At 44.1% G+C, this 144,179-nt stretch overlaps 1 protein-coding gene across 2 annotated transcripts; it reads left to right on the plus strand.

Annotated features, from left to right (window-relative positions):
* The first annotated feature begins 6,599 nt into the window (after nucleotides 1-6,599).
* On the plus strand, nucleotides 6,600-89,136 carry CASP2 (caspase 2). Of its 2 annotated transcripts, none has more exons than XM_073595937.1 (11): nucleotides 6,600-6,862; nucleotides 28,850-28,994; nucleotides 32,901-33,059; nucleotides 40,792-40,852; nucleotides 48,655-48,743; nucleotides 50,148-50,321; nucleotides 54,264-54,392; nucleotides 56,974-57,064; nucleotides 70,973-71,119; nucleotides 77,367-77,476; nucleotides 81,433-89,136. In XM_073595937.1, the coding sequence occupies exons 2-11, from the start codon at nucleotides 28,851-28,853 to the stop codon at nucleotides 81,583-81,585; spliced, it is 1,257 nt and encodes a 418-aa protein (XP_073452038.1). In that variant the 5' UTR covers nucleotides 6,600-6,862; nucleotide 28,850; the 3' UTR covers nucleotides 81,586-89,136. The 2 variants fall into 2 exon arrangements, with proteins under 2 accessions (XP_073452038.1, XP_073452039.1); XM_073595938.1 differs by lacking the exon at nucleotides 6,600-6,862 and adding an exon at nucleotides 24,129-24,303.
* The last annotated feature ends 55,043 nt before the right edge of the window (nucleotides 89,137-144,179 follow it).

Raw genomic sequence — 144,179 nt, forward strand, 5'->3', positions numbered from 1 at the left:
TGCTTCCTACCCCTCCTAACACCTATGCTGACTAACCTGTGTAGAAAAGATGTGTATACTTACCTATTTTCAGCCCACTCTGGTGCGGTCATATCTGGCTCCCCTCTGCCAGCCAGTGGTGACTGCAGGGGAAAGGAGAGGGCATTGGCAATGACTGGGACTTGGGTGTCTATGGGTGACGTCACCGCTCCAGGGATTACCAGCCATTGTCGAGTGCTGTCTACACTCCCCTGCTGCAGCCACTGCCTGACACAGGATCACATGATGGGACCTGAGTGGGCTGCAAACAGGTAAGTATATACATCTCTCTTACACAGCTTAGTCAACATGGGTGTTAGGAGGGGAGAGGGGACATTTTTTAAGGCCACTGTGATTTAAGGTGGAATTCTACTTTAATGGCACCCAACACACCCTACTAATGCAGCTTTTATGGTGAATCTTGGAGTGTTTAACATGATTCACTTTATAGCACAACTATAACAGTTTAAAAAATACCACAACTGTGTGAATCCAGCCTTAAAGTGAGTTATAATTTCTCCCTTCTATACAGCATCCCTATCTGTTTTATGGATATGAATCTGTAAATCTGATTACTTACCTTCCCAACTGCTCCCTCTCCAAGAAGACTATGATATTTGAAGCTTTCTGTAGTCAGAGGAGCAGGAACATCGGACTGGATCTGGCTGACTTCTAAAGAGAAAAGAAAATGAATTAGTTAACCTCCACCTACATTTCTTTCAATTATTGAGTTTTTCCAAGTGTAAAGTTAACTGAACAAGAGTATGTTGCATGACTACATTCTACCCAATTATTCTTATGGCTGAGCCATGTTCTGCAGGACGGTATTCAATATGGGAGCTACACTCAAGGGGCTGGGGTGATTTATTAACGGACAAGTTCTTTAAAAGTTAACTTATCCTTAAAAGGTATAATTTTTCTGGTACCAAAGAAACTTTTTGCAACAGAAAATTGCATACATTATAAATACAAAGATTAATTGAGCATTTACAAAAGGGCAAAAGTAACAAGCCCATGCAGGGGTATTAGGTCATGTATCAAGATATAGCAAAACGCGTACGTGAAATGAATACTTCATGGAACGGATCCAGTATAGCATACAAGGGCTTTTGTATTTCACTAACTGCCCACGCAATAGGAAATTTGGGAATTTTTCACTAAGGACCAATGCAAAGAATCGTTTAAATTATGCACTTCTCAAAACCAGTTAGAAGGGACACCTATTAGGGGACACCAAACACCCACCAGCAATTTAGGGTTATAGTAGATACTTGAGGGTGACCATTGAGACAGGTGGTATGGTATACTATATGTCACCACTGGCAATAAAGGCTATAATTAGGGGTGTTCCCACCAATATAAAACATCTCCAAATAATGGATCTTGTTACATGTCATATTGTTCACAATTCTTACCTTCTGAAGAAGTATCTTCTTTTTCTCCTTCTCTCTCTTCTTTCTCTCCTTTCTCTTCTCTCTCTCCATCTCTCCCTTCCTTATCTCCTTCTCTCTCTTCTTCCTCTCCTCTCTCTTCTCTCTCTCCTTCTCTCCCTTCCTTATCTCCTTCTTTCTCTTCTTTTACTCCTTCTCTCTCTTCGTTTTCCTCTTCTCTCTCTTTATTCTTAGAGGAATAAGCCCAGATCTTGCTAAAGAATGACTGCCCTGTGCCCCCAGGAGTGGAAGTCTGCTGGGCAGGTTGGTCAGATTCTCCGCTGGTGGTAGAGTTGGTGACCTCTTCAGAGGCACGGGTTCTGTCTGGAATGATTATCTGAGAACCTCTTGAGCTGCTTGTGGTCTCAGTCTCAGGTACTGTATTTATTTTCCAATTAAATTTTAGCTGCCCTCCTACAGACACAGTCTCTGTACAGATGGAGATGTTCATCCCATCTATTAGCTTAACCACATAAGCAATAATTATGGTTTCAATCTCATCTGTCGAGGTGGACTCAGTCTCCACAATATCTGAGTCAGTGGATTGTGGTGTGTCTTCTGAGTCAGACTTGCTTGTAGAAGAAGGGATCTCAATCACAATATCTGGGATAAGCACAGTCTCTGTAGGGATGTTGATCTCTATCCAATCTTCTGGCTTAGCCACAGCTTCTACAGCCCCGGTGAACTCCAGTTCACCTGCAGAAACATGGGTACTGTCTGAGCTGGTATCCCTCTCTGTTGTGGTTGTGCACTCAGTCCCATCTGTGGGGGTGGGCAGAGTCTCCACAATGTCTGGCAAGTCCGTGGATTGTGGTGTGTCTTCTGAGTCAGACTGGCTTTTAGAAGAAGGGATCTCAATCATATTATCTGGGATAGGCACAGTCTCTGTAGGGATGTTGATCTCTATCCAGTCTTCTGGCTTAGCCACAGTCTCTACAGCCCTGGTGAACTCCAGTTCACCTGCAGAAACATGGGTACTGTCTGAGCTGGGATCCCTTTTTGTTGCGGTTGTGGATTCAGTCCCATCTTTGGGGGTGGGGACAGTCTCCACAATATCTTTGGAGTTGGTGGATTGGATCTTGCTTTTTTGGTCCAACTCATGGTCCGTATAAGTGGTGATTCCAATCACGCTTTCTGGGATTGACACAGTCTGTGTAGGAAAGCTGACCCCTTTTTGATCTTTTTGCTCAGCCACAGTCTCTGCAGCCCTGGTGAACTCCAGTTCACCTGCAGAAACATGGGTACTGTCTGAGCTGGGATCCCTTTTTGTTGCGGTTGTGGATTCAGTCCCATCTTTGGGGGTGGGCACAGTCTCCACAATATCTTTGGAGTTGGTGGATTGGATCTTGCTTTTTTGGTCCAACTCATGGTCCGTATAAGTGGTGATTCCAATCACGCTTTCTGGGATTGACACAGTCTCTGTAGGAAAGCTGACCCCTTTTTGATCTTTTTGCTCAGCCACAGTCTCTACAGCCCTGGTGAACTCCAGTTCACCTGCAGAAACATGGGTACTGTCTGAGCTGGGATCCCTTTCTGTTGTGGTTTTGGGTTCAGTCCCATCTGCTGGGCTGGGCACAGTCTCCACAATGTCTTTGGCATTGGTGGATTGAATCTGAATTGTTTGTTCCAACTCATTGTCTATAGTAGAAGTGATTTCAGTCCCACATTCTGGGATAGTCACAGTCTCTGTAGGGATGCTGAGTTGTAGCTCAGCTATGGGTGCAGCCGCAGCCTCTGCAAATCGCGCAAACTCCATTTCCTCTGCTGTCAGCTGGAGGGCACTGTCTGTGCCACAGGTAGCCTCCATCTTCTTTTCTGAGATGGTCACATTGTCTTCGGTGATAGCAGAAGGGATCACATTTATTTCTGTAGACAAAAAAAAAAATTAATTACTTTCCTTTCATACATTTGTTTTTCTAGACCAGCCTTTCTCATTGAGGATTCCGTGGCACCCCGGGTGCCACCTGAGGTCCTCATGGGTACCTAGGCAATCTGGATGAGAAACACTGTCTGAATCGATCGAGGTCCCACTTGGCCGAATATACATCAGCGTAACAGGACCTCGTTATGGACAGTGCAGTGAAGAGCATTGGAAAGGGGAGGCAACTCTCTGCCTCTCCTTACAGGGCAGTGCCGGGGATGAGTGTGGGAAGGGGGAGCAGAAGGGTTACATGTTCTATCCTACTAAGTGCCCTGGGTTCCAACTCTACAAGCGGCCACTAATGCAGGGCTACACCCTGCAGACAGCTGTATGTCACTTGTCATTATCCTGGTCAAACTCACTGCACTTGGCCAGCACCGCCCACAGCCTTGTAGACTGTAAGGGAAGAACAGTCCTGCCTTAGGGCTTTGGCGAGAGAAAAGCAGGGCACAGAGAGGATCAGAAGAAAGGGTGGAGTTTGGCTTTAGCAAAGAGAGTGGGGTGCGACGGTGTGGAGGTGAGCAGAGAGGGGAGGTTTGGGGTATGGAGGTGAGTAAAAAGGGAGGTTTGGGGCACAAAGGTGAGCAAGGGGGTGGGTTGGGGCATAGAGGTGAACAGAGAGGGGGGTTTGGGGCACAGAGGTGAGCAGAGAGGGGAATTGGGGCACAGAGGTGAGTATATAGGAGGGGTTTGGGTTACAGAGGTGAGCAGAGAGGGGGGTTCAGTGTACGAAGGTGAGCAGAGAGGAGGGTGTGGAGGTGAGCAGAGAAGGGATTCAGGGTATGAAGGCGAGCAGAGAGGGGTTTTGGGATATGGATGTGAGGAGAGAGGGGGTTCGGGGTACGGAGGTGAGCAGAGAGGAGCGTGCAGAGGTGAGCAGAGAGGGGATTCAGGATATTGAGGTGAGCAGAGAGGGGGGGGGGGGTTTGGGGAGCGCAGGTGAGCATACCGAAGTGGAGGTTCACATCTGTGCTGTTGCGTGCTCATTTTAATGGGCCTCCCTACCCGCAGAAAAACAGAGGAAGACGTTCAAAATGCACTGCGTTTGACAATGCATGCGGGTACCATTATGAATTATTGACACCCCTGTGATTTTGCTAAAGAGTAGTGCATTTATCTGCATGTCGGGAATGCGTGCAATTTTGCACGCGTTCCCCAGCACGCAGTAATGTTAACCAAGCCCTAAACTGGGGTGCCTCAAGACTTAAATATCATTTTCAAGGGTGCCCTGACTGGAAAGAGGTTGAGAAACACTGGTCTAGACAGAACTACACAGAACTAACCAAATAAATCACAAGACTGGCTGAACAGAATTAAAGCCCAAATGTCTGGTTACCATGTTAAAAATAATTTTCTATGTTTTTTTTCTTTTAGAAAAGTGTATGTATAGCCTAAAAGTACAGTAGGAAAGGGTTAAAATCAGGTTATCTTTTGCCATCTGTGTCCAACTGGGGAAATTTCACTTCTCTGTTAGAGGAAATCCCTACAAAGCACCACCACTCTTTCTTAATCAAAAAAAAAAAAAAAAAAGTTTTGGCTCCAAATAAGACCAAACCTGCCCAATGCTACAGGTAATATGACACTATCAAAGCTTCAAATAGGAAAGGCAGCAGATATGATGCTGTCAGTCACCCCTTCTGTGTCGCCCCTTACCCTCATTCTGACAGTGCGGACAGAAGCCTTATTTGAAATTTCAGGATGCTGTGAACTTAATGTACAGACATGCAGCTTACACTATATAGAGATGTTTTTTTTTTTTTTTTTTTTTGAAAGGTAAATATGCTTCCAACTGTCATTTCTTATTTTAAATGCATAGGAGGGCTGTGATTGGCTGGACTGCAGAGCTATTTTTAGATTTCTCCTATTTTGAATTTCAACTGACTTTCTATCCCCCCCATTGGGGACACAGCTGACAATGAAGATTTGACAGTTTATAACTCCTCATCACTATTTCTTTACCAAAAAAAATAAATACATGCTGTCTATAGATACACTTATAGGGAGCTATAATTAGGGGCGGGGTATATAATCTTCTCTTCACCAATAAGAAGATGCAATGAAACAATGAAATGGATTTTGTTCAGCCAGTTTGTACAGTATATTGTATGATTCATAAACGTTACCTTGTAGATCGTTAGCTACATATTTCTTCTTTTTTCCACAGCGGAAGAGACGCCGGAAAACCCCCCCAACCCGGCCAAAGAATGACCGACGCTTGTCCTTAGGGGTGGGGGTCTGATGGACAGGTTGGGAAAAATCTCTACTGGGTTTGGGATTAATTTCCATGTCCTGTCTTTTCTCTGCAAGTTCCTCTATTTTGATTAATTGAGGAACAGAATCCTTTTTCTTAAATATTCGCATCATTTTCCAAAGATTAGAACACTCTCTGGGAACTCAACAAATACACAACCTTCACCTTGAGTGCAAACTGAAGATTTGTCTGTACTGAAGCCTTACACTGGCTTTAATTGACGTCTTACACTGTGATGTCATCAGTGATGTCATCTCCTGCCCAGGCATCACAGCCGATTACCTATTTTCCTGTGCAGGATTGCATGATCTAAGAATGCTGTGAATGGATGATCTGTTACTCTTACTTGATTGCTCAGGTCTGCCTAATACATTTGCTGGGTTGTTTGTAAGAGAAAGCTTTTCCATTTTTGCCATCAGCCTATAGATTTGGTGATCATTTCAGCATTATATAAAAAAAAAAACGTGATTTCTTGTGGTGATTTATGATTTATTTTGATGCAATCTATAGACAAGAATGAATTATAACAAATAATAAATAAAGATAAAAACGATATCTTTATTATATAAAGTACCCCAATTTCTGTCAGTAAATGACAGTACATAAAACCATAGAATATGACTAGCATGGAGCAGTGTGGGCTCAGTAATGGTGTCACCTCACACCACACTTCATAATAGTGTAAGCACTTGTGTGACATGATGACGGGTTCTCTTTATTCGGTATGTTGAAGTTACATAACTCATATCATATTTATTAAATGTGTTTATCACTTGTACATCGGTCGTTTTACTGTCAATTGAAGTGCATGGGTCACCACACACCGTGTCTGTCTGTACTGAGGAGGACAAGTCGCCATGACAGTCGGCAAACTTCCTCCTTCATCTCAGTACGAAAAGCGCGGGAAGAACGAGTCCGGGCCAATCAGCGCTGAGCCTGTGAATCCCCGACTGCCATCACCTCTTTGTTGTCTGGCGGAGGGGCGGAGCTCGGGCAGAGTGCGCAGGCGCTTGCGAGGGCGCACCGAGGGATCCCGCGGGTCTGTGGTACACCGTGCGCGCCCGCACGTAGGTGGAGCCAAGGGTTACCCGGGGCCACCTAGAAGGTGGGCGCCATCTACAGCCAGGAGGTGTGTACGTCTTTCCCGGCGCCCCAGCTAAGCCCGTCGGAAATTATTTTGGTTGATGACACCACGTGACCGGAGTGGGCCGGGCTTCATCACTGCCTTCACTAGCTCGCCAGGTGAGCGTGACGTCACTCGGGTGTGAATGGGACGGGTGGACTGCGCATGCGCGGGTTGATGAATGGTTATTGCAGCTAGGACACGTGTTGCCTTTGGCAACGGCTGCTAGTTTTCCAGTGTCAGCATGGCTGTGATTGGTTGTTCAAGTTTGGTACATTGGAGATGTCATCCCATAATTTGCAGGAAGCTGCATATATCTGATTGTACAATCTGCTTTCCTTTGAGGAGTCTGTGTGCAGTGTCAGCCATATTGGATATACACAGGGTACTCACTACTCACTGTGTCCATTACAAATACTCCCCCCCCCTCCCCCCCAGTGCACCTGTATTGTAGCACTCCGCCATGCATGCTTATGCATTACTCAGAGAGTGTTAGCCGCCCCATTATCTCCAGTGAGCTGTCTTCAATATTAATGATCCCTTAGAGCCGGTTCACACTGCGCCCCATGTCCTCTGGCTCTGGCATCCCATTCATTTCACCGGGCTACTGAATGCACAGGAAGGTGCAAAAAGTACGGCAAGCACCACTTTTACGAATCGCACCAAACCATGCGTTACCGGGCGCATTGCTGGCTGCAAACCCACTGTGTTTATGAGATGCATTTGGGGTGCAATTAAAGTAAAACTATAGGCAGAACTCATTTTGGATAGAGTAAGGGAGGGTTATAACCCCCGTCAGATTTTGTTTTGCCATCTGGGAGATTTCCATTCACTTCCTGTCCCATAACCAAACAGGAAGTGAGAGGAAATCCCTGCAAATAAATGTCCTCCGAGATCCCCAGAACTAGTGTCCCCATTGGAAGATTTCCCCTCTATTACCTTTCATGGGGACAACCCAAAATTTTGGATTTTCTTTTACTTTTGAAGATAATGGGACAAACAGAGAGGGTGAGTCTCCCTAAAGGGGGCACAGACAGCAATAACAACTGACAGGGGTTCTAACCCCTTTCCACTCCATCCAAAACTAAATAAAAAGTTGAGTTCACAAAGCACGGTTCTGGCTAAAATGAGAATCACAATTTTTTTGCTTAGACGATAGATCACGATTCTCACGGCGTAAAATCATCTTTCGCATTAAAACAAAATAAATTGGGCTAACTTTACGGTTTTTTTTTTTTTTTTTTTTTTTTTTTTATTCATTGAAGTGTATTTTTTCCCAAAAAATTGCATTTGAAAGACCGCTGGGCAAATACAGTGTGACATAATATATTGCAGCAATTGGCATTTTATTCTCTAGGGTCTCTCCTAAAATATATGTAATGTTTGGGGGTTCCAAGTAATTTTCTAGAAACAAATATTGATTTTAACTTAAGAAGTGTCAGAAAAAGATTTAGACTTAGCCTCCTTTCACATGATCGGACCGTTCAGGTCTGCCTGTCAGTTTTGACGGCGGACCTGAAGGGGCGCTCCATGTTAGCCTATGGAGCGTCGGATGTCAACGAAGACATGTCTGCTGACATCCGACCCGGTCCGATCCGCTGAAAGCAGACGGATGGCCCTACGTCCAGATCCGTCGCTGGTGGATCGGATCGGGTGAGATCTGATGAAAATGGACATGCTGTCCGTTTTCATCCGATCCCTCCATAGGCGGCAGCGGCGCCTGACAAGCCCCTCCCCGCTCAGTGAGCAGAGAGGGACCTGTCATCCGCCGGCTCAGCAGAGATCAACGGACAGATCTCCCGCTGAGCCGGCGGACCGAGGCAGGCTCCATAGAAACGGAGTCCGCCTCGTGTGAAAGGGGCCTTAAGTGGTTAAACTTCCTGCATTTAAACTTGAAAACTTGACAGACTGCCAATTATTTATTTAGGGCCCTTTCACACTGGGGTGGTTTGCAGGCGATATTTGGCTAATAATAGCGCCTGCAAACCGACCCGAAAGTGCCGCTGCTTTGTCTCCAATGTGAAAGCCCCGAGGGCTTTCACACTGGAGCGGTGCGCTGGCGGGACGGGAAAAAAATTCCTGCTAGAAGCATCTTCAGAGCGGTGAAGGAGAGCTGTGTATACCGCTCCTTCACCGCTCCTGCCCATTGAAATCAATGGGACAGCGCGGCTATACCGCAGGCAAAGTTTTTAACCCTTTTTCGGCCGCTAGCGGGGGGTAAAGCCGCCCCGCTAGTGGCCAAATACTGACGGTAAAGCGCCGTTTACAATAGCAGCGCTTTACCGTTGACGCCGCCCCCGCCCCAGTGTGAAAGGGCCCTTACACAGAAATTCTATCACTTTGATCTAAGAAGGAAGCTTAGTTACAATGTTTCAAGTTAAAGACTTGGCAGACTGCCTGGATGCTTTCTTTTGACTGCTGAGTGAGCAGATAATCTCTCCACTTGTTTATATGAAAGAATCGGCAAAATCTGCAGGAGAGATCGTCAGGGGAGGTGAATCGAGATCACGATTTTTAAATGATTAATTGTGCAGCTCTAGTTCACATATATGGGAATGCGTTTTGAACCGCATCCCATTTGCATGTCATGTAAGCTGTCAGCCTTCTCTATGGAGTCGGTTTACATATCTGTGGTCCATTGTTAAAGAGAGTCCTGTGTGTTCTTCAGTCTGTCTCGGGTGCTATTTCAATTCACACCTAAATCACACATGAACAATACTGCACCGGACTCCTTTTAAAAAAACTTAGGGAAACCATGGCCAGACATATGTGAACCGAGCCCTTAGGCCTGCCTGCAACCCCCCCCCCCCCCCCACTTTCTCCTCACTGCATCTGATTGACAGCAGCAAGAGCCAATGGCTCCCAGTGCTGGTCAAGTGTTGTGTAAAGAGGAAAAGAGTGGATAATGGATGCAGCCGTGCACAGCTAATTTCAGTGGGCTGAAATTGCACAAGAACGCACAAAAAGTATTACAGGCACTACTTTTACAAATCGCTCTGCTCCAGACTGCATGGTACTGCGGTATCATGCGCTTTGGTGTCTGCAAATGCACTGCACTTGTTTGAGGTGCCATTACCAATTATAGACACCTGTGCATGTTGCAGGAAATGCACCCTCCCACACCGCGTTGTGACGTGAACATCTTCTGTAACAATTAAATACTAATGTTGAATTTGATTTGAACATTGAGGTTTCAGTGACCTCTAGCCATAGAGTAGCAAGAGGTACAACAAGGAGGCTCTCCTGCTCTGGATCATGTACCTAGTATGTGATTCAGCACTTCCGGGTTGGGGGGCACACCGCCTGCGGGCTGCTCTCGCTGTGATTTTTCACAGTGGGAGCCGATCAGCGGGAACCTGCTGATTGTTACATAGGCAGAATGGGTGCATGTACTGTAAACAAGGCAGATTGTGTTTCTGTCAACGGGAGAAGCATTGATCCTATGTTCTTGCAAAGCAGGGACATGGATTCATGCCTACCCTTAGTACAAGCACCTCCCACAGTTTAGTAAAACCCAAGCTAGGAGCACATTTAACCCTTTGATCGCCCCTGATGTTAATCCCTTTCCAGCTAGTGTCATTAGTACAGTGACAGTGCATATTTTTTAGCACTGATCACTGCATTAGTGTCACTTGTCCCCAAAAGTTATCAGTTAATGTCCTTGCAATATCGCAGTCCCACTTTAAGTCGCTGATTACCACCATTATTAGTAAAAAATAAATACAATGCCTTGCAAAAGTATTCACCCCCTTGGCCTTTTTCGTGTTTTGTTGCCTCACAACCTGGAATTAACATGCATTGTTTGCAGATTTGCATCATTTAATTTACAGAACATGCTCACAACTTTGAAGATTTTTTTTATTGTGAAGCAAACAACAAATAGGACAAAACAGAAAAAGTCAATGTGCATAACTATTCACCCCCCTAAAGTGAATACTTTGTAGAGCCACCTTTTGCAGCTATCACAGCTCCAAGTCGCTTTGGATAAGTCTCTATGAGCTTGCCACATCTTACCACTGGGATTTTTGCCCATTCCTCCTTGTAAAACTGCTCCAGCTCCTTCAAGTTGGATGGTTTGCGCTTGTGAACAGCAATCTTTACGTCTGACCACATATTTTCTATTGGATTGAGGTCTGGGCTTTGACTAGGCTATTCCAATACATTTACATGTTTCCCCTTAAATCTCTCAAGTGTTGCTTTAACAATGTGTTTGGGGTCATTGTCCTGCTGGAAGGTGAACCTCCGTCCTAGCCTCAAATCACACACGGGTTGATTTACTAAAGGCAAATAGGCTGTGCACTTTGCAAAGTGCAGTTGCCCTCTGCGAGTGCAGTTACTGCAGAGCATAGTAAATGAGGTAAGGCTTCACTTTGCAAAGAGTACCCAATCATAACCAAGGAAAATAAAAAAAAATGCATTTTTGCTTGCACATGATTGGATGATGGCAGTCAGCAGAGTTTCTGCTCATTTACTAAGCTCTGGAGCAACTGCACTTTGGAAAGTTCACAGTCTTTTTCCCTTTAGTAAATCAACCCCACAGAGTGGTACAGGTTTTGCTCAAGAATATCCCTGTATTTAGCACCATCCATCTTTCCCTCAACTCTGACCAGTTTCCCAGTCCCGACTGCTGTTTTTGTTCTTTCGGTGATGTGATGTGTTGGGTTTGCACCAGACATAGCGTTTTCTTTGATGGCCAAAAAGTTCAATTTTAGTCTCATCAGACCAGAGCACCTTCCTCCATACATTTTGGGAGTCTCCCACATGCCTTTTCGCAAACTCAAAATGTGCCATTTTTGTTTTTTGCTGAAAGTAATGGCTTTCTTCTGGCCACTCTGCCATAAAGCCCAACTCTATGGAGCGTACGGCTTATTGTCGTCCTATGTACAGAAACTCCAGTCTCTGCTGTGGAACTCTGCAGCTCCTCCAGGGTTACCTTAGGTCTCTGTGCTGCCTCTCTGATTAATGCCCTCCTTGCCCGGTCTGTGGGTTTTGGTGTGCGGCCGTCTCTTGGCAGGTTTGCTGTTGTGCCATGTTCTTTCCATTTGGTTATGATAGATTTGATGGTGCTCCTAGGGATCATCAAAGATTTGGATATTTTTTTTATAACCTAACCCTGACTTGTACTTCTCAACAACATTGTCCCTTACTTGTTTGGAGAGTTCCTTGGTCTTTATGGCTGTGTTTGGTTAGGTGTTGCAGCCTCTGGGGCCTTTCAAAAAGGTGTGTATATATAATGACAGATCATGTGACACTTAGATTGCACACAGGTGGACATCATTTCCCTAATTATGTGACTTCTGAAGGTAATTGGTTGCACCAGAGCTTTTTATGGGCTTCATAACAAAGGGGGTGAATACATACGCACATGCCAATTATCAGTTTTTTATTTCTGAAAAATAGTTTTATGTATATACTTTTCTAATTTTACTTCACCAACTTAGACTATTGTGTTCTGATCTTCACATATAATTCAGATTAAAAAAATATTGAACTAAGGTCTGTAATGTAACAAAATAGGTAAATCGCGAAGGGGAGTGGGGGGGGGGGGTGAATACTTTTGCAAGCCACTGTACATAAAAAAAAACATAAATACATCCCATAGTTTGTAGACACTATAACTTTTGCGCAAACCAATCAATATACACTTATTGGGATTTTTTAATCAAAAATATGTAGCAGAATACATATTGGCCAAAATTTATGAAGAAATGTTTACATTTTTTTTATTGGATGTGTTTTATAGCAGAAAGTAAAAAAATATTGTTTTTTTTTTTTTTTTTTATTAATTGTTGGTCTTTTTTTTGTTTATAACGCAAAAAATAAAACCCGCAGAAGTGATCAAATACCACCAAAAGAAAGCTCTATTTGTGGGAAAAAATTACATCAATTTTATTTGGATACAGCGTCCCATGTCAAATAAAGTAACGCAGTGCTGTATTGCAAAAAATGGCCTGGTCAGGAAGGGGGTTAAATCTTCTGGAGGTGAAGTGGATAATCTAGAAATCATTAGATAATGAGTATAACATAACATATTAGATCAGTATTAGTGTTACAAGCAGGCAGGCAGATGTTATAGTAAGAGTCACATGTGAACTTGCTGAAAATCTGTTACAGTTTCACACAACAAAGGAGATTTTCGGCCAGCTGGAGCTCGGCCTGGGGATGAACACGCCTGGGTTGTGTTTAGACGCACTTTTGCACATGTTTGCAGTTTTCTGCCTTAAAGGGCAAAAGAGAAAAATTTTGATTTTTAAACTTGCACTTAGGTTCTATTTATATGACATTCATCTCCGCCTTGGATTCTTACCTATCTTGCAAACATTGCTTATATTTGTGTGCAGCATTTACTTCTGGTTTGCAGATTACAAGGAATAGTATTAGAAATAGGAATGAAAACATAGGGAATGCCATAAAAAGTATTTCCCACGTTTGCACTCTGCTGTTGTTCTGCAAGATTCAGCAAAATCTCTTTTCTAGGTAAACATTATATACAAGTAAGCCCCTATTCACACTGGTGCGGCTTTGAAATTGCGCTACTTCAGTAGGAGGAATAGTGCCCCATCATTGGTGTCAGTGGGAGGAATAGTGCCCCATCATTGGTGCCCGTGGGAGGAATAGTGCCCCATCATTGGTGCCCGTGGGAGGAATAGTGCCCCATCATTGGTGCCCATGGGAGGAATAGTGTCCCATCATTTGTGTCAATGGGAGGAATAGTGCCCCATCATTTGTGTCAATGGGAGGAATAGTGCCCCATCATTTGTGTCAATGGGAGATATAGTGCCCCATCATTGGTGTCAGTGGGAGGAATAGTGCCCCATCATTGGTATCAGTGAGAGGAATAGTGCCCCATCATTGGTGTCAGTGAGAGGAATAGCGCCCCATCATTGGTATCAGTGGGAAAAATAGTGCCCCATTATTGGTGTCAGTGGGAGGAATAATGCCCCATCATTGGTGTCAGTGAGAGGAATAGTGCCCCATCATTGTTATCAGTGGGAAGAATAGTGCCCCATCATTGGTATCTGTGGGAAGAATAGTGCCCCATCATTGGAGTCAGTGGGAGGAATAGTGCCTCATGCATTGGAGTTAGGAGTGTGGGGTAACTGGTGAATGAATTTGAATTGCGTAAACTTTTCGGCCGTGCCACCCACAAACCATGTATAAATAAACTCCTCCCAGCTCTCCTCAGTCATATGCATGAGGCCTATTACTTTCTGATGCATGCAAATCTTGACAGGCTTCCAGCTCTCTAATATAAACAACCAGCAGGTATTTATAAGCTGTTGTTCACAATGAATGGGCTGTAATCCACCTCAATGCTTGGAAATTGTGATTGTGCTGTAATTTTACCTAATTGCACGTTTAAGAGAGTTGGAGGTAAATAAGCCTCATCATTGGTATGAGTGTTGGTAATAGCAACTCCCTGCATTGGATGCGGTAATAACCCCCAGCACTGGTGTCAGTGGACACAATAATAACCTCCAGCATTTGTTTCAGTGACCACAGTACTAAGCCCCATCATGTGCCAGTTGCTTCAGTAATAACCCCCAGCATCTGTGTCTGTGGCTGTGCTCCCAGTAATAATCTCCAGCATCGGTATCAGTGCTCCCAGTAATAATCTCCAGCATCTGTGTCAGTGCTCCCAGTAATAACCCTCAGTGTCAGTGCTCCCAGTAATAACCCTCAGTGTCAGTGCTCCCAGTAATAACCCCCAGCATCTGTGTCAGTACTCCCAGTAATAACCCCCAGCATCTGTGTCAGTGCTCCCAGTAATAACCCCCAGCATCTGTGTCAGTGCTCCCAGTAATAATCTCCAGCATCTGTGTCAGTGCTCCCAGTAATAACCCCCAGCATCTGTGTCAGTGCTCCCAGTAATAACCTCCAGCATCTGTGTCAGTGCTCCCAGTAATAACCCCCAGCATCTGTGTCAGTGCTCCCAGTGATAACCCCCAGCATCTGTGTCAGTGCTCCCAGTGATAACCCCCAGCATCTGTGTCAGTGCTCCCAGTAATAACCCCCAGCATCTGTGTCAGTGCTCCCAGTAATAACCCCCAGCATCGGTGTCAGTGCTCCCAGTAATAACCCCCAGCATCTGTGTCAGTGCTCACAGTAATAACCCCCAGCATCTGTGTCAGTGCTCCCAGTAATAACCCCCAGCATCGGTGTCAGTGCTCCCAGTAAGAAGGGGGAGGAGCTAATGAACCACTGTAGAAACCCCAAGACAACTGCCAACATCTCAAATGCAATTAAGAAAGAAATTGCCCCAGCGTGGACTTTATAGGCAGGTTAGGGGAGTGTGAAAAAGTAATACAAGGTATAAAATATAACAAAGTTTATTCGTCACATAATATAAAAGTATTTCCCAAGAGGGGACAATAAAATACATAAGAGCATATCATGATGATAAAATAACAAAACAAGCACCCAATTCGTAAGGTGAGCTAGAGCACCGAAATGGCCAGGATGGAACAATGGCCCAACAGACTTCAAGGTGTTCACAGCTGAACTCGAACCCAACGCGTTTCGGAAAATGTTTTGTATATTCCTTCTTCAGGGGAGAAGAAAAGGGTGCACAAAATCTATAGATACAATAAAGAAACAGTCAAGGAATACAGTGCTCCAAGTAATAACCCCCAGTAGCATCTTGAGAAGGAAAGGTCTGCAATGAAAGGCTATATTTTTCTCATGACATGTTTCCTTTAATATAAACTTTTAATATTAGCTTTAAAGATCATATTATAGTCAAGATCACAAGATGCTCCTATACAAGTCACAATGAAAAGCCCCAAATACCCAATGATTTGTAAATCAGCTCTTTTGGCTTGTATTTGTATGTGTCAAGCAGTGTGGATGGTGAATACGTCACATGATAACTACAATGCAGCTTCAGTTGTGCTTCAGATAATCCAACAATTCAGCATTGGCACAAATCTTCTGCTTACCTGATCACCTGTTTCCATGCTGCTTTTGTTTCCTGCTGAAGTCTGGCCAGGACTACTTCTATTGGGTGGAGATCACACTGTATGCGCTTCTTTTCAGTGCCAGGTTGGGAACGTGGAGCAAATCCCAGCACCTGGCATCACTGTTCCTCTGTAAGGTGCCCGACTGGTGACGGACCCAAGAGGTGGCGTGGCACACAGAGAGAGTTATTGGGCTGCATGTTGGGCACCAGGCTTTAGAGCAGGGGTACCCAACCTTTTGAGGAGTGAGGGCCACATTAGTGACTTTGTAACCGGTCATGGGCCACAATGAGTGGAGTGGACAGATGACATGTCCGTGTCCAATTTGCGTATGCAGAGCAAACACAGACACAGCCCGCTCTACTCTGTGGGCCCTCTGATCCGATCTGCCCAGACAGGAGGGGATGGATCCACTTCTGTTTTTTTAAGTGGATCAGGTTGGAGATAGGCGAGTTTAAATGGACACAAGTCTGTTTACATCTGCCACTCTATAGAGGTAAATGGAGGGTCCGATTGGGTCCACCTGAAAAAGGGACAGGCAGACCCGATCGGACCGATTGTGTGAAAGGGGCCTAAGACTGCTTTCACACGGATGCACTGTGGTTTACCTGCATCTCAACTGAGCTCAATCTTCACTTCTTCCTCAGGATCCCTGTAGTTATAGCTGGCTGCTGCTGTCCCCCAGGTGGGTATGACTGGTGGCCGCTAATTCATGATTTAAATCAACTTAACTTAAATCAAATACACCCTGGTTTCAGCTAAGCTGAATCACAATCTTTCTTTTCCTCCAGTGTAACACTCCCCTCCACAGTTAGAAACATCTCCCAGGGAACACATTTAACCCCTTGATCGCCCCCTAGTGTTAACCCCTTCTCTGCCAGTGTCATTTATACAGTAATCAGTGCATTTTTATAGCACTGATCGCTGTATAAATGTCACTGGTCCGAAAAAAGTGTCAAAAGTGTCCGATCTGTCTTCCACAATGTCACAGTCCCGCTAAAAATCGCAGATCGCCACCATTACTAGTAAAAAAATAGTATTAATAATAAAAATGCCATAAATCTATTCCCTATTTTGTAGATGCTATAACTTTTTGCGCAAACCAATCAATATACGCAGAGCAGAGACTCTCTCAAGGACAGCAGCAGGAGCCATCGGCTCCTGCTGCTGTCAATCACAGCCAATGAGGTGGGGCTGAGCCATGCCCTGTGTGTTTTATGAAGTGAGCACACACGAGTGCCCCCCCGTAGAAAGGGGCTTGCTATGGGGGTATTGGGTGTGGCGGGAGGAGCCTGGAACACCAGCAGGGGACCCAAGAAGAGGGCTGCTCTGTGCAAAACCATTACACAGAGCCGGTAAGTATAACATCTTTGTTATTTTAAAAATGATATGCCTTTACAATCGCTTTTAAAAATGTATATAGCGTTTCATCTTTTTTCTTATACACGCAAAAGAAACCCCATTTTTAAAATATGGTTTGCCATTCTGTATGTAAATATGTGCAGCCGTATCAGCTCATTACATAAACATGCTTTGTGTTTCGTTTTGCTGTTCTACACAATGGTTGTATTGTAATGATAGTTATCATACTGCAAGAGTGTGGGTTGTGTGAGCCGCTGAACACAAGGTACTCCCTATGTGACTGATCGCTCGACAGCTGTTCAGTGGGGAAGCTGAGTGATTCTATTGTTTGATCTCTCCTCATTCTGGTGGCTAATTTACATATTCATTGCAACAATACCTTATGGAAAATAGTAAACTGACATAAAAATAATTGAAAGGACACCCCCACCTCTTCTGAACTAACCTGCACTGACAACTCCACCTCAGCTTCTAGTACCTACCCAATAGTAACAATACTTTGTTCACTAGCCGCACTTGCAAAGTGAGCCTTCATAGGCTTGTATGGGGCTGTAATGGGACACTGAAGCTGCTCAAGGCCCCAGGGTGGGGTAAACATTGCACAGCTCTGATACAGGGATGCTATGGTGTTGGGTTGCCAGTGCAGGGTAATTGAGGAGGGATGGAGATGGAATAGAGAAGTATCTTTTGGGCCCCATTCATACTTAGTAATGTGAAGCTTCAGCAGAAGAGCTTCAAAGCAACGCAACACATTCTATGCATTAAGGCGAAAAACCTTCTGTGCTGCAGCTCCCCCCAGGACCCCCCCCCCTTTTCTTACCTGAGCCCGATCCGATCCAGCGATGTGCGTGAGCACAGCGGCTGAAGCCGCTGTCTCTTTCCTCATTGGACAGATTGATAGCAGCGGGAGCCCATTGGCTCCCGCTGCTGTCAGTCAAGTCCAGTGACTCGGGGGGCCGGACCGAGTCCCGCTGTCGGTGTCAATGGACGCAGCAGCGGTACTTGGAAGTGAGCCTGCACGGGTGTCCCCAGAGAAAGTGGCTTTCCGTGGGGGGCATCCAATGAAGAGGAGAGACCTGGAGCGCCGGCGTGGCACCCTAAAAGAAGAGAATCAGGGCTTCTTTGTGCAAAACGATTGCACAGAGCAGGTAAGTATAGGCATATTTGTTGTTTTTATTTAAAAAAAAAACAAAAAACGAGGGTTTACAACCCCTTTAAAAAAACGCTTAAAGCGGAAGTTCACCCTAAGGGCCAGTTCACACCAGACGCAGTTCTGTTCAGTTCCGTGTGCTTTTTTTTCTGCACAAAATGCATGCACAGTGTTTTCCATGTATTCCAATGGCTCTAGTTCACACCATGCAGTCAGTTTCCGGTCAGTTTCTGCAGCGGAAACTGACTGCATGGTGTGAACTAGAGCCATTGGAATACATGGAAAACACTGTGCATGCATTTTTAGTGCAGAAAAAAAGCGCACGGAACTGCGTCTGGTGTGAACTAGTACTAAAACTACAATCTCTAAATCTACTTGCATCCAAAGACTAACCTATTCAGCCCTGTAAAGAAGATATTGCCATACATACCTTTTCTGAAGCCGCTGCGGTCCAGTCCCGCGCTGAGCTGTCAGTGGCAGAAGCTCTGTGTAGGAGTGTGCAGAGGAGGCAGCCGACGGCCGAAGCCCCATAGTAATGTGGGGTACACACTATAAGAAAATCGGGTGAACAATCATCCGATTTTCCTTGTTTCACAGCAAATCAGACCCGATGAGCGAAAATTCGTACGGCATTTTTTGTTCTTTATTGTTTCTGATCTTGTGCAGTCTTTCTTTTCTGATTTTTCTACATACGAAAACGGTACACATTAAACAAAAATCGTTCGTTCTGTTCCCGTACAAGAAAGATTTTGGAGTTTGTCCTTTTGGGAATTCTCGTACGAAAAGTCGGAATGGGCTGTCGAAAGTTGTGTACACACTATATGGAAATCGTACGAAAATTCTTTGGACGAACATGTTCGTCCGATTTTCTTATAGTGTGTACGTGCCTTAACTCTATGGGTGACGTCACTTCCCATTCATTTCACAGCCGGCTGTCTCCTCTGCAGAGCTTCCACCGCTGGAGCCTGAACCGGAGCGGCTTCAAAAAGGTATGTATAGCGATTTCTTCTTTACAGGGCTAGATAGGTTAGTGTAATGCCGCGTACACACGAGCGGAATTTCCAACAGAAAGAGTCTGATGTGAGCTTTTCATCGTATATTCCGACCGTTTGTATGCCCCATCAGACTTTTTCTGTTGAAAATTCAGACAGACTTAGATAGAGAACATGTTCTATATTTTTCCAACGGAACAAATTACTATCAGACAAACCGCCCATCTGTATTCTGTTCCGACGCACCAAAAACGACGCATGCTCTGAAGCAAGTACGAGATGGAAGCTATTGGCTACTGGCTATTGAACTTCCGTTTTCTAGTATGTGTTGTACGTCACCGCTTTCTGGACGGTCGGAATTTGGTGTGACTGTGTGTATGCATGACAGCTTGAGCGGAATTCTGTCTGAACTCTGTCGTAAAAACCTTTAGAGTTGATTCTGACGGCAAAACCGGTCGTGTGTACAGGGCATTAGATATTGGATGCAAGTAGATTTACAGATTTTAGTTTTAGGGTGAACTTCCACTTTAACCACTTGCCGACAGCCTTTCCACATATATATTGCGGCCCGGCTGCGCAAACCGATATACCTGTACATCGGGGTCTGTGCATGAGATACAGTGGGTGCTGGCCACCCGCGATCGCGGTGCACAGAGGCAGAATGGGGAATGTAAAAAAGGCAAATCCCCGTTCTGACAGGGGACAACATTGAGATCTGCTATTCCTAGTGATCAGGAACAGCGATCTCTGTGTTGTCTCAGTGAGCCCATCCCACCACACAGTTAGAACACACCCCTGGTACACAGTTAACCCCTTGATCGCCCCCTAATGTTAACCCCTTCCCTGCCAGTGTAATTTATACATTGATCAGTGCATTTTTTTAGCACTATAATAATGTCACTGGTCGTCAGAAAGTCTCACTTGGGGTCATATTTGTCTGCCACAATGTCACAGTCCCGCTAAAAATCGCAGATTGCCGCCATTATAAGTAAAACATTTTTTAAAAAAAGTCCATAAATCTATCCAATATTTTGTAGACGCTATAACTTTTGTGCAAACCAATCAATATACACTTATTTGGATTTTTTTAACAAAAATATGTAGTAGAATACATATTGGCCTAAATTGATAAAGACATTTATTTATTTTTTATTCCGGATATGTATTACAGCAGAAAGTAAAAAAAAAATATTTTTTTTTTTTCAAAATTGTCATAATTGTCTTTTTTTGTTTATGTTGCACCATAAATAAAAATAAAAACTGCAGAGGTGATCAAATTACCAAAAAATGCAAAAAATCTCATTTATTCTTAAATTTAGGCCAATATGTATTCTGCTACATATTTTTGGTAAAAAAATCCCAATAAGTGTATATTGATTGGCTTTAAAAAAAAGTTATAGCATCTACAAATGATAGGGATAGATTTAGGGACCTTTTTATTTTTTTTTCAATATTTTTTACTAGTAATGGCGGGGATCAGCGATTTTTAGTGGGACTGTGAAATTGCAGCAGTCAAATCTGACACTAAGTGACACTTTTTGGGGACCAGTGACACCAATATATTGATCAGTGCTAAAAAAAAATGCACTGTCACTGTATAAATTACAGGGAAGGGGTTAACACCAGAGGCAATCAAAGGGTTAAGTGTGCCTAAGGAGGTGCTTTCTTACTGTGTGGGGGATGGTGTGACTGGAGAAACACAGAGATCCGTGTTCCTGCTTAGTAAGGATGGGCTCAGGCGGGTTCACAACTCCACGTGCCTGCGTTTGCCAGGAAACGTAAACACTGCACAGCGCTAATCACAGGTATTGAGACATTTCCTGATCTGTGCAGCCACGGATCGGGAAATGTCTCACTGCCTGTGATTAGCGCTGTGCAGTGTAAGCTTCCTGGCGGGCTCAGGCCCATGGAGTTGCGAACACACCTGAGGCCATCCTTACTGCTTAGCAGGAACCCAAGATCTCCATGTTCTCCCCTGACAGAACGGCAATCTGCCTTGTTTACACAGGCAGATCGCCGTTCTGCCTTTCTGGGAAATGATTGCGGGTGGCCGGCGGAAATTGCGTCTTCTGGACTCGCTGAATTGGCACCCCTCTGGCCAATCAGCCCCACAGAAGCTACCTCACGGAGCAATGTACAGGTACATCTCTTGGCGCAGCCAGGCCGCCTTTGCCGCAGTAAATATGCGAAAGGCGGTCCGGAAGAAGGGAAAAGGGGCTTGTTCACACCACACAAAATCATGCTGGCTTTTATTTCTTAATGGCAGTGGCCCCATGCATCTAGCTAACACATGCACATGTTCATGCCTGTGACTGCAGTGCCATGCATTTGGTGCAGTGCAATTTAAAAAATCGTGCTTGAACTATTTTTGCACCTTACCGTGCATAGGGCAACCCATTGAAGTTAAAGCAGTAGTAAACTCGTTAAAAAAGAAAACGAAAAAATATGCTCCTGCAAGGCAATGTTATAATGTGCTAGTATACATTCGCATACTAGCTCATTATATGAAACCTTAAAACAAAGCCCTCCAGTGGCACACTGTCAATATTGACATTGCTTTCATCTTTACCCGATCTTCCTTATGGGTTCGCGGGCTCCGCTCCTTTGAATGGACGAGCCACGATAACATCGTTGTTCATGGCACAGGGCTTTCTTAAATGGCATGGGAATGCCGCTCCTTCAGAGCGCCTGCGCTGGTGACGATCCAGCAATATGCACAAGAGCCTAAGCTCTCTCACTCCTCATTGGCTCAGAGACAGAAACGATTGGCGCCCGCTGCTGTCAGTCACAGCCAGTGAGGGGGATGGGGCCCTGATGGACATACAGAGTGGGGCCCAGGAGGAAGCAAGCAAGCGGCTTGCTATGGGGGCAGTTGGTGGGGGGGTGGAACCAGGAACTACTGCTGTCAATCACAGCCTGTGAGGGAGGAGAGGGGGTGGGGCCAAGCTGCACTGTGTGTGTCAAAGGACACACAGACTGTAGCTTGGGAGCAAGGATCGGGGCTGCTCTATGCAAAACCGCTACACAGAGCAGGTAAGTATAACATATTTGTTATTTTAATAATAAAAAAAGGCCTTACAATAACTTTTATGGGCTGCCCTAAAATGCAATGCACAGGAATGTGCACAAAAGCCTGGTCGCTCGGCACTCAGACAGTGACCTAAATCAGGCAATCATTCTACTTTCTAATGAAGAACTTGCAAAGTTCTGCAAATCAATGTGTTTATATGGCGGAGGAAGTCCAGCTCCTGCAGAACTTCTGGTCTGCTTTGGTTGTAAGTGCTTCAAGTCCCATAGACCCCCAATGGTACAGGCACATCACCATCCTTCTTCCCTCCAGACCATTCACAAAATGCGTGTTTTGTAAATGATGAGGAGGAGAAGAAGGCGGAGATGTGACCATAACAGTGAAGTCTATGAGACCTGCAGAACTTACAGCCAGAATGCTCCAGAAATACAGTGGAAGCTGGACTTCCTGAGGAAGCAGAATGTCTGCTTTAACCTGTAATCCTGCCAGCATTGGACTTTAAAGTGATATTATAGGATCCTTTTTTTTTTTTTTTAAACCACCTCCTGCTCGCTGTATGGGTAAATGATGGCAGCAGGGTAGCTCTCTTGTTCTGGGACAAGGTCATATGACGTTGTCCCATTCTTGGCGTGCGGGGTAGTGATCCGTGGCGCGCTGGGACACATTGCCTCCCTGATCTCGGTAAAAAGCTGATGATGTGGCTCTTTACCCATGTGATCAGCTGTGTCCAATCACAGCTTATCATATGTACACAAGGAAATGTCGGTTATCGACTTTCCTCTTCTCTCACTGACAGCCTGTGAGGAGAGGAGAGATGATCAGCAGCATTTCCTCTCAGGAGAGCTGCACAGATAATCAGGGTACTGATCATCAATGTCCTGATTATCAGTGCAGCCCCAGCAGTGTTGCCAATCAGTGCTGCCTTCCAGTGCCTATCAGTGCCTGCTCATCATTGCTGCATATCAGTGCCCATCAGTGTTGCATATTAGTGCCTCCTCATCAGTGCAGCTTCATCAGCGCACATCAGTGAAGGAGAAAAAATACTTCTTTACATTTTCTAAGAAAAACCTTTTATTTATTTTTTTCAAAACTTTCAACTTTTTTTCATTTTTTTTTAGCAAAAAAAAAAACCAAAAAACCCAGTAGTGATTGAATACCACCACAGCTCTATCTGTCTCAAAAAAATGATAAAAATGTTATTTGGGTACAGTGTTGGATGACCACACAATTGTCAAGCTGAAAATTGGCCTGGGCCGGAAGGGGATGAAAGTGCCCGGTATTGAAGATGTTAATAAACAAACATGTCATACTTGCATGCCCTGTGTAATGGTTTTTCACAGTGCAGTCCCAATACGCTTCTTTATGGGTCCCCTGCTGGCGCTCCTGGCTCCTCCCCCTTTGACCAGTGCCCCACAATAGCAAGCCGCTTGCTGTGGGGGCACTGGTGCCTGCTCACTCCCGAATCCCACTATATGCGTCCATAAGACATAGAGCTGCAGCCTGGCCCTGCCCCCTACTCTCTCTCCTCTTTGGCTCACTGGCTGTGATTGATTGAGCTGCTGGCTCCCACTGTTTTGTCAGCCAATGAGGACAGAGAAACCCAGGACAGCCGAGGCTCCTGATCACATCACTAGATTGAGAGGGGGCTCAGGTGAGTATTAGGGGGGCTGTGGGGGGAGAAGCACACAGAAGGGTTTTTTTTTACCTTTATTTTACATAGAATGCACCTTCAGCCTTTACAACCACTTTAAAGGTACATCTGGCCTTTAAGGTAAGGACAGCAAACATTACTCAAACTTGTTTTTGCTGAAAATACACTCTACTGTCCCTTTAAGAATTCATCAACACTACCCACACACACTTCCCCTCCCTCATTGTTTTGCTTTCTTCTTGCTCCGTCTGCTTTTACTTGATGTCTGTGCTGTTTCTGGTTTTACTACTCGCTTCCTGTTCTGCTTTCCCTCTTGCTCATCGTGTTGCTTTGTCCAGGAAGGTTTTCCTTTTTCGAGGGTTTTCTTAGTTTATAATGTTTCTTCTGCATTGAAAGGCAGACATGGAGGAACTGTCCTAGGTATGCATCTTTTCACATGTTTCCTTCTGTCCTCCTCCTGTCCTATAACATGTACAAGTGGAATCTTGCTGTAAGTTTGAACAGTTTACCTGCGTTGTGTTGCTGGGCTTTCAGATACGGTGGAAGTATTTAAAGGGGACCTTAACTCGCTGTGTATTTTTAGTTGGCATCCAGTTTGATTTATTATTGTAAAGTGTGCCTCAGAGTAATTGTACCTAGAAATGTAATGCTGTGGGGTGGGCAACCATGGGCACTCCAGGTGTGGTGGAACTACAAGCCCAAGAGGCATTCCAAGACTCTGACATCCACAGGAATGACTCCCAGAGGCATAGTAGTTTAGCCAGAGCTGGAGTGCCAGTCATTGCCATCCCCTGCTTTAGGCTGTCTATAGTCATTATATACTGTAGAAGTTTTGAGATCTGACCATTTCTGGGCAGAGTGGGCGCTGTTATAATGTCTGTAGGACATCAGGAGGCACCTTCACCTTTCAGCCATGGTTAGGAGGTAGCTATTATCTAGATTGGAAGATCTTTCCTGATCCCTGTTGTTTCCATCGTATGCTAGAGGTGTCTGCAATGTGATTCCCCGATGGGCAGTATACATTGGATTGCTGAAGGAACACAGCCTTGGTTTTCAAAACTCCTCTCAGCACCCCAGCTATAATACATATATTAGATTTCATCACAGAAGACCTAAAACTCTATACAAGTGTACATTTATGTAATCATTTAAATTTCCTGTAGGAAAAGAATAACACTTGGGGAGATTTACTAAAACTTGAGAACACAAAATCTGGTGCAGCTGTGCATGGTAGCCAATCAGCTTCTAACTTCAGCTTGTTCAATTAAACTTTGACAAAAAAAAAAACCTGGAAGCTGATTGGTTTCTGTGCAGAGCTGCACTAGATTTTGCACTCTCTAGTTTGAGGTAAGCAACCCCAAAGTCTCACTACGCTTTTTTTATTGTTCCTGTTAAATGCATGTAGCACTTTGCCCAGTCTTTCTAGCCTGTCTCATTATTGAGCGTCCTTTCTCCCTTTTCCCATCGCTTTCTAACCATGCATCTAGCAAGGAGATGAATATTTTATGAGTGTTAATTGACAATGCTTGTCATGGGAACCAGACCCTTTCCCAAGCCAAGCACCATCAGTAGGTTTATAGCGGGAGGGGCATGTCATTCCCCCCTTTCCACCCTCTCTGTCTTTTGATTTGTTGCTAGGACACAGGTGGCCCCTGCTGTACATCGTCCTTGTTTCCTAGAACACAGGAGTCCACCTGCACCATAACAACCAATGACACTATGCAGCCCGGCTGCCTGCATTGTAGCAACCAATTACACTAGGTGGCAGAGGCCCCGTTTCCCAGCAACCAAGGATGCTAGGCAGAGCCCTATAGTTCTATAGCCCAGCGGTTCCCAACCTCGGCAGCAGAGACTGGCCTCAGTGACCAAAACCCCTCCACGGACTGGGAGGCTGGGGGGGTTTAGGGGGCTGGGGTGGTGTGTGTGTGCTGCCTGTCATCTCCCTTGTGTGTGGGCTGCCTGTCACCCCGGGAGGGGGGGGGGGCTGGGGTGGTGTGTGTCTGCTGCCTGTCAACTCCCCTGTGAGAGTACTGCCTGTCACCTGAGGGATGAGGGGGTGTTGGAGCAGCCTTTCACCTCCTGGTGGTGTACAGCATGTCAGCTCTCTTGTATGTGCGCCTTGCCTTGTTACCTGGGGGGGAGGGAGGGGGTGCCACAACCTGTCACCTCTGGGGGGTGGGGACGTGTGCAGCCTGTCACTTCTGGGCTGGCATGGCTCCCCCCCCCCCCTTCCGTAGGTAAGGTGACCACACAGAGAGAAGAGAGTAGTAGTGCTGGGAGAAAGGGAATGGCTGCCCTCTGGTGGTGGGAGGGTGGCAGAGTGCAGTTATGCTGGCTAGCTCGCCTGCTGCCTGCCCACCACCGCCCGGCCCCCCAACAAGCCACAGACTGGCTGTTGGGGACCCCTGCTCTATCCTATACACCTCCTCCCCCAGGCATGCTCAATGAACAGTATGGCTGTAGTAATGCAATGTTGGTAATGCTCAACAAATCAGGATTCTATCATGGGAGGGGCAGAGAAGCTGGAAAGCAAGGAATAAGGAAAATCGTTTAGTCACATTTAAATATAATTTCTTTAAAGATGCTAACAGGTATTTAAACATGAATGTATGGACCTGTATTTGATTTTTTTAATGCTCATGAGAGGTCTTCTCGAAGACTTGTAGGGCATGGTGCAAGCCTTTGTTGCAGAAAGGAAACAAGCAGAAAACACTACAATGCGTGAAAAAACATAAAGAACAGATTGGCAATTAGTGGCAGAGTGTCTCCTATAGCAATGCATGTGAACTTTTTGGTTTGCACAGATACCTGTATGTTAGAATTGGCGGGAGGTACATTGATGTCAAGTACGGTCATAGCCTGAATGGATGTTTCACAAGTGCTCAGCCAGACCTGGTGAAGTTTGATAAAACAGAGAAAGTTAAGAAATATATAAATAAATTTAGAATAATTGCGCTGTAATTTCAAGAAAAGTCTGATTGGAAAAAGCTTAATTTTCAATGTAAGCACCGAGCCCAGTCTTTGTGGGAACACTTGGACAGATGAAGAACACAAAGCAGCCAAAACCAAAATAACAGTTGTGGTAAGTCCTGCGAAAATCTTGGAAGAGCTCACCACGCAATCATATGAAAGAAATTATACAGACGTTTTAAAAAAGGAAAATGCATCTTGTAGTTTTGGCTGCTTATAACATTAATTGCAAATGTTATGCCGCGTACACACGAGCGGACTTTCCGGCAGACTTGGTCCGACATTCTTCCCGCCGGACTTTCTGGCGGACTACCGCCGGACTTTCTGAACAGACGGACTTGCCTACACACGACCGGACTTTCCGGCAGGCTAGGTGCGCCCGTCTTTCCGACGGACTTTCGCCGGAGTTACGGCGGACTTTCAGAATGAACGGACTTGCCCACACACGGACAAGTCCGTTCATTTTGAACGTGACTCGGGTACGACGGGACTAGAAAAGGAAGTCAATCTCACCGCTTTTATCGGCGAGATTGACACCTTGCGAGCCCCGTCATGGGGCATACCAGGCCCTTAGGTCTGGTATGGCTTTTAAGGGGAACCCCCTACGCCGAAAAAAGCGTGGGGTTCCCCCTAAAATCCATACCAGACCCTGATCCGAACACGCAGCCCGGCCGGTCAGGAATGGTGGTGGGGACGAGCGAGTGCCCCCCCCCTCCTGAACCGTACCAGGCCGCATGCCCTCAACATGGGGGGGTTGGTGCTTTGGGGGAGGTGGCGCCCCACGGGGCCCCCCACCACAAAGCGCCTTGTCCCCATGTTGATGAGGACAAGGGCCTCTTCCCGACAACCCTGGCCATTGGTTGTCGGGGTCTGTGGGTGGGGGGCTTATTGGTATCCGGGAGCCCCCTATAATAAGAGGGCCCCCCACCCTATGTGAATGAGTATGGGGTACATGGTACCCCTACCCATTTACCTAGGGAAAAGGGGTCAATAATAAAACACACTACACAGGTTTTTGAAGTAATTTATTAGACAGCTCCGGGGGGTCTACTTCCGGCTTCGGGGTCTTCTTCCGACTTCAGGGGTCCCTCCGGTTCCTCTTCTCCCGGCGTCCGGTTGGTTCTTCTCCGCTCTCTCTGGCCTCTTCTCCGGGTGTTCCAGTTCTTCTGCCGGCTCCTCCGCTGTCTTCATGCCGCTCTTTTGCCAGCGGAGGCCTGGACTTCTGGCTTGTCTACACACGATCGGATTGTGCGGCGGACTCTGGTCCGCCGGACCAAGTATGCCGGAAAGTCCGCTCGTGTGTACGCGGCATTAGTGTTTTTTGCTGAGCTTTGCTGCCCAGATAAATAGCTTTAACGCCTAACTGCAGCTAATCCTTGACTTCTAATTGGTTTTATGAGAGATCGTATCTATCACATTTGCAAAGCCTAAATAAATATCCACATCATTTCCAACATCCCGACTTACAACCTTTTTTTAAAGTGTAAGTTCACCTTTTCGAAAACTCTGAAAAGGTGAAATAAGGCTGTACACCCTCCCCTCGCCCCTGATCCTAATTGTACCAGTGAACAGAGTTCACCTTTTCATTTCTAAGTCTCGTAAAAAAAGTTTTGCCTATAGTTCTACTTTAAATTGTCAAGGTAGAAGTCCACAATAATGTCCAAACAGCATACTTACTGAACTCATTATGTCGATTATTGTTTTCAGCCCTAGTGCCTTGTCCCTTCTGTATAGTCTTTTATTATAGATACAGCTGCACTGGGACATTTGTTTTTTTTTTTAACAGAAAATAAAGTCACATCTCTTAGTAGTTATTGGACTGAGAGCATTTCATGGAGACCAGGGTAAAGACAGTAAAATATGTATCTCATTACTAATCACTGTACTTCCCCATTTATTATCCTCCTGTGTACAAAGCTATGTGCTGACCAGTTACTAGATGGAAATCCATTTCTTACTTGTTACATTATTTTACCTTTCTTGCTTTGTCTTGTAGGATGTTGGGTGGCATGAAAAAGCGTCACATAGATGCCCTCACCAAACTGAGGGTGTCTCTGGCTAAAGAGTTGGTGCCAGATGAGTTATTGGAACACCTACTGGCTGACGGAGTCTTAACGCCGATTATGAAGGAGACCATTGAGGTAAGAAACCAGGAATAGCATTTAATTTTGGGGTGTTAAGGGAGACACTGTCACCTTGTCCATTCAGGGTAAAGTGATGTCTGAATGGGCAAGATAGCAGGGTCTCTTTAAGGTAATTATATATAACTATAATAAGTGTGTGTATCTTTATTTTTGCCACTGACAAGGCTACCATGTTCACCTGGTCTTCCTTCCAGGTTCTTGGGCTTCGACCATTTGAATGGTCGAGCCGCGATGATGTCCCTCCCGCACATGGGAGTCACCACTACAACACAGAGCTCTGGGTTGACGGCTGCAGAAATTGTGAATCTCTCTTAAACGGTGCAAGTCTAGGAGTTAGTCATTGTACCTTCAGGGAAGCTTCATTATAAGCTTACCTGCAGGTACAAGTGACCAAGTGGTGTGTACTATTGCTTTAACTAAAAATAAACCTGAATAGTGGGCACTCCTGTCCTAACAGAAATGGAAGCTGAATTTAGAGAGGCTGCAAGTAATCATCCAGGCAGCAATAGACTGGAAAATCCAGCATCTTTTTTTAAATCAAGTGTCATTGAATTATTGAATTGAGCATGCTGTAATTGTTTATTGGGTAAAATAAAGATCTAAGCAAATAATAAATTGCTAATTAAAAAAAAACAAACATGTTATACTTACTTGCTCTGTGTAGCAGTTTTGCACAGAGCAGCCCCGATCCTCTTCTTCTCCTGGTTCCTCCCTCTTGCTGAGTGTCCCCACAGCAAGTAGCTTGCTATGGGGTCACCTGACCAGGCTCCTTCCCGAGCTGTGACTCTGCATGTCCATTCACACACGGAGCTGTGGCTCAGCCCCGCCCTGCCCCTTCTCTCTCCTCATTGGTTCACTGACTCCCGCTGCTATCTCAGCCAATGAGGAGGGAGAGTCCCAGAGAGCCGAGGCACTTGTGCACATCGTTGGATTGAGAGGGAGCTCAGGTAAGGATTGGAGGGGGGCTACTGCACAGGGAAGGTTTTTTACCTTTATGCATAGAATGCATGAAGGTAAAGAACCTTCAGCCTTTAGAACCACTTTAAAGTCCTAAAACCCCTGTTTTCTGAACTTGTAAACATAAAGTAGAATCACGGGATTGATCTAACTACTCTTAGAACTGCTTCCACCTTCTTCTAACACTTATACCAACTACCATGTTAGAAAGATGTATATACTTACCTATAATTGCTGGAATGTCTGAACTTTGACATCACCCATTGGCCTACTATGGGCCATCTGTTGTCAGCTCTCCCTTCTCTCCCCTGAAGCTGCTGCTAGCTGACAAAGGGGGGTCAATCTCATGACTTGACTTGAGTGGCCTGAAAATAAGTACCTGCATGCATCTTTCTAACACAATCTAGTTAGTATTGGTGTTAGAAGTGGGGAGGGAGCATTTTTAAGATTCGTTACAATGAATCGATCCTGTAATTCCACTTTAAAGGGTCAAAACAAAAGTAAGTGCAGCCTGTAAATTAAGATGCTACATACTTGAGACGGTCATACGTTGACTGAAATTCAGCAGAGACTGGTAAAATTTTGATCTATGTATGGGCAGTCTGGTTGTACAGAACCAGTCTGTTGGGTTTTTCCTGATCGATCAGTGTTGCTTGCTATAGTGTGTGATCAGTGTATTCTGATAGCGGGGGAAGGCTCCCTGCTGTCAGAATGTAATAACTCAGCAGGAAGGATTTCCTCATCCATATCGATCAAGTGTGTGGATGGTAGAATTGGGTCTTTGTTCGTTTATTTTCATTCTTTCATTAAAAAAAAAAATGGTTGGCCTACCTTACGCTTTCTAGCATACTATATGCTAAAATTTCAGGTGTTGGCTGCTCTCAGGACGCTGCAGGTACCTGACATTTCTGACTGTGTCCAATACTTCTGCTCACCTCCCATCTGGCTGATCTTTCTTTTGTTTTAATTCTGTATGGAATGATTGGGGCTCGTGCACACAGGCATAATTAAAATGGTTGTTAAGCCAATTTTTTTTCTTCTAAAGTTCCCTTTGTTAGATAACATTAAGCTCCCCAGTGTATGATTTATAAAAATACGCTGCCTAATGCCTTATTTCTGAACGCCGCTCGGCACTCAGGTGACTGCTTGCTGGTCTCCTCCCCTGATCTGATAGCTGCAGAGGAGGTGCTGGGTATCCCCCGCTGATGTCAGCCAGGACGAGGAGAGGAGGAGACCAGCGGGCAGTCACGTGAGCGTTGAGCGGCGCTCCTAAATAAGGTATTGGGCAGCATATTTTTATAAATCACATACGCTGGGGAGCTTAATGTATCTAACAGAGTGCACTATAGTAAGGAAACACTGTTATTTTTACAGCAGGAGGGGAGTATCGTGGAGTGGATGGAACTTACAGGCAGGGAGGGGGGGGGGGAGTACACAGGAGGACACAGGAGAGCAGAGAGGAGAGCTGCGGATGACGAAGGCACATAAACTGACCACGGTGTCAGGGCTCAGCAGCCATGATAAACCGTGGTCAGTTTACTTGGGGGAGGGCAGAATCAAGAATGTCAGCCAGGTATTTCAGGTGATACAGGGGGCCAAATTACACAGCACAAGCACTGTGCTGTATAACATGCTTTAAAGGAACAGGATCCAATTTTTTTTTTTTTTTTTTTAGGGTAACAAATACTTTAAATAATAATAAAAACATTGGATTTTGCTGGCAGAAAGATGCAGTGTTAAAAGAGAAGTATGGGATTTGGGTTTTTTCCAGAATCATACTTACCTAGGTGCATGCAGCAGCGATCCCCTGCCGACTCCAACACTGAGAACTGAGCGATCAAACACTGCTGATCTCTCGGTTCTCAGGCCTTTCCAAGCAGAGAGCTGGTGACTGTCAGTCAGCACCTCTCTGCTCTGCCTCCCACCCCCCACGCTCACTGGAGCGCTGGGCTGTGGAGGGGGCGGGGGTGGGCAGCTCAGGCTTTCAGCAGCTTGCTGAGGGGCTGAGCTGAGTGCCGGTCCAGCCATCTGGGCGTGATCGCGACCTTGCCCGAGGCTGGACCGGCTCTTTGAAGTCAGCCAACAGTGGGCTTCAGCCCGCTCTCTGCTAAATACAGGTCACAGGAGTGCAAAGTGTACTGCACTCCTGTGATCCACAGGAGAAGTACAGCCAAACGAGCTTTGGCTGTACTTCTCCTTTAAAAACAAGTGATGCATAAAGTGTGCAAGGACAAATTGGATTAAATGGAGCTGCTTTCAGATCAGTAAAACAAAATCGTAAGTAAACTGGTATTTCAGTGGATAATTACAAGCAGCACATCCATGTAAATCATATGCGGAAAGGGAAAAAAGGATAATAAGACTTTATTATAGCGGAATTCCAGCATTTTTATTCTTCTTTTTAAACACCCCCATGTTGTTTGCAGTTAATCCTACATCAATCGGTATTACTAGAAAACGTTGGTTCTGTAAATGTAGTTTAGTTCTAAGAATTTACTTTGTGGTCCCCCTCCAACGCGCTCCCATCTTCAGTGTGGGCAGCTGAAGCCCACTGCTATCTAGATCCGGGATATGGTGCTGCTGGCTACCCAGCATGCACCTCCCGATCTCGCGCAGGCAGTCATAAATTGCAGCACTACCACACAAGTTGTTAGAAACTATGCACCCTTAGAGGTTTTCACTGAAAATGCCCAGTCAGAGCTTGCCACCTTATAGCCACCTTGTGACTCCTGTGTTGTGTGGAGTGTTCACCACTCTGGGGTTCTGACCATTTTACTTATAAATGTCCCATTATCCTTTTTTTCTTTATTACATAAGATCAGTAAAAAAAAATGCATTTTTGGCATCCGTGTGCATGAGGTCTTATAGTTTATCTTCCAACAGCTGGAATTTCTTGAACTGATGCAAGTTTTCTCTTCTCTTCTTTCATTTATGATCTCCAAACAGTCCAACAACAGGCGCTTTAAACAGAACACCACATTGCTGGACTTACTTCCAAGCAGAGGTCCCCTTGCCTTCTCTTTCTTCTGTGCCGCTCTGCAGAACACCGGACAGCAGCACTTAGCTCGGCAGCTGGAGGCCTTAGTGAAGACTGGTGAATCAAAAGTAAGTGCTCCTTTATTTTACATCAAAGGAGGATCCATAGAGAGATAGTAGCAACTAAAATACCCAGAGGAAACCAACGCAAATACAGGGAGCACATGCAGACTCCATGCAGATAATGTCCTGGCTTGGATTCAATCCAAGGACCAAGGCAGAAGTGCTAACCACTAATCTCCTGTGCTGCCCATTGGATAACAGTATCCTGTTAGAAATGGGGGATGTTCTTATGTGTATGAGGCACCTGCAGAAACTGCTGGCTATGGGCTGGTGCAAAAATACTAATAGAATGTGTTATAATTACTTCCCTTGCTTTAGTTTGTTTTGCTTTTTCTTCCTGATTAGCCGGATCCAGACGTGTCATTCCTTCCCTCGCTGCTCCATAAGACTTAAGTCGGGTACACACTAATGCCGCGTACACACGAGCGGACTTTACGGCAGACTTTGTCCGACGGACTTTTCGACGGACTTTACGACGGACTTTCCAAATGAACAGACTTGCCTACACACAATCAACCAAAGTCCAACTGATTCGTACGTGATGACGTACGACCGGACTAAAACAAGGAAGTTCATAGCCAGTAGCCAATAGCTGCTCTAGCGTAGTTTTTTGTCCGTCGGACTATCACACAGACGAGCGGACTTTTCGACCAGACTTGAGTCCGTCGGATAGATTTTAAACATGTTTCATTTCTAGGTCCGTCAAACTTTTGAGAAAAAAAAGTCAGCTGGAGCCCACACACGATCGAATTGTCCGACGGACTCCAGTTCCCCGGACCAAGTATGCCGTAAAGTCCGGTCGCGTGTACGCGACATAACAGTTTTTTTGATGGGTGGGACGAAAAAAACTGACAGCTCCCCTCGGAGCCGCTGTACTAACCATGCAAGGTTAGTTCAGCAATCTCCCCTGCTGAGCAGTTGTGTTCTGACAGGGGGGCGGCCCCCCCACCAGAACACTCCGATCAGCGCTCTCTGCCATTGGCTGAGAGTGCTGATCGGGAGTCTGTCGGCTGCTGGTTTTCCAGCATGCACGTCCGAGAAAAGACTGCTGAAAGGCCGGCTTCTGTAAGACAGACCGACATAGACGCGGGCCAAATTTTTTTTTTTTTTCTTGAACCGGCTGCTGTCTCCCGGCATTCGGCCCGTGTACGAAGCTTTAACTGCCTCCACCCCTCCATGTTTTAATTTCCTACTTGCCTGTGGTGCTGTAGTGCTCTTCAAAGCACATACCCGCACAACATATCAGGGTTGTGCCACTGCAATCCGCTGTTTGGGCACCACACAGCGGGTCACTTTGTGCCACCTTGGTTCTATTCAGCTGACTCCTTGGAGCCGTCCTACAACCACTCTATGTGCCGATCCCACAGCAATTCTGCTTGCAGATGAGATGAGTATCAATGCAGAACTAACCCCATTTTGCGAGTTTAGTTCTGTATTAATCTGACCATAGATGATTAGTTTTTTTTTTTTTTCGTTCAGAAAATGCACAGATTCCTCTATCCACACAAATGAGGTGGATGGAATCCATCCATTGGGACATTGTATTCTGACAGCGGGACTTTGGCTGATTGCCAAATGTTTTACAACATGTTTGTTCAGCAGAATTTGATCTAACGATCGACTTCTGTGAAACAGGACGGCCACACACTTGAGTCCCTGCTGAACCTTCCCGAATTTCGACCCATCTATGGCCACCAAGTGATTGTAAAGTTGTTGTTTTTTTCCTTAAAATAATAAAGATGTAATTATCTGCTCTGTGCAAAACCATTGCACAGAGCATCCCAGAATCTCTTCCTCTGGAGTCCCCCACCCAAATGCATGTGGCTTGATCCTGAGCTGGGCTGTGTGTGTCTGTTGACACACACAGAGCAGCTCGGCCCCATCAACCCCCTCCCTTCTCACAGGATTTGATTGATAGCAGCAGGAACCAATGGCTACCTCTGCTGCCTCTGAGTCTTGTGCGGAGAGAGAGAGAGCTGAGCTGCTGCTCTCAGGTACAGTGCTGGATGGAGGTAGGGCTCAGGTAAGTATTTATGGGGGCTGGGGGGGGGGGGCTAAGCATTGAAGATTTTTTTACCTTAATGTAGAGAATGCTTTAAGGTAAAAATCTTTAGCCTACAATCACTTTAAACAAAAGATTCCATATGTCGGACATTTGTGTTTAGGGATCTGACGGACAGAAGGGATGCCTCAGTAGCTGAATCATTACTATTATTATTATTATTCCGGATTTATATAGTGCCAACAGTTTGCACAGCTTTTTACAATGTTAGGGCAAACAGTACGGTTACAATACAATTCAATACAGGAGGAATCAGAGGGCCCTGCTCATTAGAGCTTAAAAGAGAAGTTTGGGATTTGTTTTTTGTAATCTTTCTTATCGGTCTGATGCTGCATCTGTCCCCCACTGCCTCTAACACTGAGAACCGAGCGATCAAACAACGCAGATTGCTGGGTTCTCGGAGCTTTCTGAGCAGAGAGCTGCTGACTATCAGTTACCAAATCTGTGCTCTGCCCCCCCCACGCTCACTGGAGCGCTGGGCTGTGGAGGAGGCGGGAGCGGCCGGCTCAGGCTCTCAGCCACTTGCTGAGAGGCTGAGCCAGGTGCGTGTCCAGTCATGTGGGCAGATCTTGACCATATGGTCACGATCTTTCAGAGCCTGGACCGGCTCTGTGACATCAGCCGACAGCAGGCTTCAGCCCGCTGTCTGCTCCAAACGGGTCACGGTATTCAGAACGAACTGCACTCCTGTGATCCACAGGAGAAGTACAGCCAAACGAGCTTTGACTGTACTTCTCCTTTATTCATGCCTACATATATGTCCTGACCCACCTAGGAAGACATTTATAAGACAGTAACTCTGAGCTTTCTGAAAGTAAACATTTATTTTTAAATCGTTCTAATCTATATTGACTATCAGTAGACCGGAATAGAAAGTGAAATGTTTCAATCTGTATTTCTGCTGCTGTGTTTCTGCTTTCCATGTGATGTTGGTTATGAACTCCATACCCTGTTGCTATGCAGTACATTTTGATAGCAGTTGTTTCTTTGTGTACAAAAGGGCTTGTTCCTGGGACTCACCTCCAGGTTACACCCAGACCTCAGTCCAGGATTTACTCCACAAAGAGCAGTATAAATATTTAGTAAATAATACATTATACAATACATTGCAACTTGCTGCATGAAGTAGACCTGTCACAAACCTCAGCAGTCTAAGCGTATGATGAAAAAAAAGAGGAAGAGAAAGAAAGAGAGGTTACCTTCACTATAAACACCATCCTTTTGCTAATCTTATGTTCAGATTAAACTGATTTATTTTAGAGCCGACCATTCTGTCACTTCACATTCCTGGAATATCACAAAATACAGTAAAGCTGGCCATACATTATACAACTTATTTAATTTCCTTTAGATTTACCTTAAACTACTGTTTGTAGTGCAAAAGCTTGCCTGATTGCATGCAAATTGAAAGTGTTTAGGTCTGACCTCATATTATATGGTTTTAGTAAATCTAAAGGAAAATTATACAAGAAACTTGTATAATGCATGGCCAGCCTAAAGCCTCGTACACACGATGAGACTATCGGACAAATGATAAATTAATTAATTAAATTGGTGCTAATTGTCACAAGACACAAAACTGCACTGAGCCACAGCCCTAATTGTAAATTAATAACCAGAAAGTTCCTTTAAATGGGAGTTTGAGGCTAGGTTCACACTGCTGCGAATTCTATTGCGAATTTGAGCCGTTGCGATCGCTCAAATTCGCAAGTCATTTAAATTACATAGATTAACATTAGTGCCGTTCACATCGACGCGTTGCGAATATAACCTGCGTGAAAAAAAGGTCCTGTGCGAGTTTACTGCGTTGCGTTGCGAATTTAGTCTCCATAGACATCAATGTAAATCGTTCTTGAATCGCATTGATTGGTTCACATATGTGCGAATTCCACCACACTACTCTCCACAAAAACCAGGAAGTACACAGGAAGTTAAGACCCTTTTTTTTTTTACATTATGATTCCATTGGCTAGACTATCAATCGCAGCTATATCCAACTCCTGAAATTCGCGGTAAAATCGCGGTAAAATCGCGGTAAAATCGCGGTAAATTCGCACTGCAGCAGTGTGAACCTAGCCTGAAAGGGAGCCGTGAGTAACTAAGAGGTCATATAAAGTTTTAATTGTTCAAGGTTAAAAAAAAGGGGGAGGTAAATGTCATGTACAACACATAAAATATGCAGGATGCAAATACATACATATGCAATTATAACAGCAATTTGTTAAGCAGCCACCATTGATCTGTTGAGGAATAGTGAAAACAACAGAAATACCCAACGTTTCGAGTTTGCGATATTAATTCTCTTCTTCGGGGGGGGGGGATGTGCAACAGGACGTGAATTCGTCATATAAATTGCATAAACATTCGGAGTATCTTGCATCCAGTAAAAGTCGCTAAAAACAGGCTGCAGCCAGAAGCCCACCCAAGTCCCAATCCAGGGGGAGGAGGAAACTGTGAGTGACCTCGGCACATCAAGGCACAGAACGGAAAACGTCACTCGCAAGGAGCGTCCTACAGAGACCCTCCGATGTTCGCCTGTCCGGGCAATTTCATGGATCGCACAGGGTTCAATAGAAGCCTATTGAAGGTGAAGGTAAACCAGCCACAGTGTACAGGAAAAAACTCCTGGATATTAGCAGAGAGCCTGAGAGTGGCTGGTGAAAGACCCAGATGCTTCAATGTGCAGCATGAGACAAATGATTGGCATTAGGGCCCTTTCACACTGGGGCGGTTTGCAGGCGCTATTGCGCTAATAATAGCGCCTGCAAACCGACCGGAAAGTGCCGCTGCTTTGTCTCCAGTGTGAAAGCCCCGAGGACTTTCACACTGGAGCGGTGCGCTGGCAGGATGGGAAAAAAAGTCCTGCTAGCAGCATCTTCAGAGCGGTGAAGGAGCGGAGTGTATACCGCTCCTTCACCGCTCCTGCCCATTGAAATCAATGGGACAGCGCGGCTATACCGCCTGCAAAGAGTCTACAGAGGTGCTTTGCGGTGTTTTTTAACCATTTCTCGGCCGCTAGTGGGGGGTAAAACTGCCCCGCTAGCGGCCGCATACCGACGGTAAAGTGCCGCTTACAATAGCGGCGCTTTACCGCCGACGCCGCCCCCGCCCCAGTGTGAAAGGGCCCTTATTTTTTTTTGCATGCTAGTATAATATCGAAAATGAAGAGCTTACTAAACGTTTAAAAACTTGCATACAACAGAATTCAACATTTGAAAGTGATGTATTGTATTGTAATGTATTCTGGCCTTTCCGAGCATGCACGGCCTTGCTTTTCACATATTTTTTGGGACAAATACTGTACTGATTGAACGAAAATTGTACAATCTGGTATCTTACGAGAAAAATGTTTGTGTTTGTCCCCTCAGATAATTTAGGATAAACTGTCCTGCTCGGCTCTCGAAAGTTGTGTACTGACTATCAGATTATCGTACAATCGTTTCGAAAGCGGTATTTTTCGTCTGATTTTCTAATCGTGTGTACTAGGCTTTGTCCCAGACCAGGAAGTAGATATTGACCCTTGAGGATGCCTGAAGAAAAATGGCTTTGTCCTTCTGGAGTAGGTGTATGGGGTAAATCCGCGCAATGAATTGGGTATTTTAGTTGTGGATATGGCTGCTGCCTCTACACATACAATACCACCTAAGTGGAAAGTATTAGAAAATGGTAAAAAAGCAGGAGTAGTATGGCGCTGCCCTTATGGAGACAAAAAGATATTTTTCTTCTTTGTAGTAAATGTGTTACCTAGTGACCTTATTCCTAAAGAATTGCTTCTAAAACCTGTATGTGTCAAAAGGTTGAATAAAAACTGTGACTGGTGACGGATTTTTTCTATTAAAAGTGAAAAATGCAACATATGGTGCTCCAATTATTCAGCAAAGGTGCATTGTGCGCTTTAAATTAGGTAATAAATTAGGTAAATAGTTGTGGATATGGATACAATACCACCTAAGTGGAAAGTATAAAAAAGGAAAACAGGAGTAGTTTGGCGCTGCCCTTATGGAGACAAAAGGACCTTTTCTTTAAAATTAACAATAGCTCTGTAATTCCTAAAGTATTGCTTCTAAGCCTGTGTGCGCCAAATAATTAAATAAAATCTGTGACTGGTGCTGAGTACTTACTATTAAAGGTACAATTGCAACATAGGGTGCTTCAATTATTCAACAAAAGTGCATGGTGCAACATCACTAAAGTGACCAGTGTTAAACCATAAAAATGTATACAAAATTGTGCAAATTATCCATCATATATAGTGACTGATGTGCTGTGACCAGTAATAGTTGGATAGGAAAAGTTCTGTTTATGAAAAAACAAGTTCTTTTTAAAATTGTTTTGAAGTGTTCAATCTCTGAGGGTCAAATAACTGTAGGAAAACTTCTTATCCAGGTGCTTTAATTATTTGGCGCACACAGGCTTAGAAGCAATACTTTAGGAATTACAGAGCTATTGTTTATTTTAAAGAAAAAGGTCCTTTTGTCTCCATAAGGGCAGCGCCATACTACTCCTGTTTTCCTTTTTTATACTTTCCACTTAGGTGGTATTGTATCCATATCCACAACTATTTACCTAATTTATTACCTAATTTAAAGCGCACAATGCACCTTTGCTGAATAATTGGAGCACCATATGTTGCATTTTTCACTTTTAATAGAAAAAATCCGTCACCAGTCACAGTCTTTATTCAACCTTTTGACACATAGAGGTTTTAGAAGCAATTCTTTAGGAATAAGGTCACTAGGTAACACATTTACTACAAAGAAGAAAAATATCTTTTTGTCTCCATAAGGGCAGCGCCATACTACTCCTGCTTTTTTACCATTGTCCTTCTGGAGAGCAAGGCAAATGAAGGCATTGTCAATGGGAGTACTGTGATCTCTGTGAAGGGTAATAAATACATTGAAGTGTCAACAGACACATTACTTATCATGCTGCACTTGGCATGCAAATATATATCCAGTCAAAGATCCACTTTAAGCAACAGGCTTCAGTGTATTTGTTTACTAAATATTTATATGGCTAGCTACCATTGCAGTAAGTGTCTGTAGATGTTTCTGCCCATTATCCAGTGAGTTTGTTCAGCTAGCCGTACATGTTAAGATTTTTCTCATATCCCTAAACCTCATCAATGCAGGAGTCTCCCACAATAGGCTATAGTGTATTGACAGCCACTGCTCCTGCCGCTGTTACATTACTTAAATAGTGACTGCATCTGGCCGATCGGCTCCACCTGTTCATTTTTCAGGTGGACCTGATCGGACCACCCATCGTTCTCTACGGGGCAGTTGATGTGTCCTTCAGGTCCGCTAAAAACAGATGGATGGGAATATGGTCACCATCAATCCATCGGACCGCTCCATAGAGAACAGCGGGTTGTGTCCGCTCTGCACAGTGGAACGGACACAGAACTGTCATCCACCTGCTCAGCGGGGATCAGCGGAAAGATTCCCCGCTGAGCAGGCGGATCCGCTTGGAAGGATTCCGCTCCGTCTGAAAGGGGCCTAATGTGTGATCTGACTGCCAGCTGTTAGCAGCACAGTCAGCTAACCTTCCTATACCAGCCCTGGTTAGTTTGCCCAGTTATAATACTACACTTATTACACTTATTTAATAGCTTTTGTAATCATTTTCTTGTTGGCATCCTGTTAAGTATTTAGTCTCTGTTCTCTCTGGTTGCAGGAAACACAGCTTCCATTGTCTGTGCAAGAAACCGTTCCAAGAGGAAGACCTTACTCACTAGGTGAGGTTCTGGCAGATGTTTAGGCTGAGCAGTTTAGACGGCTCTCAGTCCAATGTTAGAGAGCGGTTACTCAGCACTACAGATCGAGTACATTAAAGGAAACCTGCACTAAGAAAAGTGTACAGACCACCATTGATGAGCCTTTTTCCTAAAATGCTAGTTGCTTGAAGGTCTCTAAATTGAACACTACAAGTCACCGACCTAGAACAATCTCACAGCAAATGAGAGTATAACTAAAGAAAAAACTTTTTTTTTAGTTTTGGACAAAGTGGATAGGGGCTAGAATACCTGTCAGGTTTTTCTTTATCGTACATCACAGAGCCACTGTATGGGTTATATGGCACCTTCAGGTGATGGACACTGGCACACCCTAAACAGGAAGTTCAATTCCTCATATAACCCCTCCCCTTACCGGGAGTACCTCAGTTTTTTTCGCCAGTGTCGTAGGTGTTGGTCACGAGTAAAGATGTGCTGTGCTGAGCTCTGCTGGAATATTCCTTACTGGGGCAAGCCATGCAACCGGATCCATTCAAAGTGTCTTTTCCAGGCCGAATTTAATGGTACCCGGGCCTCGTGTCCAAAGAAACTAGGTTTTGCCTGTAACGCTTCTCCTTTTAGAGAGCTGGACCCCGGGATCCAGTATTTGTTTTTTTTGAGCCATAATCCTGGTGGGGTGCTTTTTACAGGCCCAGGGCTGTGGATCCCCCAATAAAAAGGGAGCCCCAGTCCCTGAAGGTTTTTTAACGGAGCCCACCGTGAGAGGTGAAGATTGGGTCTGTTACCACAGAACCCTGCAGCTGGATAAGGTAAGGGAGATTCCTAAGGAATTTTTCTAATTCTTGTGGGTTGTTATGCCTATAGTCACCACCGGGGGCTGTCAAGAGCACTTACCTGTTCCATACTTGTCAGTCTCGCTCTGTGTACAAGCTGCACGCTGCCTCCGGCCCAGGCTCCAGGTAAAGTCGCGGGAAAGGGTTTTTTTTTTCTCCAGGGAATGTCCCCCCACCTGGATAGCTTTCCTCCAGGCAGAGGGAGCATGGCGTAGATGGCGGTGTGCCGTGCCGCTCCCGCCGCCATTACCGAGGTTCCCTTCGGAAGCTCTCCTCCTCTCCACCCCAGTCTTCCTACATGCAGTCTGGTCAGGGTCAGAGCCCGTTCGCGTGGGAAAACATTATATTTTAAAATAGATGAGGGAGAGGCGCGCGGTGGGTGGTCGGAGGAAGGGGGCGGGGCTTAGCGGCGTTGGCGCACTTCAGCGCCCACAACGCGGGCTGTATAGCTATAAAATGCGCCTTTTTCAGGTGCATACAGCTAGGAGGGACACAGAACGGACGGCTGGCATGTGAGTAGGTGACACAGGCATTCCCAGGCACACTTAAAGCATCAGGCTGAGCGTAATAGCAGCGGCAGTTGCTGAACTATTGCTCAGTGGGTGCATTTTTTTGGTGGTACCTCTGCGTTTGTGCTCAGCACTATGACCAGAGAAGGTGGTTCAAATGCCACAAAGACCAAGGACACAAAGGGTTCACCCTCAGGTCCTAAGGACCCTTCCTCTGCAACACCATCCCATTCTAAGGAGGCTGGTCAGAGTGAGTCTTCAGGGGCTGCAATTGCTTCCGACACTTCAGCCCCTGTCTATATAACTGAGCAGATTTTCTCCTCAGCTATGAGTGGTTTAGAGGAAAGATTAGTGGCTTTAATCACATTAATCAAGAAAACGCATTAGGTCCCCTTCTACCACCCAGGATCCTCAAACGGAGGAACTGTGGGAGGGGGAAGATGAATCCCCCTTAGGGGACCGTGAACAGGCTGATGTTTCCTCTTCTGAGAAATCAAGTGGGGAAGAACCTTCTTCAGCTTAACATGCTGAGACGTTGCTGGTGCATTCGCTTACTGAAATGGTCCGCGCCACAGTTAAGCTACCCTTAACGGAGTCGGTTAAAGAGCCCACTTCCTGTTTGGGTTCACTAAAGCCTCCGCAAGCCTTGCGTGCCTTTCCTGTCCATTCATTAGTAGAAAAGCTTATGTATTCTGAGTGGAATCACCCAGATAAGCACTTTTTTCCTCCTAAAAAGTTTTCAACACTTTATCCTATGGAGGAAAAATGTACTAAGATGTGGAGTATACTAGCAATTGACGCTGCAATATCCTCTGTGAATAAAAGTTTGACTTGTCCTGTTCACAATGCACAAATGCTTAGGGATCCAACTGATAAAAAATTGGAATTCCTGTTAAACATTTTCTCCCTGGCAGGTTCAGTGGCTCAACCTGCAGTGGTGGCAATTGGGGTATGTCAGTCCTTGAGAGACTGTTTGAAACAGGTACTCAAGGTGTTCCCTGAACAGCAGGCCCCGGAATTAGCTGAGCTGCCAGCAGCTTTGTGTTTTGCAATTGACGCAATCAGAGATTCTATTCTTCAAACCTCTCGCCTTACGCTTGGGTTGGTACATATGCATAGAATCTTATGGTTAAAAAGTTGGTCAGCCGAAGCGCCATGCAAAAAGCTCCTGGCTGGTTTTCCTTTTCGTGGTGAAAAGCTGTTTAAGGAGGATTTGGACAATATATCCAAAAAATATCAAGTGGGGAAAGTACCCTTTTGCCAGTTGAGAAAAAGAGTAAACGTCCCTTATTTAAACGGGCTCTTTCACCAGTGCCAGGGGCATCAGCCTCCATGCAGTCGCGACTTCCTCCACCGTCAGGTTCAAGAAGTAAACCTCAGGGTCAACCCCAGGGACAAAATAAGTCCTGGGGGAGGAAACCCGCAAGACAGAATGCTAAAGCCTCTTTATGAAGGGGCGGCCCTGCTCGCTCGAGTGGGGGGAAGACTTCTGCAGTTCTTAAAGGTCTGGTAGGAAGATTTTCGGGACAGATGGGTGGTCTCCACAGTAGCTTTATTGTACAAACTAGAGTTCCGAGAATTCCTGTCTCCTCGTTTCCTCAGGTCAAATGTCTCCAAAGAGCCAGAGAAAAAGAAGTCTCTCTTTCTAGCGTTAGACCGACTTTTGTTGCAAAAAGTGATAATGGTGGTTCCCGTTGAAGAGCAGGGTTCAGGGTTTTATTCAAACCTTTTCATGGTACCAAAGCCAAGTGGGGATGTCAGACCCATTCTAGATCTCAAAGATCTAAACCGGTTCCTGAAGATTCGCTCTTTTCGCAAGGAATCAATGCGATCAGTAGTCTCCATCCTACAAGGGGGAGAGCTTCTGGCATCAATCGACATCAAGGATGCATACCTGCATGTACCTATTTTCCCCACTCACCAGAAGTATCTGCGTTTCGAAGTAGAGGGACTTCATTTTCAGTTTGTAGCCTTGCCTTTCGGTCTAGCTACTGCACCTCGGGTGTTTACAAAACTTCTGGCCCTTCCCCTGGCCAGATTAAGGACTCAAGGTATAACAATAATAGCATACCTGGACAACCTGCTCTTAATAGACCGGTCGGTAGTCCGCTTGGACCACAGCATGGTTACCACAGTCAACTACCCGGAATACCTAGGTTGGGTCATCAACCTAGAGAAATCTTCTTTAAAGCCAGTAAGAAGATTAGAGTACTTGGATCTGGTCATAAATACAGCCCAGAAGAAGGTGTTTTTACCCCAAGCAAAGATCAGTGCCATAAAGGAGCTGGTCCAAGGGGTCAGGGCAAAGAAGGGTCCTTCCATTCGCCTTTGTATGAGGTTGTTGAGGAAGATGGTGGCTTCATTCGAAGCAGTTCCCTATGCTCAGTTTCATTCGAGACTGCTGCAAAACAGTATCCTATCGGCCTGGAACAAGAAGATACAGGCACTAGATTTTCCAATCCGTTTGTCGCCAAAAGTGCACCAGAGCCTCAGTTGGTGGAGGAATCCAAGAATCTGCAGAAGGGGAAATCCTTCTTACCGGTTACCTGGAAGGTGGCAACAACAGATGCCAGCCTTTCAGGTTGGGGAGCAGTCCTGGAAGAAGCGTATGTCCAAGGGAAATGGTCCTGAACCGAAAGGACCTTGCCCATCAACATTCTAGAAATTCAGGCAGCGCGTCTAGCCCTAAGGGCCTGGACATTCAGGTTGCAGAATTCTCCTGTCAGGATTCAATCTGACAATGCCACAGCAGTGGCTTATATCAATCACCAAGGGGGCACCAGAAGTCAGGCAGCCCAGGGAGAGGTAAACCATATCCTAACCTGGGCAGAAAAACATGTGCCGTACATTTCGGCAATCTTCATTCCAGGGTTAGAGAACTGGCAGGCAGACTACTTAAGTCGCCAGCAGTTGTTCCGGGTTGAATGGTCCCTTCACCCCAACGTCTTCCTGGCTATATGCCAAAGATGGGGGATCCTGGATGTAGATCTGTTTGCGTCCAGGTTCAACAACAAAGTCGACAACTTTGTGTCGAGAACAAGGGATCCACTCACATGCAGAACAGATGCGTTGGTGACCCCGTGGGATCAGTTCTCACTGATTTATGCATTCCCTCCTATTCTGCTGCTACCTTGACTTCTTCGCAGGATCAAGCGGGAAAGGAAGTCGGTAGTTCTTGTGGCCCAGAAGATCTTGGTATGCAGAAATATGGGGAATTGAACTTCTTGTTTAGGGTGTGCCAGTGTCCATCACCTGAAGGTGCCATATAACCCATACAGTTATTACTGTGGCTCTGTGTCCCGTGATGTACTCCAAGAAAAGGATTTTACAGGTAAGCTGTTATAAAAATCCTATTTTTTTGCCCTCTGTGCCCCAATTAGGGAGATTCACCCTCCCTATTTGTCCCGTTTACTATTGTCATCGAAAGTAAAAGAAAATCCCAAATTTTGGGTTCACATTAGAACAGTAATAGAGGGAGATTCTACTAATGGGGAGACTAGTTCTGGTGACCCTGTTAAAACCAGAGGATTTCCTCTTACTTCCTGTTCTGGCTAAATCTCCCCAATAGGGACACAGATAGCAAAATAAAAAAACTGAAAGGGGTTATAACCTTTCCTTTCTTTATTCAAAATTAAAATGTTTTGCCTATAGTTAGATTATAAGTCATAAATCCTTTTTCCACATGCTTGTTATGAATTAGCCACTTAGAAGGTACTCAAGACATTTGTTTCCCATTAGAGCCAGGCAACTAGCATTTTCAGAAGGGGGAGTGGATAGGCTACACACTTCCTCCAGTATATGCTTGGTTTGCTGGATGTAATAATTTTATTACATGATGTGCAAAGAATAAGGATAATAAGAATATCAGCAGTTCACTTCAAAATAAATGGTGCTTGTGTTATGGGCAGTTTTGTATGCCTCAATTTTCTTAAAGCAGGGGTCTCAAACTGGCAGCCCTCCAGCTGTTGCAAAACTACAAGTCCCATGAGGCATTGCAAGGCTGACAGTTACAAGCATAACTCCCACAGGCAGAGGCATGATGGGACTTGTAGTTTTCCTACAGCTGGAGGGCTGCCAGTTTGAGACTACTGTCTAAAAGCTTACCGCCATGCTAAATGTCCCTTTAAGTAGTTTGTTTGGGCCACGCTGGCTTTTACAAACCATTCACTGCACTAATAGTTGTGCTTGCTAGATGTGCTGTATTAGCAATATACAGCCTCAGCTACATACAGTATACAGCGCTGTGTTCCTGCAGCATGATGGGACCTCCCTATGGGACTTCCCGTCCCACTCCCAGAACAAGATAGAGTCTGGCTGTGTGCTAATCAGCCATTCACAGGATGCTTTGTATTCTATGAATGAATACAAAACTTCATCTGATTGGCTGAGGTGGTCAAATGACACAGAACAAACAATATTGACACATTCAAGCTCAGGCTGAATGGAGTATAATCATATACTCATGTATGTAAAAGAACAATAACAACAGTCCATTTAGTTCATGATTTGTGTATGCTAGTCCATGGTAAGGATAGATTGCGTTTCTAGTGGCTACCCACTGCAGGTGGACCTAGAAAAGAGCGCCATCTAAGTATAGCAATGTGCAACTTTAATATAGTCAAAAGAAGAGACACTCACAAGATACATGATAAGGATAGATTGCGTACCTTGTGGCTGTGGGTTGAGCTAGAAGAGACTTTGGATAGAAAAGAAGAGGAGCAGCGCCATCTAAGTGAAGCAATATGCGACTTTAATATAGATAAAAGAAGAGACACTCACAAGATACATGATAAAGAGTAGATTGCGTTCCTAGTGGCCGCAGGTGGAGCTAGAAGAGACTCTGGTTAGAAAAGAAGAAGAGGAGCAGCGCCATCTAAGTGTAGCAATGGTAAGGATAGATTTGCATTCCTAATGGCTGCCAGCTGCGGGTGGAGCAAGAAGAGACTTTGGATAGAAAAGAAGAACAACGCCATCTAAGTGTATCTTGTGAGTGTCTTCTTTTATCAGTATTAAAGTTGCACATTGCTACACTTAGATGGCACTGCTTCTTTTCTGAGGTGGTCAAATGACATAACGATCTCCGCCTCAGCCAGTCAGTTAAAGCTTTGTATCCATTCAAAGAATACAAAGCATCCTGTGAATGGCTGAGCAGCATACAGCCCAACTCTGTTCTGTTCTGGAAGTGGGATGGTAAGTTATCGTCTTGCTGCCGGGACACAGTGCTGTATACTGTTTGCAGCTAAGCCTACATGCAGGTAATACAGTGTGCCCAGTTAGTGCACCTGTTAGTGCGGTAAATAATTTGATTGGGTCAGCTTGGCCCAAACAAACTATTTAAGGGACGGTAAATGTTTAGTTGCCCTTTAAAGCGGAAGAGTTAAGTCAGTAGGGGAGACCCTTCTATAGTTAGACCACACTTCCAATCTGTGTGTTTATTCTTCACCTGCTAGTGCTGTTCTGCTGAGATCCACTTCTGTGCAGCCACCACTCAGGTCCCGTGCTGCCATTTTCTCCTGTGACTTCATCAGGGTCCTGCTGGCTCTTCTGGATTCAGGTGCCACCTCCTGATCATGCACCATTAGGCCCGCCCCCCTCCTCCTTCACTGAATGGAATGACATAAGGTGCTCCCGGTGCCTCCTGGGATATGCACATCACATATCTCTGGAGGCATTGGGGGTTCTTCATGTCTTTCAACTGAACGAGGAGATGAGATAAAGCGCTGCGTAAACTGTCGGCGCTATATAAATCCTGTATAATAATAATAATAATAATGAGATGGGGGCAGGTCGAAACCTGTACACTGGGAAAAAGTAGGTAAGTATAAATAAAATGACAGAGATATTTCTGTAGTGGAGTGGGGGAGGGTTTGGAGAGGAGGAACCTCATTTTCAGGGTGACTATGCGCTTTAATGTGCTAATTCTTTGCAATTTTTTATTTTCCCCCAATAGTCCTTGAGAATGTAATGCCAGTGCAGCCACCTCCCTGAGTAGAGTTTTTTCTTCAGATTTAGTGATGCCTGCTGTTGCTTGAAACACTCCACAGTGTATGAGAGTGGTGCAGGTACAAATTCAGGTATTCATATCAAGGATCCCTCTTTTGTAACACCTAGAGTGATAAATGGCTGTGATAGATTCAACCATTCTCTCTGATTTATATACTCCTCACTAGTTCCAAGGCTGCAAAACTAAACCTTTACGCAGGGGCTGACTGACAACTCATGGGGCCCCCTGTGTCCCTGCCCACACTCAAGCCACACCCACACAAAGCCCCACCTACTGTATATATTGCACTGCCCACATTACATGTGTTCATCACAGAATTTCTCTACACTATGTTCAAAATGCATTAACCCCAGAGAATTTGAAAATGTATGAAATGTAGCTGTGATTTATGCACTCTGTTGATCTGTTCTTGTTGAATGAATTGTTCCTGTGCCTATGGCCTCTTTTGGTATTTCCCAGAATCCTTTGAGATGAGCATAGATGATGGAGATGGTCCAGTGAGCGTGAGTCACACCAGCGTGAATTTCTACCTTTCTCATCATAATCAGGTTGGTACATCTTTACGGGTTCCTGCATAAAATAGGAAAAATTTTGCCTTTTATAGTTTTAAGGTGATTATAGCCCAATTAGTGCACTTGCAACAACACAATTGAGTTCTGTCTGTGATGCTTTTTAATTTGCACTAACAGTTAGGCTCTGTTCACACCAGTGCAAGTTCAGATAACTTAAGTCGCATAGAATCGCATGAACAATATGAGGTGCCCATTCACATCAATATAACTCAGCACGGTACCATTTTGCAAACGGTTCCTGTACTACTTTGGTGCGATTCCAGAGCAGTTTTGGCCCCATAAAATATGCAAACCACATCCCAGTTGCACTACTTAATCACACTGAAATTCGGATCCAAATCTGATTGCAGTAGTGTTAAGTTTGCATTTTGAGTTTTTTCTTCTTTTCCGAGATTGTTGTTCTCAACATTTATTTATTGCCCCATGTATCTGTACTGTTTGAACCATAAAAAAAGGGGGTACACCCTAAAAAGGCTGCCCTGAAAAGGAAGATGTATTCCCTGTCAGTGGTGACAGGGCATTGCTCAAGGGATCCACCTTTTAGGTAAGTCTGTTGTAATATGCTAGTATGCTGTGCATATTTGCACATTATGACATTACCCTGCAGGGGGACCATTTTTTTTTTCTTTTTTAAACGTGGCTTACTATCTCTTTAATTAGTATAGCAAGCCATACTCATAGCAGCCTTCAGTGATCCTGCGGATCTGGCAGGACCACTTTTGGAAAAAAGGTTGGGGTGGGGGGGGTGAATGCATGCCTTAAAGGACAACTTGTACCAAAGGTAAAGTTGCCCTTTAATAAAAAACACAAAAAAAATGAAATAAACACAGAGATGAAATTCCTAATTGATTAGTGCCAAATCATTATCCAGTCCTGGGATTAATACAGCTCTGCCACTAACACTCATAGGTATTGTCCCCCCCTTGCTACTCCTTCCCAGTCTCAGCTCTGATTTATAGGGATGTCAAATTTTGGTACATGCCTCCTTCCCCCCAGCTGTACGCATATATGCGGCCTCTCAGCGGGCGAGCCTTAACACAGAGAGGCTGCATATATGTGTACCTAAAGATAAACCGAGCTGTGCTGAGAGTGTGCGCTCCTGGCACAGTTACCGGCGGCTAAAAAAAAGCTTCTGATCTCTACTTGCGATAGACAGCTTTCCGATCATGTGACCGCTGTGACAGCCAATCATGGCGGTCACATGATCAGAAAACCAGCCCAGCCTTCCGACACCTGAAACCCCTTAAAGGGCTGGGAGGTACTGCCGCCAAGGGGGTTAATTGGGGCATGAAGTTTGGCTTTTATTGCAGTACGCAGCGGGGTAGTTTGTTAGCTGCAGAGTATGTGAAAGTTTCAATCCTTCCATATGTCTCCCTCCAGGCCTATAAGATGAGCACTATCCCTCGTGGCTTAGCCCTAATCATCAGCAATATCCAGTTTTCCGACCCAGAACTGGGACATCGCTACGGAGGAGAAGTGGATGAGGCCTCTCTGAAAAACCTGTTTGCTAATTTCAACTATAAGGTTATTTTCCGGAGTGATTTAACTGCTCAGGTATGTAACGGCGACATGTGTTTTTCTTTTCTACATCTTTAAATGGGCTGTAAACCCTTATGTTTTTTCACCTTAATGCATCCTATGCATTAAGGTGAAAAAACTTCTGTCACTGACCGGGCCCCCCAGCCCCCCCGTTTTACTTACCTGAGTCCTGTAATTCCCACGCCGGAGACGCGCTCTTCCCCTCTGCCTTTGTCTCGGCTCTTGATTGGATAGATTGATAGCAGCGCAGCCATTGGCGGGGCCAAGTCCGGCATTCTGTGTCTATGGATGCAAATGCTGAACTCGGGAGAACGCCTGCAAGGTAACCCCCCGGGAGAGCGCTTCTCATAGGGGGTTATACTATGTAGGGAGGAGCTACCAGCGCTGCCAGGGGACCCCAGAACAGGTGGATCGGGGCCACTCTGTGCAAAACAAACTGCACAGTGGAGGTAAGTATGACATGTTTGTTATTTAAAAAAAATAATAAATGAAGCCTTACAATCACTTTCTTTCTAAACAATACACATTGTAAACATCTGTCACCTCAGGGACTCATAGGACATTGCTTCTTATGTGTCCCATTCACACTGCAAAGCAGCCTAGCGCTGTGCTAAAATGCAGACATGCTGCGCTTTATCACAGCACACCGGCCCAAATGCTGACTGCAATTCTGACTGCAATGTCAGGCAGTGCAGAGTATTCAAAAAAAGTGTAAAATACGTTTCAAATAAAGCTGATACAAAACAACAACAAAAAAAGGGAGCTGTGCAATGCACTGTATCACACACCACACTACCCACTAGCACAGATGGCTACAGAGAGCCGTTGCAGCGGCAAGTAGCTGCAGCAGCTCTCCCGATAGTGTAAATTTACCCTAAACCTGTTGTTTGTAAAAAAAAAAGAGTTTAAAATCACTTTTTAGTCCTCTCTAGACTGTTTTGAGCTGGCTTTGTGAATTACAAAGGACAGAGTGAGGCAGACACCAGAACTGGCATCTGTCCTAAACCCATGCTGTGCGAAGCTGGAAGTTTGACTCTGCTGGAGGACTATTCAAGTAAACAACCTCTTAGCTATTTAACAGCAGATGCTCAAAATGGGAAGGGGTTACAAATTGTAAATATGAAAGTGCCCTGAGTTGGGCTTTAATTCCAAACAAAATTGCTCTGATGGCTGGGTTAGTGTAGGCCACGAATATCTCTTGAGTACTCCAGTTCAAGGTGCTGCAGTATTGGAAGAGTATTGCAGCCAGACCTACTTTTCGTTAAGCTGTCAGGGGGACATTACAAAAAAATTCAGTCTGGGGTGGGGCTTTAATAATTGATCCAAGGAGGCAGATGTGCATGGGGAACTTGCTGGGTAGCTCATTAGCTGACACCATTACCTTCTTAAAAGTTTCAGCCTGATCATATGACCATTGTCCAGTAAGGATGGGCTCAGGCGTGTCCACAGCTCCACAAGCCCGCCAGGATTCTTACACTGCACAGCGCTAATCACAGGAAGTGGGACATTTCCTGATATCTGCAGCCACGGATCAGGAAATGTCTTGCTGCCTGTGATTAGCATTGCGCAGTGTACGCTTCCTGGGGGGCTCGAGCACGTGGAGCTGCGAACACGCCTGAGCCCACCCTTATTGTCCAGGCTGGTGGTCTCTGCTGGAGTATCTTTTTCCAATGAACCTCCCAGCCCCAGCAGGGCTGAATGAAAAAAACAAAAAACTGACAGCCCTGGAGAAGCGGCTATACTAACAATCTGATGTTAGCACAGCAATCTCCCCTGCCGTGCTATTGTGTTCTGACAGAGAACGATGCCCCCCCCCGCCAGAACGCTCTGGTCAGCACTCTCAGCATGATCGTGAGACCTTTTTCGGTCATTCTCCATTGACAGGAGCCAGCCAAATGGCCAGCTTCTGTCCGACTAGTTGCAGTACACACGGGCCGGATGAGCCCGACATTTGGCCCGTGTGTACTAGGCTTAAGTATAAACTCCCCTGTGTGTTGTGATGTATGATTAAGAAAATTAGATTTTTGACTTGCCTGGAAATTCCTCTGGACACGGGTCACCCCTCTTGTTTCACTGTGATATTGCTTGCTGACAAAACTGAGGCATTGCTGGGAGTGGGTTAGGATATGCAGGGCTAAGTCAAGCCTTACTATTTGCCAGTGTTCACTCAGCAGGAAGTAGAGCATACCTTGGTGGTCTAAGAACTGTGTTCTGTGATGTACTCCAAGAAAGAGATTTTACAAGTTAAAAATCCCATTATCTTGGAGTCCATCGAGGGACACAGGTCCTATCCATCTGTTGTATGATCTTGGTAGTAAAATTTAATATTTAAACTACCTGTGCAAAGGACCCCCCATACACCATACAATAATAATAATGATCTAAAACAAAATGAGCCGCACTTAGCCTGTAAATATAAATACTTAAATGCAATAAAAAAAATAAAATTTCCTTAACCAATACTCTCTTAAGGAAAAATTCACAAAATTAAAGTGAATATAATAAAAATATACTGTGATATACTTTATTTAAGATGTGTTAAATTAAATTAAGCTTCTTCTGATGTGAAAATAAAATATTAAAGTGCAAATTTCATGAAAAAAGTGTTTTCAGACTCTTCAAAGTGCTTGCGTGCACTTTGTGAGGTAAACTCCACTTTTGAACTTATACCTAAGAGTGATGCCACGTACACACGACTGGACTTTACGGCATACTTTGCCCGGCGGACTTTACGACGGACTTTCCGAATGAACGGACTTGCCTACACACGATCAACCAAAGTGCGACAGATTCGTACGTGATGACATACGACCGGACTAAAACCAAGGAAGTTCATAGCCAGTAGCCAATAGCTGCCCTAGCGTCGGTTTTTGTCCGTCGGACTAGCATACAGACGAGCTTTAAGGTTTGCATAGTTTTAATATTTGGCATCTGGCAATCATTCATTCAATTAAGGGCAAGCAAACTGAATATAAATGACAGAAGTGATGGCAGTGACCACGCATCATGATGATGTCTTGGATGTGACCATATGCAAAGGGACGGGAGCTTCCGATGCTGTGTCAGTTTCATGAGTTGGCACATGTTGGCTCCAGTGTGCACCTGAGCAGCAGCAAATCCCCACAAGCATTGGAAGACCATTTCAGGTTGCGGGCAGGTACTTTATTTGTTAGTGTACACATTTTATTGATATGGGTTTTAGTAATACTAATTGGTGATGAACAATGATGTTCCCCTCCGTTTCCCTTTTTTAACTATATGGGCAAATTTACTGCTGGATGGTGGTACTACTAATAGCACCTGACCAGTGATACAAGTGCTGTTGTGACCTTCCTCAACATATGCTTAGGGGGGTCAACCCTTATTGATGAATGCAGTCTTCAATGGGGGTACTGGTGGAGGCAGCAGTTGGAGGATTGTGGTGGAGCTTTTGGTGCAAAGCATTTGTCACTCTTAAAAAGAAACTGCTACACAAAAGTTATTTTCTTTGCATGCAAGCACTTTGAAGATCTTGAATGCAATTTTTTATGAACTTTGCACCTTTAATGTTTGATTTTTCACATCAGAAAAAGCTTAATTTAATTAAATTTATGTTCTTGGTAGTGTTAGCTAAAAACTGAGGCATGCTGTGTAGAGGAGATAACCTGGGCTAGCCTACAGATTTTTTTGTTTGCCAGCGTCCAGTCCTCCAGAAGGCAGTAATATAACCTGACAGTATATGTCATGCCATGCCCTCCAGTGGACTCAAAGGAAATTATTTTATGGCAAATACAGAAATCCTCTTATTCTCCAGTTAGTGTTACAGTTAATGCTGATATACTAGATTGTGTATTATTGATTTGTGGTTTGCTGTTATCGCAGGTCCCATTTCTCATATCACTACGTAAAAGTGCTGTACGATGTTGTTGTCATGTCATACATATCCTTTAATCTACACTTGTTATTCTCCTGTTACAGAAAATGATGTCCGAACTGGTCCATTTCTCCTCACTGCCTGAACATGCCCATCTGGACTCCGCCATTATAGCTGTATTATCTCACGGAGTTGATGGTGCTATTTATGGAACTGACAGCCAATTGGTCAAGGTAGGAAGAATGATTTATGAGAGTCTGCATATGTTTTTATGCAAGATTCCTTGCAACGTTTATTTAGAGCAGAACTCTGGTCTAAAAACATTTTCTGTAGAGTATGGTAGGGGCTGCTTAGCTCTCTAAATATAACTTATTTGCAATTCTATTTCAAAATGTCTAATTTAATAAACCAAAAGTAATTTGTTGTTTGTTCCCTGTCCTAAAATTAATTTGGAAGTACTAAACTAATGCAGTTGGCATTGCTGAATTGGTTTTAAAGGACAAAGTGATGGAGGTGTGGGAAGACATCTGGGAAGACATGCAGGACCGATCTCTCGCATCAGTTGTGCATGTAGGGCCCCAGTGGTGAGGAGCTCAGGTATCTAGCAGCCATCTTCAGATCCACCCCCCCATGAATACCAGTGTTCAGACCTGTCAGTTGACCAGTCAGGTCCAAACACAGCATCTTAGAGGGGGGGGGGGGAGTTACGTGCAATGTATTGGCAATGATAAAATCTACTATAATTGCACATCAACAAGTGCAAAGTCATATTCCTGAAAACGCTACTTACACCTCTTTTCTGAAATACTGCAATTTAGTTCTGATTTCAAAATATGCTGTTCTTACAGCTGCAGACATGTAATCAAGCACTATAGTGCAGTTCTGGGATGAAACTACATACCCCTAATGCAATGCTTGTCTGCACAGGAGGGGCAGGAGAAGTTTTGTACATGAACAAGCTTCTCACTCCAGACTCTTCTGTATGTATAAGAGCAGGCCCTCTTTTCCTGCAACCCATGGTTGAAATAATGTAAATAATTTTGGCCTATGTGCCTTGATAACTCCATATGTATCCAAAATGCTAGATATGTCTATAATTTTTTGCTTCTCCTCAAGGCTGTGTACTTATATATTTTTTCTCCTTTTTTTGTGTTCTTGAATAATGTGTCGTGTATAAGAGCGGGCAATTAATTCTTCCTCCTGTGACAGGGGGAGGGAGAAAATTGTGACTTGTGTACGTCATTTCTTTGAGTGTTTAAAGAATCCATCCTGATTTATATCTAGGACAGGAGGGATTAGACTGACTGTATGTTTTATTTAGCTACAGGTGGCCTAAAGCTATGTGATTTCATAGAGGAAGAATTTCTCTTCACTGCCTGATTTATGGTGTACTGGGGCCCCTTGGATACACTACAGAGTTTACAATAAGGCTCTGTTCACACCTAAGCATAGCGCAGCGACAGCTGCTGCACCACGTTTTTTTTTAAGCTTTTTTGTGGTGGTTTTTTTGGGTGGTACCATTCATTTGAATGGGCCTCCCTCCACTCCAAAAACACTCCAAAGAAGCTCATGTACTGAATCTTGGCACAGAACCAGGAGCATTTGGAATTGCAATTTTTGCTGCGATTTTAGTGCATTATGACGCTCGACAATCGCGGCAAAATCACACTGCGTTTTGCCGTGATTATGGAATCGCGGGCAGAATCGCACGATTCCTCTTGCAATTCCAGTACGGAACAGAGTCTAAACCTTTTATAAGTAACTGACCAGAAAAGCCAGTAACGTCATGCATAAATGTATTCCTAATTACTAAACATAAAGTGATTGTAAATGATCACCTTGTAAAACAACACATTCTGTTTAAAATAGAAATGAAAGGCCAAGTATTTGTGTATAGATATGTGTATAGATATAAAAAAAAAACATAAATACCTTTTTTCCCTTTTCCCTCATTCCCTCTGTTCTCAACTGCATAAAATCTGGGGGGAGGAGAAGCAGCAGCAGCAGCACACTGATCTTCCCAGTGAATGGCTTTGCAGGAGGGGGGCGCATCAGGACAAGTCTGATCATTGGAGGAGAGCAGGCTGAGTTCCCAGCACAGCTTGAGAACTGACTACGGTGTGCTCTCCTGTTTAGTGTTGTCAGTTTTTAATAGGAAAGCAGTGGGACTGGCAGGAACACCAGGGATTTAACATAAAGGAAGCAATACAAAGAGAACGGGATACTTTCTCATACAAGTACATGGTACAGTAGGCACATATCAGGAATATCAAGTGTTGGGGTAACAAACACTTTAAAGGAAAAGTTCACCTTTTGGAATATGTTACCTGTATTTAGGATGGAACACGTAACATGTTCCAGCTCCTGCAGCCTCACTCACCCCCCTTCAGTGTGACATTGAGCGGCAGATCCTCTCCCCGCACTCCGCTGTCACAATTCAGAAACCGTGTGGCTGTACGGGACTCCACCCACACAGACACGTCATTCATACAGTTTCCTGTGATTGAAAAGACTGCAACTACTGTGGTGGCTGACGGCTTGTAGTCCTGAATTGATTAGGAGGGTGCTAATGAGCGTTCTCATAGTTCATTCACAAGGCTTGCAGCTTATAAACAGTCAGCCCATATTGAAGGTATGGGATGAAAGCTGCAGGGCTTGTCTGCAGAAGCCTGACATTGTACCCCTGATCCACTGGTTATGGATACAATGCTTTCCAGGCTCCTGCAGACAAAATTAATGCACATTTTTGTTCTGCAAAAATATCTGTGTTTATTATTTTTTCTGTGAGAGTGGTAACAATTCCTTTTATGACAGTTGCAGGACATCTTCGTGATACTGGATAACGCCCACTGCCCGCAGCTACAGAACAAACCTAAAATGTTCTTCATCCAGGCCTGCCGGGGAGGTGAGTGATAATTCTACATCTCCACACTGTTTGTATTTCAAGTAAACCTGTGTTAGCCATAAAACTTATAAACACGCACTTACAGAATAGAGGGCATCGTATGGTTCCAGGGCATACTGGATTGCATGCAGACCCTCGTAAGCCTTCTTCCCCCCCCCCTGCCCACTCAACCAATGAATAGGCTGGGATTTTGTCCTGCAAAGGCCCGGTTCACACTGGTGCTACATGCACTCCGACTTTGAGAGCACGTGTCGCATGTAAGAATCAATGTTTCCTTTCTTGTTAAAAAAAAAAAAATCAATGTTTCCCTATGAGAGCCGACTTAACTGGTCCGATTTATGTCGGTCTGACTTTGAAAAAGGTTCCTGCACTACTTTGGTCCAGCTTCTGTCCGATTTCAACCCATAGAATTGAATGGAAATCGCATCCTCATCTTAATTGATGTGATTTGGATCTGATATTACAGGAAGATTACACAGGCATTCCCTAAAGTGGCAAAGTCGTGCGACTTTTAGGTTGCAGCAGTGTGAACCGAGCTAAATCAGATAATCAGATAAACCATGTGGGATAGATTTTGCTATTTGCGTAACAAGTCACACACATAGGTTGGACTTGATGGACTTCTGTCTTTTTTCAACCTCACCTACTATGTAACTGTGTAACTACGTTGACAAGATTTCTAAGCAAAATTGAAGTAGCCATTTTATTGTTTGGATAAATATCTTGTAGAATATTCGGGCCTTTTACAGTGGGCTTGTTTCCGCCACAGTTATATCAGTATATGGGCAACTGATTGACCCAACCCACTCACCTTATTTATTTTACCAACTGAGAGTAAACTACCTCTGATTATTACACAACTCCCACATTACTCATAACTCCACCAACCCCCCCCCCTTCTTTCTCTCTCTCTCTCTCTCTCTCTCTCTCTCTCTCTCTCTCTCTCTCCCTCTCTCCTGCTCTTTCTCTCGCTCTCCTTCCTATCTCTTTCTTTTCTGCCCTTTCTTTCTCTCTCCCCTCTTCTCTATTAACCACTTTGCTACCGGCCACAGTATATGTAGGGGAGTGGTTATATTGGGATCATGGTTGAGGCTACAACCATGATCCAAGTGTCATTTTTTAGGGCTGGTCCCTCCAATCAGCTCTCTGACCTCTGCAGTATGTAACTTTAGCTCCCGGACTCCTGTTTTCTGACAGCTCAGACAAGTTGTATAAATTCTGCACTTTGAACAGCTGTAGAGAAGAGGAGACTGCAGATAAACAGGTACAACTTATGTAGGAGGATTTGATTCATCTCTGTGTATCACCTGAGGCAATTCACTTCACTGAGTATATGTAAGGGTTTACAACCACTTTACCCCCCCCCCCCCCGCATTATCTTCTCTCTCTCTCTCTCTCTCTCTCTCTCTCTCTCTCTCTCCTCATTGTTTCTCTCTCTCTCTCTCTCTCTCTCTCTCTCTCTCTCTCTCTCTCTCCCCTCCTCATTGTTTCTCTCTCTCCCTTCTTTCTCTCTGTCTATCACTTTATTTCCTCTAGAGTGCTAGTTTTATAATGAATCCATAATTATTCCAGTCTATCTCTATAGGGCGTACTCCCTCCCGGTTTTACACCATTTTAATTATTTGCTGCAGGCTTCTGGGTATAGCCCTCAAGACCTGTTTCAGGACTGAGATGTGAACCAGATGGTGAAAAAATATGAAAATTTTTCATATACATGTATAGCATTCTGCCATCAAATCAGCTTGTTGCAGTATACAGATATTTCTTTTGTTAAATATGTGCATGCAAAGCAGTACAGAATCTGCGGTTTCAAGCTGTGCCTAAAGAGTATGAATGTATCTCATTAATGCATTGTCATAGCATGGCTGAATCATTGGAAGAAAAGGGTTTAGTCTATTTAAAAAGCTTACATTTATATCACAGCCTAGTAGTGTATTGTATCTTTGTACCAGGCTTAGCTGTATTATATTCTTTGAAAGTTCACGCAAAACTGTTTGATTAATTTGAATTACATGTTAGAAAGTTGAATCATCTACTGGTTAAATCTAAAGCCTGGTACACACGATGAGATTATCAGACGAATAATCCTTCGTTTTTTGTTGCATGCTAGTCTCCTATCGAAAGTGAAGAGGTTTCTTAACTTATGAAAATTCTCATACGACAGAATACAACTTTGGAAGTGATGTAATGCGTTGAATTGTATTGTAATGTATTCTTTAGTTTCCCAGCGTGCATAGTCTTGCTCTTATGATTTTTTTTGGACAAAAACTGTACTAAGTAAATGAAAATCGAATGTTGTGTTCACGTGCGATAAAAATTTTATAGCATGCACCTTCAGGTTATGACATCCAAAAAGTTGGTATTGGCTGTCAAAAGCACTATACTGACAATTGGATAATCGGCCAATCATTCATCGCACAAAATATTACTTCCAATTTTCTTATCGTATGTATGGGCCTTTAGAGACTATGGTAGCAATATTTCTGAGGTCCCAGTTGCACCCATTTGCTTTAGCAATTACAGGGTAGTTTCAGGTTCCCTGTTTTGTTTTTTTTCTTCTCATATTGGGGTGAGAGCGCGAGGCCCTAGTCCTAAGTCAGAGCAGAGAAATGGAGCATTTGCTATCCTTATGGCCAGAGGCTTGAACAGCTAATAAAATGGTTCTAAAGGCAAAGTTTTTTTACTTTAATGCATTCTATGCATTAAGGTTAAAAACTTTCTGCATGTAGTTATCCCCCAGCCACCCCTTATGCTTACCTGAACCCGATCTCGATCCAGCTCTATACACGAAAGCAGAGGCTGTCTCTCTCCTTATTGGCTCCAGAGACAGCATCAGAAGCCATTGGCTCCTGCTGCTGTCAATCCCATCAGTAATGGCGGGGAAGAGCGGGTCCGAGTCACACTGTCTGTGTTAATAGACGCAGACAGGGAGGCTCAGGAGTGAGCACGCACAAGCGGCTTGCTATAGGGGCAATCAGTGGGGGGGGGGAGCCAGGAGCGCTGGCGAGGAACCCGAGAAGAAGACGATCTGGGCTACTTTGTGTATAACCATTACACAGAGCATGTAAGTATAACATGTTTGTTCTTTAAAAAAACAAAAACTTTACGTTTTAGATTTACTAAGTAATGTAAACTTTTTAGAACATTAAAGTAGAATTCCAGTCAAAACCTCATCTTGCATTATATTTATTGGAAAGTTAATGCACTATTAGACTGGTTACTGCGGGATTAATGCATGTGGTTTCAATACTGGTCCCTGAAGGTCTAACGCATCTCCGCCACTATTTTAAAAATTTGAAAAAAATTATTTCTGCAAAAAAAAAAAAAAAACCTTTCCCACTGCCAATCTTTACTCTCTTGAAGAGTTATGCTTGCTAAAGAATCTTACACACATATGTTTCAATTGCCTCGTCCCCCTCTGTGCACCGTGGTTTCATTCGCTGGCACCTGTGACACTAGCGGACACAGTAGGAACCACAGCGTGCAGCTGGAAACCAGGAATGCAAAATTCTCAGATTTGTGCTACATACTGAAGGTTTTCAGCAGTTATAGCTCTCCAAAAGAGCGAAGATCATCAGCATGGGTGCCAGGACAGGTACAGTGGATATAAAAAGTCTACACACCCCTGGTAAAATGTCAGGTTTCTGTGATGTAAAAAAATGAGACAAAGGTAAATCATTTCAGAACTTTTTCCGCCTTTAATGTCACCTATAAACTGTACAACTCAATTAAACAACAAACTGAAATCTTTTAGGTGGAGGGAAGTAAAAATTAAAAAATAAAATAATATGGTTGCATAAGTGTGCACACTCTTAAACTAATACTTTGTTGAAGCACCTTTTGATTTTATTACAGCACTCAGTCTTTTTGGGTATGAGTCTATCAGCATGGCACATCTTGACTTGGCAATATTTGCCCACTCTTCTTTGAAAAAACACTCCAAATCTGTCCGATTGTGAGGGCATCTCCTGTGCACAGCCCTCTTCAGATCACCCCACAGATTTTCAATCGGATTCAGGTCTGGGCTCTGGTTGCGCCATTCCAAAACTTTAATCTTCTTCCGGTGAAGCCATTCCTTTGTTGATTTGGATGTACAGTATCTCACAAAAAAAAAAAAAAAATTGTAAATATTTTATTCTATCTTTTCATGTTACAACACTGAAGAACTTTGCTACAATGTAAAGTAGTGAGTGTACAGCTTTTATAAGGATGCTTTCACACTGTGACGGGGGTCTGTTAGCAGTAAAGCGCCGCTAGTTTTAGCAGCGCTCTATCGTCGTTTTAGCAGTGGTTATCGGCCACTAGCGAGCTTTTAACCCCCGTTAGTGGCCAAAGAAAGGGTTAAAAGCGCCCGTGTTGCTGCACTGCCGAAGCCCTTTGCAGTCACTTCGGCAGCGCTACCCATTCATTTTAATGGGCTGGGGCAGTTTGGGAGCGGTGTATACAGTGCTCCCGCACCACCCCAAAGATGCTGCTTGCAGGACTTTTTTTTCCTGTCCTGCGCACCGCACCAGTGTGAAAGCACTCGGGCTTTCACACTGGGAAGGCATGAGAGGCACTTTTTTAGGTGCTTTACAGGTGCTGTTTTTAGCGCTAAAACACCTGAAAAGCGCCCCAGTGTGAAAGGGATCTAACAGTAAATTTGCTGTCCCCTCAAAATCACCCCTAAGTAAAATTGTTCAAATTGGGTCCAATTAGCCATTTTCTCTCCCCGGTGTCATGTGACTTGTTAGTGTTACAAGGTCTCAGGTGTGAATGGGGAGCAGGTGTGTTAAATTTGGTGTTTTCGCTCTTACTCTTTCATACTGTTTACTGGAAGTTCAACATGACACCTCATATCAAAGAACTCTCTGAGGAACTGAAAAAAAGATTTGTTGCTCTACACAAAGGTGGCCTAGGCTATAAAGAAGATTGCCAAGACCCTAAAACTGAGCTGTAGCATGGTGGCCAAGACCATACAGCAGTTTAACAGGACAGGTTCCACTCAGAACAGGCCTCGCCATGGTCTTCTAAAGAAGTTGAGTGCACTGCTCATCGTCATATCCAGAGGTTGTCTTTGGAAAATAGATGTATGATTGCTGCCAGCATTTCTGCAGAGGTTGAAGGGGTGGGGGGTCAGCCTGTCAGTGCTCAGACCATATGCCGCACACTGCATCAAATTGGTCTGCATGGCTGTCATCCCAGAAGGATGCCTCTTCTAAAAATGATGCACAAGAACACCCGCAAACAGTTTGCTGAAGAAAAGCAGACTAAGGACATGGATTACTGGAACCATGTCCTGTGGACTGATAAGACCAAGATAAACTTATTTGGTTCAGATGGTGTCAAGCGTGTGTGGCGGCAACCAGGTGATGAATACAAAGACAAGTGTGTCTTGCCTACAGTCAAGCATGGTGGTGGGAGTGCCATGATCTGGGGCTGCATGAGTGCTGTCGGCACTGGGGAGATACAGTTCATTGAGGGAACCATGAATGTCAACATGTACTGTGACATACTGAAGCAGAGCATGATCCTCTCCTTTTGGAGACTGGGCCGCAGGGCGGTATTCCAACATGATAACACCCCAAACACCTTCAAGAACACCACTGCCTTGCTAAAGAAGCTGTGGGTAAAGGTGATGAACTGGCCAAGCATGTCTCCAGACCTAAATGCTATTGAGCATCTGTGGGGCATCCTCAAACAGAAGGTGGAGGAGCGCAAGGTCTCTAATATCCACCATCTCTATGATGTCATCATGGAGGAGTGGAAGAGGACTCCAGTGGCAACCTGTGAAGCTCTGGTGAACTCCATGCCCAAGAAGGTTAAGGCAGTGTTGGAAAATAATGATGGCCACACAAAATATTGAAACTTTGGGCCCAATTTGGACATTTTCGCTTAGGGGTGTGTTCATCAATTTAGGAGGGACGTCCAGTTCTTGGTAATGTCACTGTTGTGCCTTGGAAATTCTTTTTTTACCCTTCTGCTGACTGGTGCCTTTTAACAATGAGATCCCTCTGATACTTTGAAAGCTCTCTGTGGACCATGGCTTTTGCTGTAGGATGTGACTAAGAAAATGTCAGAAGAGCTGAACTTTATTTGGGGTAATCAGAGGCACTTTAAATGATGGCAGGTGTGTACTGACTCCTATTTAACATGGGTTTGAATGTGATTGCTTAATTCTGAACATGGCTACATCCCCTGTTATAAGAGGGTGTGCACAGTTATGCAACCACATTGTTTCAGTTTTTAGTTTTTACTAAAAGATTTCAGTTTTTCAAATGAGTTGTACAGTTTATAGCTCACATTAAAGGTGGAAATAGTTCTGTCATTAAATCTTTGTTTCATCTTTTTACAACCTGACCTTTTAACAGGGGTGTGTAGACTTTATATATTCATTGTAAGTGTTATTTCTTATCGTACATCACGGGACACAGAGCCATAGTAGTTACTATGTGGGTTATAGGCCATCTTCAGGTGATGGACACTGGCACGCCATTAGACAAAAAGTGCCCTCCCTATATAACCCCTTCCACTACTGGGAGTACCTCAGTTTTTTCACCAGTGTCTAAGGTGTTGGTCACGAGTAAAGATGTGCTGTGCTGAGCTCCACTGGAGCAATCCTTGCTGGGGCTAGCCATGCTGACCGGATCCATTCAAAGTGTCTCTTCTGGCCAAATTGAATGTTACCCGGGCCTTGTATGCGAAGAAACTAGGTTTTGCCTGTAAATGCTTCTCTTTGTAGAGAGCTGGACCCCGGGATCCAGTACTTTTTGGTAGTAAGGCCATAAAGTTTTACTGGCGGAGGTGCTGTTACAGGTCCAGGATAGTGGGTTTCCTGAGGATCCCCAGCTCCTGAAGGTTTAACGGAACCCACCGTGAAGGGTGAAGATTGGGTCTTGTTGCTTTACCACAGAAAACCCTGTGGCGAGAAAGGTAAGTGGAGTTTTATAAGAAATGTTTTTAATTTTCTTATGAATCTCTCCTTTAAGATCAGGGAATGTTGTCATGCCTAAGTGTCACCACTGAGGGCTGTATTGAGCACTCACGCTGAGAGAACACGCTGTGTCAGGGAGCTGAGATGCTTCTTCCTCCAGCCAGGTAGCAGGACCTCCAGTAAGCTTGAGGGGGGGTTCTTCTCCCCACCTATCGCCCCCCTGTGCTGACAGTCTCCCCCTCTTCATGGGGGAAGAAGCGCTCTAAGTTTTCTTTAAAAAAAAAAAAGACAGGAGAAAACTGGCGCGATCAGCGCGCCGCTCGGCGGTTTGCAGACCCCCCCCCCCCGCGCCATGCTGCTTCTTCCTGTAGGTCCCAGAGGACCTGTAGTCCGCCGCTCGCGCGGGAAAAAGCTTTCTTTTAAAGAAAAAGGGGAACGCTGGGGGCGGGGCTTAGCGGCATCGGCATCTTCCAACGCCCAACACGAGGAGGCAAGGTTTTAAAAGCACCTTTTGTGTTACTGCAGGCTGTGGAGGGACACAAGAGCAAAAGGTGACATTAAGAGGTTTGGTGACACAGGCATTTGCTTTGACACATTTTTACTGCTGCATCAGGCTGGGAATTAATAGCAGCAACTGTGCTGGACTATATCCCAAGCAGTGTATGCATTCCTTCTGGTAATACCTCTGCTTTATGCATCAGGCTATGAGTAGAAAGGGGACAAGGAACACCTCAAAGGGTTCTAGAGGGTCTGTTGTTTCACGACAACCTAGATCCATATCTAAAAAGATGGCGTCCTCCTCTGAGAGTGATGTGGCCAGTCAGAGTGAGCCATCAGTGGGGACTGGTGTTGCAGCATCTCTGGACACTACAGCCACTATATATATCACTGAGGAGATTTTTTTCTTCTACCATTTCAAGTTTGGAACAAAAGATTGATGCTTTATTCGCTTCCCAGAGTGGGCCTAAGTGTAGAAGATCCCCGTCCATTGCCCAGGACCCCCATGCTGAGGGACAAGGGGCAAAGATCATGAAATTCTCTCAAAAGATCAGGAAGAGGCTGATGACTCCTCTTCCGAAGATCCTAATATGGAAGGATCGGCCTCACAGGAGAGACTTTTGGTACACTCCCTCACTAAATTGGTCCGCTCAACTTTTTTGCTGCCTGTAACGCAGTCAGTCGATGAGCCCACCTCTGGTTTGGGATCACTAAAGCCTCCCCAATATGTTAATACATTTCCTATCCATTCATGGCTAAAAAAGCTATTCTGAGTGGGAGCACCCAGATAAACAGTTTTTTCCTCCTAAAAAGTTTTCTATACTTTATCCTATGGAGGAAGAATTCTATAAGAAATGGGGGATTCCAGCAATTGATGCTGCTATATCCTCTGTGAACAAGAACCTGACTTGTCCTGTAGACAATACTCAAATGTTGAAGCATCCAACAGTTAAGAAGTTGGAATTTCTCTTTAAGAACAACATTTCTCTTGCAGGTTCAGTCGTTCAGCCGGCATTAGCGGCGATTGGAGTATCTCAGTCCATAAAGGACTAATTTGTAGAGGTACTCAAAACTATTCCTGATCAGCAGGCCCAGCAGTTGGCCGGTATATCAGAAGCATTGTGTTTCACAGTAGACATTATGAAAGATTCTATTCTCCAAGCCTCACGGCTTATGCTAGGGCTGGTGCATGTGCATAGAATCCTATGGTTGAAAATTGGTCAGCCGAACTGCCATGTAAAAAGCTCTTGGCCAGTTTCCTATTTCATGGGGAACGGTTATTTGGAGACGATCTGGATAAGTATATGAAAAGAATTTCTAATGGGAAAAGTTCTCTTTTACCAGTGAAGAAGAAATGTAAGCGTTTTTCCTTTAAATGTGCATCTTCTCCAGTGCCAGGAGCATCAGCCTCCAGGCAGTCTTGACAGCCTCCACCGTCCGGTTCAAGAGAAAGACCTCAGGGGCAGTCCCAGGGCTGAAAGAGGACCTGGGGCAGGAAACCCACGAAGCAGAATACTAAAGCCTCCTTATGAAGGGGTGCCCCCGCTCGCTCGAGTGGGGGGAAGGCTTCTACACTTCTCAAAGATCTGGCAGGAACAATGTCAGGGCAGATGGGTGGCTTCCTCAATTTCTCTATGTTACAAACTAGAATTCCGAGAATTCCCGTCTCCTCGTTTTCTGAGATCAAACGTTCCCAGAGACCCAGGGAAAAGGAAGTCTCTCTTTCTGGCTCATTATCATCTCTTGTCTCTTTCTGGCTCTGGATCATCTCTTGTCTCAAAAAGTGATATCAGAGGTTCCGACAGAAGAACAGGGATCAGGGTTTTATTCAAACCTCTTCACGGTGCCAAAACCAAACTGGGAGGTCAGACCCATTTTAGATCTCAAGGATCCATACTGGCACTTGAATATCTGTTCCTTTCGCATGGAGTCAATCCGATCGGTTGTCTCCATCCTACAAGGAGGAGAATTTTTGGCATTGATCGACATCAAGGATGCCTATCTCCATGTGCCAATTTTCCCAGCTCATCAGACATTTCTGCGCTTCGAGGCAGAAAATCGTCATTTTCAGTTTGTAGCTCTGCCTTTCAGTCTAGCTACTGAACCTCGGGTATTCACAGAGATCCTGGCCCCTCCTTTAGCCAGGTTAAGGGCTCAGGGTATAACAATTCTAGCCTACTTAGATGATCTGCTCTTAGTAGATCAGTCAGTTACCCGCCTAAACCAAAGTTTAGTCTCAGCCGTGAGTCACCTAGAATTCTTAGGCTGGATTCTCAACCTAGAGAAATCCTCCTTAAAACCATCAAGGACATTGCAGTACTTGGCGCTGATCATAGATACAGTTCAGAAGAGGGTATTCTTACCCAGGAAAGGATCAGTTCCATAAGGGAACTGATTCGGCTTGTCAAAACAAAAGACAAGACTGCTGCAAAACAGTATTCTGTCAACTTGGAACAAAAAGGTCCAGGCTTTGGACTTTCCAATGCGCTTATCCCCCGAGGTGCGTCAGAGCCCTTAATTGGTGGTTGATATCCAGCAATCTTCATCAGGGGAGATCCTTTCTACCAGTATCCTGGAGGGTGGTAACAACAGATGCTAGCTTTCTAGGCTGTAGAGCAGTCCTGGAAGAAGCATCTGTCCAAGGGAAGTGGTCCAAGTCAGAAAGGACCTTGCCCATCAATATTCTAGAAATTCTGGCAGTACGTCTGGCCCTAGAGGCCTGGACGCTCAGACTACGTAATTGTCCTGTCAGGATCCAATCCGACAATGCCACAGCGGTGGCCTATATCAATCACCAAGGGGACACGAAAAGTCGTGCAGCCCAAAGAGAGGTGAATCATGTTCTATCTTGGGCAGAAAGCAACATCCCTTGCCTATCGGACATTTTCATTCCAGGGATAGAAAATTGGCAGACGTACTACTTGAGTCGCCAACAATTGTTTCCCGGGAGAACGGTCCCTTCACCCCGACATTTTTCTGTCAATGTGTCAAAGATGGGGTGTTCCGGACATGGATCTGTTTGCGTCCAGATTCAACAACAAGGTCGACTTTGTGTCAAGGATGATGGATCCGCAGGCATGCGGAACAGACACCTTGGTCTTTCCATGGGATCAGTTTTCGCTGATCTATGCATTCCCTCCGGTTCTGCTGCTTCTGCGTTTTCTTCGCAGGATCAAGCAGGAAGGGAAGGAGGTGATTCTGGTGGCTCCAGCGTGGCCCAGAAGATCTTGGTTTGCAGAGATCATAAAGATGGCGGTAGGGGACCCTTGGTCCCTGCCACTGTGGCCAGACCTTCTCTCACAAGGTCCAGTATTCCATCCTACCTTACAAACGCTAAATTTAACGGTTTGGCTATTGAGACCCGCATTCTAAAGGACCGTGGGCTGTCACCTTCAGTAGTTTCTACTTTGGTTAATGCTAGGAAGCCGGCCTCCAGAGTCATATACTATAGAGTCTGGAAGGCATAGGTCTCCTGGTGTGAATCCAGGGGTTGGTACCCCAGAAAATATGTCATAGATAGGATCCTTGAATTCCTACAGATGGGATTAGAAATGAAGCTGGCCTTAAGTACTATCAAGGGCCAGGTGTCTGCCTTATCGATATTTTTTCAATGGCCTCTTGCTTCTCGCTCTCTGGTTCGTAACTTTATACAGGGGGTAACATGGATTAATCCTCCAGTGAGGACACCCCTGAATCCTTGGGATTTGAATTTAGTCCCGTCGGCTTTACAAAAACAGCCTTTTGAGCCTATACGGGATATTCTCTTGGTCCTCTTGACGAGAAAAATAATTTTTATCATGTTAAAGCGCACTCCACCAGGGCTGTTAGTGCTTCTTGGATAGTGCATCACCAGGCCTCCATGGCTCAGATCTGCAAGGCCGCAACTTGGTCTTCAGTCCATACAATTACCAAATTCTATCAAATCGATGTTAAAGGTCATGAGGATATCGCCTTTGGGCGCAGTGTACTGCAGGCTGCAGTATGACTCCTCTTGTCTCTTATTGCCCTACTTTTTGTTGTGTCTCCCTCCCTTCAGTTGCTATTGCTATGGGACATCCCACATAGTAACTACTATGGCTCTGTGTCCCGTGATGTACAATAAAAACATAGGATTTTTATAACAGCTTACCTGTAAAATCCTTTTGTTTGAAGTACATCACGGGACACAGAGGTCCCTCCCTTCTTTGGTATACACGTGTACAGGCAGTCCCCGAGTTATGAACGGGTTAGGGACTGCCAGTTTGTTCTTAAGTCGGAAATGTTCGTATGTCGGAAGCACATGCGCAGAACGGCAAAGACATAATTTTCCGATGTTCTGTCAAGTAGCTGCGCGTGTGCAGATGTCGTTTTCCGAGGTGCCCGCTGTCAAAGTGGCCGCGCATGCGCAGAACGTCACGCCGCCAACCGTTCGTAAGTAGGAGTCGTTCGCAAGTTGGAGTTTCGGAACTCGGGACTGCTTGTATTGCTTGGCTACAAAACTGAGGTACTCCCAGTAGTGGGAGGGGTTATATAGGGAGGGCACTTTTTGTCTTATTGCGTGCCAGTGTCCATCACCTGAAGGTGGCCTATAACCCACATAGTAAGTACTATGGCTCTGTGTCCCGTGATGTACTTCAAAGAAAAGGATTTTATAGGTAAGCTGTTATAAAAATCCTATTTTTTTTACTTTTCTGGGTGTATTGTTTAAAAAAATGTGAAGGCTGATCACTGGGATGTAGATGCAGATACAGTAAGGGAAAAAAGTATTTGTTTCCCTGCTAATTTTGTATGCTTGCCTACTGACAAAGAAATAATCAGTCTATAATTTTAATGGTCGGTTTATTATAACAGTGAGAGACAGAATAACAACAAAAATATCCCGAAAAACGCATTTCAGAAAAGGTATAAATTGATTTGCATTTTAATGAGTAAAATAAGTATTTGACCGCTTCGCAAAACATGACTTAGTACTTGGTGGCAAAACCCTTATTGGCAATCACAGAGGTCAGACGTTTCTTGTAGTTGGCCACCAGGTATGCACACATCTCAGGAGGCATTTTGTCCCACTCCTCTTTGCAGATCTTCTCTAAGTAATTAAGGTTTTCGAGGCTGACATTCAGTAACTTGAAACTTCAGCTCTGTCCACATATTTTCTATGGGATTAAGGTTTGAATACAAGCTATGCCACTCCAGGACTTTAATGTGCTTCTTCTTGAGCCACTCCTTTGTTGCCTTGGCCATGTGTTTTGAGTTATTGTCTATTGTCCCTTTGATGCGGTGAAGTTGTCCTGTCCCCTTAGCAGAAAAACACCCCCAAAGCATAATGTTTCCACCTCCATGTTTGACAGTGGGGATGGTGTACTTGTGGTCATAGGCAGCATTCCTCCTCCAAACATGGCTAGTTGAGTTGATGCCAAGGAGCTTGATTTTGTTCTCATCTGACCACAGCACTTTCACCCAGTTCTCTGAATCATTCAGATGTTCATTAGAAAACTTCAGACGGGCCTGTACATGTGCTTTCTTGAGCAGGGGGGGACCTTGGGGGTGCTGCAGGATTTCAGTCCTTCACGGCGCAGTGCATTACCAATTGTTTTCTTGGTGACTATGGTCCCAGCTGCCTTGAGATCATTAACCAGATTCTCCCGTGTACAGTAGTTCTGGGCTGCTTCCTCACCGTTCTCATGATTATTGAAACTCTACGTGGGGAGATCTTGCTAAAGCCCCAGACCGAGGGAGATTGACAGTTATGCATATAATGCATTAAGATAAAAAAACCTTCTGCCATTACAACTCCTTTAAGAAGACTGCGGGGGAAGGAGGAGGGGGTGTCGAACATCTGGCTCAGTCCCCCGACGTGATCTGAGCCTGAAGTGGGAGCTGGTAGCCGGTGAAACAAAAAAGTGCCAAATGTGGCATTGGATGGTGCAAATAAGTGGAGCTTCCCTTTTTGGGTATGGCGCCGATTTAAGGTAATGATCTGCTTGCAACAAGCTCTAAAAAAAATCAAAGCCCACCTTTCCACACCTCCTCCTCTTCTTCCTTTCACCTTTCTTCTTCTTCTCATCTCCTCCTCCTTCCTGCTTTGCTCTTTCCCTTCACCTTTCTCACTTCTCTCTCTTCTTTCTCCATTTCCCTATTCTTTTCTTACTTCTTCTCTCCCTTTCTTTTAGTTTCACCCCCTCTCTCAACTTCTCTCCTCTCTCTCTCCACTTTATCTCTTGCCTCTCTCTTCTGTCCGTCCTCTCTTTTTTTTCTTCCCTCTTTTTCCTACTCTCTGTTTCCTTTCTTGCTTCTTCTCTCCTTTTTATTGTCTCCTCTCCTCCTACCTTCTTTCGTTTCCTTTCATTTTTTCGTATTGCTACCATGTGTTTCTTGATTCTTAAACCCTTATACAGGTGATTCAATTCTTCTAGTCTAATACATTTTCAAAACATTTTAAAAAAACAACAATTTTGGACCTAAATGTAGGGTTTCTTTCACAGCCATTTGTAACCAATATCTTATACTCTTTGCTGCAGTTGAGGCGGACCGAGGAGTTGACCAGAGAGATGGGAGAGACCAGGCTTCTTCTCCAAGCTGTGAACAGAGCGATGCAGGAAAGGAAAATGGCAAAGTCCGCCTGCCCACCCAGTCTGATATGATATGTGCCTATGCCTGTCTGCAGGGTGAGTATGGAACACGGAAGTCTGTATAAAGTGTAACTCTACCTTTGTGACACTATATAATGGGGAGGGAAAGAACATTCGAGAAAGTCCATTCATTCCCATATTAAAAGCAAACATAATCTTTTGAACAACATTTGAATGTTCAGGGAATTTTTCTACAAACTTTCAGAAAACTTTTCCTAAGAATTGTCGCTCGAAATTCTATCCATCTATGGCCAGCTTAAAATGTTGCAGTAATGAATCACAATGCTTGTGAATAGCAGGCTCTGTATGAGCAGCCTTAGGGTGGCCATGCATGGATCGAAATTTGGCAGCACACAATGTAATTTTTAGTGGCAACAGGAACAAGGATCCTCTGGCGGGTCCCTGCTTCCTACAAATACAACGCCGCTGTAATTGACAGCTCATTAGAGTGTCAATAAAAAACCCTGGCATACCTCTCTTCACCTGCAGTCCACGCACCTCCATGACTTTCAGTGAGGTTGCCTGACTTTGAAGTTTAGCTGCTGGTCCACCTGCCATTACCAGCGTAGGCCAGCCTGTGACTCCATACGTCATTATATGAAGAAGCCCACCTACCCTCTTCCCTTAAAACCCTTAGTTAAGATGGTGCTGGAATTGGGGTTGACTTGAGGTCTGAAAGTGCAGGAATTAGGAATTGGCGCAGATCTTTGCTTTTGTTCACTGGCACATCATTTGTTTGTACAGCAGTGGCCAAAAGTTTTGAGAATGACACAAATACAGTCGACCCCCGAAATTCGCAGGGGTTACGTTCCTTGAGCAATTGTGAAAATCCACAAATTTTGGATGTGGTAAAAAAATTGCTTATTATGCCTATTAATTGCCTCGGGTGGTGCCTCTTCTTCAGGCGCTTCAGGAGGGGGGCGTTTGGGCTGCATCTTATGGCTTTCAGAAGAACAAAATGAAGAACACTTAGAGAAACACTCGAGCTAGCTACATGCGGTAAACTGTAAGTGCCGGTTCACACAGGGGCGGCTTCAAAGTCACCTGACTCCCGTCTTGACTCTGAAGCCGCCCTGTATAACACGACTTGCAAAATTACTTCTGTATAGAAGTCAATGCAAGCCGCTCTGAAGTCACCCCCAAGTAGTACAGGAACCTTTTTCTAAGTTGGAGCGACTTGAGTCGCCTGACAGGTCACCCCTGTGTGAACTGGCACTTATGATGCAGGAATGCTAGGTGGAAAAAATCAGTGAATGAATGAGGCTGCAAACTCTGAACCGCAACTATGCGGGGGTCGACTGTTTTCGTTTTCACAAAGTCTGCTGCCTCAGTTTTTATGATGGCAACTTGCATATACTCCAGAATGTTATGCAAAGTGATCAGAAAAGTCCCTCTTTGCCATGAAAATGAACTTAATCCCAAAAAATTATTTCCCCTGCATTTCAGTCCTGCCACAAAAGGACCAGCTGACATCATGTCAGTGATTCTCTTGGTAACACAGGTGTCAGTGTTGACGAGGACAAGGCTGGAAATCACTCTGTAATGCTGACTGAGTTAGAATAACAGACTGGAAGCTTTAAAAGGAGGGTGGTGCTTGAAATCATTGCTCTTCCTCTGTTAACCATGGTTACCTGAAAGGAAACACGTGCAGTCATTATTGCTTTGCACAGACAGGGATTCACAGGCAATATTGCTGATACTATGATTGAACCATTCATTGGATCATTAAGAACTTAAAGGAGAGAGGTTCAATTGTTGTGGAAAAGACTTCAGGGCACCCAAGAAAGTCCAGCAAGTGCTAGGAGTGTCTCCTAAAATTGATTCAACTGCGGGATCGGGGCACCACCAGTGCAGAGCTTGCTCAAGAATGGCAGCAGGCAGGTGTGAGTACATTTGCACGCACAGGTAGTTGAAGGCTTTTGGAGGATGGCCTGGTGTCAAGCCACTTCTCTCCAGGAAAAACATCAGGAACAGACTGATATTTTGCAAGAGGTGCAGGTATTGGACTGCTGAGGACTGGGGTCATTTTCTCTGATGAATCCCCTTTCCGATTGTTTGGGGCATCCGGAAAAAACCTTATCCGGAGAAGAAAAGGTGAGCACTACCAACAGTTCGGTGTCATGCCACAACAGTAAAGCATCCTGAGACCATTCATATGTAGGTTGCTTCTCAGCCAAGGGAGTGGGCTCACTCACAATTTTGCTTAAGAACACCGCCATGAATAAAGAATGGTACAAAAACATCCTCCGAGAGCAGGATCTTCTCCCAACCATACAAGAACAGTTTGGTGAGGAACAATAGATAAAAAAGGGAGCTGCGCTCTCAAAGTGACATATTAACCAAATATGAATACAAACAACTATAAATGAAAAAAAAATAGTAAGTCCCAAAAAGTGAATCGTGTGACATATATAAAGTTCTCCAGTGGACAGTGAAACCTTGAAAATTCCTCCAATTGAAAATGAACAAACAGCAAAAGTTTGGTGAAAATCCTGTGACTTTTTAAGGACGGACAAAGTGAATCCACCACGACACAGAGTGCACACTTACACTTTTTTAACACTTGTGGCTAATACCCAGCCAGGGCCTTTTCCTCCAGGGACTTCAGATGTCTGGCCGAGCCATATGACGCAGTAAAACGTTGATCCTGGAGGTGGTCAGTGGCACGGCTTGCAGACCCACACAAGATTTAAGAGGTGATGTCAGCCCAGAAAAAATGCAGGGAAAGTTGCCATGAGTAAAACCAGATGGTTGTTTATTAATAAAAAGCAATATCGCTTCCAAAACCAGGACGACGTCAGATTAGTGATGAAACGTGTCGAGAGGAGCAACGTGCTGATGTCACCGCTCTGTTCACGTACTGATTGGACGGGCGTTAGTATTGTTGCCGGCCTAATTTTTTACTTGAATCTCTTATACATTTTGGAAGCGATACTGCTTTTTGTTAATAAACAACCATCTGATTTTACCTATGGCGACTTTTCCTGCTTTTTTTCTGGGCTGACATCACCTCTTGCATCTTGTGTGGGTCTGCAAGCCGTACCTTAGACCACCTTCGGGATCAGCGATTTACTGGAGTCCCTGGAGGAAAAGGCCCTGGCTGGGTATTAGCCACAAGATTCACTTTTTGGGACTTTTTTTTTTCATTTATTCATTTATTTGTATTCGTATTTGGTTAATATGTCACTTTGAGAGCGCAACTCCATTTTTTATCTATCTTTACTTGTGTGTATTTCACTTTGAGTTGAAAGAATTTCGTACGAATTTCGCATCATTAGTGGGCTGCAACAACGGCCGATTTTCATGCAGCAATCAAATTTGAGGAATCGGACATGTTGGAAATTTTTAGAAAAACGAACGATTTTCTAATCAATGATGGGAGAATCGTGCGACAAATGTAATAAGAATATAAAATTTACGGAGAGAAAAGAAGATTCCCGGCCACGAAAATTCTTTTCTGTAGCAACACGCGGTGAATTTGAAGGCTTGGTCGGACGAATTTCGAAAATCAATGGTGGCATCATCAGATCACAAAAAAAACTAACTTTCTGATTTTGAAAAGAAAATTTGTTTGAAATTCGACCGTGTATGGCCTGCTTAAGTGGCTTGGGGAACAAAACATTGACATTTTGGGTCCATGGCCAGGAAACTCTCCAGACCTTAATCCCATTGAGAACTTATGGTCAATTCTCAAGAGGCGGGTGAACAAAAAAAAAAACACGAATTTTGACAAACGCCAAGCATTGGTTATGCAAGAATGGGCTGCCATCAGTCAGGATGTGGCCCAGAAGTTGATTAACAGCATGCCAGGGAGAATTGCAGAGAAGAAAGGAAAAGAAGAGTCAACACTGCAAATATTGACTCTTTGTATAAACTTCATGTCATTGTCAATAAAAGCCTTTGACACTTATGAAATGCTTGTAATTACCGTATACTTCAGTATACTTTAGTAACATCTGACAAAAAAGATCTAAAAACACCGAAGCAAAAAAGATCTAAAAACACTGAAGATTTTGTGAACTCAAAACGTTTGGCCATGTCTGTAAATTGACATATAAGGGTTGATTTACTAAAACTGGAGAGTGCAAAATATAACAGCTCTGCACAGAAACCAATCAGCTTCCAGGTTTTTTGTTGAAGCTTAACTAAACAAGCTGGAAGTAGAAGCTGATTGGCTACCATGCACAGCTGTACCAGATTTTGTACTCTCCAGTTTTAGCCCTGGTTCACATTGATGCGTTTTGACATGTCAAATCGCATGCCAAATTGGCGGCAATGGTAGTGTCCGAATTGGTGCAACGCCGCATTTTGTGTTGTCGCACCGATTCCCAAAAGTAGCTTCTGTACTACTTTTGGCGATTGCGGGGTGCGATCTCCATTGACATCTGTGCAGAAATCCGTACAGATGTCTCTTTAATCGCCCCCGAAGTCGGGACTGACATGCGGGAATGAAGTCGTGCGACTTCAGCTGAACTCGCACGATTTCAATCCCACTGTCAGTGTGAACCTAGGTTCAGTAAGTCACCCCCTTAAAGCAGGATTCCGTCCCTGAAAAAAAAAATTTAAAAGTCAGCAGCTACTAACACTGTAGCTGCTGACTTTAAATAAGTACCTGTCCTGGGTGCCTGCGATGTCGGCTGCCCAGGGCCGACCCGTTCCTCGGCTCTCGGCACCGCCATCCTAAGTAGGGGAAACAGGCAGTGGAGCCTTGCGCGCGAGCGGCGCAGCGCTCTGTGAATGGTCCCGTGGTGTTCTAGGAACACACACAGTTCCCAGAAGACAACGGGGCTGCTCACCGAGGAGCAGAACACGCCGCAGAATAGGATGAGGCAGATTAGGAAGACTGCCTAGCAACAAGGGTTTAGGTAAGTTTAAACATTTTTTTTTTTTCAAATGTTTTTTTTATTAGGATTTTTGGTGAATTTTTTTTTTCAGGGTGGCCCTCCACTTTAATGTGAAAAAAGTTGCTTTGCTGACCCCTGCCCTAGAGATTCCTGGGGGCAGAATTGCAAGTCCGCTTCTTACATTGCAATGGTCTGGTTGATACACTTGCCAGTTGGGATCAGTAAGGTTTATCACTGACCTGGAACAAGTATGCATAGCTGTAAAGTTAGACATCCTATTTTGTATGCTTATTCCAGGTAAGGGACATTTGAAGCAAGGGTAAGCATGACATCCTGGAAAATAGCATTTTCAGGATTAGAAATAGCAGTAGCAGCTTCCATGTCTGTCTCAGGAAAGTTTTTTCTTTTAGCCCGGTTTCACACATGTGCGGTGCGAATTGAAGCTCAGGTTTCACTGGGGAGATAAAAATCTCCTGTTCAAAGGAATCACTGCGTTTTAGCTCAGGATCAGTGAGCAGGGAGAGGGGGAGGGAGAGGAGGGGAGAGGGGGAGGTGTAGTGAGGAGAAGTAGAAAATCCATGTTCAGAACGCAATGCATCTGCGAAGCAGATGCGTTCCCATAGAAGATAAGGGGCTTGTAATTCGCACCGCAATGCCCAGAAAACGCACAAGTTTTTTGTGCAATGCGCAGTGCGAATGCAACGCATATATGTGAACCAGATGCATTCATATGAATGTATTTTAAAATGTCCTGCGAATTAGATGCGGTGTAAGCCGTATCTAATTCACATAGGTGTGAACCCGGCTTAAAGAGTAACTCCACTTTTGCTGAGTTAAAAAAAAAAAACAATCCCCTCTGGGTGCAAGGTTTTTATCAACCTTTGTTACAGATTCCTACTGGTTTCTGCTCTGAATAAAAAGCTGTTTGTTTGACTATGTCAGTGTGCAAAGTGAATCTGAATGGGAGGGACTTTTTTGTTATTAATCAGCTGATGTTGCAGTGTTCTAATGAGAAGAGAGAAGTTGCAGTGTCGGCATCCCTTTAGAAGTGATAAACCCTTTTGGAGTATCTCACCAAAACTGAATTTTTTGTTGCAGGGGATGCCTAAAATCTGACATGTATCTTAGTGCAGACTTCTGGGAAAATTAGTGAGCCAATCACACAAGCAGGAAATTACATTTGTGGGGGGGCGTTCTGTACACCATCTGTATACAGAAAACCTCCAGGTTGCCATATTGCATTGAATTTTACAAAAATTTACAGCACTGCAGATTGAAAAGGAAAGCTCACTTTTTTTTTTAATACCATTCAACTAGAATATGACTGTAGCAATTGTTTATGCTAGATTTTTTCCCACCAAAGTGGAGTTACCCTTTAACCTTGGATAAGTAGTTACCCTCTATAAGTAGTTCACATCTTTTCCTTCAATCTTTTTCAGGTACTGTATCACTTCGTAACACAAAACGTGGCTCGTGGTTCATACAGGATCTCACCGAAGTGTTTTCCAAGCATGCTAAGGACACGCATGTAGCTGACATGCTTGTGAAGGTAAGCCTAGATGTGACTACAGTATGGATTACATATACTGTTCTGAAATCTATTTTAACATGAAATTCCAACAATCTTCTCATCTGCATTTAACCTAAAAGTAGGAGCACTGTCAAGTTTTTTTTTTTTCTGCTACATTGCATAGTGGTGTCATACTAACATGTTTTAGGCATTGGTTGCTGGAGAGGGAGATATTTAGGCAAACCTCCAGGAGAGGGCAAGAAATTCCCTCCCAGTGAGGCGTGGCTTAAAGCGGAGTTCCACCCAAAAATGGAACTTCCGCTTTAAGTGCAGGTGACCCCCTAACATGCCACATTTGGTATGTCATTTGTTGGGGGGGGGGGGGGGGGCGGATACCTTCTTTTTAGAGGGATCCAGCTCCCACTTCCTCCCGGGACGCTGGAAGGAAGTTCACCTCTCTCCCCTCCCTCTCGGCAGTCATCTGGGACACGTCACAGGTCCCAGATGATTGCCCGGCCAGTCACAGTGTGTAGCGCGTGCCCGGCTGTGAAGCCACAGCCGGGCACCCACAGTGACAATGCCGGCGCCGCAGAGAGGAGGGGGAGAGGATCTGGGCTTCGTCCGCCCGCATCGCTGGACCGTGGGACAGGCGAGTGTCCGATTAATAAAAGTCAGCAGCTAGACTTTTTGGAGCTGCTGACTTTTATATGGGTGGAACTCCGCTTTAACCACTTGTAGACCGGCCCATAGTAAAAATATGTCTTTGATGTTTAATACCGGTGTTATGGCAGCAGCTAATAATCCCGGTATCATTTGTTACTATGACCAGTTCTGCGTCAGATAAAAGTCATCCCACAGGTGGATTTGCTGCAGGATCACTTTTAGAAGCGGCAGGAGGGGCTCCAAGGACATAGAGATGAGTGGCGGCCATCTTAGCTTCACATGTCTCCCACCCCCCGCTGCTTCCCGGTCGTTCCTGGGCTTACCTGACCCATCGGTAAAGCCCAAGAACGATCCGATGCAGCCGTTAGCTGTGCATGGAGAAAAGTGAAGCCAAGATTGCCGCCACTCGTCTTTATGCCCTTGGAGGACTGGAGCGACGCCTGACATTGCTTCTGTTTCTCAGGCTATAATAAATCATTTTTATAAATTTAAAAAAAAATCAAAATGCTAATTTTTTTTTTTATTCCTACTTTTGCTTTTAAAGGTAAATGAGAGATCGGAGGTCTTTTTGACCCTAGATTTCTCAATAAAGAGGACCTGTCATCCTTATTTCTATTACAAGGGATGTTTTACATTCTTTGTAATAGGAATAAAAGTGATTAAAAAAATAAATAAAAATAAAGGGTGTAAAAGTAGTAGTGTAAAAATAAAAAGTTAAATAAATAAGAAAATTTAAAGTGTCCCTATCCCTAAGTGCTCGCACGCAGAAGCAAACTCAGCCAAAGGTCGTGCGCACATATGTAAACGGTGTTCAAACCACACATGTGAGGTATTAGCGCTATTCTTGGAGTGAGAGCAATAATTTTAGCACAGGGCCTCCTTTGTAACTCTAAACTGATAACCTGTAAAAAAATTTAAAGCGTTGCCTATGGAGATTTTTAAGTAAAGCAGTTTGTTGCCTTTTCACGAGCATGCACAATTTTAAAACATGACCTGTTAAATATCTATTTACTCATTCACTTAATCATCATCTTTCACATTATAGAAAAAAATGGAGTAACTATTGTGTTTTGTTATTTTTTAATTAATTAAATATGTATTTAAAAAATAAAAATAAAATTAAAATTTGAAAGACCGCTGCGCAAATACAGTGTGACATAAAATATTGCAACAATCGGCATTTAAAAAAAAAATATATAATGTTTGGGGGTTCTAAGTAATTTTGTAGTAAAAAATACTAATTTAAACTTGTAATAAAAAGTTCCAGAAAAGGCCTGGTCTTCAAGTGGTTAAGGGGGTTGTAAAGGTTTGTGTTTTTTCACCTTAATGCATCCTATGCATTAAGGTGAAAAAACACCTGGCAATGACGGCCCCCCCAGTCCCCCGTTTACTTACCTGAGCCCGCTCACCTGCTGTGTGCGTCCCCCGGCGTCCTCTTCTCCACGGAGTCTGGCCGTTGATTGGATAGATAGGATAGATTGATAGCAGCGCAGCCATTGGCTCGCGCTGCTGTCAGTCACATCCAATGATGCGGCCCGCCGGGGGACGCAGCGTGTATGACAGGGAGCGTGCACACGCCTGCAAGCTAACGCCCTTGGGATAGAGCTTCCCAGAGGGAGGTTAGCTATTGCGGGGAGGAGCCGAGACAGTCGCCGAGGGACCCCAGAACAGGAGGATCGGGGCCACTGTGTGCAAAACGAACTGCACAGTGGAGGTAAGTATAACATGTTTGTTATTTAACCACTTCACTACTCGGCCATAGTAAAATGACGTCCACAGATGGGATCTCCCATCCTGGGTGGACGTCATATGACGGCCTTGGCTTCCCGGCCGTCTAGGGGGCACGCCCGCCGCGTTGCTCGGGACCCTGTACGTGTGCTCGGCGGCCGCAATGTCCGCCGGGCTCCCGCGATTGCCCGTTAACCGGGCCGGACCATGGATCTGTGTGTCCTGTCAGTTGAGAGGAGACCAATCTGTGTTTCCAGTACAGAGGAACAGCGATCGGTCTCCTCCCCTTGTGCGTCCCCTCCCCCTACAGTTATAATCACTCCCCTAGGAAACATTTAACCCCTCGTCTCCCCCTAGTGGTTAACCCCTTCCCTGCCTGTCACATTTATACAGTAATCAATGCAATTTTATAGCATTGATCGCTGTATAAATGTGAATGGTCCCAAAAATGTGTCAAAAGTGTCCGATGTGTCCGCCATAATGTCGCAGGCACGAAAAAAAATCGCGATCGCCGCTATTACTAGTAAAAAAATAAATAAATAAATATATATTTGTTTTAAAATGCCATAAATCTATCCCGTATTTTGTAGACGCTATAACTTTTGCGCAAACCAATCAATATACGCTGATTGCGATTTTTTTTACCAAAAATATGTAGAAGAATACGTATCGGCCGAGACTGAGGAAAAAATTTTTTTTTTTTTTTTTAAATTGGGATATTTATTATAGCAAAAAGTAAAAAATATTGTGTTTTTTTTTCAAAATTGTCGCTCTTCTTTTGTTTATAGCGCAAAAATTAAAAACCGCAGAGGTGATCAAATACCACCAAAAGAAAGCTCTATTTGTGGGAAAAAAAGGACGTCAATTTTGTTTGGGTACAACATCGCATGATCGCGCAATTGTCGTTTAAAGTACGACAGCGCTGAAAACTAACCATTGGTCTGGGAAGGAAGGGGGTGAAAATGCCCTGTATTGAACCGGTTAAAAAACAAAAAAACAAAAAACATACAACCCCTTTTTAAAGGATACGTTCACCTTTGGAACGTGTTACATGTTTCAGCATCTGCAGCCTTTCTTCCCCAATCCCCCCTTCCTGTGACAGCGGGTGGGGATCCTCTCCCTGCACCCGCTGTCACAATTTAAAAACAGCACAGCCGTGCGGGACTCCCCTCACACGGCCACATCATTCATTCACAGTTTCCTGTGAATGAATACCTACAAGTACCATCAGCCATTGCAGCTGATTGTGGGTGCAATGCTCTGCAGGCTCCTTAGAAAAAAAAATAGTAAATGCACTTTTTTTTATTTGCAACTCATCCTTTAAATGGTATTACAATTGTGAGGGGGCTTAGATGATACAGGAACCTGCAGAGCTGAATTTGTGAACAATAGCGCCACCCTTTGGTTATTAAGTGTAGCAGGGGTGTGTGTCATTAGTGCAGCTGAATAGAGTTGCAAATATTTTGGAAGGTAAAACAATGCAAGTCAAAAAATTCCAGTTCAGGTATTTCAGCTACCTATTTAGCTTTCAGCTGTTTGTCTCGAGATCCGCTTCAAATATATTATCACATGTTCTAATAGGATTGTACCATTTTCTCCTACAGGTTAACGCTTACATTAAGAAACGGGAGGGCCACGCTCCCGGGACCGAATTCGACCGCTGCAAAGAGATGTCAGAGTATTGCAGCACGCTGTGCAAGGACCTCTACCTGTTCCCGGGTATCTTAGTCCGACCCTCCCCTCCAACCAGCACTTAGATTTCCATTTGGAAAGGAAGAAGCTTTATTTTTTTATTGTTGACTGTTTCCAAGTCTTCCAACTTTTTACTGTCCATGCATCACTTTTGCACGCTTTCCTTGCTTACTACGGTATTATTGAGATGAAACTGGAGGTACTGTCCTCAGAAACTTTGTTCTACTTCAGCTGTAAAGTAGACATGCTTTGCTCCAGAGCCATGGGCCTGCCTGCAGCTTACTTTCCAGGCTCTGTATTTTTTTTTTTTCATTTGTACAGATTACGTTTATTTACAAAAGTATGGGGCACATTGCTTCTCAAGCCCTGAATCCAGCTACCCCTATGGATGGTCAGGTACTGAATGCCAGCAGGGGCCCATCCAATGCATGGCAAACTGCACAAATCCAAAGGAAAAGCTGTACTCTGGAAAAATTCAAATGCTGGTAACTTTATTCATCCAATCAACATGAAAAGAGATTCTCCGCCTGGATCGTCCTTCCCCGCCAAGGCTGGTCTTGATCATAGATTGATTATGAAGATTCTTCAGGTGGCCGTAGCTCTTTATCTGAGTGTTGGTCAGAGAAATTGATGCTCTGATTTAAAGTGTTAGTTACTCTGTTTAAAGTGTAACTAAAGGCAAAACTTTATTTTTTTTCATTTTGGATAGAGTAAGGGACTGTTAACCCCTGCCAGTTTTGATTTTTTGCCATGGAGAGAATTCCCTTCACTTCCTGTCCCATGGCCAAAACAGGAAGTAGGAATCCCAGGGTGTCACCAGAACTAATGTCTCCATTGGAAGATTTCCCCTATATTACTGTTCTGGGGACAACCCAAAATTTGGATATTTTTTTTAACTTTCACTGATAACGGTGCGGGACAAATAGAGCGGGTTTATCTCTATAATGGGAGCACAGACAGCAATAAAATTCTTCTCCACTCTGTCTAAAACTTAGAAAGTTTTGCTTTTAGTTATCCTTATAAGGCTGGATTCACACCTAGGCATTTTTAGTGCTTTTTGTATTTTGCAGATATGCACTACAGTCCATTTAACATGGTTTCCTATGGAACAGGTTCTGTAGAGCAAATCTGCAAAATGCAAAAAGCACTAAAAATGCCTAGGTGTGAATCCAGCCTAAGTCTTGGTTTTAAAAACCAGTATGCAGGATTGGAATTCTGATTTCACTGACTGTATAACTTGTTCCAGATCAGCGACACACTATAGAGTAATGCAGAGAACAGTCGTGGAGCCTTCACCTTCACAAACAAATTATATGGGGGATCTCTGATTTCTAACCTAAGAGATTGCCTGTAATTTATTTTAAAATTCGATTTATTTTAAGCTTTTAACTTATATTATGTTCAAACTCAAATCTGTCAAGGACACCACGTATGATAACACCCTCTATAATGATGACCAGCCTTCTTCAAGGGTTGGATGGTGTGTAAGCTGTTTAATGTGAAAAAAAAGGTCAGGTTCATAGGATTGTTATTGGAAGTGTGATTGATTTAGTTCAATTAAGTTAAGTTCCTACAGAGATAGATAAACATTATTGGTTGGATTTGTGTTTGACAAGTTTCTAAGACATCTTCACTCTTATGCCGCGTACACACGGTCGGACTTTTCAAAGTATAATGTATGATCGGAGCTTGTTGTTGTTCCGTTGCACAAAATTTAAGATCTGGTTCTCAAATTTTGCGACAACAAAATCCATTTGCGCAAATTCCGATCGTGTACACAATTCTGACGCACAAAATTCCACGCATGATTGGAATCAAGCAGAAGAACCGCACTGGCTATTGAACTTCATTTTTCTCGGCTCATCGTACATGTTGTACGTCACCGCGTTCTTGACGTTCGGAAATTCCAACAACTTTTTGTGACCATGTGTGTGCAAGACAAGTGTGAGCCAACATCCCTTGGAAAAAATCCATGGATTTTGTTGTCGGAATGTCCGATCAATGTCCAATTGTGTGTACGGGGCATTAGAGCCCTCTCACACTAGGCAGTTTTCATGCGTTTTTCATGCCGTCCGAATGTGAAAGCTCGAGTGCTTTCACACGGGGGCGATGCGCTTGCGGGACGTTAGAAAAAGTCCTGCAAGCAGCATCTTTGGGGTGGTTTGGGAGCGCTGTATAGACCCCTTTCACACTGAGGCACTTTTCAGTCATTTTTGTGATCAAATAGTGCCTCTCAAGCCTCCCTAGTGTGAAAGCTTGAGTGCTTTCACACTGGGGCGGTGGGCTTGCAGGAAGAGAAAAAAAAGTCTTTGGGGCGGTGTGGGAGCCATTGGCAACGGCGCTTTTCGGGCACTTTTAACCCCTTATTAACATCTTCTTTGGGGTTAAAAGCACCCCGCTCCCGCCCACACAGCGCCGGTAAAGCGCAGCTAAAACGCTATACCGCAAACAGAGGTTTAAAGCGCTGATAAACCACCGCTAAAACGCACTGGCAGCCCCAGTGTGAAAGGGGTCTTAGGCTTCATGTACACTACAGCTCCTAAGCGTGAATTTAGGAGCTTTTGGCGTTTGTTTGCAAAAGCCCCAGGTAACTGTCCCTCTCCTAAACGTAGAAGGATTGCGTTCAGGAGGGGAACATTTTGGGGGGAAAAATGCAAACGTTTAGCGTTTTTCTGCTGCCAGGAAAGTTCCGTTTAGGGGTGGCCATTGTACATGTAACCTTGGGCTCCGTTCACACATAGGTGTTTGAAACTGCGGTTCCAAAACACGCTGTTAAAATGTCAAATTGCACATCAGCGTGTTCAGGTGCCATTCATTGCAATGACACCATAAAAACACGGTGCAATCCTGCGCGATTGTCACAACAAATCGCGTGTCGCCTAAAAAAAGTTCTGGAACTGGGGGTCATGGCTTGTGTGATTGCAGAGCATTTGTTGAGCGACAATCCTGGCAGAATCACATTGAAATGAATTGCACCTAAACACACTGTGCGATTTGACATTTTAACAGCGTGTTTTGAAAGTGTTAGCTGAAAATGAATACTGGTAGATTTTACAGTTTATTATTTTCAAGTTAAAAAGGAAGGACACGTTTTTCTTATGTCTTCCTTACTGAGTTCTAAAGCTGGATACACACTGTCCAATTTTCTGTAGATTTTTTCCTTCAGATTTACCAAAACCATATAATATGAGGTCAAACCTTAGGAGTTTCAATTTATGTGCAATCAGGCAGGCCCTTGCACTACATGGTTTTGGTAAATCTGAAGGAAATCTGACAACAAATGTTGTATAGTGTGTATGGGGATTAAGGTGGCGTACCCCACAGGTCATTCTATCAGTTTCTTGTGGTTGCCAATTGCCTCCAGTGTTTTCCGGGCATTCAAAAGTTGTTTCCTTAGCACTTACATGTTCCAAAAAAACTTTACAAATGTTCTAGAACCTGTTAAATGTTTAAAGTGACATTAAGCCCTTGTTCACATTGAACATGGTTTTGAAATCGTGCGACTTCATTTGAAATTGCAGGATTTCAAAGTCACATTTTCAGGTCTGACTTGAAAGCCATCTGTGTGGCTTCATGCACATATGTCTATTGAAGTCGCACCCGAAAATGGGCAAAAGTAGTGCAGCAAATCAGTGCGGTGCTGTAAAGTCAGCTTTGCACCGATTGGAATGGTGCCATTGCTGGCAATAGGCTGGGACTTGTCATGTGGTTTGACCTGTCAAATTGCATGACAAATTGCTTCAATGTGAAGGAGGGCTAAAGGTTCATTGAAAAAAACCTAAAAACAAACATGTTATACTTACCTGCTCTGTGTAATGGTTTTGCACAGGGCAGCCCCAATACTCCTACTCTCGGGTCCCCCGCCAGGGGACTAGTAGTTATACCCCTTCTTCTCAAGGCTTTTTTTTTTTTTTTTTTTTAAACTGAAATCCAAGAATTAGACATAATTTACCCTCTAGTAGGACCCCCCACACTGCAAGAGTTAAATGCTCTAGGGGTGCAAGGAGAAGTTGTATTAACCTATCCCTTGGTTTTGCAGGCTGTAGCGCTCTTCTTTTCTGCTAGAAGCTGCATGGTCCCTCGTGTCATCATGTACAGCGCAGGGCTATTAAACCTGCATTGTACATGAAAGAGGTGAGCATGCAGCCACAACTGAGAGGCAGCATCACTGGATTGGTCACATTGATTGAGGAAGCTTGCTATAGCCAGAAATAAGGTAATTGTTGCACCTTATCTCTGCAACCCCAAGCTAAAGAAGCATTTAACCATTGTAGTACAGGGAGGGCCCCACTGCAAGGGTAGATTGTGTCTAGTTCCTGGACTTCAGCTTTAAAGTAACATTAAAATTTCCTTTTTTTTTTCTTTTACAATAACAAACCTATTATACGTACCTGCTCAATGGTTTTGCACAGAGAAGCCCCGATCCTCCTCTTCTGTGGTCCCCCCCACTGGTGCTCCGGGCTCCTCCTATGGGGGCACTCGTGGGCTTGCTCTTCGGCCACCTTGTCTGCGTCTATTGACACAGACAAAGCGGCTTGGCGTAGAATGCTTGAAGGTAAAAAAACCTTAAAGGGGTTGTAAACCATCATGGTTTTTCACCTTAATGAATTCTATGCATTAAGGTGAAAAACATCTCATGCTGCAAAGTCCCCATTTTACTTACCTGAACCTGGTCTTTTTCTCCCCGGGGATGAGCACACACTGCTATCAATCAAATCCAATGATGCGGGCGCCGGGTGAGGCAGAGTCCGGCATTCGTGTCTGTGGACGCAAATGCTGGACTCGGGAGCGCACCCGCAAGGTAACCCCCTCTGGAGGGAGCTTCTCCTAGGGGGTTATCTGATGCGGGGAAGAGCTGCGAGAGCCGCCGAGGGACCCCAGAAGAGGAGGTTTGGGGCCACTCTCTGCAGAACGAGTTGCACAGTGGAGGTAAGTATGACATGTTTGTTATTTAAAAAAAAAAAAAAGATCCTTTACAATCACTTTAAGGCTTTACAACCACTTTTCTGGCATCAGAATTGTTTTAGTCAATGCTTACCCCAAACTTCCATTGATCATTGATATTAATTGGTGCTTTTACGTTTGACAATAAAACTTGATTTGCGCATTTCCCTACCTTTAAGGCCAACTCCAGTTGCTTCTGGCTGTAGTTGGGCTTTAAAGGACTTTGCTATGACATAAATATTATATGTGCACAATTGACATTATATAATACTGTAAATGGCTTATGTTTTTATATTTTAATGAGCTTACTTACCTCTTGTACTGATCTGTTTCTACACTTACTGTATGAGATGTTCTTTATCCAACCATGAAGAGTTGGGTGGATTGCCTCACCTGACTACCTGCTTGAATCATCAGAGGAGAGGATAGGAGACTTCTACAAAGTGCTTCCAAACTCAAGTCCACAAATACATCCAACAGGTCATGTTCTCAGGATTTCCTTAATGCATCTTCATCACTAGCTGAACATCTTTTAAATAAGCCCAGCTGATATAGAAAAGTAGTAAGACCTGTCCCACTGCCTGTGCTGACTTTCCTCAGCTATACAGCTATAATAAAACTTCTGTATCATACACACATCTAGGTGTGTTGGGTGTCTAGTCCACTCAGCATGCAATGGCTCCAAATCCTACATTGCTACTATCAAAACACTCCACACCGCTCCACGTTGGTCCACTTCTCTCTAACCCCAAAAATACGGGTGCCGGTCCGGCTCCTATTGTAGAACATGATCAATTAATAGGTGGATGACCGCACACTGTTATTGCTAAGATCCATAAGTTTATTGAAAAATAATCAAAAAAGATCAAATAGCATAACGCAGAGCAAATGTTAACGCATTTCATGCCAATGGGTGTGAAACATGTCAACTCTTGCTATGTGATGCTCTATTTGGTCTTCTTTGATTTTTTTTTTCAATAAACTACATTGCTACTTTGACTGCAGTGGCCAACAGGTAGAATACAGAGCGTAGAGGGACCAGACACCCAACCTCCTAGAAGTGTGTCTGATACAAAGGATTTCTCACACTGTATTGTTTTGTAGGAGAGAAAAGATCAATTGTAGGAAGGGCACATACTAACCTTTTTTCTTTACAGGCTGGGCTTATTGAAAAAAAAAAAATATTTAGCATCACTTTGTAAATAATGTACATAATACAATGTAAATAAAGTTTCACTCCTACCATTTTATAAGTTAATAGTCTTAGAAACTCCTTTTCGTTTTCAGTCTGCAGCCAGCCATCTATAATTTTTATGACTGCCAGCAGATACCTATTTCTCTTCCTTGCTACACAGACAGCAGTATTCAGTTTATAGATGGGGTTATCAGAATCCTCATGCCCATGCTCCTACAATTGGCTCGCTGCCTTTCCCAAATATTAGCACCAAGCTTAAAGCGGGCTCCAGCTCCCCTGTCCAAAAATTAAGTCAGCAGCTAAAAATACTGTAGCTGCTGACTTTTAACATTAGGACATTTAGCTGTCCAGGGATCCTGCGATGTCGGCACCCCAGCAGATTTTCCGATCGGCTCTCGGGTGCTGGCGCTGCCATTCTTGGTAAGGGAGGCTTCACTGCCGGTTCCCTACTGTGCATGCATGAAGCGCGCTGCGCTTTCTAACTGGTGCAAAGGAAGGAGGGGGGGGGCGATCTTCCAGGGGACCTCGCCGCAGCCAGTTTGAGTGGAACTCCGCTTTAATAGAAACCTACTGGAAGGATAGTAAGATGGGAACGCCCAGCCCTGAATAATGAAGCAGCACTTAGGACATCCCAAAGTGTGTTTAAAGAGTAAGTTCCCCTTTTGCAGGTAAAAAAAAATTTCATTTTTATTTCTCTAAGGAGCCTGCAGAGCATTGCATTAGCGATCAGTAGATCGCAATGTCAGGTGCCTGCAGACTCTCAGGATAGCTGCCTGCAGTTACTTGAGAGCCAGAAGATCAATGAACAGTAAGGTGGACCTTAGAAAGTCTTCAGTAGATGAAATCCTCTGAATTTATATAGGAGTTCTGCAAGAAAGTTTATTTTTACCTAACAGCACTGGAGTTTGACATGAGCCACAGGAGTCAGTAATTACCACCCGGGTAGTTTTTTTTATAAATGGACCTGTTGAGTGTATTTCAGGCCTGGAGATGAGAAGACCCAGAGAAGTTTCACAGGTAACCACTTTAGATCATACGAGCCAGCTTCCTGTGCAGCAAAGCTGTATTTCTGCAAGTCAGTCACCTGCGACCGTTCATTGTACAGTAACCCAACTGAAGAGCACCTGTCAGAATCCTTTAAAGAGCCCTGAGAATTGAACTTTCAGTGTTGAATGCCTTTATTGTTTCAGTTTGCTGCAATCATTCAAGCTCTGGCTACAAAGGAGTGATTTCTTCTGGATGGCCAAATTTTAAAAACAATGGCCAAATAAACACCTCAATGTTTCCTGAACATTCCAAACTGCCAGTGCTTTGGGTATCTTGTGTGGCCCTTTCCATATGTCTATCTCAGGTCTTTCTCGCTTTAGTCACTGCCGCATTCCGTATTGTTTTATACTATGCCAAAAGACTGAAATTAATATCTTTCCGTTGTAAAAAAAAAGCAATATGTTCTTTGAATAAAAGCTTTTGTATGGAACTTCCCCGTTGTTAAAACTATTTTTTTCTGATAATTTCTCATTTGCACTTTGCTGTCTTTAGAACACATCAGAGCAAGGATCCAGATCTGAACATAAGCCAGAAGATTCACACGTTTTCTTACTTCAACCTTTTTAATGTAAAAGGAAAAGGTAAATTCGTAGAGTGTAAAGTCACCTTAATGCCTGCAGGTGTGGGCGCAGTTGGGAACCCTGTACAGGGCAATCAGTGTTGGAGTTATTGTACAGCCGCGGCCAAAGGTTTTGAGAATGACACAAGTATTAATTTTCAGAAAGTCTACCGCTTCAGTGTTTTTAGATCTTTTTTTTAATATATTTTATTTATTCAAAAGACGAGTTCCATGGCATCATACAAAACAATGGTATGAGAAGATTAGTGTTGCAGAAACAATCATATACAGGATGTACAAGCAAAAAACAAGGTCAAGGATGTAGTCCAAATCCTCTATTTATGGATTGAGTCATCGTAAGATTAGACACTTTGCCTATAGAGAATGTAGCGCATTGTAAAATAGGAGAAAAAATAAATACCTGGAACTGTCTAAATCTATTTTTTCTTTTTGTTTGTTAAAGCATAAATCTAAAAGAAGAGAGAGGGAAAGAAGATTGAAAGTGGAGAGAGGTAATAGAGAAGGACAGGAAGATAAAACAAGTGGGGAGAGGAGATAAGGGAAGGGGTCAGAGGGGGGAGGCGGATTTAATCAGTGGTATCGTATCATACTCAAGGAGTGCTTTTCCCTCTGCAGAGATGACAAACATGTTCCACAAGGTCCATGTTTTGGAATAGCGTTCATTTTGTTGCTTGGACGAAAGGACAAGGTCTTCCAACTTTTATTTCCTCAGCTTTTTTAAACCAAAGACAGATGGTCGGTGGCTGTGGACTTTTCCAATGGAGGGGGATACACATTTTGGCAATGTCAAGGAGATGGCAGATAACAGATTTCTTATAAGATTTTGCTGGAATGTTGGAAGCGTGAAGCAAAAAAAAAAGGCTGGGTCATCCGGGATCGGACGTTCTGTAAACGTTTGAATAATTTTCCGAACCTCCTTCCAAAACTGCTCGAGTTTGGGGCATGACCAAAAAATATGTAAAAGCGTCCCCCGTCCCTCCTGGCATCTCCAGCAGTGGTCAGTAGTCATGGGGAAGAATCTATGCAACTGTGATGGTGATACCATCGTGTCATAATTTTAAAATTAGTTTCTTGTATCTTCGTACATATTAAGGACCTAAATACAAAACGAAGGATATTGTTTAGTTGGCTTACAGAAAAAGTATGCTTAAGATCTTATTCCCATTAAACTGGGCATGGCAGTCGGGAGTTGTCTGGGTGCTTGATCAGTAATTGATAGATAAGTGAAATCACGTGTGGTAGTATGTCATCCCCAGTACAATATTCTTCAAGAGTAGTATGCGGTTTGCGGAAGGTAGCCGGGGTTGGTAGAGAATGTAGGAAATTATGGAGCTGCAGAGCTCTCCAAAAGTTACTGAAGGCCACCCTGTGGGTATTAGGAAAGGAGAGTTTTTTAGATTAGATTTAGATTAGATTTTTAGATCATTTTGTCAGATGTCGCTATGGTATACTGAAGTATAATTACAAGCATTTCATAAGAGTCAAAGGCTTTTATTGACAATTACATTAAAGTGGTTGTTAAGCCACTTAATACCATCCTGACTGTTTAATAATCATATGTGCTCCCGTGTCTGTTTTATAAAAATAAGCCGTTCTTTACTAGTTTTCAGAGCACTGATTGCCGCTCACATAACCCTCCGACTCTCTCCTCTCCCTGTCTGACAGCTGCAGCGGGCGGGGCCGAGGATTCCCCTCTGACGTCAGTTGGGAGGAGAGAGGCGACAAGTCACGCGAGCAGCAATCGGCACTCTGAAAACTAGTAAAGAACTGCTTGTTTTTATAAGACACAAGGAGACATAGGATTATTAAACACGGTGTTATAAAGTTTAAATGAAACTTCATCAGCAAGAGGGGAGGGGGGCGGACACTGACACAGGAGCAGGGAGGGATAGGATGACAGGAGAGCTGCGGATGAGGGAGGCACGTAAACTGACCACGATGTCAGGGCTCAGCAGCCAAGATATACCGTGGTCAGTTTACAAAGGAGAGGGCATAGCCAGGCAGGATCAGTCAGGTTTTTAAGGTGTTACAGAGGGCCAAGCAAAGTGCTGTATAACATGCTTAAGCCCAGTGCGAACACAGACATCGCATGTGATTCACACCCACACTGCAGGTGCGGATCACATGCGATGTGTGTTCAGCCATACAGTTGTATGGCTGAACTCGCATTGGATTTGCACAGAAAAAGGTGCATGGACTTGTTTTTCCCCGCACAAGAATTGGATCGCATGGTTGTTATCACCTATGCGATCTGATTTCTGTGCGATTTCACAGTTCGCACTGCGATCTGAGGGTGTCATTAACATTGTATTGACACCCGCAGCGGTTTGCAGAGGCCAGTGTGAACCCAGGCTTAAGGGAACAGGATCAATATTTTTTTTTTCATGTTAGGATAACCACTTGCCCAATGAGCACTTAAACCCCCTTCCTAACCAGACCAATTTTCAGCTTTCATTGCTCTCGCATTTTGAATGACAATTACTCAGTCATCCAATATTGTACCCATACAACATTTTTGTCCTTTTTTTCACACAAATAGTTTTTTTTTGGTGGTATTTAATCACCACTGAGTGATTTTTTTGCGCTATACATGAAAAAAGACTAAACATTTTGTAAAAAATGCATTCTTCTTATTTTCTGTTAAAATTTTTTGCAAATTTGTAATTTTTCTTCATAAATTTTGGCCAAATTTTATACTGCTACATATCTTTGGTTAAAATAACTCAAATCAGTGTATTCTATTTTGATCTTTGTGAAAGTTATAGAGTCCACAAGCTATGGTGCCAATCACTGAAAATTGATCACAGCTGATGCACTGACGGCCTAGCTCATTTCTTGAGGCCCTGAAATGTCAGGAAAATTCAAATTCCCCCCAAATGACCCATTTTTGGAAAGCAGACATTCCAAGGTATTTAGTAAGAGGCATGGCGAGTTTTTTTGAAGTTGTAATTTTTTCCCACAATGCTTTGCAAAATGAAGATTTTTTTTCACAAAATGTCATAATAAAGTTATTTTTCACACCCAGCATATGCATACTTGCAACTAAACCCCAAAATACATTCTGCTACATCTCCTGAGTATGGCGATACCACATGTGAGACTTTTCCACAGCTTGGCCACATACAGAGACCCATCATGCAGGGAGCACCGTCAGGCGTTTTAGGAACATAAATTTCAAATCTAATTTGACTACCTATTACATTTTTGTGAGGCACTGTAGTGTCATGGATGTGGCACAGATGAGAACTGATGTGGCATGGATGAGCACTGATGAGGCACGAATGTGGCACGGATGAGCACGAATGTGGCACAGATGAGCCATGAATGAGCTATGGATGGGGATGGATGAGCCATGGATGGGCACAGATCAGCGCTGTGGGCACTTCAGATCCAGCTCACAAGTACTGTTGCACCGCCTCCTTCCTCTCCTCGCACACTGTACCGACATTCCTGTGTGCGCGCGATTCTGGGAGGACGTCATTGTACGCCCTCCCAGAATTATCCAACCGCGCTGTAGCCGTCATTCAGCTATGGCCCGGTCCGTAAGTGGTTAAAAAATGCTTTAAGTTTATGCAAAGAGTCAATATTTGCAGTGTTGACCCTTCTTTTTCAAGACTTTTGCTGACCGATGGCAGCCCATTCTTGCATAACCAATGCTTGGCGTTTGTCAGAATTTGTGGGGTGTTTTTTTTTGTTCACTCGCCTCTTGAGGATTGACCACAAGTTCTCAATGGGATTAAGGTCTGGGGAGTTTCCTGGGCATGGACCCAAAATTTCAATGTTTTGTTCCCCAAGCCACTTAGTTATGATATTTGCCTTATGGCAAGGTGCTCCATCATGCTGGAAAAGACATTGTTCCTCACCAAATTGTTCTAGGATGGCTGGGAGAAGTTGCTCTCGGAGGATGTTTTTGTACCATTCTTTATTCATGGCTGTGTTCTTAGGCAAAATTGTGAGTGAGTCCACTCCCTTAGCTGAGAAGCAACCCCACACATGAATGGTCTCAGGATGCTTCACTGTTGGCATGACACAGGACTGATGGTAGCGCTCACCTTTTCCTCTCTGGACAAGGTTTTTTCCGGATGCCCCAAACAATCGGAAAGGGGATTCATCTGAGAAAATGACTTTACCCCAGACCTCAGAAGTCCAATCCCTGTACCTTTTGCAGAATATCAGTCTATCCCTGATGTTTTTCATGGAGAGAAGTGGCTTCTTTGCTGCCCTTCTTGACACCAGGCCATCCTCCAAAAGTCTTCTCCTCACTGTGTGTGCCCGTGTACTCACATCTGCCTGCTGCCATTCCTGAGCAAGCTCTGGTGGTCCCCCGATCCCGCAGTTGAATCAACTGTAGGAGACGGTCCTGACACTTGCTGGACTATTTTGGGCACCCTGAAGCCCTCTTGGTAACAAGTGAATCTCTTTCCCTGAAGTTTTTTATGATCCAATTTTCAAAAAATGTTGCCATTAAGATGTCGGTAAACCGGAAATTATGTTATGTGTTCGCTTCTGGGTGACCATAGTGGAGACCCAATCAAAGACGATCCCGGCTTTCTTCAGGTCCCCAACTAGCTGGCGATCATGCTAGCTGGTAGCTCGGGTTATCCGGTGAGATGGGAGAGCCAGAGCGAGCTGCAGAAGGCGGCGGGAGGGGGGAAAATGTCCCCACCCGCTGCTGCTTGTAATAACAACTGAGCGGCTGGTTATTCGCTATGGTTGTTATTACAAGAGAGCCGACCATCGGCTCTGAAAAATGGTACTGGGCTGAAGCCTGCAGCTGCATATCATCCCGGTACTACCACTCAAGGTCAGATGACGTACCAGGTATGTGATTTGGCAGCAAGTGGTTAAATGGAGCACTGATTGTAGCTTACAAACTTGACAGAGAAGCCTTAGTTTATGTTCATAAAATCATTTTAGGTTCAGCTGATCTCATTTCCAATAGAGATCTAAAGACTTCAATCTGTGGAAGACAAAGCTGCATTTTGTTGAGAAAGGGTTAACCTGTGGGCATCAGGCACTTTAAGAATACAATTACATATTACTCATAGAAAAGATTAAAATGGTAATATATGTGTCAGGCAACTGAGATAGATTTGTTAAACGCCTGCAGCCCCCCTACGTGCTATTCTTTATGCATGCTGGTGAGCAATGCCTGTAATTACTGCTTGCTGTACCTAACCAGTTCCAGAAGAGGGCGACAAAGCCCAGTATGTGACTCTATAATAGAAATGAGTGGGTGCAAGCCTAGTTACAAATGTAGTAACATAGTAAATCATAATATTACCATGCGTTGCTTTGGCCTTCCTTGTTTCTAGTTTGTTTTGGAAATGACTGAGGAATAAAACAATATATTCCTGTATGCTGTTTATACAGTATAAAACCTTCTGCAGGACAAATTCTATGCAGCTATAGAAAAGCCTTTCTGTTTATATTTACATATATACAGTACAGTGTATATATCATTATTTTTATACAACATGTCTTCAAATAGTTTCTGCACATATATATATACCGTATTTATCAGCGTATAACACACTTTTTTTCCCCTTAAAAATCAGGGGGAAATCGTGGGTGCGTGTTATACGCCGATCCCCACTGTCTGTGTGGCAAAAAAGAGCGAGCGCCGCCGAAAAAGACCGAGCGCCGCCGAAAAAGACAGAGCTGAGTGCTCGGCTCTGCTCGCAGTCATGCCTTCCCGCCTCCCTGCTGTCTCTGAGAGGATGAGGAGCGAGTGCTGCCAAAAAAGACAGAGCCGAGTGCTCGGCTCCACTCGCAGTCCCGCCCAGCTCATATGATGGACATAACACTCTGTCCAATGGTGGGACTGGGCGGGACTGCGAGCTGAGCCGAGTACACAGTACACTCGGCTCCGTCTTTTTCGGCAGCGCTCGCTCCTCATCCTCTGAGACAGCAGGGAGGCGGGGCGGCGTGACGAGCCGAGTACACAGGCTCTGTCTATCTTGGCGGCAAATTTAAACAATTAAATGCTGCACACTGCACTGGGCAAGGCTGCACTGGCCAAGGCTGCATATGACAATGGGCAAGGCTGCACTGGCCAAGGCTGCATATGACAATGGGCAAGGCTGCACTGGCCAAGGCTGCATATGACAATGGGCAAGGCTGCAAATGGCACTTAGCAAGGCTGCAAATTGACACTGATCATTCTGCAATGATTGATGAGGCTGCATTGATGGGCATTTAAATGTAAGTTTTTTCCTTAAACTGCCCTCCTAAAAGTTTTTTTCCTTAAAATGCCCTCCTAAACTTGGGGTGCGTATTATACGCCGATAAATATGGTATATATATAGTTGCATAGCCAGGTGGAAAAAAGACACAATTTCATCTAGTTGAACAAAAAAAAATTTTAAATCATACAATCCCATATACACAATCCTTCACCCACAGTTGATCCAGAGGAAGGCAAAAAAAAAGCAAAGCATGATCCAATTTTGCTCCACAGGGGAGAAAATTTCCCCTGAGAGGCAATCGGATTTTCCCTGGATCAACTTTACCTATAAATGTTAGTACCCAGTTATGTTATGTACTATATATTTGTACTATATAATGGAGTTTAAATATTCCTGACCCACCCGCGTGGGAGACGGACGGCGGCGATCAGTGATCCCAACCCCCCCCCGTTGTACCTGTTTATCTTCAGTCTTCTCTAAATCATTCAAAGTGCTGAATTATAAAGCTTGTCTGAGCTGTCAGAAAAAAGGGGGGAGAGCTGCAATTACACTCTGCAGAGCTTAGTGAGGAGAGCTCTGAGAGCTGATTGGTGGGAAGGGACACACCCCCTTTCACACAGCACACAGGAACAGAGCTGAGGCTGGCAATCACAGGTTGTGTCCCCTGTCACCTTTTTTCTCTTGGTGTTAGGAAAACGTGTCAGAAATGACTCATGCTGATAGCAGAGGAATGAAGCAGCACATAAAAATGACACTTAGTGCCCTTGATTGTACCCCCCCCGTGCTGCCACATATATGCATATGGTTGGGGGCAAGAGGTTAAATTGTTTTTAGTGCTTAATTCCCCCGGCTGTCCTATCCCTAAAGATATACTGAAAACTGCTGAATTCCACCTATAACTGAAACATCAGTGTTAGATGGACCGACCCTTGGAGATGGATCCCTTGAAGATGGACTGACCCTTGGAGATGGATCCCTTGAAGATGGACTGACCCTTGGAGATGGATCCCTTGAAGATGGACTGACCCTTGAAGATGGATCCCTTGAAGATGGACTGACCATTGGACATCTGCAGTGCATCTACAGTGAACTAGGACCCATATTGGCATCCCACAGTTGATTTCTGGGGTCCCAAAATTCTACCAACTGCTCTGTTGTCTTTCCTTTCGCAGGAGCTCACAATGATATGGTAGGGATGTCCCTCCCACCACAATCCAGCACTCTTTTTTTATTTCACACTGTCAGGGAGGAGCAGTATTATCATTATTGTGCTCAGAATTCCTGTATCATCGGTTAATGATTGATTCCAGCTCTCTCCCATGGAGTTTGTTATGGTGGGAAACCATGTGATGATGTCAGCTGTCACCGCTAAACACTCCGGTGTGACATCATCACTTATTTTAATTACAGCTCTCTTCGTATTAAACATTAACCTGATGGTGTACACACCGGGTAGCACCGCTCTAAATATGTAAACCTCCAAATATGCTTGTTGGTTACTGATACCTTCACTCCGGGTCCTAGATTCAGACTGTGAACAAAGCTCTTCCCTGAAACATGTTACTTTGTACTTGGTGATTATTGAATAAAGAATTTGGATGGATTCCAGAGTGCGGGTTCTTTCCATATATCCATTAACCTGATAGTGCAGTCATTGTGTGATGGAGATGTTTTCTGTGAGACCTGGACATATGTACAGTGATCCCATTATGGGGGAAAATATAGCAGATGTGAACCCCAAGGCTGCAGTCACACTACAGAAGTAGGTGAACCTGCGTAAGATTGCAGGATCTCTCACACGTTTATGAACTGCACAAAAGACAAGTTGCATTTGCAGTGCCATTCATTATTATGGTTAAAAAAGGTGCATGAGCTTCTTTGCAATGCGTAGGCCAACCCATTTAAAGTGATTGTAAAGGATCACCTTGTAAAACAACCCATACGGTTTAAAATAAAAGGCAAAGTAATTACATTCCCTCTGTTCTCAGCTGCGTAAGAGATGGGGGAGGATAAACAGCTGGGGGGCTTAATCTGATCATTGGAGGAATGCAGGTGCTGACCACGCTGTTCTCTCTTGCTTAGTGTGGTCAGTTTTTAATAGGATAGCAGAGGGACTGGCAGGAAAACTAGGGATTTCACATAAAGGAAGCATTACAAAGAGAACAGGATACTTTCTCATACATGCACATGGTACAGCAGGCACATATCAGGAATATGAAATGTTGGGTTTACATCCTCTTTAAATAAATGAGCTGCCCAATACACAAAGCATGTAAGCACGCAAAAGATATACTTACAAGCGACATACTAGGTAGTATGAATGGGGGCTAACTAAATGAGATTTGCTTTGATAAAGCAATGTATTGATTAAGCAAATGCCTTTTTTATTATTTGTAAGGTTCTTTCAGATAGGCAGTAATGCTTACCACCCTCTAAAAAATGATTCACAGTTAATAGCTTTTCAGAGGGCAGAATAGCAGTGGCTAGCAGGTATTCAGGAAGTACTACTGCTTCCTCCTGATGCCTGTTTTTTTTTTTTACATGGCTGACAATTTTACATTGCAGGACAACTGTGAGCCAAGTATTGGGCTTGTAGTTGCTGTGCGACCCCCATTGATCTCAGCGGGCAACTTTGACGGGTCAACCCGAGTTAAAACTTCTGCGGCCATGAAGCAAAGCATCATGTCCACAGCACGTGTACAGCCCTGACAGGCTGTAGGGTTAGAATTCCAGTAGCAAGCCAAGAGACAGTAACACCACGGCTCAGCTGCCTGCTTTTAATGCCCCCCCTCCTATTAGAAAATAGTTTTTCCTCCTTTTTTTTTTTCATCTCTATTTTTGTATTATAGTGCTGCTGATCTCCTGCAGCCTCTTCCAGCCACTTGCACTCCAGGAGCTGCTGCACATTAATTATCAACATTATGGTCCTGGATTCCGGTACGTTGGGGTTGATTTGCTAAGACCCCTTTCACACTGGGGCGTCGGCGGTAAACCGCCGCTACAGACGTTTTAGTGGCGCTATTTGGCTGCTAGCAGGGTGCTTTTAACCCCCGCTAGCGGCCGAAAAAGGGTTAAAACCACCCGCAAAGCGGCTCTGCAGCGCCGCTTTGCTGGCAGTTCGGTGGTGCTGCCCAACGATTTCAGTGGGCAGGGGGGCTTTCGGAGTGGTGTATGCATCGCTCCGACAGCGTTGCAAAGATGCTGCTTGCAGGACTTTTTTTTTACTGTCCTGCAAGCGCACCGCTCCAGTGTGAAAGCACTCGGGCTTTCACACTGGAGTGAGAGGAGAGGCTCTTTACAGGCGCTATTTTTAGCACTATAGCGCCTGTAAAGCGCCTCAGTGGGAAAGCAGCCTAAAACTGGAGAGTGCAAAATCTGGTGCAGCTGTGCATGGAAACCAATCGGCTTCCAGGTTGTTGTTTTTTTGTCAAAGTTTAATTGGACAAGCTGAAGTTAGAAGCTGATTGGCTACCATGCTGAGTGCTCCAGTTTTAGTAAATCAGCCCCACTGTTTGCTCCACCCACGGTCTGCAATTCATCCCCTTACTTTCCAGTAGGGTGCGCCAAAATCACAATTTTTGGGTTGGTCCCTTTCTCTTTATACACTGGGACTGCCTATCATACCCACTTTACTAATTGTTCCCACTCAGACCCACCTTTACATTGCAGAGACTGTCCACGTGCAGCCCCAATCCCAGCAATAAATGCCTTTTCATGAATAAGCCCTTAAAAGTCCATTTGATTTTTTAATCAGTCTGGTAGACTCTTAGGCAGGGTTCTTCAAACTACGGCCCTCCAGTTCACGAACTACAATTCCCATCATGCCTAGTCATGGCTGTGAATGTCAGAGTTTTACAATGCCTCATGGGATGTGTAGTTCTGCAACAGCTGGAGGGCTGCAGTTTGAAGATCCCTGCTCTTAGGGGTCAATTTATAAAACATTAATTGAACGAACGTCACACACATTTGTTCAGGATGGATGAATATTGGCCATAATTTCTATAATAGATTCATTCCTAAGATCATCAGCTCCATCTAGTGGTCAGAATGTGATATAGTTTACCACATTCTAGCCACTAGATGGAGCTGATGATCTTAGGAATGAACCTATTACAGAAAACATGCAGAAGATTCATCAGGCCTGCACAAAAGTGTGTGTGACATTCGTCCAACTAATGTTTTATAAATTTGACCCCTTAAACCAGTGATGGCTAACCTTGGCACCCCAGATGTTTTGGAACTACATTTCCCATGATGCTCATGCACACTGCAGTGTAGTGGAGAATCATGGGAAATGTAGTTTCAAAACCTCTGGGGTGCCAAGGTTCTCCATCACTGCCTTAGACTCATACATTTTATTACTATTGGTACCTACCATACATAGCTAAATAAAGGAACCCTCCATGTGCACAGTGCAACTACTATCCCCTCCTCCCTAGATTATGGTAATGTCATTTTCCCAACTGATAGGTGACTATAGGAGAAAACTTGGTGCTGAAGTTCTGCTTCTGTAGTCATCACTCCTCCAGTCTGCTGCTTGGACAGTGAAGAAGCAGGGAGCAGGAAGGTCATTGATAAGGTAATCCCTGTACCCATTCCTCCTGTAAGCACGTTTACAGTGCTAGACTGAATAAATAGCTGATTTGCTCTAGTTTCCTCACTTTCTCTAGGTTTAAACTTTATTGATTTAAGCCGATGATCATGAAACAAGTATGTGGCCATCAAGGTCAGAGTGACCTCAGAAAGCCCTGATCCACAGACTTCGTCCAGTTTAGTGAGTCTGAAATTTCTGGCCAGGGTATTCATAGCTAGAAGTCAATGCAGCATACATTTTCTCTGTGTACAGGCTCCCTAGAAGAAATGATAGATAGGAATACCATTACATATTCATCACAGAAAAGATTAAAATGTTAATATAGGTGTGGGACGCATTTGTTATACGCCCGCTGCCTTCCTGTGCGTGATTCTTTATGCGTGCTATTGTGCGTGGCCTGTAATTACTGCTCAGTGTCCAGCAGAGGACAACAAAACCCAGCGCCTGATTGTGTAACAGCTGAGTGGTGAAAGCACAGCTACGAATTGTTAACATAGCAACTCATAAAATAATCATGAGCTGGAGTGGCAGTGTGCTGCCTCGGCCTTTCCGGCGTTAAACTCTTAATATGCTGCTGGGCACAGGCCCACTCCTGTTAAATGGTGCTGTTCACAGGCCTGATTGGGTCTTTTGGAGCCCTGCAGCTCGGTTTTCACTTCTGACTATAAATAATATGAATTAGGTACACATATGTGAGTGTTAGGTCTGGGGATCTCACACCTGTAAATATGTTTAAAAAAAAAAAAAAATCTGTATTCATAAGCCTTCGCAGACTCTCAAAATGGAAATTAGGAATGTATTAATCTTATATATGTTATGCATAGGACTTATCAACCTGTCTTCACAGGGGAACTCCGGCTAAGGCAGTAACTTTTTTTGGTTTATAAGTGTTAAACTGGTGTATTATATCTCCCAATCTTTTTTTTCTTTCCCTTACCTTTTTACTTTTTACCTTTCCCTCCCCTTTTTCCTTTTTTCCCTTTCCCTTTCCTTTTTCCTTGCCCTTCCCTTTTTCTTTTCCCTTTTCCTTTTTTCTCTTTTCCTTTTTCGCTTTTTCTTTTCCTTTTTTCTTTTTCCTTTCCCCTCCCTTTTTCCTTTCCTTTTTCCTTCTTCTTTTATTTATCAATTTATCCCCACCGCCACCCCATAACCTCCTTAAGCCCTCTCTTTCCTCTGTCCCTCTCTCTCTTATCCCTCCCTCTGTCTCAGACTGTGATTGTCTAGTAAAAGGAGAATGCAGCAGACTGATTACCTCATCTGCCTTTCACTCTGCTCTCTTCTCCTATCTATATTCTCCTTGTTAACATATGAGCACCGCAGCATAGCTGATTAGCTCCTTGTGCTGTTTCTCCTTTTCCCAGCCTGGGGAACAGGAATTGCAAGAGACTGATACCAGGCCATCTTTATGGTCCCTGATGACGTCAGATGTTGCTGAAGAAACGCGTCGGTCTGGTAATACGTGACACATCACTTCCGCCATCCATTTGGAACGCAGGTGGAATGCGATCAGCGTCCCTGCTTGTTTTAATTGGCTCTTATTGAACGGCAATATTATAAGTGTTACTCTTTTCATTGCGATGCAAATAAATTTACAAACTGCACTATGAGAAGCCTTTTTCCTTCTTCTTAATACATGTGATTCACCATACCCTGCCGGGTGGGTGTGCATCTTCATAGGTCATTTTCTTGGAGGATACATGCCTTTTTGTTTAAATTTTTCTTCAGTTTTTACTTTTTTTTGTTTTGTTTTTGACTTTTGTTTTTTTACTGTTTTACATATGCCTATCATGAAAACCTGTGATGGGTGTCATGTATGTCCGGTGGGTAGGATGTTTGCCTAGGGGCTGGTGAAAGAAGGCACCTTGTTTCTCACATCATATTGTATGGACTATTAAATAAGATATCACTTTCACTTGATTGGAGACATCTGGTGGTGGTACCATTACACACACACACACATATATACACACTATATATGTATGTATGTGTATATATATATATATATAAATTTTTTTTTTTTTTTCAACCTACCATATTATTGATTTGTGCTTGTTTTTAATGTATAGTTCGCACTAGATGTTTGCATTAGAGAGTGTGTTATGAAAATTATTATTTTCTTTCCATTATTGGGGTAAAGGATTATAGAATGAAGGGTTAGGGGGTGAGTCCAGAGATATTATCAGGGTGAATGATAATATAAAGAAAATAGGAGGTGAGTCCAGGGACATTATCAGGGTAAAGGATACTATAATGAAGGGCTAGGGGGGTGAATCTGGGGCATTATCAGGGTAAAGGATAATATTATACAATATGAGGGGTGAGCCCAGGGACATTATTAGGGTAGAGACAGGAGTTTGAATAGGTTACAAAAGCTAGATCTGGGCTCAAGCTGAGGCATATGGATAAATACCATCATGAAGGTGAAAGCAGTCGATGCATGGAGGTTATGTGGAACCCCCTTGGGTGTGTAGTCTAAAGCCCCGTACACACAATTGGATTTACCAACGGGAAATGTTGGATGTCAGACTGTTGACGGAAAATCCGACCGTGTGTATGCTCCATCCGACAAATGTTGTCAGACTTTCCGCCCATAAATGTTGGCTAGCGTGTCTTCAAATTTTCCGCCAACAAATGTGTGTTGTCGGATTTTCTGATCGTGTGTACACAAGTCCGTCAGACAAAAGTCCAAAGTACAAACGCGCATGCTCGGAAGCAGAAGCGGTCGGTCTTGTAAACTAGCTTTTGTAATGGAGAAATAACATTCGTGAAGTGGCAAATTATGAAATTTGCAAATGCAGCGCACAGTTCTCTTTATCTTTTAAAGTGGTTGTAAACCCTTTACAACCACTTTGAACTACAGGCAAGCCTATAATTAGGCTTGCCTGTAGCTACACTGAATATCTCCTAAACCTGCACGATTTAGGAGATATCCCTGTATTTTATGTGCTGACGTCATCAGCACATGCACACTTAAGCAAACTGAAGCAATGGCACATATATGTCGTTGCTTCAGTTGTACTGTGCTGTTACCGGCAGCTCCCGCGCGCATGTGCGGGAGTGACATCTTCGCGGCTCGGCCCAATCACAGCGCCGGAGCCGCGATGCCCGGAAGTACCCCCCCCCCCCCGGAGATGTCGGCCGCCAGAGCAGTGAACCAGGACCGTTGCGGGGGCTTCGATCTCAGGTAAGTAATTCCTAATGCCATACTAGCTCGTTATGCCTTTGTCTTGCAGGGGTTTTTTTTATTTTTTAAATGGGTTTACAACCACTTTAATGGGATAATAATGAAGATGCTTTGCTGGTGATACTGATGGAGTTATTGCAAACGAATTTTCAAAGGCTTTTTTTTCTAGTGATATCAAGAATAATATTATTATGTTTTTTTTTTTTTTTTTTTTTTTTTTTTTATTTGTGCAAGTTACCACAACACCATTATCTCGTAGTTTTTAAGAACAAACATACAACTATGTTGGTGTGTTGTTAATGTTACATTGTATTTTTTAAAATGTAGCTTCCTACTCCCAAACTGTCATTTGAAGTAAAACACATAGCCAAGTATTATTCTCCACAATTTTTTTTTTATTGTGCATTAAAAAAAAACAAAAAAAATTAGACATGCTATCTGCCAATAGAACTTAACCAAAAAGTGCATTCTATGCATCCAAAAATATAGAAAATATACCAAATCAAATCATTATTCAACCAAAAAAAACAATGTCAAAGCAATAACTCCAAGGCCAATAATAACACGTTATCTCCTCCGATTCCGCAACATGTCTGGTTGACGAACGGCCTTTCAGGAACGAAAAAAAACCGCTACATGAAAAACACGATAAGAAAAGTGCGAATCAACATTCACCAAACTTCTACTAACATGAAATTAGCAGAAGGAGCCCAAAGGGTGGCGCTAAAGAGCTGAAATACCACGTAGTACGTCTAGTACGTCACTACATTCGTAATTGTTGGCCAACATTTGTGTGACCGTGTGTATGCAAGACAAGTTTGAGCCAACACCCTTCGGACAAAATTCCACGGTTTTGTTGTCAGAAAGTCCAAATGTGTGTACAAGGCATAGGAGGTAGCCAGTGTTTACCTGGGACCCCCTCATAGATGTTTGGACTTAAATATCTGTGTAGTGCATCCCCTGTAGGAGCCGCTGGTGAATAGGAATCCCCCACCCTGCACAGCCAGGCAAACCAAATTTCCACAGACACTTGAGACAAGAAACTTTGTTTTTGTGTTTTATTTAGGGGTTAATAAACTTGGATGGAGATGGGATGATTATGGGATGCATACTTGACTGAAACAAACTTCTTCACGAACACTTGAACTACATACACAGTCTATATACATCCTTTTCCTTCCTCCTGCACAATCTTGCATGCAGTGGTGTCACCCTAGGAAAGACCTTAGCAAAGGCCCTTTACAGACAGGGACCGAGGGCACCTATACTTGAGAATGATAGGGATGACACCACTAGCACTTTTACTGCACTTCCTCCCGTGGTCACTGGTCCCAGGCTCTGCCAGCCTGCCTGCTGCAGCAGCCCTTTTCACTAGCCCTCCTGGCTACATCCCACAGTCCTCCCAGACTGCGCACTCACCAGCCCACCTGGCTGACTTCTCCTGGAGACCTCCTGGACATGCTCGCTGGCTCTTGCTGTCCTCACTCTTGCTCCCGTGCCTCTGGACAGGACTCCATGTGTTGTGAGGATCCCTTCAGCACCCGAACCCCAGGTCACCCCCCCCCCAGACTAGGGGGTTAACCTCAAGGGCCACCGACAGACTCCTCAGCACTCCATCTACATCTTCCACCCAACTCCACTTCCCCTGCTGGCCTGATCCAGGGTATTTAAGTGGTGCCCCCCCCCTGCCAGCATATGTGGCCAGGGATTGGCTGGGGTCCTCGTCAATACTCCAGGCAGCTATTTCTAACCTCCCTCCCATTCTTCTGGGAACCTTTCCAAGGTTCCAGCAAGTAGGGGGAGGTACCAGAGGTCACCCAGCCTCCCTGAGTCATTCAAGCTGACCCAGAGTCAACCCAGCCTGGCTCCCAGCCAAGTTAACAATTTACCTGCTCTACAACTAACTCTAGCACACTTAGCTAGAGGGTGCTACATCTGCTTATCCCAGGTTTTGACCCCTAGATTCACCCTGCTCTAATGTCTTAAGACTAATGCACACTTGCAGAGATTGTTGAGCGGAAGATTAGTAGTGCCAGTGGAGTGGACAGGAACCATACCACAGAGAGAAACTCAGGTCAGGAGTGCACCAGACTGGACAGCAGGACTACAGACCATGCCAACACAGGTGAAAACATGAGTCAGAGGGTTGCGGAGAAACAATGGACTGGACCAAATTACAAGAAAAAAAGCTTCCAGTATTGTACCACATCCTAAAATATTTGCATCAAGCCAAAATCAGACTTTAATGGTACCAGGGAAACTACTTAAAATCAAACTTATTTCAATTAAAAAGAATAAAAAATACCATGGGATACCAATCCCTGGTACTGTGTAAAGTTACATCTCTCATAGTAACATTGGATAGTGTGAATAATTCAAGCATAGATGCTTCCTTGGGACTTTCTTCATACGTTCATGAGAGAGTGACATGTCACCTTTGGAACAAAACCAGGGACGACATCCAGCAACAGCCAGCATCATGTCAAAAAATGAATGATAACAGCCAACTCCCTTTGAAGGTAATCAAAGGCACCAAGCTAAATCAAGGTAAATCTACAGAAACTGTACATCTATCCAAAGATCTTGCAGCAGACAACCCTTGGGTGAGATGTATAATGGTGCTTATTGCAGGTTCTTTAAGTATCAATAAGGAAGGATCTTACAAAGAATGACAGTAACAGCCCCAGTAAGGGTTATCCAAAAAAGTACAAGTGGGGGTATTTCACTTAGAGATGCAGAGGTGACCATCAACCACCTGTAACATGGAGGTCTTTGGAAACAGAATCAAAACCTCCTAAAGACATGGAATTCCTATTTACCAATATTAAAGATTTCTTCTCTTCCTCTTCACGGACCCCGCTGTCATTGCTGAAGATGGCATTCATCTGGTGTGAATTCTGATTTTAAAAGTTGTAGTTTCCCTGGTACCGTTAAAGTCTGTTTTTTCCTTTTTCGGTTTGACACAATGGACTGGACCAAATAGAAGGATTACAGACCACACCAACACAGGCAAGAATATGGGTCAGGGGGTTGCAGACAAGCTGTGGGCTGGGCCAAGCAGCAAGATTAAAGACCACACCAACACAGGTGAAAACATGGATCAGAGGGTTGCAGACAGACAAACAATGGACGGAAGGAGACCATGCAGAAGGACTACAGTATAGTCCACACAAACCCAGGGGAGAACATGGATCAGAAGGCTGCAGACAAACAGCAGACTGGACCACACAACCAGGATTATGGTCCACACCTACATGAGCATGAACATGGGTCAGAGGGTTGCTTACCAAAAAGCAGACTGAATCAAGCAGCAGGATTGTGGATCACACCAACATGCACAAGAACACAGGTCAGAGGACTGGATACTGCAGTAGGACTATGGATCACACCAACTCATGGAAGAAAATGGGTCAGAGGGTCACAGACAGAAGAGGACTGGACCAAGGAGAAGGATTTTGGGCCACAACAGGATGGGTGGAGACACGGCTGAGTCAAAGAAGAAGCAGAAAACCATCCAGCGGTCAGGGCAGGCAGCAGATATTGGAATCCAAAGGGTTCCAGAGGTTGGTGTCATCAGAAGTCAGTCCAAGGCCAGACTGGAAACGACTCACCAGAGAGGGATCAGAAGCAGGCAGCAGCATTGCTTGGATGCCAGCTACAGTACTGTCATATAAAACCAGGTGTAGCGCTAAAAAATTAGAAAAATTATTACTGTACCACATATAAAATAAATTGTGAAAAAATGGTGTTTTGTGAAAGTTCATACATAAAAGTCACGCATGTTATAAACCTTTAGGGTCACCAAACGTGATGACAAAAAGCCATAATAGCAATAAAGTCCAAAACAAAATATGCAGGTGCAGTGAACATAGATGTTGCAATGGTGATGAATTCCAAAATATATACTCGTGAAAATTTCTGAATATACTCCAACATGTGCTGATAAACACTTGTGCACAACCACCACCCGAGATGACTGGAGGCTTACCAGAAAGTTGGGACCCACCGAGCATACGCTATATGGGTCAAACAGGCTAAGGTTGCTCACTGGCAAAGGAGGTAGGATACCAAGGGCTGGTAAATGGTGAAGTTGTGACGTTGCTATCCCAAAACAATGTTCTCCATACGGAAGCTCAGACATCAACGGACATTACCCACATGTAATGAAGAAGGGGCTAATAGTGTAATTCCGTAAACCATATAAAATGTATTAAAAGGAAAAACGCTTACATCTCAAAGTAAAAAGCGCTTGCAAATAAAAATGGCGGCAGTGGAGTCCTCCCGACGCGTTTCGTCACACAGGACTTCGTCTGGGGTACTTACCCACTGCAGCCAGACTCCTTTATATAGGGACAAGGACCCCTGTGATGAGAATCCAGCTCCCAGGCTTGTTTGCATTGGCACTTCCGGGGTCATCCAAAATGGTGGACCTGAGTGCCTTCCAAGCCTCTCTTTCATATAGTTTGGTTCTCATAGGTCTAGAGGTGTCATGTGTATTCAAATGGGGCTGTGACGCCGAATCCCGGCATCCAGAACATCCCCCTTTCACATGTTAACACCCCTTATGATATCTTAGTGGATATATGGAGGAGGGAGCCGTGACTCCACGTCACAGCGTCAATGACATCCCCCATAGTGTAAACCCGATGGAGACCGCGCTCGCGCCTGCGCGCGGCGTGGTCTAGCGCGGTGACATCATCGGAATGCGACGTATACGTACAGCGCCTCCGGTCACCATTCGATAGCACCAGGAAGTGACCTGCAGAGGGGAGAGATAGGCCGGAAGTGATGTTGTAATGCCCGGAAGGGCACAAAAAGTGTACGCAATGAGTGTGTATTGGTAGGTATCTTAAAAACGGCTGAGACTCCGCTCCAAAATAATAAAAAAATCCATAAAAAGCGAAAAATAATAAGAAAAATTAGGGATAAATAAATTCAAGGGGAAGATGGATTCTCAGCAGGAGAAAAAAGAGGTGGACAATAATTATTCCATCCCATAGCACCCTCCTTGTCCCTATATAACTCATGTTATAGTTCTTAGTATCTACCCAAATATCCAAAATAAATAAATATAGTCATTGTAAAATTATGTGCAATAAATAAAAAGGCACATACATGTAACCAAAAAAGCAGGTATCATATATCCCCTAGGTAGTTGGAATTCCTATGAGGAAAATAATATTTCCTGTCTCATGATATATCTGTCAAGATTCATTTATAAAAGCATTAACGTCTACTTCAATGTTCATGCCTTAAGGGAAAAAAGGTTTGTAACTCGTATGCCCAGTTATATGGTTCACGGAATGACACTATTAGCCCCTTCTTCATTACATGTGGGTAATGTCCGTTGATGTCCGAGCTTCCGTATGGAGAAGATTGTTTTGGGATAGCAACGTCACAACTTCACCATTTACCAGCCCTTGGTATCCTACCTCCTTTGCCAGTGAGCAACCTTAGCCTGTTTGACCCATATAGCGTATGCTCGGTGGGTCCCAACTTTCTGGTAAGCCTCCAGTCATCTCGGGTGGTGGTTGTGCACAAGTGTTTATCAGCACATGTTGGAGTATATTCAGAAATTTTCACGAGTATATATTTTGGAGTTCATCACCATTGCAACATCTATGTTCACTGCACCTGCATATTTTGTTTTGGACTTTATTGCTATTATGGCTTTTTGTCATCACGTTTGGTGACCCTAAAGGTTTATAACATGAGTGACTTTTATGTATGAACTTTCACAAAACGTACAAAACACCATTTTTTCACAATTTATTTTATATGTGGTACAGTAATAATTTTTCTCATTTTTTAGCGCTACACCTGGTTTTATATGATTTATTGCAAATTTTCTATTTGTTGTGTTAGCTGCTTATATTTATGATTTATTTGGAGTAAGCGCATGGTTTACAGGTTTTTTTATTTCAGCTACAGTACTGTGCAAAGGTTTTAGGCAGGTGGAAAAATGCTGTAAATTAAGAAATATTTCAGAAATAGAAGTGTTCAGTTTCTTTTTATCAATTAACAAAATGAGTAAAAAAAAAAAGTAAATGAGCAGAAGAGAAATCCAAATCAAATCAACATGTGCTGTGACCACCCTTTGCCTTTAAACAGCATACATTCTTCTAGGTACACTTGTACACAGATTTTGTAGGAACTCGGCATGTAGGTTGTTCCAAATATCTTGGAGAACTAACCACAGATCTTCTGTGGATGTAGGCTGCCTCAAATCCTTCTGTCCATGTAATCCCAGGCAGACTCCATGAGATCAGGGGTGTGGGGGTCAAACCATCACTTCTAGGGCTTCTTTACACTGGAGACAGTTCTGAATAACATTGGCTGTATGTTTGAGGTTGTTGTCCTGCTGCGGAATACATGTGGGGCCAATCACACACCTCCCTGATGGTATGGCATGATGGATAATATCTGCCTATATTTCTTAGCATTGAGAACACCACTGATCATGGATGTTGAGGACTGTAGACGCAGTGGTTGGCCAAAGGAAGCTTAATGCAGCAGATGAAAGACACATCATGCTTACTTCCCTTCCACATCTGTGCTGAGGGCACTGCTGGACATCTTCTGATGTGAAAGGGAAGTAAGCATGATGTGTCTTTCATCTGCTGCATTAAAGTGTTACTAAACCCACAGCAGTAAAATCCGTCTGTATAAGCAATAAAGCATGCTTGTTATACTCTGGAACCTAGGGGGCTAATCCTCCAAATTGTATAAAAAGGCTGTTTGATCCTCCCCTTATTTTTCTATCCCCAATCCATCTGCTGACAGTACAGAGCCTTGGAGGCACTCTGCACATGCTCAGTTTGGTGTGTACTGCTAGAGATTTTTTTTTTGGGAGGGTGCATGTGATCAGCACACGGCCAATCAGCACTGTCCAGACAGAGTCAAGGGTCATGCAGCCTCAGGGCAGTCAGAGGAGAAGGAAAACTTCTACAAGCTTTAACCAGTGCTCTGCTGGACACTGATAGAAGTCACAGGACTGGTTTATACTGCTGATGAGAAAAGGTATTTAGCAGTTTATATTTACTAAAATAATTACATTTCCATGTTGTGTGTACAGTGGGAGACCAGATATAGTGCATGCAGGCTCCTGGGCTTAGTAACACTATAAGTTTCCTTAGCCGACCACGGAGTCTACGGTCCTCAACATTGCCTGATCAATGGTGTCCTCAGTGCTGAGAAATACAGGCATATGCATTATTCATCATGCCATACCATCAGGGAGGCGTGTAATTGGCCCCAAATTTATTCTGCAGCAGGACAATGACCCCAAATATACAGCCAATGTCACTAAGAACTACCTTCAGTGTAAAGAAGAACAAGGAGTCCTAGAAGTGATGATTTGCCCCCCACAGAGCCCTGATCTCAAAATCATGGAGTCTGTCTGGGATTACATGAAGAGACAGGATTTAAGGCAGCCGACACAGAAGATCTGTGCTATGTTCTCCAAGATGTTTGGAACAGCCTATGCCGATATGAAGCCAAAAGGTGGTCACACCAAATATTGATTTGATTTTAAATTTTCTTCTGTGTAAACACTTTGCATTGTATAAATTGATAAAAATTATTGAAGTATATTTTTTTGAAAGCATTCTTACTTTACAGAATTTCTTCACTCCGGCCTAAAATTTTTGAACAGTACTGTATGTGGGTGTAAGACCTTTAAATCCTTGCAAGCCGGTAACATCAACATCTGGATGCGGCCATGACATCTCAAAAGGATCGCTGGCTGTGCGATAGAGAAAGTCAGGTGGCACAGCGAATAAGGCAAGTGACAAGTACATTGTTAAATACTTATATCAAACTGTGGTACTCACAAACCCGGGTCTTTTAACTTGATTTGATTGAAATCTTCTGTATATGTGACCAATACATAGCAATATTGGTGAGAGTGGTTGCAGAGAAGAGGACCTGTCAGTGTCTTGCTCAGATCCAGCCTCAGATGTTCCCTGTACAAATACATTGACACCTGTTGGATGGCGGCTCTGCGGGTGGCAATGTTAAATATAAAAAGCCCAGGCATATCCTTCCCGTCACTTTTATGTTTGTGACAACAACAGACTGCAGAGCGCAGGAAGAAAACCCTGGCTGTGTATGACACCAGAAGATCTGCCAGGAGCGAGCGAGCGAGCCTGGCGGAAAGCCTCGAATGTTCAGATGCGGCCTCAGGAAGCCAGGATAGAATTGTCTGCATGCCGTACACTTAAATCTGAGCTCCTGGAAGATATAAAACATACAGTTTAATGCAACTCCGTGTTCATTAATTCACTTAACCTTTTCGCTGCCAGAGCCTTTTGTGCATTTTTTGCCCACATGTTTTCTAAAGATTATATAAAAAACTCCACACATATATTTTCTGAAAAACACCCTAGAGAACAAAATAGTGGTAGTTCCAATTTTTGATGTCACTTGATATTACCACAAAGGTCTAGAAATGCAAAATTTCAGCTAAAAAAAAAAAAAAAAAAAAAAAAAAAGATCCCTTTCACACTGGAGGCGTTTTTCAGGCGCTTTAGCGCCTGTAAAGAGCCTGAAAAATGCCTGCAATCCAGGCTTTCACACTGGGGCCCTGCGCTGGCAGGATGTCAAAAAAAGTCCTGCAAGCAGCTTCTTTGAGGCGCTTTAGGAGCGGTGTAGGCAGCGGCGCTTTTAACCCTTTATTCAGCCGCTAGCGGGGTTAAATGCACCCTGCTAGCAGCCGAAAAGCATCTCTAAAACTACGGTAAAGCACCGCTAGTTTAAGGGGCACTTTACTGCCGATGCCCCCGCGCTGTCAGTGTGAAAGGGCTCTTCCCACTGGTGTGATGTCCGACATCGAATGTGATTCACACTGCAGTGCAACATGTGATCTCTTTGTGATGCGATTTCTGTCATATAGATAGTATGGCTGAATTCGCATTGCATTCGGACCAAACTCGCACAAGGACCCTTTTTTTGGTCCGCAGCAGAATCGGATTGCATGGGTGTTCACAAAAAGGGGGAGTCTCAAAAAAAAAAAAAAAAATGTTGGGCAGGATTTCATGTGCTTGGGTGTAATTATTTTTTTGGGAAAAAAGAAAAACATTTTTTTTTTATGCTTAACCCCCCCCCCCCCCCCTCCATCACATAGGGGACGGAAAGTTGGCCCTGGGGTTGTGTGGAGGCAATCGGGCAGCTTTTGCTTTTGTATATACAGCAGAGCTCAGACTGGGGTAGGGAGAAGCAGCACAAGGACCCAATGAGAACGCTGATAGTATAAGAAAGCAGAAATTAGCTCATCAGTCAGCTACTGCTCATTTCACTATCCAGTCACAGGCTGGAGGAGGGACAGAACCTGCAAGTGTTACCGATCTGCAGCAGAGAAAAATCAGGTTTCCTGCCCTGTATGACGGTTCTACGCTGAGTGGCAGAGCTCAGAACTGGATAGACAGGAATACAGTGTTCATGTGCTAACAAGAAGCATGCTGATAGCAGGAGTCTACTGTACAGCAGACGTCAAACTGTGGGAAAAGAAACACCACGAGGGCCAATGAGTTGTGCTACAGGAGAAAGCGGAGTGAAACAGAGATGAACGCGTCAGTCTGCTGCTTCTCCTTTCACTGTCCAATCACAGGCTGGGAGTGGAACTTACAAGACCTGCAAATGTTACTGAACTGCAGCAGATAGAAATCAGGTCTCCTGCCATATTTTTTCGCAGTGCCTCTGGGGAAGGGGGTGGGGGTGGGTGGTATGTGAACGAAGTCAGTAGTTTATTTTTTTACAATTTAATTTGTTTTAAAAAAAAATTTCACAGTGCTTTTTGGGGGGAGGGGGTTGGGGCAGTGGACAGTGTTGGTAGGGCAGGGGAGAGTGGTGTCAGTAATTTTTAATTTTTTTACATTTTTAAATTTTTAAAAAATATTTTTTGGGGGGCTTTGGTGAGATGTCAGGGGTCTAAACCTGTCTAGACCCCTGACATCTCCCATTGGAGACAGAGAAAAGGACAGAGGCCACATTCCCCAGTCCCTTTCTCAGCACTAAAGATGAATGAACAGGAGACAGAGGCTCCTGTTCATTCATAAACTGAGCAGCGTAAACACAGTTTACGCTGCTCAGTAATCACAGGACACAGGAGTGATCTCGCTCACTGTGTCCAATTACTAGTTCCCTCCGCAGCCGGCGGGAAAGGAGAGGAGGGGAGCCAGCTGCGGGGGATGAGGGGGGGGCGGAGGAGAACGGGGGGGGCAGAGAAGGACACAGAGGGGGCTGGGGGAGAAGCACACAGAGCAGCTGGGGATGATCGGTGCGGCTGGAGGGACAGCTAGGATCACCGATATCCTTGTATAGCTTTTTAGCTGACAGCCGCGGGAAGTAGAGAAGGAGAAGCGGTTGTCAGCTAAAAATCGATACAAAGGAGATCGGTGTTCACAGCTGTTTCCTGCCACGCCGATCATTCCCGGGAGATCGGGAGGCGCTTGCGTTTGTGCGGGAGCCGCCGCAGAAATGTGGGAGTCTCCCACACCTCGCGGGAGACTTGAGATGTCTGTGCCAGATGTATGTTATATGAATACCACCTCTGTGTATTTAGTTGCTTGCCTGAAGCTCAGCTTTAAAGTAATTCTAAAGGTAATTTAAAAAAAAAAGATAACAAACACTGCCCCGTGCAATGGTTTTGCACAGAGCAGCCCTGATCCTCGAGATTGAAAGATTGAATCTCAGCCATTCACACTCAATATAGAAGTGTGGGATGAGATAAGGGAATTTATCTGTGTCGTATGTATACATATCAAGAGAGACCCAATTATAAAACATATATAGTTTATTCTATTACATAATAAAATCTGAAGGTTAAAAGTATCATCAGAGTCTGTTACATACAGAACTCTGTACATTCAAACAACATATTACAATGTATCACGCATGATCAGCTTTTGTTCACAAAAAGTACGCATTAAGGATTAACGCGTTTCGCTTTACAGTGCTTCATCAAAATCAGTGCCAACGATAAGGAACAGTACAGCTGCATATATTAGAATTCAAGAAAATATTAAAGTAACATATAATGTCACTAAAGCAAAAAATTCATTGGCAGTTGAACACCCATAAGGAATATGGTGGAGAGGGGGGAGGAAAATAATAGAGGAAGCCAAAAAAGGAGAGCAGGAAGCAAGGGGGGAAAAAAAAAGAGTGGGGAAAAAAAAAAAGGAGGGAGGAAAGAAAAGAGCGGGGGAAAAAAACACCACCCACCTAGCACTTGGCATAAAAGAGTATGTCTGGGTGGGGTCAAGGAGGAACTACAATAAAGAAGGGGGGCCCATGGCAAAAAAAACTATACAATTAATAAAATAAATTAAAATATATAAACATGAGATGCCCTCAAGGGCATCCCCCAAAAGTGTTACATATACAGGTATAGACAAACCATCATGAAATGCATGGACTTACCCAGACCGTATAATATCATTGAGCACTAGAATGAACGGGAACAATGGCCAAAAAGGGGCCACTTCACAGGCAAACAATTGAATACCCCGAGGTCAACAAACTGGAAATATAGCTATGAACAAAACATTTTTAATACAAAAAAGTGAAGGTATATTTGCAATGAACTACATGATTCTATTGGTGAACTTAGCGACAAAGCCCCGATCCTCCTCTTCTCGGGTCCCCTGCTGGTGCCTCTGGCTCTTCTCCCCGCCAAGTTCCCCATATAGGAAACTGTTTGCTATGTGAGCACTCCTGCAGGCTTGCTCCCGAGCCGCCTTTCTGTGTCCATTGACACACACAGCATGGCTCAGCCGCATCCTGTCCCCGGATCTCTCCTCGCTGGCTATAATTGCCCAATGGCTCCCCACTGCTGCCTATCTATCCAATGGGAGAAAAGAGAGGCGCTGCTCTCATGCACATCACTCAGGAAGTATTTGGGGGGGCTGCAAAGAATGCATTAGGATACAAAACCTTGTACCTTTTACAACCGCTTTAAGTAGTGAGGTGGGACCGCACAGGGATTGGACACGGGATGTCAATCAGCGGTTGTTCCCGGGAGAGGCAGAATGCGATCTGCCTATGTAAACAAGGCAGATCGTCGTTCTGACAGGGGAGATGGAGATCTTGTGTTCCTAAACAGGAGCACCAATCTCTGTCTTCATCCCGTCAGAGCGACCCCCCACAGTTAGCAAGTACCCCCTAGGGACACACTTAAACCTTTGATCGCCCCTGATGTTAACCTCTTCCCTGCCAGTGTCATTAGCACAGTGACTGCATATTTTTAGCACTGATCACTGTATTAGTGTCACTGGTCCCCAAAAAGTGTCAGGTGTCCGATTTGTCCGCTGCAATATCACAGTCTCGCTAAAAATCGATGATCACTGCCATTACTAGTAATAAAAAACAATTCCATAAAAATATCCCATCGATTGTAGATGCCATAAATTTTGCGCAAACCAATCATATACGTTTATTGGGATTTTTTTTACCAAAAAAAAAAATTGTAGCTGAATACATATTGGCCTAAATTGATGAAGAAATTAGATTTTTTTAATTTTTTTATTGGATGTGTTTTATAGCAGAAAGTAAAAAATATTGTTTTTTTTTTTTTCAAAATCGTCGCTCTTTTTCTGTTCATAGTGCAAAAAAATGCAGAGGTGATCAAATACCACCAAAAGAAAGCTCTATTTGTGGGGGGGGGGAGACACATCGATTTTATTTGGGTACAGCGTCACACGACCACGTAATTGTCAGTTAAAGTAATGTAGTGTCCTATTGCAAAAAATGGCCTGGTCAAGAAGGGGGGGTAAACTTTCCGGTGCTAAAGTGGCTAAAAAAAAAAAAGACATACCCGCCTCTTTCCCACACTGTTAAATGTTAAAGTCTAGAGCTAGAAGAAACCGCTGTAATACGTACCTTATTCCTCCCTTCGGAAGGCTCCTCTTCTATCCAATGCTCAGGGTTGTATGCGGCCAACCTCATGTACAATGCAGGACTGCTTGTCCTGTATTGTTCTTTATAACGTCAGAGTATGACCACCAGCTGGAGCGCTGAAGATACCAGCTTTTGGAGGACCAGTCACACAGCATGGAGAAAGCCTGCCAGAGCAAGGAAAAAAGGTAAGCATTACACCTTATTGTTCTACCATTAAAGTTAACCCTTGCATTATGAAGGGGAGCCCACTGCAAGGGTAGTTTTCTTCTTTATCCTGGAGATAAGCTTTAAAGTTGCCAACTGGCTTGATTTAAAATTCTCCGGCTCATAGGCTGTCATTCTGGTCCCGCTTTACTTCTTAAAACAAGCATGTAAACAGTGAAGTCTTAAAGTGGTACTAAACCCAGGATCCTGCAATCAATATATCTGGTCTCCCACAGTACACAAAACATGGAAATGCAATAGTTTTAGCAAATATAAACTGCTAAATACCTTTTCTCATCAGCAGTCGGAGCAGTCTTGTGACTTCTATCAGTGTCTGGTTAAAGCTTGTAGGAGAAGGTTTCATTCTACTCTGACTGTCCTATGAGGCTGCAGGACCCCTGACCCTCTGTCTGGACAGTGCTGATTGGCCCTGTGCTGATCACATGTCCTCTAGCAATACATACCAAACTGAGCATGTGCAGCTTGTCCTCTAGCCTCTGTTCTATCAGGAGATGGTTTGGGGACAGTGGAAGAAGTGGAGGATCAGAGAAGACAGGATCAAACAGCCTTTTTACACAATGCAGAGGATTAACCCCTTAGGTTCCATAGTATGTATACAGTGGGGAAAATAATTGCTTGATCCCCTGCAGATTTTGTACGTTTGCCCACTCACAAAGAAATGAAGGGTCTATATTTTTTTATCATAGGTGTATTTTAAATGATAGAGACAGAATATCAACCAAAAAATCCAGAAAAAACACACAATACAAATGTTATAAATTGGGTTGCAGTTCAGTGAGTAAAATAAGTATTTGATCCCCAAGCAAAACATGACTTAGTACTTGGTGAAGAAATTCTTGTTGGCAAACACAGAGGTCAGACATTTCTTGTAGTTGTTGACCAGGTTTGCACACATCTCAGATGTGCACAACTTCTCTAAATCCTTAATGTTTCTTGGCTGTTGCTTGACAACTTGAAGTTTCAGCTCCCTCCATAAATTTTCTATACGATTAAGGTCTGGAGACCGGCTAGGCCACTCCATGACCTTAATGTACTTCTTCTTGAGCCACTCCTTTGTTCCCTTGGCGGTATATTTTGGGTCATTGTCATGCTGGAAGACCCGTCCACGACCCATCTTCAGTGTTCTGGCTGAGGGATGAAGGTTCTAATCCAAGATTTTATAACACATGGCCCCGTCCATTTGCCCCTCAATGCAGTAAAGTCGGCCTGTATCTTTAGCAGAGGAACAGCCCCAAAGCATAATCTTCTCACCTCCGTGCTTGACTGTAGGGATGATGTTCTTAGGGTCATAGTCAGCATTTTTCTTCCTCCAAACACGGCGAGTTAATGCAAAGAGCTAAATTTTGGTCTCATCTGACCACAGCATTTTCTCACAATCCTTCCCTGAATCATTTACATGTTTCTTGGCAAACTTCAGACGGGCCTGTACATTTCCCTTCTTGAGGAGGGGGTGCTTGCAGGGGCTGTAGGATTTCAATCCATGGCGGGGTATTGTGGTTGTTTGGTGACTGTGGTCCCAACTGCCTTGAGATTCACAAGCTCCTCCTGTGTATTTCTGGGCTGATCCCTCCCTTTTCTCATGATCATCCTTACCCCATGAGGCAAAATCTTGCATGGAGCTCTGGACCAGGGGTGATTGATGGTTATTTTGTATTTCTTCCATTTGCGGATAATCGCTCCAACAGCTGTCTCCTTCTCACCAATTTCCTTGCTGATGGTCTTGTAGCCCATTCCAGCCTTGTGCAGGTCTACAATCTTGTCCCTGACATCCTTTGATAGCTCTTTGGTCTTCCCATGATAGTGAGGTTTGAATGGAAGAAAGAGATTCTGTGGACAGGTGTCTTTTATACACATAACGAGTTGTCGTTAGGACCACCTTCTTAAATTGACATGACATATGAAGGACATAACCCCACAGTCTTTTACCAACCTGTTATAATACTCTAAACCCCTCCAAATCCCCCACAAATTAAGTGACAAGGTTTTTGGAGTAAATGGCCTGACGACCTTTTTATTAACAATTACCGTAAATAAAATAAATAACTTTTAAATAACCATTAACCAACTTTTCTATATCCTTTTTGGGGTCTTTGAGGGCAACGACACATAACTTGGTCACTGCCGACCAACTTCTTTTAAACTTTAGGCCTCCAGTCGCAAGTCACCAACTCCGAGACGGTTCCCAACCTAGGCAGTGACCTACCGTTTACCCCTTCCTGGTTGACCCCTAGTTAACCGGCAGGTACCTGAGAACCCCATACCACAGATGGGTCCCAACCATGTCATATATATATATAACAGCCATCTTCTCCTCCTCCAAAGACCCACCACTGCCAGGCTGTCCTGACAGCCCCCTTTTTTTTTCCCAACCAAAACTCGGGAGGGTGGGCAGGAATCTCTCTCTCCGCCGCTCACAACTGACATCACTTCCCCCCTCTCCTGATCTTCCTACACGCGCGCCTCCCTGCTCCGAACAACCCCCTTTTCTTAAAGGGGACAACTTTTTCTATCTTCCTGCATGACTGTGACTGTCCACATTGTCCTGCCGTCCCTCCGTCCAATCCCTTTCTCTCCTTACTCCGGGACTCCCTGGACTAATCTGTGTACCACATGAGCGCATACTGTAGCCAGTCTATGGGAGCCAGAATTATTGTTGGTTGGTAGGGGATCAAATACATATTTTACTCACTGAACCGCAACTCGAATTATAACATTTGTATTCTGTTTTTTCTGTATTTTTGGCTGATATTCTGTCTCTATCACTCACTAAAACAAGCATGCTTTACGGCATATACAGACTGATTTTACTGTTGTGGGTTTAGTAAGACTTTAAAAGGCTGAACTGCTCTGCTGCATACCTGTTTGCATTAAGTAGGAAGCGAAGCTGGGATGATAGGCCTACACCTTTAAAAATAGCAAGTACGCAAACAGATAAACTGAAAAATCTTTAGAACATGTAGTAGTTGTATCATATACCTCAGTAGTGATGTCACAGGGAGAGATGATGTCACCTTTCTTCCTCTTTTCTCCAGCACATTGCTGAGTCCAATTGGTGTAGTAATTCACTCTGTCTCAGTGTGTGAAGTGCGTCTGATTTATTGCCATCATTGGTACCCTATAGATCCTGTAAATCACAGTTCTCACCAAGCATGCACCCCAGTAAACACTTAAAAATTCAATGGATTGTATAACTCAGATTATCAGCACCTTCCGCTTAACTCACCCATCTCCAGATAAGCAATGATTGCATCAGCTAGGCACACAAGACCATTTCTGCTTAAAGGTTAACTCCACCCAAATGTGATTTTAGTTTTTGGTAGCAGCTCAAAATGTAAAATACTACTGCAAAAAATTGATATAATCATAGGGGCTGATTTACAAACCGTTTGCGCCATGAGTTGAGGCGCAACGTACGTTTTGGTATTTACGAAACGTTTGTGCCGATAACACAGCGCTATTCCCCATTTACTATAGTAATCTCAGCGCACGGGAGGAGGCGATCAGTGCGCCACTATGGACGTGGCGCAGGGCATCTTCAACTCAAAATTAAAAGAAGCTGAAAGTGCCAATATTATGGGGGTGATGTGAGGAAGTATAGTAATAACTGCCCAAGTAACAAATATGCCCAAAATAGAACGAGAAAGTAACTTTTTATGAACAAGCCTGCTGTGCCTAAAAGTACGTTTAGAACTGCGTGAGATCAATTTATACGCTGCGCATGCGCAAGCGGCATTTGCGCTCGTTCAAATGCGTTGGCTCAGTGCGTCGGCAAAATCTTAGTAAATGTCAAGCAACGGAAATGCATTTGCGCGGGCTGAACGGGCGCACCTCTAAACTTGACTTTTTTTTTTTTTTTTTTTATGCTGGTTCACTTTTATGTCTTTTTTTCTAAATCAGTGCTTCTCAAGTACCCCCAACAGGCCATGTCTGCAGGTTTTCCTTCATCTTGCACAGGTGCTTTAGATCAGTCAATGGATTGGTATTTTGGACAGCTATTTTAGCCAAGATAAAATTCCCAAAACATGTCCTGTCAGGGGTACTTGAGAACTGAGGCTGAGAACCACTGCGCTAAAATGGAGAATTGAATACTCTCTGTAATTTCTTTCCTGGTGCCTATCCATGGCAGCATACACACAATCCATGCATATGCTACCATGAAGGCACCAGGAAAGTAACAGACAAATCACACATTTTTGGGATTTGCCATGCCAATCAGCCTAGTTAAGCTGCAGCTGGGAAATGTGTTGCATGAAAAGTAACAAAAAACACAAAACATGTGTACCCATCTTCTGATGGCCACTTCCAGCAGGATAATGCACCATGGTTTCCTGAACATGACAATGAGGTCACTGTACTCCAATGGCCTCCACAGTCACCAGATCTCAATCCTATAGAGCTCCTTAGGAATGTGGTGGAACGGGAGATTCACATCATGGATGTGCAGGCGACAAATCTGCAGCAACTGTGTGATGCTATCATGTCACTAAGGACCAAAACCTTGTTGAATATATGTCACGAAGCATTAAGGCAGTTCTGAAGGCTGGAACTAGCAAAGGTGTACCTAATAAAGTGTCCAGTGAGTGTATATGATGTTCGGTTGTTGCCGAATGATCACCTGAACAGCCAATGTTTAGTCTGAACACAACCCTGAGTTCATCTCTGCTTCTCAGGACCACAGGGGTGAGGTTGTGATGCAGCTGCCGCAGCCATTGGTTTTTACTGTTTGCGTACACAGCAGCCACACCAGTCTTAATTTTGGCAGCAAATTTCAATTTAGTTTTAGCCCCGGTTCACACAGGGGCGGCACGACTTGCAGGTCGCCTCACCGAGGCGACCTGCACACGACATCCACGGCGACTTGCAAAACGACTTCCGTATAGAAGTCTATGCAAGTCGCCTCAAGTCGCCCCAAAAGAAGTACAGGAACCTTTTTCTGAGTCGGAGCGACTTGCGTCACTCCTATTAGAACGCTTCCATTGTACAGAACGGGAGGCGACTTGTCAGGCGACTAGGTCGCCTGACAAGTCGCCCCTGTGTGAACCGGCACTTAGTCTTATGCCCTGTACACACAATTGGACATTGATCGTACATTCCGACAACAAAATCCATCAGATTTTTTCCGACGGATGTTGGCTCAAACTTGTCTTGCATACACACGGTCGCACAAAGTTGTCGGAAAATCCGATCGTTCCGAACGCGGTGACGTAAAACACGTATGTCGGGACTATAAACGGGGCAGTAGCCAATAGCTTTCGTCTCTTAATTTATTTTGAGCATGTGTGGCACTTTGTCCGTTGGATTTGTGTACACACGATCGGAATTTAAAGGATCGGATTTTGTTGTCAGGAAATTTTATATCCTGCACTCAAACTTTGTGTGTCGGAAATTCAGACGGAAAAAGTCCGATGGAGCCCACACGCAATCGCAATTTCCGACAACACAATCCGATCGCACTTTCTCTGTCGGAAAATCTGACCGTGTGTGCAGGACATTAGTTTTAGGACTAAAATGGCATTTTAGTTTTAGTCCCATTTTAGTCTTCTGCAATTGTTTTAGTTTTAGTCGTATTTAGTCGACTAAATCTCCAGTACATTTTAGTCATCTAAGATCTAATGGGTGTAATTAAATTAGTTAACATTTCTCTACAATTTCCAAACTCATTATATACTGAAATTTTATAGTGAAAAATCTCATATGTTATTATTTAAGGTATGGAGGTATGAACATGCACTTAATTTTGAAGTCAAATTTCAAGTTAGTTTTAGTCTAAGGCTTTTAGTTTAGTTTTAGTCCATTTTAGTCTTTGACTAAAATGCCATATTAGTTTTAGTCATCTCAATTGTTTTAGTCGTATTTTAGTTGACTAAAATAGTATTCATTTAGTCGACTAAAATGTTTTAGTCGTTTTAGTTGACAAAATTAACACTGAGCCACACCCACAGCAGCTTGAACCGCATGAACTTCTGGGACTTCTAGTCCCTGCGTCATGCTGCTCCCAGCCCACCATCATACCACAGAGAGAAGAGGAATGGAACTGGAGCAGTCATGTGACCACTAAGTTACTTGCCTAAAAAAAATGGTATTTAGGTAGGAATGGGGGTAGTGGGGGGGGGGGGACAATTTCTTTGATGACTGAAGGTCTCCTTTAAAGTGTCTTTCAATGCAAACTATACAGGCATGATCCACCATTGTCACCATCAGGAAACTTGTCCTCGGAAATGCCATGCAGCCATTGCTGGAGTGCATGTACACAGGAAGTGGCTGCAAAGAAGCTGCAGGAGATCAGCACCCACCAGACCAACATCATGTGTCACTGGACCCCCAAATATTCTAAAGTGCCCTTGTGCTGTTGCACAGTCTGCCCCAAAGTCACCATTGTGCTGTCCCTTCTTCTCCACATACAACTGTCCCCTCTCACTACAGTACTCTCATCGTTTATATTTCACTACATCTGAGAGGAACAATATTATTAATGTGCTCAGAATTGCTAGAACACCAGTTAATGTTTAATCCCAGCTCTCCCCCCTGGAGTTTGTTATGGTGGGAATGTGTGGTGATGTCAGGTGTCACCTCTAAACACTCCAGTGTGACATTATAACTTCTTTTTCCCAGAGCTGTCCCTATAAAACATTAACCCGCCATAGCCCAACCATTGTGTGATAGAGACGTTTTCTGTGAGATCTAGAATATCAACTGTGATCTGAGCATGGAAAATTTAAATCTAATTTTTTTTAAAGTGTAGGTGGGAAGGAAGACTGCATTAGCTTCCACTTGCTGTGTGCATTTATGGCTGCAGTCGGTGATTATAGTCACCACTTAAGTGGAAGGCAAACAAAGAGTGAGGCAGCAATTTACAGATCACCCACTAGCTTCCACATTAGCAGAACACAGAGATTGTCTCTGTCATCAGGGGAATCCTGCAGAGGACATGGTTTCAAGTGTGCCCCTGTGTGCTCCATATCTCTGTGTGTGCCCCTGTGTATTCTGTATCTTTATGTGTGCTCGTGTGCTCCTGGGCATGTATGTGCTCCATGTCTCTAATGCCCCATATACACGATCAGAAATTCCGTCAGAAAAAACTTGGATGGTTTTTCCGACGGAATTCCGCTCAAGCTTGCGTTGCATACACACGGTCACACAAAAGTTCGCTGAACTTTTGACCATCAAGAACGCCGTGACGTACAACACTACAACGACCTGAGAAAATGAAGTTCAATACTTCCGTGCATGCATCGGAATTTCTGACCAAAAGCTCACATCCGACTTTTGCTGGCGGAATTTCTGATCGTGTGTATGGGGCATTAGTGTGCCTGTATGTGCTCCATGTCTCTTAAGTGTGCCCCTGTGTGCTCCCTGTCTCTAAGTGAGCACCTGTGTGCTCCGTGTCTCTAAGTGAGCCCCTGTGTGCTTTGTGTCTGTAAGTGTGCATGTATGTGCTCCATGTCTCTAAGTGAGCCCCTGTGTGCTCCATGTCTCTAAGTGTGCCCCTGTGTGCTCCATGTCTCTAAGTGAGCCCCTGTGTGCTCCATGTCTCTAAGTGTGCCCCTGTGTGCTCCATGTCTCTAAGTGAGCCCCTGTGTGCTCCATGTCTCTAAGTGTGCCCCTGCGTGCTCCATGTCTCTAAGTGAGCCCCTGTGTGCTCTGTGTCTGTAAGTATGCATGTACTGTATGTGCTCCGTGTCTGTAATGCCCTGTACACACGATCGGACTTTCCAACGAAAAATGTGCGATCGGAGCTTGTTGTCGGAAATTCCGACCGTGTGTGAGCTCCATCGGACTTTTTCCATCGGAATTTGTGACACACGAAGTTTGAGAGCTGGCTCTAAAATTTTGCGACAGCAAAATTTGTTTGCGTAAATTCCGATCGTGTGTACACAATTCTGACGCACAAAGTGCCACGCATGCTCAGAATCAAGTAAGACAAAAACAATTCCATAGCTCAACTCACCAACCAGTCTGCTGACCAACCAAATTAACCTGTCTAACCCCTGCTTTTTACAGACGGTTAGACAGGTTAATTTGGTTGGTCAGCAGACTGGCTGGTGAGTTGAGCTATGGAATTGTTTTTGTCTTACATGTGTATGGCCCTCCATGTGCTCCTTGCTGTGAAGGCCAGTTATAGGTGGGGTCAGTAGCCAGTTTTTTGTTAATGCTCAGAATCAAGCAGAAGAGCCGCACTGGCTATTGAACTTCATTTTTCTTGGCTTGTCGTAAGTGTTGTACGTCACCGCGTTCTTGAGGTTCGGAATTTCCGACAAGATTTGTGTGACCGTGTGTATGCAAGACAAGTTTGAGCCAACATCCGTCGGAAAAAATCCATGGATTTTGTTGCCGGAATGTCTTCTCAATGTCCGATCGTGTGTACGGGGCAATAGTGTGCTCCTGTGTGCTTTGTGTCTGTAAGTGTGCATGTATGTGCTCTGTGTCTCTAAGCATACCCCTGTGTGCTTCATCTCTCTAAGTGTACCCCTGCGTGCTCCATGTTTCTAAGCATGCCCCTGTGTGCTCTGTGTCTGTAAGTGTGCATGTACTGTATGTGCCCTGTGTCTCTAAGTGTACTCCTATGTGCTCTGTGTCTCTAAGTGTGCATGTACTCTGTCTGAAAATGTGCCCGTTTGCTCTGTGCCACCAAGTGTACCCCTGTGTGCTCTGTGTCTCTAAGCGTGCCCTGTGTGCTCTGTGTTTGTAATTGTACCCCTATGTGCTCTGTGCCACTAAGTGTACCCCATGTGTGCTCTGTGTCTGTAAGTGTGCATGTACTATATGTGCCCTGTGTCTCTAAGTGTAACTCTGTGTCTGTAAGTGTGCATGTACTGTATGTGCTCTGTGCCACTAAGTGTACCCCATGTGTGCCCTGTGTCTCTAAGTGTGCATGTACTGTATGTGCTCTGTGCCACTAAGTGTACCCCATGTGTGCCCTGTGTCTGTAAGTGTAATCCTGTGTGCTCTGTGTCTGTAAGTGTGCATGTACTGTATGTGCTCCGTGTCTGTAAGTGTACCCCTGTGTGCTATGTGTCTGTAAGTGTGCATGTATGTACTCCGTGCCTGCAAGTGTGCCCCTGTATTCTCTGTGTCTGCAAATGTGCCCATTTGCTCTGAGCCACTAAGTGTACCTCTGTGTGCTGTGTCTGTAGGTGTGCATGTACTGTATGTGCTCCGTGTCTGTAAGTGTACCCCTGTGTGCTCTGTGTCTGTAAGTGTGCATGTATGTGCTCCGTGCCTGCAAGTGTGCCCCTGTGTGCTCTGTGTCTGTAAGTGTACCCCTTCGTGCTCTGTGTCTGCAAGTGTGCTTGTACTATATGTGCTCCTTGTCTGTAAGTGTACGCCTGTGTGCTCTGTGTCTGTGCCTGTAAGTGTGCTCTGTGTCTGTAAGTGTGCCCCTGTGTACTCTGTGTCTCTAAGTGTGCCTCTGTGTGTGCCGTGTCTTTAAGTGTGCCCCTGGATACTCAGTGTCTCTATGTGGTCTCCTGTGCAGTTCCTTGGCTTCAGTGTCTCTGCACAGTCTCCAGTACACCTGTATTTGTCTCACCTGCAATACTGCATGGTCAGTACCTTCTGCTACCTTCAGGTATGCTACTGCAGTTACCAGGACCATCTTTTTATCTGTGGCTAAGAACCCCTGTCCATGGCAAATACTAAAAAAAGGTAATAATAAAACTCCATACTACTTAGCCCTGATGAAGCATCTGGAAGCCCCCCGAAATGTGTTGGCTTTTATCATATAACAAGATAAATAATTTCTGCACTCTCAATCAATAGCATGGGGCCCCACTATTATTGTTTGAGTTTTTTAGTGCTGTCTGTGCCCCCACTGGGCAGATTCACCTTCTCTGTTTGTCTTGTGACCATTGTCACCAGTGCAAAAAATATGGGAAATCCAACATTTTTGAGCTGTCATCCAAACAGGAAAAGTGGTGACATTTTCCAAATGGGGCACTTGTTTCCGTGATGATGGTCTAAGACCCTGGTGCCCAACCTATGGCCCTTATATACAGGAAAAAAAATTCTTAGCGCTACCTTTCTCTGTAGGGTGTCAATAGACTAAAACATAGATCATGAGTTAATAGGGTGTACTATCCATAAGAAAGTCCAGGAAATAAATAGTTGAAATTAGCCTGAAGGGTAAAAACCCAGTAACGAACTCCAAAGGGGGTGCAAGGCTGCTGTGATCCATGCGGGAAACCCACGCTGCAAAACAAGGTGGGAAATAGGAGAGAAGCGCCAAGCAAACTCTTGGTGTAGTACCACTTTAATAAGTGAAATATAAAATTATCCTCTCGCAGAGGTGCAGAGCAAGTGTAAGGCTCAGAACAGTAATGTCCTGCCTGCGGGGGGGGGGGGGGGGGCCTGGCTATCAGCCCATTCTACAGTGGCAGCTCCAGAGAAGGTGGATGTCGGAGGACGTTGGGAAGCGAGTTTTCAGAGCCAGGAGCTTTGTTTGTCAACCAGGAGGGGAATAGCCAATCGGGATGCGTTGCGGAGGCAAGCCACGCGTCCTTCCTCAGTCAGACTTTAGGTCATGACACAGGAAGGAGTTGACCAGCTCATCTCATTAGCACACACCTTGCATCATCTATCCTCAGCTGGTCAACTCCTTCCTGTGTCATGACCTAAAGTCTGCCCAGGAAGTAAAGCAGAAGTAATCGAACAGTGTGTTTAACCACTTCAATACAGGACACTTATACACCTTCCTGCCCAGACCAATTTTCAGCTTTCAGCGCTGTCGCACTTTGAATGACAATTGCGCGGTCATACTACACTGTACCCAAACTAAATTTTTATCATTTTGTTCCCACAAATAGAGCTTTCTTTTGGTGGTTTGTGTATATAGTGGTGAACCACAAGGAGAATTTAAATTCTCAATGAAGCGTTGCCAACATCCCAAAATATATTGTGAAAAAGGACCCTAAAAAAGGGACACTAGTACCCCCCGGTACAAAGGGACTTTGAAGGCGAACTTTGAAAGCGAAGACTTTTTTTACAAAAACATATTATTTAAAAAATGCCTAAAAACGCATAGATAAAAATAGTAATCTATACAGAGCATCTGTGCGAAAATAAACAATTTATACATAATATACTCTTGACACATTCAAAGGTGAATACAAGTTCCTCCATAAGCCTAACATGTTTCAGGACGATGTCCCTTCTTCAGAGGCATTTTTTAGGAGAGAAAATGAGTATGGACTGCGTTCAGGCTCAAAACAGCCCACACAAAGGCCCCAAAGTAGGACGACCACCAGGGCGCGGCCACAGAAAAGTCTTTAGGTCTGACTAGTGGTCCCCAAGTAGCCAAGACGTTGTTTTTAACAGGCAGAAATTGCTCTTTTTTGGTGGTTTGATCACCTCTGAGATTTTTACTTCTGCTCAACAAATAAAAAAAAAGACCAAAAATTTTGAAAAAAAACGGTTTTCTTTTGTTTCCGTTACCTTATAAATAAGTACGTTTTCTCCTTCACTGATAAGGTGGCACTGATGGGCACCAATGAGGTGGCACTGATGAGGTGGCAATGATGGGCACTAATATGCGGCACTGATGGGCATTGATAGGTGGCACTGATATGTAGCACTGATGGGTACACATAGGTGGCACTGATAGGTGGCACTGATGTACACTAATGGATGATGCTGATGGTCATCACTGATTGGCAGGCGTTATTGTTTGGCACTAATTGGCATCCATTGTGGGCACTGATTGGCATGCCTGGTGGCCATGAGTGGCATACCTGGTGGTGACTAGTGGTGGGCATCCCTGGTGGTCCAGTGTGGGCATCCTCGGGGTGGGGGGGGGGCTCGTTGATAATCAGCACAGAACCCCCCTGTAGAGGAGCAGCCGATCGGCTCTCCTCTACTCGCGTCTGACAGATGCAAGTGAGGAAAAGCCAATCAATGTCTCTTCCTGTTTAGATCGTGATCAGCCGTGATTGGGCACGGCTGATCACGTGGTAAAGAGTCTCCATCAGAGATTTTTTACCTAGATCGGTGTTGCGGTGTGTCACACTGACACACTGCAACAACGATTACCGTGATGCGCGCCCCCAAGGGCCGCGCAGCGGCTTGTTATCCTGAAAGACGTCATATGATGTCCGGTCAGCATAACACAACCACTTTGCCACTGTCATTTTGCTATATGGCGGGCGGCAAGTAGTTAAACAGCTATGAAGAGAGTGAGGTAAGTCAGTGTAGAATTAATGGAAAGCTGTTTTATTTTTGCAAAGAAGTACATTAATGCTATATTTGTGGAATTTATTAAAAAAAGAAAAGGTGAACTTAGCCTTTAAGTGTGAGGTCACACGTTCCCAGGTGAGCACACACCTAATGGGGGAGCACAAGGGTGTGGTAACACATGTATGAAGCAACAAGAAGCTACTTTTGGATGTTTCAGATTACAGGACAGTACTTTATTGAAGCACATGTTTGGACTGCACATTCCGCATATTGGAATTCTTTACTATACATATCAATTTGTTGTATTACACTATTGCATTTTTATTATATTGCATGGCACTTTATAATTTATTTAGTACTTAAATTAGCTGATTTGTATTATTGATTCAGTAGATTAGATTGATACCAGTGACAAGGAAGTTTTGCATTAGCATTGACACATTTGGCATTATTTTGCTTTGATATTATATAGTGTTAGTTGTGTTAATTCATTTATATCACTGATTGAATATATACTATTAGGGAATTCGATTACAATATATAATTTTGTTTATTAGAAGTGTGGCACATTGAATATTTATATGCACAAGTGCTTGCTATGGGAGCACTCAGTGGGGGGGGGGGGGTACCAGAAGAGCCAGCGGGGGACCCCAGAAGTGGAAGATTGGGGCTGCTCTGTGCAAAACCATTACACAGAGCAGGTAAGTATAGCATGTTTGTTATTTTTGTGAAAATAAATGATCCTTTAGCCCCCTTTCCCACGGGCGCTCCGATTAGGGCCGCATGTCAGTTTTTCAGGTGGACCTGATCGGACGTTTCATGCACCTCTATGGAGTGGCGGATGTCAGCCGTGACATGTCCGCTGACATCCGGCAGTATCCGAGCCGATCCTGTCCGTGAAATCCAGATGGATGGAAACCCTATTCTCCATCCGCCTGGAGAATCGGATTGGATAGGATCGGATGAAAACAGACAGGCGGTCAGTTTTCATCCTATCTCCATAGAGGACAGCGGGGCCTTGACAGGTCCATCTCTGCACAGTGAGTGGAGACAGACCTGTCATTCGCCTGCTCAGCGGGGATCAGCGGATCGATTCCCTGCTGAGCAAAGCGGAGTCTGTACACGAACAAGCCCGTGTGAAAAGGGCCCTACAATCACTTTAACTAAGCTGACTAAGTTTACTAAGAATCTACCTAAACTTTCATTTCTACTTGTATCTAATCAGGCAGGTGCTTGCTCTACATTTTTTTTTGGTAGATCTAAAGGAGATTGTACAATCAGATTGTAAGTGGAAAGTTTAATTTTTTTTTTTTTTTTTTTTTAACTACAGGGGTCTATAGATCAATGAGTTAACCCAAGATTCTCCCAACTGCTTCTACCTGGGAGTCTGGAAAACACGACCCCTTTTGGGAAAAGTTTGGGTCTTCTCCGAAGCATTGCAGCGACAGGGAGATGGACTGGGACACATGGATATTCCTGGGGATGCATGTGACAAGACGGATGTCTCCAATGACAGGTGATGTCTCCAGCAGCAGGTCACGTCTCGTGTGACAACCGGATGTTTCCCTGTCCTAGCAGTCTTATCCCCCCTCTCTCTCCCTCTGACAGGCTCTTAACTAGGGATCTGTACGCAGGGTCCAGGCGGAGGAAGGGGGGTGCTGAGTTGAACAGAGCAGAGACAGTGCTGGTCCCCATCTACCTCCTGCCTGGATCTGGTTATGTCTGCTATAGATCTACCCAGAAGGACTCTGACTTACCAACATACTCTGGTAGGTGTATGAGATGTGTGCTGGAGGGTATTGTGGAAACTGGTTGTGCTGTTAATGCATACTACGGGCAAGTCGCTGCTCTGTGACTGATGGGGGACTACAAGCAGTGTCGGGACACACTCCTCTGCCATCCAAGGCAAGGATGCCAATTGCAACCACAAGCTTTTTTAATTTTGTGCTGCAAAAATTACCAGGAATTTAATATAATAAAAACAAAAAAAGAGAGAAGTTGAGAATAGAAAAAAAAAATAAAAGTAATTCGAATTCTATCCTGAGGTTTTTGCTTTTAATAAACGCAGTAGAATCATGTTTAAGGTACAAATTTTTTTATTTTTTTATTATTATTTATTGGTGCTATAAACATGAGCACACACAAATGTAAAACGTTTTTGAACAAAGTACCTAAAAGAAAAAAAAAGCTAAGGGAAGGGAATGAAAGAGTTAATAAAAAAAATAATAAGGTTCTAACTAAATTTTTTGGGTTTTTTTTTATTGTCGTTATAAACATGAGCAAACACAAATTAAAAAAAAAAAAACGCAAATTTAAAAAAGTAAAAATTATAAGGTTTTAACTACAATTTTTAGGGTTAATAAAAGTAATTAGGAATAACTACAAAAAAAGGAAATGGAATGAAGGACTTAATAAAAAATAATAGGAGTTCATTAACATTAACTACAAATGTTGGGGTAATAAAAGTAATTAGGATTTACTACAAATTGTATCCCAAGATTTGTCCCTCCTATAAAGCCATGTTTCTGGTACAAAGTTCTTTCTTTTTTTTTTTTTTATTGGTGCTATAAACATGACAAGCACAAATTTTAAAAGTTTACAAAGTAAAAAAAAAAGGAAAAAAAAAAAATCTAACGGAAGGGAATACAATAGTTAATAAAAATAATTAGGGTTAACTAATATTCTAACTACAATTTTTAGGGTTAATAAAAGTAATTAGGATTAAAGAGGAGGTCCAGCCTCCCCTACAAAATACTGTAGCTACTGACTTTTAATATTAGGACAATTACCTGTCCTGGAATCCAGCAATGTCGGCACCCCAGCCGATATTTCCATCGGCTCTCAGGTGCTGTCGCTGCCATTTCCTATAAGGGAAAGCCTTGCGGCTTCCAGCTGGTGCCCTGCTACAAATGTGGGATGCGCGCTGTGCTTTGTGAATGGCCCTGCGGGGGAAGAAGGAGGGGGGGGCGAAACTTCCGGGGGCCTCGCCACATTTCACAGCAGTGAGGTCTCCCGGGAAGTGGGGACGGGTACCCCCCCCCCCCCCGAAAGATGCCAATTGTGGCACCAGAGGGGGGAGAAGGCAAGTAAGCGGTGCTTCCCCTTTTGGGTGGAGCTCCGCTTTAACTATAAATTTACTACAAATAAAGGGAAGAGAATACAGGAGTTATTAAAAAAAAAATAATAGGGGTAATTAAAATTGAAATACATATTTTAGGGTTAATAAAAGTAATTAGGATTTACTACAAATTTTGCCTGAGATTTGTCCCTTTTTTAAAAACACTAGGATCATGTTTTTGGTACAAAGCATTTTTTGTAATGCTGCTACAGACATGAACGAAGGCGTATGTAAAAGTTTACCTAATAAACAGCTGAAAGGAATTAAAGCGGACCTTCAGTCATTTTTCCAACTTTCCATCAATTAAATCCTCTGCCCTTTGGATAGTAAAACATTTTTTTTTTCTACCGGTAAATACATTATACAGCCCACTTCCTCTTACTTGTCTGGTAAAAAAACCTAGGTTTATGACATCATGCACAGCTTTCTCTCACTCTTGTGAGAGTTTGCCAGTAAGGGGGGGGAGTCATTAGAGGGCCAATGAGAGCTGCAGAGCTGGAGTTGTGCCTCTGTGTGTCTGTATAAATCCAGGAAGTGAACAGGCAGCAGCTTCAGCTGCCCAGTTAGAATGGCTGCAGCCAGACTCAGTGGAGGGAGATTTCTGCAGCATATTTGGCAAGTACAGAATCACAGTATATGTAAAATAATATGCAAAGTGGTTGGAGGGAAGCTTCAGAATGGCAAAGATGTTTTTTATTACAAATTATGTGAGCAGACTGCAGTTCCTCTTTAAGGAGTGAAGGTGTTAATTAAAAATATAAGAGTTAGTTAAAATTTTAGTTAAAAATCTTTGGCTTACAAAACTATTTCAGGTTAACTAAAGCATCTCTGTATTTATCAATACATTAATAAATGATTTGTTTCAATGTAAGCAGTGTAAGTACCTGAATTTGACTCAGTAGCAGTTGCTTGCAATCCTCAGAGCTCAGACTGGGGGAAAGAGAAGGTGAATAGTGATAGGAGGAGGGAGCAGAGAAAAATCAGATATGTGCTGTGTGGCAGAGCTGTGTAAATTTAAGAACTGGATGGCTAGAAATACAATTCCTTTGGCATATGAAACGGCTCCCTTACTGTATATGTATTTCAAATGTCTATTTAGCTTTTTGCCTGGATGCATGGATGATGCAGATAAGAATATCTCACAGTCAGTAACTTAAAAGTTGTGGATAGAGTCAGCAATGGCCCCCCAAGTCTAGTTTTTTACACCCCTCCCCCAACCATTTAACTCCTGACCAGCTGTGTAAAGTCACATATTCACAGTGTGAGTCTTTTTAGAGCATGGGTGCTCAACCCTTGGCACTCCAGCTGCTGTAGAACTACAACTCCAATGAGGCATTGCAAGCTGCTGACAGTTACAAGTATGACCCCAGAGGCAGAGGCATGATGGGACCTTTAGTTCTGCAACAGCTGGAGGGCCACAGGTTGAGCACCCATGTTTTAGGGTCTGCGTGACAATGGGAATGGGATTCCAGGACCGATCTGACTCAAATATACGGTACTCTAAATGGGCCCCTATGTCCCAGAGGGGCTCCCAGCACAGCCTGCACACATTATACAGTATCTCACAAAAGTGAGTACACCCCTCACATTTTTGTAAATATTGTATTATACCTTTTCATGTGACAACACTGAAGAAATTACACTTTTGCTACAATGTAAACTCAACACACAGCTATTAATGTCTAAACCACTGGCAACAAAAGTGAGTACACCCCTAAGTGAAAATGTCAAAATTGGGCCCAATTAGCAATTTTTCCTGCCTGGTGTCATGTGACTCATTAGTGTTACAAGGTCTCAGGGGTGTTAAATTTGATGTTATAGCTCTCACTCTCTCATACTGGTCACTGGAAGTTCAACATGGCACCTCATGGCAAAAAACTCTCTGAGGATTTGAAAAAAAGAATTGTTGCTCTACATAAAGATAGCGTAGGCTATAAGAAGATTGCCAAGACCCTGAAACTGAGCTGCAGCATGGCGGCCAAGACCATACAGCGGTTTACCGGGACAGGTTCCACTCAGAAGAGGATTCTCCATGGTCGACCAAAGAAGTTGAGTACAGGTGCTCAGCATCCTATCCAGAGGTTGTCTTTGGGAAATAGACATATGAGTGCTGCGAGCATTGCTGCAGAGGTTGAAGGGGTGGGGGATCAGCCTGTCAGTGCTCAGACCATACGCCGCACACTGCATCAAATTGGTCTGCATGGCTGTTGTCTCAGAAGGATGCCTCTTCTAAAGATGATGCACAAGAAAGCAGACTAAGGGCATGGATTACTGGAACCATGTTCTGTGGTCTGATGAGACCAAGATAAACTTATTTGGTTTAGATGGTGTCAAGCGTGTGTGGTGGCAACCAGGTGAGGAGTACAAAGACAAGTGTGTCTTGCCTACAGTCAAGCGTTGTGGTGGGAGTCTCATGGTCTGGGGCTGCATGAGTGTTGCCGGCACTGGGGACCTACAGTTCATTGAGGGAACTATAAATGCCAACATGTACTGTGACATACTGAAGCAGAGCATGATCCCCTCCCTTCAGAGTCTGGGCCGTTGGGCAGTATTCCAACATAATAACGACCCCAAACACACCTCCAAGACGACCACTGCCTTGCTAAAGAAGCTGAGGGTAAAGGTAATGGACTGGCCAAGCATGTCTCCAGATCTAAACCCTATTGAGCATCTGTGGAGCATCCTCAAATGGAAGGTGGAGGAGCACAAGGTCTCTAACATCCACCAGCTCTGTGATGTCATCATGGAGGAGTAGAAGAGGACTCCAGTGGCAACCTGTGAAGCTTTGGTGAACTCCATGTCCAAGAGGGTTAAGGCAGTGCTGGAAAATAATGGTGGCCACACAAAATATTGACACTTTGTGCCCAATTTGGACATTTTCACTTAGGGGTGTACTCACTTATGTTGCCAGCGGTTTAGACATTATTGGCTGTGTGTTGAGTTATTTTGAGGGGACAGCAAATTTACACTGTTATAGAATCTGTACACTCACTGCTTTACATTGTAGCAAAGTGTCATTTCTTCAGTGTTGTCACATGAAAATATAGAATAAAATATTTACAAAAATGTGAGGGGTGTACTCACTTTTGTGAGATACTGTATGTTTTTTTTTTTTTTTTTATGTACCAACGCCAGAGAGAGACAGGCAAGTAGTATTTTCCAAAGATCATCATTGGCAAACTATACATTTCTCTCAGTACAATTTTCCCTATTAGCCAAACACTGCTGCCCTCACTAGAGAGAAAATGCTAGTTGCCTGGCTGTTATGGTGATCCAGTGGCTTCAGTGTATTTTAAAGCTGACTGAAGACTATGGTGCACATTCTGACATGCATGCACGATGACATATGAACTAGTTTTACTCCTATAAAGGAGAGTTAAGTGACCCTGCTTGGGGTGATGGAAGAGTGAGGGCCAGACAGTCCGGGCCGAAGGGAAAACTATTTCTTCCAAAACAGTCAAAACAGGGTAAATTGTTCTAGACAAGAGTAAAAACCTGGCAGAGTTTCTAACCTTTCACTATCCAAAATCTAAAAAAGAAAATTTGGCTTTGTGGCGTTCATACTTCTGCCCTGTAGATGTCACTATTTATAGGTTTTACATGTGTACTATTTTCTATACTCTACAAGTTAGGTCTGTTCCTGTTTTATGGATGCCTGAACTTATTAAAGCACTCCTAAAATGACTCTGCCTCCCAGACTGCAGAAACCAACATGCTAGACTGACACTTTATAATGTGGAAGTCAATGGGACCATCATCCTCTGACCTGAAATAAGCATGCAGGCATTCCAGGCTTTACTGACTGCACGCTTGTTCCAAATTGTGAAGTCAGGTTTAGAATGATACACCCCTAGGGTCTGCACCTTTTAAGGTCAAGCAAATGAAATCTTTATATTTCTGTCTTCACAAGTTTTTTTTGAATGGTAGGTGACTAATATGGAGGAGGGCAGCGGCAGAGCAATTTGTGGCTTTAGGAAGATACCATAATGGAGGGTCAGGGCCTCTGGGCCATCTATGGCCGACCTGCGATTTGTGGGGGAACAGTAAATCCTAGAAAATGGCGATTTTGGGATGTCGAAAATTTGCAAGCTTTTGAATGCCAAGAAATTCCTTTCTGAAGCAGCTGTGGAGAACTTGCTGTTCTCCAGTAGTTGAGGACCAACAGCTGTACATTGTTGAGGAGCTCTCCTGCCACTTCATGTGGTTGTGTGGCCAATTGCTAAGCACCAGAGGAAGTTAAAGTGTTACTAAACCCACAACAGTAAACTCTTTCTGTATATGCAGCATAGCATGCTTGTTATACTCACTGTGGAACTTACCCTCTGCATTGTGTAAAAAGGCTCTTTGATCCTGTATGCATAGATCTAGGGCTGGGGAAAAAATCGATTTAAATCTCGAATTGAGTTGAGAGGTCAAATCGATTCAAAATTTAAGCAAATCGATTTTTTTTATATATTTTTTTTTTTTTTTTACCGCGCCGGTCCTGAGGCGCGGCGGGCATGAGTTTTTACGCGAGGCCGCGGCTTCGGCCTAGTCCGGACGGACGCCGCGGACTAGGCCAAAGCCACGGCCTCGCCTAAAAACTCCTGCCTGCAGCTCCCCAGGACCGGCGCTGACACCGCGCCGGTCCTGAGGAGCTGCGGGCAGGAGCCTTTAGGTGAGGCCGCGGCTTCGGCCTAGTCCGCGAGGCCGGACGCCGCGGACTAGGCCGAAGCCGCTGCCTCGCCTAAAAACTCATGCCCGCAGCGCCTCAGGACCGGCGCGGTGTCAAAAAAAAAAAAAACTCGATTTGAATCGTGAATCGAGTTTTTTTTAAAGAAAATCTCCCAGCCCTACATAGATCCTTCCGTTCTTGCAATGTCTATCTTGGGAAAGCCAACTAACACACAGGCAGTAGCCAACCTGCACATGTTCAGTTGTGTCTTTTATGCTGGAGAGAACATTTACTTGTTCTCTGAGATAGCCAGGTCACATGATATTGGCATCACACATGTGGGCGTGTATACAGACTGTAGTGGAAATCTCCTCCCGCCTGAACTCTCAGCAATGGAGAAACTGTGCAGTTTATCACTGACCGTGGTATGACAATCATCCAAAAAGGTATATAGTGGCAATATTTTAATGTAAAAAGAAGATTTATAGGCTGTGTGCACTGTGGAGGGGCAGATGAACTATTTTCATATTACTGGGTTTAGTAACACTTTAATGAGACACATGTTTCCCAGTTCTGGAAGTAAGGGGTGTTTCTCTTCCTTCTTGGTGGCCCAATGGAGTAGCAAGTCAGCAAAAAGAAGGTTTGTGTTGCTGATGGCTTGTCCAAAGTGGAAAAGCCAAAGGTTTCATCAAGGACTTAAGTTAACATTGGACAGCTTTTAGGATTTCCCAGCCGCAAAATGTACCATGAGCTTTTTATATGTTGGGGAACTCCCAGGATTCAGCATTGCTTGGAAGTCAGCCGCAGGAACCTTGCAGCTCTCTGGCTGTTGATGAACATAGCACGATCCATAGACAATTGTGGGCAACGTACAGCTCTCCAGGGGTAAATGAACTGAAAGTATCAATTTGTTGAAGTTGGCAGCTAATAACCACTTGAAATCTTCTAACTTCTGTGGAACAAGTCTTAGCGTGGCTCCTTAGCTGTGAGTGACATATATTTCTCCTGAGACAGTTCATGGTAATCAGAGACAGTAATGCCGCGTACACACGAGCGGTTTTGCCATCGGAATAAACTCTGAAGGTTTCTCAGATGGAATTCTGACGGAATTCCGCTCAAGCTGTCTTGCATACACACGGTCACACCAAAGTCCGACCGTCAAAAACGCAGTGACATACAACACGTACGACGGTACAACACGTACGACGTCTCGTACTTGCTTCAGAGCATGCTTCGTTTTTGGTGCGTCGGAACAGCATACAGACGAGCGGTTTTTCCGATAGTAATTAGTTCCGTCGGAAAAATATAGAACACGTTCTCTAAGTCCGTCTGAATTTTCGACGGAAAAAGTCAGATGGGACATACACACTGTCGGAATATACGATGAAAAGCTCCCATCGGACTTTTTCTGACGGACATTCCGCTCGTGTGTACGCGGCATAAGGAGCTCCAACAGCCAGTGACTCTAGGCAGTTCTGCTGAGGGACTGCAGGTGCCAAATTCCTCCCAAAGCCAGCGGTGAAGAACTTACAGCTAGCTAGCTTTGGTTGAACCACAGATCCTAGCATGACCTCTAATCTGGCTATGGCCAACTTCCAGCCCTCTAGCTGTTTCAGGAGCTACAATTACCAGCATGCAAAGTAAGCAACTCTGACAGTCCTTCACAAACCTGAGGCACTACAAATCCCAGCATCCCATCTGAACCAGACATGGGCTATCTGCAACAATACATCTTGTTAAATCAGTCCTAGCGGTGTAACAATGTTCCTCCAGTAGTCCGCAACCTTTAGGGATGGAAATATGAGAGCTTCTGTAACATTACCCATTATGGCTTCTTGCCTGAGCTCCTGGGACTTGTAGCTCCAAAACAGCTGATGAAAATGCTTATTTCCAAAAATATCAAACTTCCAAGATTTCTGAGAAAGAGAAAAACATTTTTTTTAAAAAAATATAGGCAAAACTCGTGCAAACTAACCCCCTCCCCCATATCATTCTTTCACTTTTGACCACCATGTGCAAATTATAGCATTTGAATTGTAAGCTCGGTGGCCAAGAGGATTTACTACGTATTGGTCCCAGAGGTCTGGAGGGACTGGAAACAAAAACAGAACTTTGTTTACACTGATGCAGACACACGTCCGTCACCAACACTCACTTTCTAACTGTCCCTTCCAGTAAAGAATACAGTCCTCTTGGATTACACACAGTTTAGTTGCCCCTTGTTTGAAGAATTCAGCCACTTTTGACATACTATGCCGTCTATCAGCGAGGACTGTTTAGAAAACCACATTAGAAGCTTGTCAGGATGTTTGAAGACATAGATCCTGGTTAGTTAGGGCAAAGGGAGACACTGGAAATGTGTCATGAAGATAACTCAGACTTCACAAGAGTAATTAATGGAGATGAGCATTGTCCAAGGTTGTAATCCTTCCCCACTCTACAAAAAAATGTGTTTGTTCCTGTGTATGTCCCCTTTGGAGAGATTTTCCATCACTTCCTGTACAGAGAGAAGAAAAGAATCTCCGCAATGGGGATACACATGGCAATAAAACCTGACAGAGGTTCCTACCCTTTCCAGCTCTATACATAGTTTTGGGTGCTCTGTATATCATACACCATTAAAGGGTAAGTTTGGGGTTGTTAAAAAAAAAAAAAACATGCATGCTCACCTCCACGCTGCAGCATCATTCTAATGCTGCAGCTGTCCCCCACTCGATTTTAAGATCACATGAGTGCTGATCACTTAGTTCTCAGTCAGCTCTGAGCACGGAGCAGTGACTGTCAGTCATCACTCCCTGCTCTGCCCCTGCAGTGCTCACTGAAGCACCGGGCTGGCGAGGAGGCGGGATCGGCTGGCTCCTGCTCTCGGGATCTGGGTGGACCCTGACAATATGGAGCTGCTCCGTGACATCAGCCCGACTGTAGCCTACTGTCGCTGATTTTGGGCCACAGTAGAGCACAAGAATGCTTTCACACTGAAAACGCCATTAGCACCATTGCTGTTTAAGCGCCACTTTTGCGCCGCTTTTCGGACTGCTAGCGGGGTGCTTTTACCCTGAAAAAAATGGTTAAAACTCCCGTTTTGCGGCTCAAAGTGCTTTGAAAGCGCTGACCATTCATTCCAATAGACAGGGCGTTTTGGGAGCGCTAAATACAGCCCCAAAATACCGCCCCAAAGATGCTGCTTGCAGGACTTTTTGGAACGTCCCGCAAGCGCACCGCCCGAGTGAAAAGTCACACTGGAATGAATGGGAGGCGGTTTTCAGGCGCTTAGCAGAGGCTATTTCCAGCGCTAAAGCGCCTAAAACCCTTCTCTTTTAACTGGGCACATATACCCCCTTCCTGACCAGGCTGTTTATCAGCTTATCAGCGCTGTCACACTTTGAATGACAATTGCGCGGTCATGCAACACTGTACCCATATGAAATATAATTTTTTTTCACACAAATAGAGATTTCTTTTTGTGGTATTTAATCACCTCTGGGTTTTTTATTTTTTGCTAAACAAACAAAAAAAGACTAAAAATTTTGAACACAAATAAAAACATTTTTCATTGTTTGTTATAAAATTTTGCAAACCGGTAATTTTTCCCCTTCACTAATGAGGCTGCACTGATAGGTGGCACTGATAGGCAGCACTGACGGGTGCTGATGGGTGGCACTGATGGGGCAGCACTGATAGGCGGCACAGATGGGCTCTGATAGGTGGCATTAAAGGGCACTGATAGGTGGCACTGATGAGGAGGCACGGATGGACACTGATTGACAGCACTGATGGGCATTGATTGCCAGCACTGGTGGGCACTGTTGGGACTTCACTGATATCAGTGCCCTGATTATCAGTGCTGATGTCCCTTTAACACAAGCCAGTTATTGGCTTCCTCTTCTATCCTCACGCTATCAGCATGAGGTAAGAAAAGCCGATAACCGGCTTGTGTTTACTTCCATGATCAGCTGTCATTGGACACAGCTGAGCACATGGTAAAGGGCTGCTGTGATTGGCCCTTTACCCTGATCTGTGATCAGCTGAGTCCAAAGGATCACAGAGTGTGCCGCCCGCAGCGCAATCACGGGAAGATGTCCATGTATGCTCTCCCGGCAAATTAAGCCCACGCTGTAGCCATATTTCGGCTATAGCATGGGCAAGAAGGGTTAAATTAACATTTATAATACAAAAACTGCAAGTACCTACATTTTTCTTGTTATCAGCCCCTTGTAGTCCCTGTACAGCAAAACTCAGACAGAAGCAGAAAAAAACAGCCGTAAAGGTGTGCTACATTGCTAAAAAGGAGTATGCTGATAAGAGGTTTCTACTGTACAGCAAACCTCAGGCTAGGTAAGGGAGAAGCAGTACAAGGAGCCAATCGGCTGTGATGCAATGCAAAGAGCATGCTGATAGGAGGAGAGAGCAGAGCTCATTTGTCTGTTGCTTCTCCTTTCACTGCCAGTCACAGACTGGGGGAAGGATAAGGCTGGTAAATGGTACTTAACTGAAGTACCTGAGTACTGAGAGAAAAATTAGGTCTCTTACTCTGCCAAACAGGGTTGTGCTCAGGACTGGATGAACAGACATTCAAATCCCTTGGTATGTAAAACAGCTACCATATATGCATCTCCTCTGTGTATTTAGCTGTTTGCCTGGAGTTCAGCAAGCCAAAAACATAAAGCTGAACATCAGGAAATGTAAACGTCCTCTCTTGCAGTGGAGCTGCGCCTGTGCTGCAAGGGCCAGCTGGTTGTTTATGTCTTGGGGACCGGGTAAGGCAGCTTTACCCACCTGATCCTCTTTTTCCAGAGGCTCCTCCATGCTGCTGGACTGGTCCCTGCAGCCTCTTTTCTCCTGCACTCTGGTGATCTAAGGTTCTCTGATTTTCATCAAGATTGATACAGGGTCCACAGCCCTGCATTTGATGTGAGGACACCAAGGGACAGTTCACTGCCAAAGTATAGGGAGCATCATCTGCTGGGGAAGCAGGTAAGTAAAAGTGATTTTCCTGGCCCCTAGACCAGTGGTCTCCAAACAGCAGTCCGGGGGGCCAGACGCAGTCCTTTGCTTACTTTATAAAGCCCTCGGAGGCACTATTTCCTCCACTGATACCAACAATGGGGCTTAAAGTGATATTAAAGTCTTTTTTTTTTGTTTGTTTAAAAATAACAAACATACAGTATCTCACAAAAGTGAGTACACCCCTCACATTTTTGTAAATATTTCATTACAGTGCCTTTGAAAAAGTATTCATACCCCTTGAAATTTTCAAAATTTTGTCACGTTACAGCCAAAAACATATACGGTATATACTCGAGTATAAGCCGACCCGAATATAAGCCGAGGCACCTAATTTTACCACAAAAAAACGGGAAAACGTATTGACTCGAGTATAAGCCTAGGGTGAGAAATGTGCAGCTACTGTAAGTGCAAAAGAGGGTCAACAATGCCCATTTGTAGCCTCACTGTGCTCATTTGCAGCCTCACTGTGCCCATTTGCAGCCTCACTGTGCCCATTTGCAGCCATAGGTCCCCCGAACTTCAAACTCGGTAGTTAAGGGTTCCTAGATGTCCCCTAGCTGCAGCCAAACTTTAGGGTCTCTGGACCCATAGGGTCCCGAAATGACATTGCTGCAGATGGACACAGTTGACCGACTTTGGGGCCCCGTATCTCGGGGCCATTTGGTGCTAGAAACCCCAAATTTGGTGTGCAAACCCAGTGGAACTAGCACTACAACATATCCAAAGCTGAGGTTCCTAGCACCAAGTGGCCCCAAGTCGGTTTGGAAAATGACATATCTCGGGGCCACTTGGTTCTAGGAACCGCAGCTTTGGATATGTTGTAGTGCTAGTTCCACTGGGGTATCTAGCACCAAGTGGCCCTGAGATACGGGGCCCCAAAGTCAGTTCAGAAAAATGTCATTCTCTGCTGCAGAAAAGTGCTTGACTTGAGTATAAGCCGAGGGGGGCATTTTCAGCACAAAAAAAATATGCTGAAAAACTTGGCTTATACTCGAGTATATAAAGTAAATGTATTTTATTGGGATTTTATGTGACAGACCAACACAAAGGGGTATATAATTGTGAAGTGGAAGGAAAATGATAAATGGTTTTTCTATTTTTTTTACAAATAAATATGTGAAAAGTGTAGGGTACATTTGTATTCAGCTCCCTTTACTCTGATACCCCTAACTAAAATCCAGTGGAACTAATTGCCTTCAGAAGTCACCTAATTAGTAAATAGAGTCCACCTGTGTGTAATTTAATCACAGCTGTTCTGTGAAAGCCCTCAGAGGTTTGTTAGAGAACCTTAGTGAACAAACAGCATCATGAAGGCCAAGGAACACACCAGACAGGTCAGGGATAAAGTTGTGGAGAAGTTTAAAGCAGGGTTAGGTTATCAAAAAATATCCCAAGCTTTGAACATCTCACAGAGCACTGTTCAATCCATCATCCAAAAATGGAAAGAGTATGCCACAACTGCAAACCAAGACATGGCCGTCCACCTAAACTGACCTGCCGGGCAAGGAGAGCATTAATCAGAGAAGAGCCAAGAGGTCCATGGTAACTCTGGAGGAGCTGCAGAGATCCACACCTCAGGTGGGAGAATCTGTCCACAGGACAACTATTAGTCGTGCTCTCCACAAATCTGGCCTTTATGGAAGAGTGACAAGAAGAAAGTCATTGTTGAAAAAAAGCCATAAGAAGTCCCGTTTTCAGTTTGCGAGAAGCCATGTGGGGGACACAGCAAACATGTGAAAGAAGGTGCTCTGGTCAGATGAGACCAAAATTGAACATTTTGGCCTAAAAGCAAAACACTATGTGTGGCAGAAAACTAACACTGCACATTACCCTGAACACACCATCCCCACCGTGAAACATGGTGGTGGCAGCATCATGTTGTGGGGATGCTTTCCCTCAGCAGGGACAGGGAAGCTGGTCAGAGTTGATGGGAAGATGGATGGAGCCAAATACAGGGCAATCTTAGAAGAAAACCTGTTAGAGTCTGCAAAAGACTTGAGACTGGGGCGGAGGTTCACCTTTATGCAGAACAACGACCCTAAACATACAGCCAGAGCTACATAGGAATGGTTTGGATCAAAAATTTTCATGTGTTAAAATGGCCCAGTCAAAGTCCATACCTAAATCCAATTGAGAATCTGTGGCAAGACTTGAAAATTGCTTCTTATGGCTTTCTTTCAACAATGGCTTTCTTCTTCACAGATGCTCTCCATCCAATCTGAAGAATGGGTAAAAATGTCACTATCTAGATGTGCAAAGCTGGTAGAGACATCCCCAAAAAAGACTTGCAGCTGTAATTGCAGTGAAAGGTGGTTCTACAAAGTATTGACTCAGGGGGGCTGAATAAAAATACACGCCACACTTTTCACATATTTATTTGTAAAAAATGTTGAAAACCATTTATCATTTTGCTTCCACTTCAGAATTATGTGCCACTTTGTGTTGGTCTATCACATAAAATCCCAATAAAATACATTTATGTTTTTGGTTGTAACATGAATGACAAAATGTGGAAAATTTCAAGGGGTATGAATACTTTTTCAAGACACTGTATATCTTTTCATGTGACAACACTGAAGCAATGACACTTTGATACAATGTAAAGTAGTGAGTGTACAGTTTGTATAACAGTGTAAATTTGCTGTCCCCTCAAAATAACTCAACACACAACCATTATTGTCTAAACCGCTGGCAACAAAAGTGAGTACACCCCTAAGTGAAAATGTTCCAATTGGGGAACTGTGCCTTATCATTGGTGCCTTTAACAGACCTGCTCCCCATTCACACCTGAGACCTTGTAACGCTAACAAGTCACATGACACCGGGGAGAGAAAATGGCTAATTGAGCCCAGTTTGGACAT

Source organism: Aquarana catesbeiana, linkage group LG08 (assembly GCF_042186555.1).
Source record: "Aquarana catesbeiana isolate 2022-GZ linkage group LG08, ASM4218655v1, whole genome shotgun sequence".
NCBI classification, from domain to species: domain Eukaryota; kingdom Metazoa; phylum Chordata; class Amphibia; order Anura; family Ranidae; genus Aquarana; species Aquarana catesbeiana.

Coding starts and splice junctions, on each gene's coding strand:
- CASP2 (XM_073595937.1), top strand. CDS start 28,851: ATGTTGGGTGGCATGAAAAAGCGTCACATAGATGCCCTCACCAAACTG. Junction 50,322..54,263: donor GGAGTGATTTAACTGCTCAG/GTATGTAACGGC, acceptor CTCCTGTTACAG/AAAATGATGTCCGAACTGGT. Junction 57,065..70,972: donor CATCCAGGCCTGCCGGGGAG/GTGAGTGATAAT, acceptor TCTTTGCTGCAG/TTGAGGCGGACCGAGGAGTT.